Source organism: Schistocerca nitens, chromosome 4 (assembly GCF_023898315.1).
Source record: "Schistocerca nitens isolate TAMUIC-IGC-003100 chromosome 4, iqSchNite1.1, whole genome shotgun sequence".
Taxonomy (NCBI): Eukaryota; Metazoa; Arthropoda; class Insecta; order Orthoptera; family Acrididae; genus Schistocerca; species Schistocerca nitens.
In genome coordinates, this window is record NC_064617.1 from 958,250,238 (window position 1) to 958,394,416 (window position 144,179).

The window sequence follows — 144,179 nt, forward strand, 5'->3', positions numbered from 1 at the left end:
CGCGTTATCTGCGAACAGTCTTTAGGAGCTTCTGACGCTTTCTGCTTGATCATTTGTATATACTGTAAGCAGTGACGGTCCTCTAGGGTACTCCGCAAAATTAACAATTTTGTTTGCATTGCCATCATCCGCCAGAAGCACAGAAATATTCGTTGCCGGCCTTGGTGGCCGAGAGGTTCTAGGCGCTACAGTCCCAAACCGCGCTGCTGCTTCGGTCGCATGTTCGAATCCTGCCTCGGGCATGGGTGTGTGTGCTGTCCTTTGGTTGGTTAGGTTTAAGGGGCTCCGGAACGCCTTATACTTGCACTGTTAAAATATCGCTTATAAATTACATCTTTCCTCACAAAGTATTTGAGGTAGGAAGTTGAACTTTTTACAGATTATTTATTGAAATATGGGCTACAACTTAACACAGGGATTTTACAAAATTTTAGTTCAGTTATTAAAGACGATTTTTTTTCAATTGTAATGAAAATTCACAACATTTTTTTGTAATTTTTTATTTATATATTCAAAAATATACAGCTTTTTAGAAAAAGGCTGTGTTAAATTATGCAGAAGGTACTGTGTAACATTTACTGAAAGTTTGAAACAAATATGTTTGGAAGATCCTTAGAAAACATGTAATTAGTATGACAAAATAAAAGTTTTAGGAATCGAGCGACAAAGATTGGATTAACTTTTTAGTGCATTCCAGGTCCATAGGATGGATTATCTTCATCCTCTGCAAACTCCTCCTCCAGCTTCCTCTTGTTCCTCCTCCTGTTTACTCTTGCTTGTATTTCTAGACTCTTTACAACCCTGTCTGCAGCCCGATGGCGTTCCTTGTCTAAAGCAAGCATCGCTCGTTGTTGTGTTCGTAGATTTTGCTACCATTTTCTTCAGTTGCAGTTACTGCAGCACTGTTCCAAAAGGTGGTCATGTATGAACACTTATCACATTTCAGTTGTATTTCACTAGCAAGTCCTACGTGCTTTATTATGGAGAGTTCCAGACCAACTTCACTACAATGAATACATCTTACACAGTTTGAAAAAATTCCTTTGAGAACCGACATATCAAATATTTCATTCACATCCGATTCGCCCATAAAACATTCATAGTTTTCACTCATTGAACCAAGCTTCTTCTGTGAAGTATTTTCTTTCCCACTTTGACTGCTATGGGCAGGTGTACTTGAGAGGTTAGGTTCACTCACTTGGTAATCGTCTTTATTGTTTACAGTAATAACACATACCTTTGGCTTTCCAACATTTCTCCTTTTCTTAAAAGCCTTCAGAGGATTTCTAATAACTTTACTTTTACTCATTATTATACTTCAACAAAACAGAGACTCAAGAAACAGAATTAATTACGAATATTTTCGAGATAACGACAGAGTAAATAAACATGAAACAATCGACAATCACACCAGCGATATATATTGAACCATCACAGGTTAGCCACAACACATACTTTATCTCACATCACTAAAATGTACCTGATGAACACGGACGTTAATAATAACACCATTTGACAGCAGTTTAACAGCGCCACAGTGGGTCACGCCCATGTAGAAGACATTTCAAAAAAAATTTAAAAATAGTTGTAGTCTTCGATATTGAATAAATTATATATCTATTAAAAGGTAATAGTCTGCAGATTCAGAAAACGCAAAAAAGTAAAAATTGAACTTTTCATGATTTTGAGCGTTTCCGGAGCCCCTTAAGTAGTTCTAAGTCTAGGGTACTGATGACCTCAGACGTTAAGTTCCATAGTGCTTAGAGCCATTTGAACCATTTGAAATATTCGTTTTGTAATCAAAAAGCACCTTTTCTTGCTGCAATGTAATTTATTTCTTTCAGACGCGCTCGCCTTTTACCCACCTTCAGTGGAATCTAGAATGATGCAGTTTTGTTCTGATACGCCAGATTTGTAGGTTACAAAACACTGCACTCTTATTTTTTAAGTAAATAAGTGAATACTTGCAGTTATTCATATTATTGGCTGGAATCTGAGTTTCCTCCCATGTCTTCACATGCTGGAGGTCACGCTATTACTTTGTAACATGAAAACGAGCTTATGTTTCGTAAGTTAAGTTATAGTGTGACCTCAAGTGTGTGACCGGATCGCAGGAGACGTAGATGTCAGCCAAAATGTGAATAACTGTAAGTAATCACTTATTTACGCAAAAAAACAAGACATTAACTGTTTTATAATCTATAAATCTCGTATATCAAAACTAAACTGCATCATTTTATATTCAACTGAAGTAAAAGGCGAATCTCGTCTGGAAGAAATAAAATACATTTTAGCAACAAAACGAATCTTTACATCTTTCAATTTTGTTCCATTAGCAGCGACATGTTGCGTTCTATCTGCAAGGATGTCTTGAATCCAGTCGCAAATCTGGTCTGATACTCGATAAGCTCCTGTTTGAAATTTGTGGTAAGATCTTATGGGACCAAACTGCTGAGGTCATCGGTCCCTAGGCCTGCATACTAATTAATATAACTTAAAGTAACTTACGCTAATGACAACACACACACTGATGCCCGAGGGAGGACTCGAACCTCCGACGGGGGAGCCGCGCGAACCGTGGCAAGACGCCTCAGACTGCTCGTGTTTCATGTATATGTTTGCGAAATCCTTTTATAGAGGAGATTTATATTCTCCAAAAACGTCATAACTCTTGAGCCTAAAATATGTTCCACAATTCTGCAACAAATAGACTCCAACGATGTAGGCCTGTGATTAGATACATCTGTCCCACGACCCTTATTGCACACGAGAATGACCTGTGCTTTCTTCTAGTCGCTAGGTACCTTTCGTTGCTCCAGCGATTTACGTTAAACTGTTTTTAGGAGGGAAGCAAGTTCGTTCGCATATTTTTGTAGAATCTTATAGATATCTCATCTGATCCTGACGTCTTACGACTAGTAAGGGAATGTAGTTGCTTTTCTATCCGCGATTGGTTATCTCAGTATCTGACATTTCGACGTTTGTACGATGACTGAAATGAGGGACCATCTTGCGAAATTTGGCATTGAAACAATTTCGAAAGACCTAATTCAGTATTTCGGTCAGCTCTCTATTACCTTCCGTTTCGGTGCCAATGTGGTCATTGAGTGAATGAACAGAAGATTTCGAACCGCTTACTGATTTTAGGTAAAACCAAAACCTCATAGGGTTTTTTCGGAGATCGGTTGACAAAATTTTACTTTCAAAGTCACTGAGCGCTTCTCTTACTGTTCTCTTTAGGCTCATTTTCGTTTCGTTCAGCTATTGTTTGTCAGCTAGTTTTCACTCTCTTTGAATCTGTGATGAAGCTCTCTTTGTTTACGAAGCAGTTTTCTAACACGGCTATTAAACCACAGAGCATCTTTCACATCTTTTAAGACCTAGATCGGGACATACTTGTCTAAGGTGTATTAAATGACGGTTTTTAATTTGTGCTTCACATCTTCGTCCTCAGCGCTGAATATTTGATGCTGAGTGCTCTGATATTCTGCAACTTTTATTCTGTCACTCTTGTTAAGCAAAAATATATCCCTACCTTTCGTAACATTCCTTGTAATTCCTGTAGTCATAGTCACAACCTTATGATGACTGATACCTTCCCGTGCTTTAAATGAATCGATAAATTCGGGTCTATTTCTTGCTAGGATGTCTAAGACGTTACTTTGATGCTTAGATTCACCTATTATCTGCTCGAAATCCCTGTCTCTGGCACCGCTTTTGATGGCATGACTCTCGCAGTCTATACCAAACAAGCTCAAGTCAATCTCTATTACAAGAGCATGATCAGCAAACTTACTAACGATATCTTGCAAGTTCTGTCTGAAGCGCCCTACCGCCACAGCTCCTGATCCAGCCAGTCTTCAAAAGCATCGCGTTATCATTGTTGACCGACATATGACTACTGTAATAAAATCGTTTCTATTCGCTCAGCGCAGTCGCTGATTATATTTAAATGCTCTTTTGCTTCTTTGTCTCCGGTTCAGACTTCCGACGCCACTGCGCACTAACATGTTTGCAGCCGTAGAAAAACTTACAAAACGAAGAGTTATGCTTGAAGGGCATTATTCCTGCCAAGAATGTATGTTTGGTAATAATAGTGTTTACAAACGCCACTCTTTGTCAGTTTCGGCTATGGAGTCATTTTCCAGCGGACTTCACAAGGCCATGAGTACAAGTCGGAAGAACATACTGCTCATGTTTTTCACATACGTAAACAATCACAGTACCCACGGATGATCCCGACTGCGCGCGTACCCAAAATTTTTCCTGCTCTTGAAGTGGTCAACCTTCGGAATAGGTCACCTCTGTAAGGTGATCAATTTTTAGGACAAATGAACTGCGTGCAAACGAAAACACAAGTTAATTTGGCACTGCTGAACTTTCCTTCCCAGTTTTAGAGACTTCGAACTCTCTATGACTGCTAAGCTATACCAGTCAGAGGTATAACCTCTGGACAGGAGTCGACTGTGCTGCTGGAAGGTCTGCTCTGACCCGCTACTGGCTGGCCCCGAGTACCTTGCGAACTCGGAGGGTGGCCCCGCCACGGATTCGAAGTGTGGTCCCCTGTCGGAAGCTTCGTGCGGCCGCTCGTGTAGCACAGCACCGTCGTCCAAGAGAGCAGTGACACTGAAGGCACTGCTATTACTTAACTGCCCCCGATTTATACTCGGCAGTGTGCATATATTTTGCGAATGCACCTCTTCAAATCTCGTATTGACACACATTAGATTAGCGCCAGTACGCTGGTTTCGATGGCGGCTTGCAGCAAGAGTGACTCGCAGTCTCGATGAGCGCGCCGTTTCGGCAACTCTTGCGCCCCTGTTGTCCCGACATACTTTGCTACTTCGCGTGGCATAAAGCTTTGATCAACAAGCCCGCGCCTGACTTACGGGTACGGCTGCAATCCACTGTTGTGTCGATTCCCTAAGGTCTCGACACAATGAGTGGCTAGGTGCACGCGAAACTAACGCAGACGGGCGTAAATTCTGAAACAGGAGACTGGATGAAAACTATAAAGAAAAGAAGAGAGATTTTAATATACTTAACTTTAATGTAGTCTTGTTCTTGTTGAAATACATCTCTTGCATAGTAGTAAGCAATTAGCAATGATACACATGGCGCCTTGCTAGGTAGTAGCGATGGACTAGCTGAAGGCTATTTAATCTGTCTCTCGGCAAATGAGAGGAAGACGTGATACGTCTTGTCGCAAGCTATGTCGTCCGTACAACTGGGGCGAGGTCAAGTCCGTGTCTTGTGACCTGCCATGTGGTGGCGCTAGGATGCGATTACACAGTGGCGACACGCGGGTCCGACATGTACTACAGGACCGCGGCCGATTTAAGTTACCACCTAGCAAGTGTGGTGTCTAGCGGTGACACCACATCCACTGCCACAAATTCACACGAAATTACCTTACGCGGTGACACCGCTACTAAATGGTTAAAAATGCTTTTCAAAATATCATGCCCATAATGAGGCACCCGTCAAGGTATTTAAAAAGACGCGGAAATTGCTTTCGTTCCTTATAATAATAATAAGAAACGCCTTTTAAAAAATTTAAAGGTTTCATAGCTCCATTTCTGTATTTTAAAACCAATTCCTTTATATATTGCACCTGTGTCTTCCACGTTTATTGTTAGATCATTCATTTTAATGTCGGTAGTTGTGTGTGTGTGTGAATGTGCACTCAGAAAATTAAAGCCGAAAGCCTTGTGGAATGTCTCACAAGCACTGGTTGTTCTCTCAAAGCTTATAATGTTGGAAGCCCAAATTTCGTTTGGAAACTCACATTCTGCGTCTATGAATTTCGTTTTTTGTCAAAGAATAGAGCGAAACATGTAAAATTTTCACTTTCGGAACGTCAATTCAAACACCTTTCAGCCGTCTAATTTCAAAACTCTTTTTTTTTCATTTTTGCGCTACCAGCTTCGGCTATGTAATGCGCCATCTTCAGGCCCCCTGACAGCACATGCAGGAAGATTCCAGTCTCGGTTCCTTTCAAAATAGCGGCCAGCAGTCAGCAAATGATGTCTGAAGTGATCGTTGTATCATGTATAAATCTACAGATACCAGACTTTGACCGGAAACGAGGTTGGAATCTTCCAACACGTGCGGTCAGTGGGCCTGAAAAGGCGTATTACTAGTATGTCGCCGAAACTGGTAGCCCAATAAAATAACAGTTTGGAAATTAGGCAGCTGTAAGGTGTTTGATTTGACATTCTGTACTGACCAGCCGAGGTCCCACAACCACCTCTGAAAAGATGGACGTACACAGATGTTTTCACTTTCGTCTTTACTGCTCATTAAAACTTCAGCATAAACAAGCAGAACCTCATCAGGATGGGTAAAAACCAAACGAAAGACCCAGTGCAACCATTTACTACCGAACCAGGATATTACAGCCTTTGGCCTCCCATGGCCTTCATCGAAAACACGTGGTGACGTCACAGTAAATAAGTACGGTGGTGACGGAGGAAAAAACATCGCACCTGCCCTTGGCCTCCCGTGGCCGTTAGCGGAAATAGACGGTGACGTCACAGTGAACAACTGCAGTGGTGACTAAGGGGAACTCGACGCATCGCCAATGCTTCCAAGTTATCTGTGAAGTGGTTCAGCGTGTTCTCGTGAAATACCGTCTATAGTCGGGTGCGGTGTCAACCACAATCTTGAATACTCCTGAAAGTGGATGTCGAGAAAGTGGACATATTCGTGTGAATTTTGCCTGAAAGAAAAAAAAGCAGGATCAAACAATGGTAGCCTGTACAGAAAGCAGTCTTCCGAGTGGCAAAAATGGCAGGGAAACCAGAAAAACGGCAAAATAAGTTTCGGAAGGAATCGAGGAAAAATGAAAGTCCCTAGAAAACAAAGACCTTCTAAAATCTTGTGATAAAGTGTTATGACCAGAAGAAAGAAATCCCAGCGCAGAGAAATCTGCTTATATTTTCAAAAACTAAAATAAATGTTCAGGGCGCGAAGAGAAACACTTGCGGAAATTCTGAAAGAGATGGAAGTTCGATTTAAAAAATGTAAAAATAACACAACCATACTAATTCATAGTTCCGACATTGTCACAAAGCATATTACGGAGCAATCAACTCTAATGAAAAGGAGCAAAATACACCATGGAATTCACGGAAAAAACGTGGTTGCATACGCATTAAATCACAAAGAAATGCTGGAAGCATGAAGAAGTTCCGGGTGTAATGACTAATAGCAGTGGAGGCCAAAGAGCTATTGTTGTCCGAGCTGGAGGAGCAGTATTAATTTATGATTCGGAATCTAAATCCCACAGTTATCACGGTGATATATATAAGGATAATCATCAGAAACGGTTAGGAGGAAAACTGATTCCCAACATCCCAGCTGGCGATACAGCTGTTCTTGATAACGCTCTGTAACATACTGTTCAGAGAAATAAAGTCCCTCATTACCGCAACTCGTGAATGTGACACAACTGTACGGCTCATCCAGAACAAATTCAGTTTTGAACTGAATGGTTCAAATGGCTCTTAGCACTGTAGTACTTAACATCTGAGGTCGTCAGTCCCCTAGACTTAGAACTACTTAAACCTAACTAACCTAAGGACATCACAGACATCCATGCCCAAGGCAGGATTCGAACCTATGACCGTAGTGGTCGCGCAGTTCCAGACTGAAGTGCGTAGAACCGCTCGACCACAGCGGCCGGCTTTTGAACCGAGTTTCTACAAACTGCAAATTGTGTATTATAATAAACCAAAGCATTTTCTTACAAGCAGATGCTATTTTAAAGCGTAAGTTATATACTGCTCTGAGGCTCCCATCATATCACTGTAATTTCAATCCTAGAGAGCTAATCGGGAATACGTCGAAACAAACAATAGCAGAAAAACGTTTCTCCTACTAATTTAACTACCCAAAACAAATAACAAAAGACTATTTAAATAAAGTATCCAACATGATTGTGTAAAAGCTGTCGAAGGGACAGAAATGAATATTAGCGTGGAGATGGTTTAATGGAGAAACAACAGAGCGCGTAATAATCACTTTTGACCAGGAAAGAGAAGATGAATATGCAGCGCGTTAGACGACAGTGATACGAGAACTGACACGGCAGACGAAACTGGAACGGCTTCCAGTGAATCAGATACAGCATGTGAAGAACTTGGCGTTCATCCTTTTAATGATGGACCATCCACTTCAGAAATCTATTCACCAATTTTAATGCAGTTTTCGTTGCTTAACTGCAGTTGTTCTTTTCCGCCTTGCCTCCGACTCCGAGCTGGCTCAGATAAGCCGACGGAAGTGCCCTCAGTCCCAGGCGCAACAATATTGTGGTCGACTAATAACTATATCGATGTTATTTTAAAATGAGATTTTCACTCTGCAGCGGAATGTGCGCTGATATGAAACTTCCTGGCAGATTAAAACTGTGTGCCAGACCGAGACTCGAACTCGGGATCTTTGCCCTTCGCGGGCAAGTGCTTTACCAACTGAGCTGCCCAAGCACGACTCACGCCACCCCGTCCTCACAGCTTTACTTCCGCCAGTACCTCGTCTCCTACTTTCCAAACTTCACAGAAGCTCTCCTGCGAACCTTGCAGAACTAGCACTCCTGGAAGAAAGGATATTGCGGAGACGGCTCAGCCGCAGCGTGGGGGATGTTTCCAGAATGAGATGTTATTCTGTTTATAATCGGATGATACGCTAACGCCCGAATATTCCTCCACCAGACCTGCGTCAAACAAAATCTACATCCTACTATACAAGTAGTAGGAACTGGCATACACAGCACAGCAACTGAAGGAAGTGACTTATGACAGAAGTGCAAACATTACCAAGTAGCAAATAAAACACTCGCGCGCAGTCGATATGTTTACATCATACCTCATCGATCGCAGTCGAATTGTTTGCTGAGATACAGCTGAACCTGCTCTCGCACAGTTGAGCAGGCAGTAAACTTTTTGCGGGCAATCGGTACCCACCCGGTATCTAATCATGCGACTATCACAGAATCGGTAAACACCTTATAAATTTCATTCTTTGAACCACAGTACTGTAGATATTATCCATAATGCTGATCAGCACCTGGCTCAAAGATAACAAGAAACAGTGCATTAGGTACTCTCGTAATCGAGTATATACTTTTGATAAGAGTCTATTGTCTGTAACGGCAGAATACGCTTTCATACGCACTCACACACACGGCCGAGCGGTTCTAGGCGCTTCAGTCTGGAACCGCGCGACCGCTACGATCGCAGGTTCGAATCCTGCCTCGGGCATGGATGTGTGTGATGTCCTTAGGTTAGTTAGGTTTAAGTACTTCTAAGTTCTAGGAGACTGATGACCGCAGATGTTAAGTCCCATAGTGCTCAGAGCCATTTGCACCACACACACGGAATTGAACAACATTTTCCCAGAAACTAATTACAATTAATTATAATTTTACAGCTCTGGTCAAGGTTTTCCGGAGCTTTCCCTTGGTTTTAAGTGAAACTCCTGAACTGGAAATCCCCACACATTCATCCATTCCCGATTCTGAATTCTTCTGCCACGCCAACTGTTGTGTCCAGGTCCTACCGTCCAGACACAACGAGGTAGCTAGGTGCACGCTAAACTAACGCAGACGGGCTTGAAGTTCTGGAACATGAGACTTATTAATGAATAAGAAGAAAAGTACATATAGGTTTGTTACTTAACTTTAATGAATCCTTGGAATACATCTCTCTTGAATATTCGTTAGCTATAAGCACTGACACAAATGGCGCCTTGCTAAGTAGTAGCTATGGACTAAGCTGAAGGCTATTCAATCTGTCTCTCGGCAAATGAGAGGAAAGCTTCGTACGTCTGGTCGCAAGCTATGTAGTCCGTACAACTGGGGCGAGGTCTAGTCCGTTTCTTGTGACCTGCCATGTGGTGGCGCTAGGTTTGCGATTACCCAGTGGCGACACGCGGGTCCGACATGTACTACAGGACCGCGGCCGATTTAAGTTACCACCTAGCAAGTGTGGTGTCTGGCGGTGACACCACACCAACAACTCGCCTAGTAATTGTTTGAAACAACTCGCGACTCCGTAATGGGACAGATCTAAAATAGACAATTTGGACGCCTTAGAGAAAATCGTCCACAGGACACAGGTTCGGCAGCAGTGGTCCCGAGACACAGGAAATGTTAGTGGTCAGTCAGCAGCACATCCGCGTCATACACCTACATTACAGGGTGACTCACAAGTCCGTTAACACCTGAAAATTCAATGCTTCACGGGATAATGTGGGTACAGAGGTAAGAACTGACACATGTGCTTGAAATGGCACAGTGTTTTATTGAAGCCAAAAAAAGTGCACAAAATGACCAACAGATAGTGCTTTACATTATGTAAAAGAAATAATTCGCATAACAACTGATTTTTAGGAAAGACGGTGTTCTGTACAACAAATGCCCAGCATGTCGGCCTTCATTCAACAACAATACCTTGAGGGACATTGATATGAACAGCACTGTACAGCATATCAGTAGGTATGATCAGAAACTGCCGTCGGATGTTGTCTGTTACAATCTCTAATGAGGTCGGACGATCGCGGTAGACTAGCGACTTCAGGTAATCCCACAACCAGTAATCAATCAGGTTGTGGTCCAGGGACCTGGGAGGCCAAGACTGACGGAAATGGCTGCTCAGCAAGTGGTCCTCACCAAACGATGTGCGCAAGAGATCTTTCACGCGGAGCGCCATGCTGCAAAACAGTCGTACCTTCCAGCAGATGTTTATACGTCAGAATAGGGATGACGCGATTCTGTAACATACCGGTGTACCTCGCATCCGTCACGCTGAAAATCTGAAAAGAAGCGCTCCGCATTTTCGCGAAGAAAGAAGGTCCGATCACGATTGATATGGTAAACTCACACAACACCGTTCCTTTTTCGTCATGCAGTGCGGCTTCCACGACAGCTCTAGGATTTTCGGCAACTCAAATTCTGCAGTTGTTGGCCACTTATATGGGTCAGTTAAGTTTTCATGGTTTACTTATGTGAAGCAGAAAGACCGCAAAACTAATCGTTCACCTCAGATCGGATTTTATATGTACAAAGTTTTGCTTGTGGTTCAGTACTACAACATGAGGTTCTTAGAACCCTTCTGTTGATAACGGAGAGCCTTTACAGCCTATTAAACTGTGCTACGTCAATTTATAAACCATGTTTTCGCCTCTCAAAAATGGTTCAAATGGCTCTAAGCACTATGGGACTTAACATCTGAGGTCATCAGTCCCCTAGACTTAGCACTACTTAAACCTAACTTAAGGACATCAAACACATCCATGCCCGAGGCAGGATTCGAACCTGCGACCGTAGCAGCAGCGCGGTTCCAGTCTGAAGCGCCTAGAACCGCTCGGCCACAACGGCCGACTTTCGCCTCACACCGGATATTATATGCTTAGAGTAACTTTGAAACTTTGTGTCTTGGAAACGAAAATTGGAATTTGGGTGAGATCGGGATATTGGGAATATATCGTAAAAATTTGAGCCATTTACAGCGCATAGCCGTCTTGGCATCCGCGGCTCGGTTTTGCTACCCAAAAACCGTATTTTCCAGGTTTTCTCAGAAACCGCCCGTGAACTAAATGGTGCCTCCAGAAGTCCCTAATGGCGTTCCATAGGCCACATATGATGCAAAAAGAACCAACTCATTTACTCTATTTGCCTAAGTTAGAGGAAGTGTTTAGTATTCAAGCTGAACCCCTGTACTGTACGGTAGTTACAGCAAGGAGATCCGTCTCTTGGGTATACAAATGGTCCCTAGCACATTGGTTATCCAAACCACTTCAACCTATCCTTCCATCACAAATAGAACCCCAGGTATGATCCGTGGAAAAATCCAGTTTCTATGTGCAGTGTTTTGGAATATTAGTAGCCGAGGTCGCTAACGCACACCTGTGTCGTGGCAGAAGCCAGTTTCAATCCTGGAGGTTGAAATTTTCACTGCCAGTATTTGGCCGGCAAGGGGAGAAGAGGTGTGGCGTAGAGTTTCGTATCACCGTTCATTGCCCCAGTGTCCTGGGTTAAATGCCAGACCTCTCCACAGTGTCTAATGAGGAAAGCGCATGGGACGCAGTTGATGGCGATCCGTCCGTCGGATGCCGACATGAAGCACGACGGCCTCGTCGGTGCTTTCCGAGAGGAGCGGGCAGGTTGTGTGCCGGCACCGAATTTCACCCTCTCCCTCCTCTTCATTCATAACAACACAAACCCCACTCATCAGAGTCGTCCACACGGCACATATGCACACTTGAAGAGTCGGAGCAAAGGAACGGCGGACGACCTCCACCAGGACTTTGCCGCGAGTGGCTGTGCAGGATCCCAGCATCTGCTCCCTCTACTCTCAATCCCTAAGTATAGGACTACTCATCATCAGGTAGCGCATGCTGTCTTATGCGTACCGATTATTTCGATGCCCACAAACAAAATAACAAAAGCAAAACAAAATAGAGTGAGTGTGTTCAAAAATGGTTCAAATGGCTCTGAGCACTATGGAACTTAACTTCGGAGGTCATCAGTCCCCCTAGAACTTAGAACTACTTAAACCTAACTAACCTAAGGACATCACACACATCCATGCCCGAGGAAGGATTCGAACCTGCAACCGTAGCGGTCGTTCGGTTCCAGACTATAGTGCCTAGAACCGCTCGGCCACCCTGGCCGGCGGTATGAGTGTGTGTTTGAGTGGTAATATATTGTGGCGTTACAGAGGATACACTCTTATCGAAATGAAAGTGTAAACTCGAGTGCTCGACTGTTGGCCTAATGATCTGAATTTCGTTCTCTTTGAACAGCGTGCTGAACGGAATGACAGAGAACATGTTCAGTGCTCTGTTTTAGTTGGATTAAATCTTATAGAACGATTGCTCATTCTGCAATACTGTTAATCTCAAGATACCGTGGTTGTTTACGTATGGTTGCAACTGGGTGCTGTTTTGACTTACTGTACAGTCCATTGGAATGTGGCTTCACAGCCGACATTAGCTAATAGCGGCACGAATAAACGTTATTTTCAGCAAATATACAGTTTTGGCGGAAATAATGTCTTCCTCCAAGACTCGCACTCCGTGTTAGAAGTTTTTACCCATTTCCAGGGCGTATTTCGCTGCCTGACGTTTCTTCTGTTTGTCCAGGATACCAGACGAAAAAACGTTCATGGGCGCTATGGTGGGTTATAAGATTTACTTCTGGGCCAGGCCTTGTGGATATTGCAACACACACAGAATATTAGATCACTTTATTATAACTTGAGCAAGACGAAATACTTAACATAGTGACAATCCAAGTGGACAGGAATGGCATGTGTATTTGTTACCGGCACTGAACATTAACGCGTCTCTTGTCCCAAAGTACAACTGACAATAAACTTTCATACATAGCCCTGTGTAATACAACTCTCGCACTGTTGGCTCTGATGTGAGTCGATGTTGTCATCTTCGGTGATGACTGCAGACTGGCTTGAGTGCCACTGACACGAAACGGAAAAGACCGCGGCCTAACGCCCATAAAACAAAAATCAGCACTCAGAGGTGCTACTACGCTTACTCGAGCTACACCCAATGTTACTTTCGTTTCTGTGGATCATTTGCCGCCCAGTATAACATACCGGTTTCTATTACTCATTCACAGACGCAGTCGCGTATCTGTGAAGGTATGCTGTATGATCATATGATGGTTATTAGCCGACAATGGGGCTGTAATTACGGGTTGCAAGTATCATCAATATGTATATAGCAAATATTGTTTCACACGATTACTTTTTCCTGAATCAGTTTCTTTTCCTCCACGAATATAATGTTTGACGTAAGAATACGCTCTAAGACCGTTGGGCACTCGGACGTCAGTAATTTTGATCTCTAACTATATGCAGCTTTTCTTTTACCTTTTTTTGGAAACAGGAGTGATCTATGCTCTTAATTGCACGACCTGTGTCTTAATTGCACGACTCACTCCAATGACGCCAGCCATGCAATTCAAGAGTGGAAGTGGAAACGATCTGAGTGCCAAATCGGACTCAAAAAATGAAATGAGCGTACGGCATCGTTGGTCCGGAGGCCCCTATTCGGGGAAGTTCGGCCGCCAAGCGCAAGTCTTATTTCATTCGACTCCACATTGGGCGACTTGCGAGCTGGTGATGAGGATGAAATGATGATGACGACAACACAACACCCAGTCCCCGACAGAGAAAATCTCCAACCCGGCCGGGAATCGAACCCGGGCCAGCTTGCATGGAAGGCGACGCCAAATAGGACAATTTTTAGAATTATGAGAAAAAAGAACATTGTATGTCTCTTGGTACATTACTAATTTGTATCCAACAGATTAAGAATGTATCCAACAGATTAAGAACGTATTCTGAACCATGGACTCGTGATGCTCACGACATCACCATAAAAAATAAGACCAATTAAAAACCAGAAACTTCATTAAGAACGTCCCAATTGCCATGTCAGAAAACTGACTGGTTCTAGGTGCCAATAAGAAAGTTTTTACAACTAAAACTGTGTGTCACGCCGAGACTCGAACTCGGGACCCTTTTGCTGATAAGTGCTCTACCGGAAGCATTCCCCAGGCTGTGGTTTTGCCATGCTTCGCAGTATCCTTCCTTCCAGGAGCACTAGTCCAGCAATTTTCGCTGGAGAACAACTGTGAAGTTTGAAAAGTAGGAGACGAAGTACTGGTGGAGGTGAAGCTATGAGGAGGGGGCGCGTGTCGTGCTTGGGTAGCTCCCTCGGTAAAACACTTGTCAGCAAAGGGTAAAGTCCCGAGGTCGAGGCTCGGCCCGGCATGCAGTTTTAATCTGCCAGGAAATGTCATATCTGCACATACGCCACTGCACAGTGAAAGTTTCATTCAAGATTTTACAATTTGATGCTTGCGAAGAATAAAACAGCAACCAGCCGTCGTTAACAATGCTACTTGTTTACACAAAGAGCGCCGTTGCCGTTTTAGACCTGGCAGGTCCATCTTCAGACGGTTGTTCACTTTTTTATTATGTTTGTTGTCGTTTACATTACTTGTTGATTGCTTTTTCTGCAAGCACTGATATGCAACGTACACTCCGCTGCAGAGTGAATAATTCTTTCTGGAAACATCCCCCAGGCTGTGGCTAAGCCATGTCTGCGCAGTTTCCTTTCTTCCAGTAGTGCTAGTCCTGCAAGTATCGCAAGGCAACTTCTGTGAAGTTTGGAAGTTTGGAAAGTGGGAGATGTGGTACTGGCGGAAGCAGCTCTGTGAGGAGGTGGGGGGTGGGCGAGTCGTGCGTGGGTACCTCAGTTGGTAGAACACTTGCTCGCGAAAGTCAAAATGGTTCAAATGGCTCTAAGCACTATGGGACGTAACTGCTGAAGTCATCAGTCCCCTAGACTTAGAACTACTAAAACCTAACTAACCTAAGGACATCACACACATCCATGCCCGAGGCAGGATTCGAACCTGCGACCATAGAAGTAGCGCGGCTCCGGACTGAAGCGCCTAGAACCACTCGGCCACAGCAGCCGGCACGAAAATCAAAGGTCGCAAGTTCGATTCCTGGTTCTGCATACAGTTTGAATCTGTCGGGAAGTTTTACTTCCTCCATGGTTTGCGGTTTGGCTCCTGGATCAAATCTAGGGACACGCAGCAGTGATCCGAGAAAACAATAGTACTGAAAACGATTGTTTGTAAGCAGCATATACAGCGTTTTCCATTTCCGCTCTTAAATTGTATGCAGAGCTTACAGCTGCCACCCGTTTCGCAGTTTTCCACATTTCTATACTTGTGCGTGTACCACACGTCGAGCACCGTACGTATGGCTTATGGCATTACGGAGACGGAGCCACTTGTATGGAGAAACCTACGTCCTGAATGGGCCAGAAATAAATAAAAGAAGGAGTTATTTCATTTCGATTTAAGTTGTTCAACGATTTTCTTCGCATATTCACCTGGGCGGAAGATATGAGCCTGTACACTCAAAGGAAGATCGTACAAAGCGACCAGTTTGATGGCGACTGCGTCCGGGTGTGGGAAGGCATCAGGCTAGAAGGCTGTATGGAATTTTATGAGCTCACAAGTGATCGGAGAAATATTGTTAACGCACACAGCTACCGAGATTAGGCTGTACGATATTCCAGAGGTACAGCTGATCCAGACTCTCTACAGACAGATGATAATAACCGTCATCACTTAGCTGCTTTGGTTAATGGGACAGTCAGCAGCGATCATATTCGACAGTTACCTTTCTGTTAACGCGGAACAAAGTACCTGCTTTTTTTTTTTTTTTTTTAAAAAAAAAAAAAAACGTCCACCTTCTATATCAGAACTTAATTAACCCCAGAATGCTAAAGGGCGGAAAAGGTTTCATCGCTACTAGAACATCGTCAAGTTTGCTACTCCACAATTTATCCATAGGACATCGTAATTTATAGATTATATTTTAGTTAATTACCACTATTAGATCTCCATTGGAATGTTACATACCAAGTTCAGTAAAAAATACCTAATGCAATCGTAAATTTTATGAGGGCTTAGTAATCTAGGGTGAACTGCATGTTCCGATCAATTTGGAAACTCAAATGTCCTGTATTTAAGCTTCACCTAGCTCTGTAGTCTATCTCGTTCAAGAAATCAGATTTCATTTGATAATACTCTGCTTTTGGACGCTCGCGTACGTAGACCCTGCGTGTTCAAAGAGAAATGAATATTTATACAGTGATGAAGGAGAGTTGTCTGACGCAGAAAATGCCGTCGCATTCAGAAAATTTAAATGCAACAGATTAGACATAATAGGCGAAAGTTTCTTGAAGTATAGCAGCAAATTTATGCTCAAAGAATTACAGCAGTTCCATCCAACAAGTTCTTTCTTGGGGCAGTTTCTGTTATTTGGTAGCAACCCCAATTCCTAACTACTGGTTTTCTTTAGTGAATGCCTATTGTTTATCTGCTGGAACGCATCCAATTGGATTCTGGACTGAACCGAGAACGCAGCAGCACTGAAAACGCGTGTTTAAAAAAAATAGCACTTGGAACGTTTTTCATTTCTACTCTTAAATTGTCTGCAGAGTTTATAGCTGCCTATCGTTTCGCAGTTTTCCACCTGCTACCTAAATCGCTGACTGCAATGTGCGTCTTCCGTTTTACCTCTCACCTAATACGTGTAGTGTGCGGATTGAAGGATTCTGCGATGGTTGTCATGTGGAAGACTCGGAAAAACTTAACAATAGCTGCATTTTCGGATTCCCGTAAAATTTTTCTGGAAGTTTCCTGTGATTAGAAGGAAAATGCTGAAACTGGTAATCCTAAGGATCACAACTAGGAAATCTTTTGAGACGCCCCCACTTCGCTAGTATTTAGATGAAAAGAAACTAGAGCTCTACAACGACCCGTCCTTCTTTTGTTAGGGTCTATCAGTAGATCGGGTTTCACTAGGCATGGCCTGCACCTCAATAGGTATGCGTAGGGGAGGCTGGCAAAGCTTATAGGTGACAGTGTAGTGGGTGGTGGTGGGATCACTCATGGAAAATTTCCTGTAGTAGTTGGTGTTAGAGCTGCACCTTTTTAGACTGAAGACAGCTGATAGGTATACCTGCTTCAAGGAAGTCCCTCTAAGGGCTCACCTTCAGAGGACGTCATGTTTCCAAGTAGAGAAGGAATTAGCATATTTCATCATAATATAAGAGGTATTAGAGATAAAGTTAGTGAACTGCTAATAGATGTTGACTCTGAAATTATTGGTATATCGAAGCGCCACTTAAATAATTTGACAATTCAGAGGCTTCCTTTACCAGGATACAGTTTAGCTGGCTGTTTTTCAAGGAGTTCCTTGCGGGGTGGGGGAGTGGCTATATACCTAAAAAACAGTATTCCATATGAGTCCATAGACATATCATGACACTTCACTGAACAAATATTTGAATGTTGTGCTGGGGCAGTTGAATTCAGTGAAACTAAACTTCTAATTGTTGTTGTTTATAGGTCACCTAACTCTGACTTCAGAGCATTTCTGCTCAAGCTAGAGAGAAATGAGCTATATGTGGTGACTTTAATATAATTTTGTATATGATGGTCCAAAAAAATGATGTTGGTAAATCTCCTAAATTCATATGATATGATGGAGAATGTGTTTTTTTCCAACTAGGGTGCAGGGGAACAGTAGCACAGCCATAGACAATGTTTTTATTCATTCTTCATTACTAGATGGACCTTCTGTTAGCAAAAGGATGAATGGCCTTTCAGACCATGATGCAAAAATTTTAGTACTAAAAGGCTTTTGTACTCAAACAAATGTCATATATAAATACAAACTATTTGGAAAGTTAATCCAACAGCAATAAAGAGTTTTTTAAACCTTTTCAAGGAACAAGAGTGACAGGAAGTTTATAGTGCTCATAACATAGATGATAAATAAAATGCTTTCCTTAACACATTTCTCATGCTGTTGCTATCCTTTACAATGTTCTAAACGGGGTACTAGCAGTAATAGGCAGGGGAATTATATCACAATGTCAGAAGTAGTCACAATTAAGCTACAGTAGTCCATTACAAACAGTATTGTAAGGTGCTTAAAAATGTTATTCGGAAGGCAAAGAGTGTGTGGTATGCAAATAGAACAGCTAATGCACAGGATAAAATTAAATGTATGGTCAGCAGCACAAGGTTGACGATATAAAGTCTGTTTGTAGTAAAAATATTTATGTTACTGATAAATCAGATATTTGTACAGTATTTAACAATTATTTTCTGAGCATTTCTGGTGAATTAAGTAAAAATTTCGTTTCTACGGGAATCATATAACTATCTTGGCAAATGCCTTTCCCAGATTGATGTCTGAAATACTCATCTGTAATACAGACAAGGGGGAGACTGAGTAAATATGTAAATTACTGAAGACCAAGGACTATCATGGATATGACGGAGTGCCTAGCAGAATATTAAAGTACTGTGCTGCACACACACACACACACACATGGCTCTGAGCACTATGGGACTCAACTGCTGTGGTCATAAGTCCCCTAGAACTTAGAACTACTTAAACCTAACTAACCTAAGGACAGCACACAACACCCAGCCATCACGAGGCAGAGAAAATCCCTGACCCCGCCGGGAATCGAACCCGGGAACCCGGGCGTGGGAAGCGAGAACGCTACCGCACGACCACGAGATGCGGGCTGTGCTGCACATGTTAGCCCTGTATTTACCCATATTTTTAACTTTTACTTTATGAATGGTCAGTTTCCTGAACGATTAAAGTACTCAGTAGTAAAGCCGCTTTATAAAAGGGAGGAAGGTATAATGCAGACAATTTTAGATCTGTTTCTATGCCATCAGTGTTTGCTAAAGTTATTGAAAAGGCTGTGTATGTAAGAATAATTGATCATTTCACATCACACGATTTACATCAAATGTACAGTTCGCATTTAGAAGTTGTTTAACAACTGAAAATGCTATATTCTCTTTTCTCTGTGAGGTACTGGATGGGTCAAAAAAAAAAGTTTCGAAAACTAGGCATATTTTTTGACTTAAATAAGGCGTTTGATGGTATTGATCACGAAAGATTGCTCCATAATTTGGACCATTACGAAATACGGGGAGTAGCTCACAATTGATTCATCTCTTACTTTAGCAACAGATAGCAAAAGATCATTACTCACAATGTTGAGAATGGCTGTGATGTCGGGTCTGAGTGGGGTACAGTCACATAGGGGGTGGCCCAGGGATCAGTGTTAGGACCATTCCTGTTCCTTATTTATATAAATGATATGCTGTCTAGCATTACGGGTAACCCTAAAATATTTCTGTTTGCTGATGACACTAGCTTCGTAGTAAGAGGTGTTGTGCGCAACATTGGCTCAGTTTCAAATAGTGCAATTCATGGGCTAAGTTCATGGCTTGTAGAAAATAAACTGACGCTAAATCACAGTAAGACTCAGCTTTTACAGTTTCTAACATACAATTCAACAAAACCTAATGTTTTAAGTCCACAGAATGTTCATATCATTAGTGAAACTGAACAGTTCAAATTTCTAGGTGTTCAGATAGATAGTAAACTGTCATAGAAAGCCCACGTTCAGAATATTGTTCAAAGACTTAACGCTGACGTTTCTACTATTCGAATGGTATCTGAAGTGAGTGATAGTTTGACAGGAAAATTAGTCTACTTTGCTTATTTTCATTCGCTTATGTCGTTTTGTATTATATTTTGGGGTAACTCTTCCCATTCTAAAAGGATATTTTTGGCACAGAAACGGAGGGCTCGGTCGATAAGTGGTGTAAGTTCACGAACCTCTTGTCGACCCCTGTTCACAAGTCTGGGTGTTCTGACATTGGCCCTCGGAAAAAAGAACACATTGACACCGGTGTGTCAGACCCACCATACTTGCTCCGGACACTGCGAGAGGGCTGTACAAGCAATGATCACACGCACGGCACAGCGGACACACCAGGAACCGCGGTGTTGGCCGTCGAATGGCGCTAGCTGCGCAGCATTTGTGCACCGCCGCCGTCAGTGTCAGACAGTTTGCCGTGGCATACGGAGCTCCATCGCAGTCTTTAACACTGGTAGCATGCCGCGACAGCGTGGACGTGAACCGTATGTGCAGTTGACGGACTTTGAGCGAGGGCGTATAGTGGGCATGCGGGAGGCCGGGTGGACGTACCGCCGAATTGCTCAACACGTGGGGCGTGAGGTCTCCACAGTACATCGATGTTGTCGCCAGTGGTCGGCGGAAGGTGCACGTGCCCGTCGACCTGGGACCGGACCGCAGCGACGCACGGATGCACGCCAAGACCGTAGGATCCTACGCAGTGCCGTAGGGGACCGCACCGCCACTTCCCAGCAAATTAGGGACACTGTTGCTCCTGGGGTATCGGCGAGGACCATTCGCAACCGTCTCCATGAAGCTGGGCTACGGTCCCGCACACCGTTAGGCCGTCTTCCGCTCACGCCCCAACATCGTGCAGCCCGCCTCCAGTGGTGTCGCGACAGGCGTGAATGGAGGGACGAATGGAGACGTGTCGTCTTCAGCGATGAGAGTCGCTTCTGCCTTGGTGCCAATGATGGTCGTATGCGTGTTTGGCGCCGTGCAGGTGAGCGCCACAATCAGGACTGCATACGACCGAGGCACACAGGGCCAACACCCGGCATCATGGTGTGGGGAGCGATCTCCTACACTGGCCGTACACCACTGGTGATCGTCGAGGGGACACTGAATAGTGCACGGTACATCCAAACCGTCATCGAACCCATCGTTCTACCATTCCTAGACCGGCAAGGGAACTTGCTGTTCCAACAGGACAATGCACGTCCGCATGTATCCCGTGCCACCCAACGTGCTCTAGAAGGTTTAAGTCAACTACCCTGGCCAGCAAGATCTCCGGATCTGTCCCCCATTGAGCATGTTTGGGACTGGATGAAGCGTCGTCTCACGCGGTCTGCACGTCCAGCACGAACGCTGGTCCAACTGAGGCGCCAGGTGGAAATGGCATGGCAAGCCGTTCCACAGGACTACATCCAGCATCTCTACGGTCGTCTCCATGGGAGAATAGCAGCCTGCATTGTTGCGAAAGGTGGATATACACTGTACTAGTGCCGACATTGTGCATGATCTGTTCCCTGTGTCTATGTGCCTGTGGTTCTGTCAGTGTGATCATGTGATGTATCTGACCCCAGGAATTTGACAATAAAGTTTCCCCTTCCTGGGACAATGAATTCACGGTGTTCTTATTTCAATTTCCAGGAGTGTATATTCCTTACTGTTATTTCTTGTTAACAATATTAGCTAATTCCCAAGAATAAGCAGCTTTCACTCAGTTAATACTCGGCAAAAATCAAACCTGCATTTGGATCAGACTTCCTTAACTCTTGTGCAGAAAGGTGAGCAATGACGATGACGGTTTGGATGTACCGTGCACTATTCAGTGTCCCCTCGACGATCACCAGTGGTGTACGGCCAGTGTAGGAGATCGCTCCCCACACCATGATGCCGGGTGTTGGCCCTGTGTGCCTCGGTCGTATGCAGTCCTGATTGTGGCGCTCACCTGCACGGCGCCAAACACGCATAATACCATCATTGGCACCAAGGCAGAAGCGACTCTCATCGCTGAAGACGACACGTCTCCATTCGTCCCTCCATTCACGCCTGTCGTGACACCACTGGAGGCGGGCTGCACGATGTTGGGGCGTGAGCGGAAGACGGCCTAACGGTGTGCGGGACCGTGGCCCAGCTTCATGGAGACGGTTGCGAATGGTCCTCGCCGATACCCCAGGAGCAACAGTGTCCCTAATTTGCTGGGAAGTGGCGGTGCGGTCCCCTACGGCACTGCGTAGGGGCAGAACTCCATTCCAGTACGATTATGCCATAGGTGGTAAATCATTGGAAGCGGTAACGACCGTAAAATACTTAGGAGTTACTATCCGGAGCGATCTGAAGTGGAATGATCACATAAAACAAATAGTGGGAAAAGCAGGCGCCAGGTTGAGATTCATAGGAAGAATTCTAAGAAAATGTGACTCATCGACGAAAGAAGTAGCTTACAAAACGCTTGTTCGTCCGATTCTTGAGTATTGCTCATCAGTATGGGACCCTTACCAGGTTGGATTAATAGAAGAGATAGACATGATCCAGCGAAAAGCAGCGCGATTCGTCATGGGGATATTTAGTCAGCGCGAGAGCGTTACGGAGATGCTGAACAAGCTCCAGTGGCGGACACTTCAAGAAAGGCGTTACGCAATACGGAGAGGTTTATTATCGAAATTACGAGAGAGCACATTCCGGGAAGAGATGGGCAACATATTACTACCGCCCACATATATCTCGCGTAATGATCACAACGAAAAGATCCGAGAAATTAGAGCAAATACGGAGACTTACAAGCAGTCGTTCTTCCCACGCACAATTCGTGAATGGAACAGGGAAGGGGGGATCAGATAGTGGTACAATAAGTACCCTCCGCCACACACCGTAAGGTGGCTCGCGGAGTATAGATGTAGATGTAGATGTAGGATCCTACGGTCTTGGCGTGCATCCGTGCGTCGCTGCGGTCCGGTCCCAGGTCGACGGGCACGTGCACCTTCCGCCGACCACTGGCGACAACATCGATGTACTGTGGAGACCTCACGCCCCACGTGTTGAGCAATTCGGCGGTACGTCCACCCGGCCTCCCGCATGCCCACTATACGCCCTCGCTCAAAGTCCGTCAACTGCACATACGGTTCACGTCCATGCTGTCGCGGCATGCTACCAGTGTTAAAGACTGCGATGGCGCTCCGTATGCCACCGCAAACTGGCTGACACTGACGGCGGCGGTGCACAAATGCTGCGCAGCTAGCGCCATTCGACGGCCAACACCGCGGGTCCTGGTGTGTCCGCTGTGTCGTGCGTGTGATCATTGCTTGTACAGCCCTCTCGCAGTGTCCGGAGCAAGTATGGTGGGTCTGACACACCGGTGTCAATGTGTTCTTTTTTCCATTTCCAGGAGTGTATATCCATTTTCAATAAGCTACCACTCGACTTCAAAACTCTTAGCAGTAATCCACGTGTTTTCATACCGAAACTGAAGAGTTTCCTCATGGGTCACTCCTTCTGTCGAGAAGTTCCTTGAAAAATTAAGCTCATCCTTGTTGTATTGTTGATTGCGTTTACTTAAACTTATGGTTTGACTTTTTTCGGGTTCATAAACATTTTATTTTTATCTGTTATTTCCTTTATGTTGTAATTTCATGTACTGACACGTTCCATGATCTTGGAGATTTGCTCCTCAATTTGGTCCTACGGAATTTGACATGTAAATAAAAAAAAATGAAAAGCGCCTTCTTTTTGGGGTATTTCAGAACACAGACCTTGATTCTGAAGCACCATAATGAAAAGTTGTGATGAACGTATTTCAGTGGATCAATATCGGAGCTATTTGCTTGCCCAAGGAACGAAGATTAGGTTTTAACGTCCCGTCGACATCGAGATCATTAGAGACATAGCACAAGCTGGGAATGACTTAAGGCTGGGGAAGAAAACCGGCCGTGCAGTGCCCGCTCAAAGAAACCATCCCGGGATTTGCCTGGAGCGTGTTCGGGAACTCACGGGAAACCTACAGGGTCACAATAATTGAACTATATGAAAAAACGTAAATCACACACATCAAAATAAGTTTTGCAACACCTCGGTTCCGCGGGTTCCGGAACCTATCCACATTGCATGTTGTACCACCAAACAACGAGAACCTCAGAGGTGGTGGTCCAGACTACTCTACACACAGGTTCCTCTATTACCCAGTAGCACGTTCTCTTGTACTGATGCATACCTGTATTCGTCGTAGCATACTATCCAATAGTTCATCAAGGCACTGTTGGTCCAGATTGTCCCACTCCTCAACGGCGATTCGGCGTAGATCCCTCAGACCGGCTGGTGGGTCACGTCGTCCATAAACAGCCCTTTTCAATATATCCCAGGCATGTTCGATAGGGTTCATCTCTGGCGAACATGCTGGCCACTCTAGTCGAGCGATGTCGTTATCCTGAAGGAAATCATTCACAAGGAGTGCACGATGGGGCGCGAATTGTCGTCCATGAAGACGAATGCCTCGCCAATATGCTGCTGATATGGTTGCACTATCGGTCGGAGGATGGCATTGACGTATCATACAGCTGTTACGGCGCCTTCCTTGACCACCAGCGGCGGCTGGTCCCGACGGAGGTTCGAGTCCTCCCTCAGGCATGGGTGTGTTTGTGTTTGTCCTTAGGATAATGTAGGTTAAGTAGTGCGTAAGGGACTGATGACCTTAGCAGTTAAGTCCCATAAGATTTCACACACATTTGAACATTTTGAACCACCAGCGGCGAACGTCGGCTCCACATAATGCCACCCCAAAACAGCAGGGAACCTCCACCTTGCTGCACTTGCTGGACAGTGTGTCTAAGGCGTTCGGCCTGACCGTGTTGCCTCCAGACACGTCTCCGACGATTGTCTGAGTGAAGGCATTTACGACACTCATCGGTGAAGAGAACGTGATCCCGATCCTGAGTGGTCCATTCGGCATGTTGTTGGGCTCACCTGTACCGCGCTGCATGGTATCGTGGTTGCAAAGAAGGACCTCGCCATGGACGTCGGGTGTGGGGTTGAGCATCCTACTGTGTTCAGTTTGAGTCGTAACACGACATCCTGTGGCTGCACGAAAAGCATTTTCAACATGGTGGCGTTGCTGTAAGGGATCCTCCGAGCCACAATCCGTAGGCAGCGTTTTCCACTTCCTTGGGCGGCCTGAGCGAGGCATGTCATCGGCATTTCCTGTCTCTCTGTATCTCCTCAATGTCCGAACAACATTGCTTTGGTTCACACCGAGACGCCTGGACACTTCCATTGCTGAGAGCCCTTCCTGGCAGAATATAACAATGCGGACGCGATCGAACCTCGGTGTTGAACTACAGACGCCACTTAGTGGGCCATTTTAACCATTTTTTGAATGGCTGTTTTCAGATCAGAAATAGTTTTGACATTGTTGCTGGACACCTTGCCTTTAATAGAGCCTTGTGGTGAGTTTCATGTGTTCAAATCCGAGGAATAGGGCGGCCAATCGAAGCCCAAGCCAGTGGTTCTGGGTACCCAAGAGCCAGAATCGGTCCCCAAAGTGCTCCTTCAGGATATCAAACACTCTCCTGCTTCGATGGAGTAGATCTCCGTCTTGCGTGAACAACATCTTGTGGAAACCTGGGTCATTCTGGGTAATGGGAATGAAATCATCTTCCAAAACCTTCAAGTGCCGTTCGGTAGTCACAGTGCCATCAAGGAATATCGCACCGATTATTCCGTGACCGGATATTGCTCACCACACAGTCACTCGTTGAGGGTGAAGAGACTTCTCGATCGCGAAATGCGGATTCTCAGTCCCACAAATGCGCCAATTTTGCTTACTGACGAATCTATCCTAATTAAAATGGGCTTCGTTAGTGAACCAAACCATGCATGCTCGTACTAATTCCCATCATGCCCCGCTGCCAACTGTGCAGTTTGAACGTTCTAACTAAACCGCACAGAAGTTATGGCAATTTTGTTTCGTATAGTTCAATAATTGTCACCCTGTAAGTCAGGATGGTGGGAAGCGGATTTGAACCGTTATCCTCCCGAATGTGAGTCCGGTGTGCTAACCACGGCGCCACATTGGCTCTGCGAAACAGTTTGTAAGATAACGCCAGATTACATGTTACCTGAGTTGTGGGAACCTTCTTTGCATTTTAAAGGATGCACCCTATACAATTTAGTAGGATACTTCACTCATCGAACATAACTGCAAAAGTGTCATTCAGCAATTGTCCTATGTCTGCAGTTACAATCTTTTTCTATATAACTTAAGCAATGGTAGCGTGCGGAATTGTCTGCTGGACTTAAAAGGTGTAAAATTTCCATATTCCCATATCTGCGGAAGTTCCATGGTCGTTTCGGTGATATTCTAAAATAAGTGGAATTCCCTCCACCCTGTCTTCTCACATACGAGCGCAAAATATTCTGTCCAATTTTGCACGTGATGTTGTGGATAACTCTAAAATTCCTAACGCCTTCTCTCTACGACATCCTCTGAATATGTCTTTCTCTCTCTCTCCAAACAAGTTGATATACACAAATGCGTGCAATTTCACGAACTAACAGTGATGTACGAACCTCATGTCGTCAGGAACAGTAGGCTCAAGACGTTTCCCCTTTATAATTTTCGATCTTCAGCAGTTCCCTTTGCTTTCTTAATAGCTGAAGGACTTTAAAGCTTCTCAACCTTCTCTGCCGCAACGTGGGACTTTCTGTTTTAAGTTGTTAGGAGGAGGAGGTTAGTGATTAACGTCCCGTCGACATCGAGGTCATTAGAGACGGAGCACAAGCTCGGATTACGGAATGACGGAGAAGGAAGTCGGCCGTACTCTTTCACAGGAACCATGTTGGCATTTGCCTTAAGCCATTCAGGGAAATCACTGAAAACCTTATTCTGGATGGCCGGACGGAAATTTGAAACGTCGACCTCCCGAATGCTAGCCCAGTGTGCTAACCACTTCGCCACCTCGCTCGGTGTTTTACGTTGATAGGTAACTTCATCTTTTCTGCAACCTCGTCAGTTACATCCTTAATTTGGTTGGATAGAATCACCCGTTAAACATACCTAGTTCATGTACTAGAACCGTGCGGTAAGACACGGCACTCGGATGCGAGACGACGTCCCTTCAGACTTTTAGGTTTTCTGTGATTTCCCTCAATAAACGTGGGGCAGTTCAGTCGAAAAGACGGGGGATTATTTCTGTCCCCATCCTTCCATAATCCCAGTTTTATCCTCCGTCTTTATGGTCCCTTTGGCGGCGGGATGTTAAACTCTTATCTTCCTTCATTCTTCGAAGTGCGAGATAAAATTGCATTTTCGCGTTGAGCTCTCATATGAAAAGTGTCATTCGCCGGCTTATTAATTCTCCAGGTACAAGGCTTCCACTTCCCAAGGCCACCGTTTATCAGCTTCGTGGCTGTACTTCACCGGCCTGAAATCTGTAACCTTTGCTTATCTGGACCAGGTAAACACTTGAAATACGAGTCCGTAGCTACATTTAACCTCACGTCAAGCCAGTTGTGGTAAGCGTCAGAAGGCGCTTTGGGTAACATTTTCATTCCTTCGCCCCCCCCCCCTCCCCCCCCCCCCATCCCCCCACCATTCTTGCTCGTGCTCGATACTGGTGCGCGCGATGAAAGGCTGTTTATGTGAGTCCGTGTTACTTGAAACATCTTTGACTTCACCGTCGTGGACTTTAGTGATTATATGTTGGAGGAAGAAAATGGTGTTTACCATTTCTTGGTATGCATGTGCGAACATTACCAGGGCGCAAAACGCCACTTTCGCAGAGGTATACACCCAACGGATGACATATTTTGCTGAACTTTCGTGCGATTGAAAAGCATACATGGATAGAAAAAAATACTACTCTGCTACGAAGCAAGTCTGAGAGATCTAAGTAGAATGTTTTACAAGCCTCTTAAACACCATACGCGACCACTAGATGTGCAGCAGCGGCGTTAGTGGAACTGGCTAAGACTACAAATCCGCAAGCTCTTTTGTGACTTAATTTCTGGTAGACAATATTTTCTCTTATGACAAAAAAACAGATTTGTATAACATATAAGCTTAGAATGTCAACTCTGGAAATATCTTACTTTCTTTTCTTTCTACATTCTCTTCTAACTTCGTACGTTATCTGTTCTCCTCGTACGCCCTATCTGTACCGAAACGTCCAATTACGTAAGTTATCGTTTTGTAGAGTAGTAACAGCTACGATCAAATAGACACATTCTATAGTGCTTACTCATTTTCCTTATACGAATTATATATTTGTATTCTAACAGCTCATACTCTGGGAGTGTCGGTGTGTTTTTTTACACGACTAGAACTACCTGGCCTGGGCTTGCTCTGTTTAGCCGCCGTTACAGGCATCTCATTCAGATAACTACTAATTTCAGTAATTATACAGAACCTGCTTGTTGTTTTATTCTCTTATCACGAAGTCCGATGCAACAGTATCAACAACATCGGCGCACATAAAATATTTAAAATTCGCAGTCGCAGAATAATTATCCAAGCCAGATGCTCCTAAAACACCAAATTTCGTGTTTTTCATTTAACACTTGTTCTAGGCCGTCACTGTAACATTTACGTTAGGTACACTGGTGCCTGAAATCAGGATTGTAGTTGCAAAAAGTATTATTATGCCGCATGTCTCAAGTTATTCAGAAATATGTATATTTTATGACTCTGTGGCAGCCATCGACCACAAAGAGAACTTTGAAATCGATATCCTGGCACATCTTTTGTATACCTTTGCTTTTTCCGCCATGTTCTTAACATATGTGCACTATATTTGTCTACCGAATAAAGTGATTTAGATAATAAGTTGTTGGGATTCGTTCTACTCATTATCCGCCGTAGTATCTGAAGCCCACAACTTTATTATTATTATTATTATTTGTACGTAGCCATACAACACGAATGAGAACGCGAAATCGATAAATGTGCATGAAACAGGACGCTGTATGAAAATAATCAAGAAATAAGTAAATCATAAAATAAAAGAAGCTGGTAAAACAAAAAATATAAAAAACTTAAAATTACGATACCATTACCCACAACGAAGCAAGGCAAGTTACTGTTTATCTCATTGCACAATAAATTGTACTTTTGCTTTCAGTGCCGATAAGAAATCCATTTACTTGAGTCCTCTTCTTTTCTCAGAGAGATTTTATAATTTACAAAATTTGTATTTACTATATATTTATTTTACATTTTGTACGATAGCCGCAAGATGGTGCATGTTTATGGTTATGCTCACGCAGTTTGCATTAGTGATCTGCAGTTGTTTTCAGAGAAGTATTTATTGACAGTTAAGTTCTGCTGCGAACAAATAACATCTGTGACTTATTTACATATTCATATCAATATGATGAGCAGTAGCTTCGGTAAACTGTTCTTGTGTAATAATATGGTTAAGACGAGGAGTCAACATATTATCATGGATTCGCTAAATTCAGGAAATGGATCACTTCAAATTCCCAGGGCCGAATTCGTTGGTGTAAAGCAAGTGGGATTATGTCCCCTGCTGCGAGTAGAGCTATCGCTGGGTCCCTTGTTGCTACACCTCATCCTGTTATGCAGATATTACAAGAGTTAAAAACCGCAGTAGGTACTGTGTATAATGATTTTACCAGTATGAAGCAACAACAAAATAATTTGATTAGTCAGGTCGCACAAGTTAGTGAACAAGTCAGAAATCAAACTGAGTAATTAATAAAACTGAGTAATTAAGTTGCCAGTCACATAAATGGTGTTATGGATTGACCTAGAGAGCAAAACGTTCGAAATTTAAGGACAGTAAAAAGCTATTAAAAGTATCGCTGAATAGGTAAAAAAAATTGACTAAGATCTCTAATACTCCACTACTGGAACAAGACACATTAAAATCGGGACTTCAGCCGGTGGAATCTGCGACGGGGCGGTAAATAAGAAGTGCGGTTGAAGAGTCCACACGAATGTGCATATACAAATGTTGGTTAAAAAATGTTATTGCAAATTTTGGCTCTCACGTCTCAGGGGATTATTTCCACACTTGATGCCTTAGTACGCTGTTCCACACCCGCGCATTAGTTATAGTTTTTGAATTAATTATTCACTCAGACATGAGTACAGTTTATGATAGGGAACAAAAATTAGGCGATTATTATAGCAAAATCAGTTTTTCACGACTCAGTTCAATCACCATTTATTAGCGTTGTCCTTTTCTTTCACACAATAAAATTAGCACTGGTGAGACGGTTTACAGTTTTACTTTAATAATAATTTGGCTTCAAGGCCCCAATAGCAGTAATGTAGGCTGCTATAAAGAAAATTACTCAATCAATTCGAACACAACCACAAGTCCTACTGTCCTCTTTGTTCTAGCAGCTTTGGCGCGAAATCACAGATCGCCACATGTTCAATTACGCCGATGTGTATCTCGTAGATCGTACTCACACAAGTAATCGTAGCAGTTCCAGTCAACCAAATATATGCATGCACACTTGCACTATTATACAATACTCTTTGTCGAAATAAATCGGCGCGAAAAATTCTTACTCAAACGACCGCATGGGCCACCCAAAAGTGGGGCTTGTTCCACCACCCTCCAAAACGACTGACCAACGACTGACCCTGCCCAAGATGGCCGCTCAGCCACTCCCACTCCCACCCCCACCCCCCGTTTATGCAAGTACCAATCTTACCAGTTATGGTTACAAATTTTGATACATACATCCCTCGACAGAAATAAGGACACCTTCTGAACCGCGCTAAAAAGTACATCTTATTTACTGCGTTACATTAATTTTTAATTTCTAGGATTATCCTACTGCACGTAAATCAAGTTTTAGTTTTTGCAAAGTTTCACCATTAAGAGCAAATTTGTTTGTTGACATCTGTGCTGCAAAGTTTTAACATAGAACTGCATATAGCACCGTTTTTAGACGTAATCTATAGCGATCTACACATTGTGCTGCTTAAAATCTTCATATGCATAATAATTAATTAATTATGGGCGGTAAAGCTTAATAATAATTTGCAAACAATGAAGACTATTGCAAGTTAAGTGTATAATATAACTTAACTAGTCTAAAATACACTCCTGGAAATTGAAATAAGAACACCGTGAATTCATTGTCCCAGGAAGGGGAAACTTTATTGACACATTCCTGGGGTCAGATACATAACATGATCACACCGACAGAACCACAGGCACATAGACACAGGCAACAGAGCATGCACAATTTCGGCACTAGTACAGTGTATATCCACCTTTCGCAGCAATGCAGGCTGCTATTCTCCCATGGAGACGATCGTAGAGATGCTGGATGTAGTCCTGTGGAACGGCTTGCCATGCCATTTCCACCTGGCGCCTCAGTTGGACCAGCGTTCGTGCTGGACGTGCAGACCGCGTGAGACGACGCTTCATCCAGTCCCAAACATGCTCAATGGGGGACAGATCCGGAGATCTTGCTGGCCAGGGTAGTTGACTTAAACCTTCTAGAGCACGTTGGGTGGCACGGGATACATGCGGACGTGCATTGTCCTGTTGGAACAGCAAGTTCCCTTGCCGGTCTAGGAATGGTAGAACGATGGGTTCGATGACGGTTTGGATGTACCGTGCACTATTCAGTGTCCCCTCGACGATCACCAGTGGTGTACGGCCAGTGTAGGAGATCGCTCCCCACACCATGATGCCGGGTGTTGGCCCTGTGTGCCTCGGTCGTATGCAGTCCTGATTGTGGCGCTCACCTGCACGGCGCCAAACACGCATACGACCATCATTGGCACCAAGGCAGAAGCGACTCTCATCGCTGAAGACGACACGTCTCCATTCGTCCCTCCATTCACGCCTGTCGCGACACCACTGGAGGCGGGCTGCACGATGTTGGGGCGTGAGCGGAAGACGGCCTAACGGTGTGCGGGACCGTAGCCCAGCTTCATGGAGACGGTTGCGAATGGTCCTCGCCGATACCCCAGGAGCAACAGTGTCCCTAATTTGCTGGGAAGTGGCGGTGCGGTCCCCTACGGCACTGCGTAGGATCCTACGGTCTTGGCGTGCATCCGTGCGTCGCTGCGGTCCGGTCCCAGGTCGACGGGCACGTGCACCTTCCGCCGACCACTGGCGACAACATCGATGTACTGTGGAGACCTCACGCCCCACGTGTTGAGCAATTCGGCGGTACGTCCACCCGGCCTCCCGCATGCCCACTATACGCCCTCGCTCAAAGTCCGTCAACTGCACATACGGTTCACGTCCACGCTGTCGCGGCATGCTACCAGTGTTAAAGACTGCGATGGAGCTCCGTATGCCACGGCAAACTGGCTGACACTGACGGCGGCGGTGCACAAATGCTGCGCAGCTAGCGCCATTCGACGGCCAACACCGCGGTTCCTGGTGTGTCCGCTGTGCCGTGCGTGTGATCATTGCTTGTACAGCCCTCTCGCAGTGTCCGGAGCAAGTATGGTGGGTCTGACACACCGGTGTCAATGTGTTCTTTTTTCCATTTCCAGGAGTGTACGTGTGATGCCACCCAAAATATTATATAGTGCCGTTCTTTACGTCATGAATTTTCTATTCAATTTTATAAACAATTTTCCCTCAAACTTTGTTTATTGCTCTTTACGGGCTTAATTATTTATGAATCTTAACATATGACTACGGCACTCGATCCGCTACGACGAAAAGTTTTCAATGAGTGCTCGCTCATCCCTGTAAGTTGTTATTTACTATTTTTATTAATCTTTCAGTATTCGTGTTATTAACCGATTTTGAGGTTACTATACCTGCTGCGTCTCGTGATTTGAAATAAAGATCGATCTTTCAGAAGGTGCATATTGCTGACCACACCCCACTGCCGCATCGCTCTTCACCGTAAGTTACATAGTTTTCGCGTAATGCGCAAAAAGCCAAACAAAGCCCCAAGCTGCAGGCCACGTGACCGCCCAGCGGCCATCCCACCGAATCATTGCAAATCTCGCGCGGTTGCGCCACGCGCTTCCGCGAATCGCGCACCATGTAACACGCTCACTCTCCACAAAGCAATCCTTGCATACTAGAAATATTCATCTAGTAACATACCACAAGTAGAAGATATTTCTATCAAATATGACAGAAAGGTAGATGAGCTTTCAAGAGAGAAAGATGGTCAGGTCACAGAAGGATTAGAGTCGTAGTTAAAAGGAGCGATACAAGAAAGCATTACCGAAGCATATGAAGAGCGAAGCACTTCCGTCCAGGCAATAAAAAGCTGTTTTATACAAATACAAACACTGACACAAGAACTGACTCAATACAAGAACAGTGCACACGCTCCGTATAGTACTCAAACAAATAACATAGAATAAGAACGGAATGCGGTTAAGGAACAAGTAGTACTGCCCATGTAGTTAGGACGAGTGATGTCTACTAAAGCCCAGTATATCCTGAAAGCACGTATCTTAACGACGTATATGATAGATATCGATCACCACAAAACCCTACAACCGGTAATATGCGGGCAGAGCCCATTGCTCCTTCTGTTTTGCTAGAAAAGTGTCTTTTTAAGCATAGACAACGACAGGTGCTTACTCCTGGAATGAAAAGTGTATAGCCTGTCATTTTTATTAAATCTTTCAGAGGTGAGTTGCTTAAAACATGGTCTGTCCAATGAGAAAATACAATTTGTCATAGGATTTGAACAAGGGGAAAACTTCATTATTCTTTCTGTTTTGTTAGACGAAAGACTAGTAAAACACGAGCAGTTTCGGGTATTCACATCTACTACACATAATAATAATAATAATAATAATAATAATAATAATAATGACAAAAACAACAACAATTGCAGCACGGGTCATTTCTTGCAGCTGCATGTGAAGTTTTGTTGGTGCGGTACGGCACAAGACGGAACGTCAATCCGGTGATGCAACAAACTATGCTGCCGCTATACACACTCGATACGCAGAACGAGGTCCACTGTATATAAATAAAACGAGATGTGACGTAAACCTAGTCGGTTACTGTTCTATATCTAAGACAGTGCAATAAATATGACATAATCACAAGATATGACATATTGCACATACTATGACTACCAAAATTTAGTTCCAAATAGCAAGAATTCGCTATGAGGGTAGTTACTAGGTTATTCACCTAGTAAGAAAATAGAGGGACTATATTTCCACAAGGACATAAAGAAATACTTTCACTAGTACTTGCCAGTAATTAACTGAGGCGGAAGACCCGCCCAATGTTCAGGAACCATAACTCGTTACGTATTGTTATGATTATTCCGTATACAGCCATGACTACTTTCAGACCATAACTGAACTACAATGAAATAAAAGCAAATAGCTATTAATTTGATTTCATATAGTAAGTAACACACTTTTTCTATACCTTAAGTGCTGTAGTTCTCTTATCCGCTATACTCGTAAATATTATTATTATTGTTATTATTATTATTAAGTAACTAGGATACACTAGTAACAAGTTAATGTATATCAACAGGAATGCAATTGGTATACTGTGTGATGAAAGGCGTTATGACAACTCTAATAGTAAGTTAAGTATATTAAAGGTGATCGGACCCGGTTGGCACGGTCCTAATAGGTAGTTAAATGCAGTGTGGTCGGGATTGTGCAATACTGGAGGGGACGAATGAATCGGAATCGACCTTTCACCAGGTATGGAATTCCAGCGATGGATAAAATAACAGCTGTACAAGACGTTTTGTAAAGTGTGTAAATGGTAGGACAAGTACTGTCTCACGTAGAAGCAAGTAATTTGTACACGTAAACAAAAAGGTTAAAATTAGCATTCCCAGAGAAATTGATAGCTAAGTATTGTTATGGCAAACACGACTGAAAGTGGAAGCTTAATTGTGCTGAATACTGGAACAAGTATGCGCACTTTGTCCTGTGGCCTTAAGTGTAGAACATCAAGAACCATTCATTCATAGGTGTAATATGAAAGTATTCTTTTTCCATGGTATAATGGGAAGTGTTTTTTCCGCCATGTGGTTGCAAAGTTACTGAACTGTATCCAGTGGAAGTAATATAACTGATGAAGTTGTTGCTGTTGTTGTGGTCTTCAGTCCTGAGACTGGTTTGATGCAGCTCTCCATGCTACTCTATCCTGTGCAAGCTTCTTCATCTCCCAGTACCTACTGCAACCTACATCCTTCTGAATTTGCTTAGTGTATTCATCTCTTGGTCTCCCCCTACGATTTGTACCCTCCACGATGCCCTCCAATACTAAATTGGTGATCCCTCGATGCCTCAGAACATGTCCTACCAAACGATCCCTTCTTCTGGTCAAGTTGTGCCACAAACTCCTCTTCTCCCCAATCCTATTCAGTACCTCCTCATTAGTTATGTGATCTACCCATCTAATCTTCAGCATTCTTCTGTAGCACCACATTTCGAAAGCTTCTATTCTCTTCTTGTCCAAACTATTTACCGTCCATGTTTCACTTCCATACATGGCTACACTCCATACAAATACTTTCAGAAATGACTTCCTGACACTTAAATCTATACTCGATGTTAACAAATTTCTCTTCTTCAGAAACGCTTTCCTTGCCATTGCCAGTCTACATTTTATATCCTCTCTACTTCGACCATCATCGGTTATTTTGCTCCCCAAATAGCAAAACTCCTTTACTGCTTTAAGTGACTCATTTCCTAATCTAATACCGTCAACATCACCCGACTTAATTCGACTACATTCCATTATCCTCGTTTTGCTTTTGTGGATGTTCATCTTATATCCTCCCTGATGAAGTACAACTGGTAAATCACCTGGGGATTATTTTTGGTATAGAGGTGACCGCCTCATGTCATGTGATGTAAGCTATACAGATGTTTGTAATAACCTACGACTAACGTTATGTGTATTGGCAAAGATGGCACGTGCTCTGTGTTTCTACCTCACTCTTAGGATTTAACAACTTCTTGAGTGTTGTTCAGCAGCATTGCACTCTTTTCGATGACGACAGTCAGTTACAGTCTGTCGACGGTCTTGTAAGCCCAAAACCGTTCGCGAAATAAATTAATACTATAGAACATCCACAGCACTGCGCTTTTCATTTCTAAGTATGAAGTCGTTCTATCAAAAAGCGTCAGACTGTTCATATTCGCTCAGGACGCTTGTTCGCTTCTGTACACTGCAAAGATACGTCTGCTGCAGTTTTGAAAACAAGCCCTTACGCTCTTACCACGACCTGCAAAGGTTACTGAAGAATCGTCATATAATGGTGGAACATCAGAAAAAAATGTGTACAGTAGACCGCAGTATAGGGATCATATCAAAACTACTCCCTTGCTGAAATGAACTGGCTCTTTTTCACAACTCACCACCTATGATTCACTTGCTAAACAAATGAAAATGTGGCACTCTGGCTTTTATTCGAATATCACAACGAAACTCTGAGAATCTTTCGGTCCTCTCTCTTCTCTGGTAGCGAACCTTTTCATGGACGACCTTGAGGAGACGGCACTTGCTTCGACAGAAGTTAAAACAAAAGTCTTGTGGCGATATGCAGATGATATTTTGTAGTGTGGCACCACTGTGAGGAGTAACTGTCACGCTTTCTGCAACACATGAATTCGATCAACGATAACATCAAATTTACGGTGGAAGCGGAGAAGGGCGGTAGTCTGTCGTTTGTGGATGTTTTGGTTAGTCGGAAAGCGGATGGATCATTAGGGCATTCCGTTTACGGTAGGCTCACATGTAAGGAGCTTTATTTGCAGGCATCTGGCTGCCACCACCCATGACACTGAATATCCTTCTCGTTGGATCTGCACAGCTTTAAGGAGGAAGAAACGTGTCCATCCACAAGATCAAGAGGAGAAAGAGCGATTCAGTTCCAGGGTATTCCTCAAATATGCCGGCTATATTTCGTTGAAAGTAGACAGAATATTTAAGAAACATAATGTAAAAATAATCTTCTTCCCACCTACAAAGACTTGTGCTCTTCTCGGTTCGGAAAAGAATGACATGGGATTGTCGAGGGCTGGAATCTACAGAATACCTTGCCAGCGTGGAAAAGTCTATGTTGGTCAGACAACGCACACAGCACATGAAAGACGCACTGAACATGATCGCCACCTCCACAGGACATTCCATAGATTATTCTGCCACAGATACCTTGGCCTTGGCGAGATGCTTCTGGAATTCATTTATTAAGGATTCGCAGATATCTTGGCCTTGGCGAGATGCTTCTGGAATTCATTTATTAAGGATTCGGTGGAAATAAGTTTGGCAGAAGATCACGACAGCGGCTTTCAACTGGACAAGGCGTGGGGCCCGGTGATTTCTTTAATATCTTCAGAAAGGAAACATTTTATGACTTGTGGCACGTCCAGCGACAGTTAATTTTATGAATTTGACCTCTCAATTTTAGCTCCGTGAGCCTGCTTTCCGACAGAGAGCGATCATGCAGTATCACCATTACGCAAGCGCCTGCGCACCATAGATGGTGTAATTTTCGAAGGGGGCGCAAAAGTCGACAGAGGTTGCTCATATAGTGGTTGTCTTTGCGCATGTATCTCTGCACCAATTTTTGGTATAAAGCTAGAGATTTGAGCTAGCAGTCTCTAGGCAATCATCTTGGGCCGCACCACCCCCTCCTTCCGCCTCCTCAATTTCTACCCCACCATCTGTGGCCGCCCCATTGCCCTCACTCCCACCCTCAAGTACCTTGGCATCACTCTTGACTGCTGCCTTTCTTGGACCCCCCATCTCCACACAGCCGAGGCACGTAACTGTCTCCATCTCCTCAAACTTCTCTCTGGTCAAACATAGGGATTAGACCAATTCCACTATCCCTCATCCACTCCATCCTGTGTTATGCCCACCACGCTTTGATCTCCGCCCCCCACCTACTACAAATCCCTCCAAATCCTTGAGCTCCATACACTCCGCCTTGCTTATTGCATCTGTCTCCATCCCCCATATGGATCCTCTATGATTTGATCCCCTTCCCCCATCTCCTCCTGTTCCTTGAATGAATACGAATCCTATACGTCTCCCACAAACTGGATCCTCCCCATCCTATGGTTTCCCCCATCCTCTCCCACTCCAGCCCACTGTGGAGCCTGTACTTCAGTGTCCTGCCTGGTCTTCATCTTCACACGCTCCATACCCTCGCCCAAGGTGGCTTCTGCCAACTCCCCCTCCCGGATATTGTCTCGCGCCTTCCATATACCCCTCCTACCAGATCTAGTCCCCGCTTCTTCTTCTCCCTCCTCAGGGCTCCCTCTCCCTCCTTCCCTTCTTTCTCCTTTTCCCTTGCCACCCACCTACTTTCTCCTTTCCACCCCCCCCCAGGCTTACGGCTCCTTTCCTTCTCCCCTCCACAACCCCCTCCTCCCCCCTCCTGGTTTCCCCTTAACATCTCTTCCCCCCTACCTTTCAAATAGTGGTAGCCCCCCCCCCCTTCGGTGCAGTGATTTTTAACGTTCTTGTTGTGGTGTCAGTGTTTCTCCAGTGCCGTGTGCAGTTCTATGTTACATCACCACCAACAGTGTCGACAGTGTCACTCATTTGTGTTCCCACTGTCGTGCTTCTTTGTTTTCGTTTCAGTCTACAGTTCTCATTCTCCGCATGTGTGTGTGGTCTTCATCTATGTTTTTTAATCTACCTTTTGTACTCATCTGTTTTTGTCATAGTTTATTCACCCATTTTTACCATTCTCTTTTATGTATTATTTTCTCGTGTCTCTATGATTCTTGTAACTCTCTTGGCTGAAGAGTGGCTTAATTTGCCGCTGCCAGCCCGCCCCATTATGGGGAGTGAAATAACAATAAAGGAAAAAAAACTGGCAGGCTGCAAGGCCTCACACTCACCTGAAGATGGCTGAATGGTTATCGACGGAAATATCGTGGCAATAAGTCGACGTCATCTGGCTGCAATCCCAAAACTTCATGGAATAATTTTTATCAGGTTGGGAAATCATAAAAATAAAACTCATTCATGTTACCATTTTATAGTTTTTGAAAACAACTAAAATGTAAATGAAATTAATTTTCTACTTCCTGAATCTACCGACACCATCGTTTAAGTAGCAATACCTGTCTCTAAGAATAAAGTTTCATTGTGTGTTTATGTGCTTAGTAGGCACAGCCTTTTGTTTTGAAAGCAGTGCAGTGTAAAGTACCATCACTTGTATAGACGCTTCCATCGAGCCCATTATCGTACGGGCTGTCGGTCTTTTGGTTTGGTTAAAACACTTCAGTGTTGGTTAGACAGTCAGTGAGACAGCTCACTTTTACGAGCTCCAAACAGGAGCGACTCACTTTCAGTTAACTGAGAGGGTACTAGTTTAATTTTTAGATTTATTATGTGCTTGAGTGTTTATTAGGCACAGTCTAGCGTTTTAATAATTGTGTAGTGTATAGTTTTGCCGTATTTGGTATGGATAGGAACTGTGATTGGTCGCAGGCTGAGATGTGACCCTTCGCTTATAGCTCCAGGCAGCGCTGTCTTCGGTCACACAGCTTATGGCTTTTGCCAGTGGGCGTCACTGCGTGGAGCAGAACGCGGGGAACCGACAGACATCCAGCACGTCCCACATATCCCCCGATCGCTCCACTAATGTTGATGCCTCAGTTAGACCCCACACTGAGTTTTCGCAAGTGGTCCAGAGGGAGACCGTCCCTTGCTGTAGCAGGCACCAAAAGACTTTCCAAGGCGCCTATCGGAAGACCTCCCTGGTTTGTCTGGCGAACAGTTTTATGGCGCTATCTATGGGTGATGCAGATCGTGAGGCAGATGCAGTCGCTTGTCCTATACTAGAGGAAGCCTCTCCGCCTGCGACATCTCAGCAGTTCGTAACCTCCCCCTTACTAATCGCCTATCCTGCTTGCCATATAAAATATGACCGTGGGTTGCGTGTATGCCTAATAGATTTTTACTAATTGGATAAGGCTATCTTTCCCGTAGAGGTGATACCGATAAGTAGGAGGAAAGAGTACAACAGACTCTTCTGATGGAAAAGTCTACTAAAATTAAAAGTAATTAAACTGAACAGGGCTATAATTTGGAAAAATGAAAGTTATTTTGTGCATTCACCCACCAACAACACTGGACAGAAAAGGGGTACCACTGACCATGAATCCAAAAGTTACACTAATGAATGAAAAGGAACTAATTAACGGTTGCCAGCCCACTAGGGCAATTTACATCCAAAGTCCTGTACAGGATGATGGGAAAGAAAAACAGGTATTGTTAAACACTGACATGGCAACTGAAGGTTGTCACTTTTTTTTACACTAATTTTAAGTGAGTATGTAATGATAAAGAAAACTGAGAAATCACTCTTACGTTATGTTTGTCATTAAATTTTGAAAAAAACAACAACCGAGTAATGATTTTAAAATGTGCCACTAAACTGCATGTTAGTACTGAACTTCGTTATGAGAACAATGACTTTCACTGACCTCAACGTAACATCATCAAAGAAATTTAGAAAAAAAGCAAGCACTGTTTACTTTTCAGTTACTTATTTTCCAAATTAGATTTCATGTTTTTGTCCGAACAACTGAGCCTTTTTTACTGACTCGAACAGAAATAAATAATAGAATATGTACCAAACCAAACAGCCATGTGCTCCAAGCTATATGTAAAATAAATAAAACTTCCGCACTCTTAATTTGTGCATTTCTTTAGATTTGGATTTTTCCAGTGATTGATTCACAAACTTGAAAAATGAAATTGCTTTGCTTTACTCAGATACTGAAACCTATGTTGTACAACAGTTAATTGAAAGTAGACTGAGGCAAAACTTCTTAAAAGTGAAATTATTCATTAATAAACTGACTTTAACTATTCAATTTGTTTCTTATGGCACTCGGTTTGCGTATAAGGAAAAAAAAGGAACAAGGATCCTGCTTGGTAACAATATCTGAGGACAATGAGGACACAATCGCCCTGAATTTAACTGATTATTATTTAAATAAATCTTATGAATCAAATCACATTCAGTTGTGCTGCTGGGTTAGCCGTTAATACTTTCTACCAATGAACAGTCTTACTTCAGTGCTGTGCATACGACGAAACTCGGAGCCGACGACGAAAATGTGTTGCTGGAACTGCTGCTGTTGTTGAAGACGTTAGCATAATGTGGGGCCACGGCTAATTACAGGAACGGGCAATCGTAATTAATACAGCCTCTTCCGCCCATCCACTGTCCGTACTCCTGCTACTAGACATCTGGCAGGCGCGCGTACATGATGCCGCCGAAAATTGTACTCTCTACAGCGAGAGCGTTAACACCACACTTCCGTACACTACAAGCGCTGGAACCCGTCCCCATCTCTCTCCGCGCGCCCCGCGCAACAACCCCCTACCCAAAGATTTTACAATGCACAAGCACTGCTATTATCGTTGCTAATCGATGCAAATAACAATTCCTTTGGCTTTTCCCCAGAGCTTATAAGTTTCACAGTAAGACACAGATAAATACAATGAAATGTCAACAGACTTCTACCTAAATTTACGCATACAGTGAAGCAATGTCCGTAGTTATTAAAAGAAAGCATTTAAGTTACAAATATTTACATACAGTTCAGCAAAAAAATTTATATGTCGGTAACAGGTGCCATGCATCCTGCATTTTCGGTGTTACGAGTTACAGAGGATGACGGGATTATTGGTAGTTGGGAGATAAAATGTGCAATGGAGCTTCTTGGGGACATGGCTGCCAAAGACACGAAGAAATCCACTGTGCGCTCTGCATACATACTGGAAGAATTCTTCCCATATTTGGAACAGATCCTTTTGGAAGACGTGAAGAGTACAGGGTGCAGCCAAATGCAGGTGGTGGCTCATGTTGGTACTAAGGATATGTACCGCTTAGGTCAGTTAGAGATTCTCTCCGGTTTCGGGTGGCTAGTGGAACTGGTGAAGACTGCCAGTCTTGCTTGCGAGGTGAAGGCAGATCTCACCATCTGTAGCATCGTCGACAGGACCACTTGCAGACCTTTCGTACAGGCTCAGATGGTTCTGCAACAGTTTAGGCTGCAGAGTCCTCAACTTGCGCCATGGGATGGTGGGGTATCGAATTCCGATTGAAAGGTCAGGGGTCCACTAAACACAGGAAGTGGCTAGACGGCTAGTGGGGGCTGTGTGGAGTGGACTGGGAGTCTTTTGGGTTAGGGGGTCTCGGGAGAGAACAAAAAGGGTTTCAGTATCAAAGGGTGCCTGTTAAGCACAGGAGAAGGGTTGACAAAGAAACCATATGTATTATAGTTGTGTTGGGAAACAAGCAGATCTACAGGCGTTAATAGCATAAATCATTGTAGGTACCTAACGCTGCCTAAATTGGAGATACGTTCAGTCGAAAGTTTTACTAAGTACCTGATGACGTTTATACTTGACCTCTTAGCAACAAATGATCAAATAGGGAGCATCTTGACGGATAGAGGGATTAGTGACCACAAGGCTCTCGACACGAGACTTAAAACCGTAACATCCAAACCCACCATTGATAAAAGCAAAGCACGTCGATTAAAAAAGCAGACAAAAGCTCGTTGATGACTTCTAAGAGACAGTCTCTACGCCTTCCGATCTGACTGCCTAAGGGAAGACCAAATGTGGTTTGAATTGAAAGAAAAAGTATCGACAGCGATTGAGAGGTATATATCAAACAAATTAATAAGCGATGGACTGATCCCCCATAATACACAAAAAGAGCTAAAACATTGTTGCAGAAACAACGAAAAAAAAACATGTCAAATTTAAAAGAACCAGAATTCCCAAGATTGGCGATGATTTAGAGAAGTTCGAAATTTAGTGCGAACTCCAATGCACGATGTGGTCATTATCACAACGAAACTTTGTCTGCTAATGTGGTAGAAAATCCAAAGATATTCTGGTTGTATGTGAAGCACACCAGTGGAAAACACAGTCAATACCTTCAGTACAGGATAGCGAAGGTAATGCCACCGATGACAGTGCCACCAAAATGGAGCTAGTAAATAGAATTTACAAAATTGCTTCACCGAAGAAGACTATGTAAGTATTCTAGAATTCAAATCAAGAACTGCAGCCATCTTCAGCAACTTAAAAGTAAATGTCCTCAGTCTAGCAAAGCAACTAAAAAAAGGCAAGTCCTCAGGTCCAGATTGTATACCAATTAGGTTGCTTTCACAGTATGTCGATATGGTAGCTCCGAGCTTAACCATCGTATACAGCCTCTCGTTCGACGAAAGATCCGCAGTTAAAGACTCGAAAGTTACACAGGTCCTATCAATACTCAAGAAAGGAAGTAGGAGTAATCCGATGAATTACAGATCCTTATTACTGACGTCGATTTTCAGTAGGATTTTAGAAAATATACTGTGTTCAAACGTTCAGAATTACTTCGAGAAAAACGATCTGCTGACACACTGTCACCACGGATTGAGAAAATATCGTTCTTGTGAAACACAATTAGCTCTTTATTCTCATCAAGTAATGAGTGCTATCGAAAGGGGATCTCAAACTGATCCCACATTTCCAGATTTCCTAAAGGCTTTTGATACCGTTCCTCACAAGCGGCTTATAATCAAGTTGCCTGCCTATAGAATATCGCCCCAGCTGTGCGACTGGGTTCGTGATTTCCCGTCGGAAAGACTACAGTTCACAGCAACTGACGGAAAGTCATTATGTAAAACAGAAGTGGCATCTGGTGTTCCCCGAGGAAATGTAACAGGCCCTCTGTTGTTCCCAGTTTATATAAACGATTTGGGAGACAATTTGAGCATGCATCTTAGACTGTTTGCAGATGTTACTGTCATGTACTGTCTAGTAAAATCTTCAGAAGACGAAAAACAATTGCGAAATGATTTAGACAAGATATCTGTAGGGTGCAAAAAGTGGCAACTCAGCTTAAATAACGAAAAGTGTGAGGTCATCCACATGAGTGCCAAAAGGAATTTGTTAAATTTTGGTTACGTGATAAATTATACAGATTTAAAGGCTGTTAGTTCGACTAAATATCTAGTAATTACACCAACGAACGACTCGAATCGGAAAGATCACATAGATAACGACGCGGGGAAGGAAAACCAAACCGTGTTTTATTTAGCAGAACACTTGTAAGATGGAACAAGTCTGCTAAAGAGACTGGCTGCACTACGCTTGTCAAGGGCAACGCATTCTGTGTTTTCGTCAAAAATGAGAGTATCTCGGATACGATACGCAAGTCGGGGCGGTAGTCATTAAAACAAGGGCTACGTCGTTGCAGCGAGATCTTCTCACGAAATTTCAATATCGAACTTTCAGCTTCGAATGCGAAAATATTCTGTTCATGCCCACCTACATAGGGAGAAATGATCATTGTAATAGAATAAGAGAAATAGGGCTCACACAGGGCTGCGCTGGATTAGCCGAGCGGTCTCAGGCGCTGCAGTCATGGACTGTGCGGCTGGTCCCGGCGGAGGTTCGAGTCCTTCCTCGGGCATGGGCGTGTGTGTTTGTCCTTAGGATAATTTAGGTTGAGTAGTGTGTACGCTTAGGGACTTATGACCTTAGCTGTTAAGTCCCATAAGATTTCACACACATTTGAACATTTTCTGTACACACAGAAGTGTTCGTTTTTCCCGCGCACTGCTGGAGAGTGGTCGATAGAGAATGTTGTTGTTGTTGTGGTCTTCAGTTCTGAGACTGGTTTGATGCAGCTCTCCATGCTACTCTATCCTGTGCAAGCTTCTTCATCTCCCAGTACCTACTGCAGCCTATATCCTTCTGAATCTGCTTGGTGTATTCGTCTCTTGGTCTCCCTCTATGATTTTTATCCTCCACGCTGCCCTCCAATGCTAAATTTGTGATCCCTTGATGCCTCAGAATATGTCCTACCAACCGGTCCCTTCTTGTTGTCAAGCTGTGCCACAAACTCCTCTTCTCCCCATTCTTTTTAATACCTCCTCATTAGTTATGTGATCTACCCATCTAATCTTCAGCATTCTTCTGTAGCACCACATTTCGAAAGCTTCTATTCTCTTCTTGTCCAAACTATTTATCGTCCATGTTTCACTTCCATACATGGCTACACTCCATACAAATACTTTCAGAAACGACTTCCTGAAACTTAAATCTATACTCGATGTTAACAAATTTCTCTTCTTCAGAAACGTTTTCCTTACCATTGCCAGTCTACATTTTATATCCTCTCTACTTCGACCATCATCAGTTATTTTGCTCCCCAAATAGCAAAACTCCTTTACTACTTTAAGTGTCTCATTTTCTAATCTAATTCCCTCAGCATCACCCGACTTAATCCGACTACATTCCATTATCCTCATTTTGCTTTTGTTGGTGTTCATCTTATATCTTCCTTTCAAGACACTGTCCATTCCGTTCAACTGCTGTTCCAAGTCCTTTGCTGTCTCTGACAGAATTACAATCTCATCGGCGAACCTCAAAGTTTATATTTCTTCTCCATGGATTTTAATATCTACTCCGAATTTTTCTGTTGTTCCCTTTACTGCTCGATCAGTATAAAGATTGAATAACATCGTGGAGAGGCTACAACCCTGTCTCAGTCCCTTCCCAACCGCTGCTTCCCTTTCATGCCTCTCGACTCTTATAACTGCTATCTGGTTTCTATACAAATTGTAAATAGCCTTTCGCTCCCTATATTTTACCCCTGCCACCTTCAGAATTTGAAAGAGAGTATTCCAGTCAACATTGTCAAAAGCTTTCTCTAACTCTACAAATGCTAGAAACGTAGGTTTGCCTTTCCTTAATCTTTCTTCTAAGATAAGTCGTAGGCTCAGTATTGCCTCACGTGTTCCAACATTTCTACGGAATCCAAACTGATCTTCCCCGAGGTCGGCTTCTACCAGTTTTCCCATTTTCGATAGAGAAATAGTGTGAAATTAGCTCGATGAACCCTCTGCCAGACATTTGAGTGTGATTTGCAAAGTTTTCGTGTAGATGTAGAACGAATTAATCTATATTATGATCTATAAGCAAAATTAGACCAATTTTACTCGAAGTGGGCCATTTTCTTTTCTCGGTGCATATCAATGGCCCTCTTGAAAAGATACGCTCGCGGGGTACCAACCTAGCTGGCATACGTCATCTTTCCATTACCAACTGGTGAAGCGTTGTGTACAGCAATTATCTCCATTCCCACAAATGTAAAGAATCACTGTTTCTTGATTATCAGTTTTCTGATTGGTTTTACCCTCTAAGCTCCGTCTACTGCCATCAAAGTTATATCTAAGTCTTAAGACATGCCCTGTCATCATGACACTTCTTCTTTCCACTGTTTTCCATGCGCTCCGTTCTTCACGGATTCGGCGGAAAATCCTCGGAGAATTCCTTCTCAGCCCTCCCGATTTTCAACATACTCCTGTAGTACCACATCTCAAACGATTCGACTCTCGTCTGCTCCGTTTTTCCCACAGTCCATGGTTCACTACCATACAATGTTCTTCTCCAAACGTACATTCTCAGAAAAAAAGGACTCTATGCAGGCCAATCCATTACAGAGATGTTATTGTCGTGTAGCCACTACGCCACAGACCGTGCATTATGAAGAGGTGCTCGATCGTGTTGAAAGATGCAATCGTCATCTCCGAATAGCTCTTCAACAGTGAGAAGCAGGAAGGTGCTTAAAACATCAATGTAGGCCTGTACTGTGATAGTGTCACGCGAGACAACAAGGGGTGCAAGCTCCCTCCATCAAAAACACGACCACATCATAACACCACCGTCCCCGAATTTTACTGTTGGCACTACACACATTGGCAGATGACATTCACCGGGCATTCGCCACACCCGCGCCCTGCCAACGGATCGCCACATTGTGTACTGTGATTCGTCACTCCACACAACGTTTTTCAACTGTTTAATCGTCCAGTGTCTACGCTCCTTACACCAAGCGAGGCGTCGTGTGGCTTCTGAGCAGCCACTCGACCATGAAATCCAAGTTTTCTCACCTCCCGCCTAACTGTCATAGTACTTTCAGGGGATCCTGATGCAGTTTCGAATACCTGTGTGATGGTCTGGATAGACGTCCGCCTATTACACATTACGACCCTCTTCAACTGTTGGCGGTCTCTGTCAACCAACAGACGAGGTCGGCCTGTACGCTTTTGTTGTGCTGTACGTGACCCTTCAAATTTCCACTTTACTATCACATCGGAAACAGTGGACCTAGGGATGTTTAGGAGTGTGCAAATCTCGCGTACAGACGTATGACGCAAGTAACATCCAATCTCCTGACCACGTTCGAAGTCCGTGAGTTCCGCGGAGCGCCCCATTCTGCTCTCTCACGATGCCTAATGACTACTGAGGTAACTAATATGGAGTACCTGGCAGTAGGTGGTTAGCACAAAGCACCTAATATGAAAAACGTATGTTTTATGTGAGTGTCCGGATACTTTTGATCACTTAGATATCTGACTCGGTGGTTGTGACTCCAGAACGTAGTGGCATGTTCGTTAGATGCCTGCTCTATTGATCATAACTGCTGCCTCTCGCTATGATATGTAATGAATAAGTTTGATTATTATTATTATTATTATTATTATGGTAAATCTTCTCATTGCAAAATATTTCAACACTCTGATCATACACATAAGGTTATTTTTACATCCACAGAATGAGCTATACTTGACTACACTCAGTGTCTCTCTCTCTCCCCCACTTAAAGGTTTTTTTTTTTTTTCATGTATGGAGTGACTTATACTCGACTACGTTCAATGTCTCTCTCTCTCTCTCTCTCTCTCTCTCCCTTTGTTAAACACACACATACACACACACACACACACACAGTAATACTACCCAACATTCAGAAATTGCTGTGTGCAGTAGAAAAAACTTCTCAAGGAGATGCGACTTCAGTTTGCATTTGAAGTTAGTTTTAGTATCCATTAAATTATTTACATCACTAGGTACGTGGCCAAAAATTTCTGTAGCTGAACACGTCCCTTCTTTTTGTGCCACACCAAGGCTATGATGGACAATGTGAATCATTTCTCGTTCTTGTATCGTATTTATAAATGTTACAGTTTTTCAAATAATACTGATTGTTAACTACAAATTTCGTAAGGGAGTAAATTTACTACAAGATCTACAGTACTAGAGCGGAGACAACACATCCTTGATGCAAGCCTCTGTGCTAAGAATACTCCTTTTCTCAATGAAAATTTATTCCATAACATTATGCTACAAGATACTAATGACTGAAAATACGAAGAATAAATTAGTTTTTCTACATTTTTGTCTCCAAAATCTGATATTATCAGTAACGCAAAAGTTTTGGAACTAAGACGTTTAAGAAGATCCCATAACATGTGGCCTCCATTTCAAACCATTATCAGAATAAACACCTACGAGTTTAGAATATTCTGTTTGATTTACCGACTTGTCCTAAAACAATATTGTTGATGGTGTGGTCAGGCCTTGTGCAATATTGAAATGCAAGTATTTTGTTTTATCTAAATTTATTGACAGTCCATATGCAGAGAACCAGTTATTAATTTTCAAGAAAATATTATTTACGTCTCCAAGTGTTGTGTAGGCTTGATTTTTATCAAAGAGAACTATTTCTGCTTTTCTGGATGTACGAGAGCGTGCTGAAAAGTAACGCCTCCGAATACTTCACGTGAAATCCCATAAGGCTTTGTACATAAAACAAACGTTATTAACATTCTACATCTTTTTTCTTCACGTCTAGACATTTGTTTCTCATCGCAGTCACCTTGGCGATAAACGCATCTCTCCTTCCGAGAAATCAGTTTGTTGATAACATGACTGTTGTCAAATTTGATGGAGCCACAACCTGACCTCTGCTTGCACTGCTTCATCACTATCAAAGGGACGTCTTCGAATAGGTTCTTTAAGGTTTGGAAACAACTGAAAATGGAATTAGACCAAGTCAGGACTGTATGGAGGATGATCGATGACGACAATGAACCCAAGGCGCCGAACTGGTGAAGATGTAGCAGCACTATTCGAATTCGTGCTTTCAGTTTTCGGAGGGTTTTCTAACGCTCCTACATAGCCGCGTTGCACACCGCCATATAATACACTACAATTCGAAGTCCTCTAACAGCAGAGGGTTGCAACTAGCGACCGCAAAGTGGGAAAGATGACTGAGTACTTCAACTGATACCGAGAGCAGGATAAAAAATTCGGCGGCATTACTTTTCAGCACGCCCTCGTATGATGGAGGATCATTTATATGTTGGGTGATTCAGGAGGAATATGACATAATTTGTGAGGTGATTCTATATATGACAGTAAACCAAAAACTTTCTGTGAACATGTGACCGATTTCCGATCATTATGGAACTGGAGCGAGTTGAAGATTACACATGTCCATTAATGAATATGAAGATAGGTGTGAGCAGTAATTACCAAAACGCTGTGTAGGGGCTGTGGTGGACAGAATAATGGTGGGATATGACTCATCCATCCTACAAGAGGTGTGGCGGTTCTAGAACACATGATAGCACGGTGACGTCACACAGAGGCATCGGCTGCAAGTGTAGCGAGTGTGCAATCGTGTGTTGGATCAGTGAGCAGTCGTGAGGCCATGTGCGTCTCGTGCTTGAGTGGTGTTTAATTTAACAAGTCCATTGTGACTGTGAATACCAACAGGCAGAATATGCAGACATGTTTGTGTATGGGTACTGTAATGACACTGGCCATGTGGTTGTGACAGAATACCAGAGACGTTTCCCTGATCGACAAACCCCCTGTGCTGGGACATATCCCAGGGTTTTTCAAACATTACATGGATCTGGAACCTTATCCAGTGTACAAATAACAACAAAACGTGCTCCCAGCTGAGGAAAGTGAAGCCATTATTGCAATGGTACAATGGAGTCCTACCACCACTACACGGCGCTTAGCCATCATCTCGATATTCCACAAACGCGTGTGTGGCGTACATTAAATTCCAAGGGCTTGTATCCATTCCATGTGCAGCCCGTGCAACATCTACATCCAGGTGACTCAGTAAGCAGACGACAATTTGGTGAATGGTTGGCTGTACACAGAGACGTCTTGCAGTACACTTTATATACAGATGAGGCTACATTTAAATGAACGCTTTCAATTCTCATACATGGTCGATGGAGGACCCACAAGAAACTATAGAAACAAGATCACAAGTTAGATTCTCAGTGAAAGTCTAGTGTGCTATGAATGATGACATGTACATCTACATGATTACTCTGCAATTCACATTTAAGTGCTTGGCAGAGGGTTCATCGAACCACAATCATACTATCTCTCTACCATTCCACTCCCGAACAGCGCGCGGGAAAAACGAACACCTAAAAATTTCTGTTCGAGCTCTGATTTCTCTTATTTTATTTTGATGATCATTCCTACCTATGTAGGTTGGGCTCAACAAAATATTTTCGCATTCGGAAGAGAAAGTTGACGACTGAAATTTCGTAAATAGATCTCGCCGCGACGAAAAACGTCTTTGCTTTAATGACTTCCATCCCAACTCGCGTATCATATCTGCCACACTCTCTCCCCTATTACGTGATAATACAAAACGAGCTGCCCTTTCTTGCACCCTTTCCATGTCCTCCGTCAATCCCACTTGGTAAGGATCCCACACCGCGCAGCAATATTCTAACAGCGGACGAACGAGTGTAGTGTAGGCTGTCTAGTGGACTTGTTGCACCTTCTAAGTGTCCTGCCAATGAAACGCAACCTTTGGCTCGCCTTCCCCACAACATTATCTATGTGGTCTTTCCAATTGAAGTTGTTCGTAATTTTAACACTCAGGTACTTAGTTGAATAGACAGCCTTGAGAATTGTACTATTTATCGAGTAATCGGATTTCCTTTGGAACGCATGTGGATCACCTCACAGTTTTCGTTACTTAGCGTCAACTGCCACCTGCCACACCATACAGCAATCTTTTCTAAATCGCTTTGAAACTGATACTGGTCTTCGGATGACCTTACTAGACGGTAAATTACAGCATCATCTGCGAACAACCTAAGAGAACTGCTCAGATTGTCACCCAGGTCATTTATATAAATCACGAACGCAGAGATCCCAGGACGCTTCCCTGGGGAACACCTGATATCACTTCAGTTTTACTCGATGATTTGCCGTCTATTACTACGAACTGCGACCTTCCTGACAGGAAATCACGAATCCTGATGATAGGGCCCTTGTAATTGCCAAATCGCATGACAGCCACAGCATATGCACATTTTCTGACGGGAGAGCTACCTGCACTCTTGGAAGACATGATATTAGAGCAACAATGACAAATGTACCTGCAACATGATGGATCACCGATTCACTGTACCAGACAAGAACGCCAGTGTCTGAATAACACACGTCCTCAACGATGGATTGGCCTTGATGGAACCGGCCGGTGTGGCCGAGCGGTTCTAGGTGCTTCAGTGTGGAACCGCGCGACCACTATGGTGGCAGGTTCGTATCCATGCATGTATGTGATGTCCTTAGGCTAGTTAGGTTTAAGTAGTTCTAAGTTCTAGGGGACTGACGACCTCAGATGGTAAGTCCGATAGTGTTCAGAGCCATTTGAACCATTTTTAGCCATGATGGGCTCATTAGCCAGGCTGCCAGATCACCCTACCTATTAAACTCTCGTTTATGGGGCAGGTGAAAGGGGGATGTGTACACTAAGAAGGTGGACACACATAAAGAGCATGTCGCTCCCATCACCAACGCTGTTGCCCGCATTAAAGGCCACCGAAATGATGTTTTATGTGCAACACAACACCCACTGCAACGTGTTGACAAGTGCATTAAGATAAATAGCCGTCTTATTGAACACCTCTTGCAGGATCTGTCTGTCATCTGTCCCACCGTTATTCTCTCCACAACAGCACTTACACAGCAGTTTAGTAAGTAATATTCACATTACATCTACATCTACATTTATACTCGGCAAGCCAGCCAACGGTGTGTGGCGGAGGGCACTTTACGTGCCACTGTCATTACCTCCTTTTCCTGTTCCAGTCGCGTATGGTTCGCGGGAAGAACGACTGCCGGAAAGCCTCCGTGCGTGCTCAAATCTCTCTAATTTCACATTCGTGATCTCCTCGGGAGGTTTAAATAGGGGGAAGCAATATATTCGATACCTCATCTAGAAACGCACCCTCTCGAAACCTGGACAGCAAGCTACACTGCGATGCAGAGCGCCTCTCTTGCAGAGTCTGCCACTTGAGTTTGCTAAACATCTCCGTAACTCTATCACACTTACCAAATAACCCTGTGACGAAACGCGCCGCTCTTCTTCGGATCTTCCGTATCCCCTCTGTCAACCCGACCTAGTACGGATGCCACATTGATGAGCAATACTCAAGTATAGGTCGAACGAGTGTTTTGTAAGCCACCTCCTTTGTTGATGGACTAAATTTTCTAAGGACTCTCCCAATGAATCTCAACCTGGCACCCGCCTTAGCAACAACTGATTTTATATGATCATTCCACTTCAAATCGTTCCGTACGCATACTCCCAGATATTTTACAGAAGTAACTGCTACCAGTGTTTGTTCCGCTATCATATAATCATACAATAAAGGATCTTTGTTTCTATGTATTCGCAATACATTACATTTGTCTATGTTAAGGGTCAGTTGCCACTCCGTGCACCAAGTGCCTATCCGCTGCAGATCTTCCTGCATTTCGCTGCAACTTTCTAATGCTGCAACTTCTCTGTATACTACAGCATCATCCGCGAAAAGCCGCCTGGAACTTCCGACACTATCTACTAGATCATTTATATACATTGTCATCACATTCATTCATGGATGTCTGTGGTCTTCAACCTGCTCCGGTTCCATAATGATCGAAAATCGGACACATCTTCATGGGACTTTTTCGGTTTATTTTCATCTATAGAATTACCTCACAAGTTATGTGACATTCGTCCTAAATCACCCAGTATAAAAAGAACAACAAGGTGTGGTACATCTTTAGTGATGATTTCTCATTTAGTAAAGGCTGTCTGCTTGTCCCCCATGCTAATTCTCTTTTGCAATACTCTGCATGTGGTCACGAGTTGCAGCTTTTGATAAACGTGGGTGTGGATCGACCACCTCTGCGACGAGCCTCAAGGCAGATAAAGCTTTCATCTCAGCAAGCGCCGGCCGTGGTGGCCGAGTGGTTCTAGGCGCTACAGTCTGGAACCGCGCGACCGCAACTGTCGCAGGTGTCCTTAGGTTAGTTAGGTTTAAGTAGTTCTAAGTTCTAGGGGACTGATGACCTCAGATGTTAAGTCCTATAGTGCTCAGAGCCATTTGAACCATTGTTAGCCATGATGGACTCATTCGCTGGGCTGCCAGATCACCCTACCTAACCCCATTAAACTCCCGTTTATGGGGCAGGTCAAAGGGGAATATGTACACTGTGAAGATGGGCACACACAAAGAGCATGTTGCTCCCATCATCGACGCTGTTGCCCACATTAAAGCCCACGGAAAAGATGTTTGATGTGCAGCACATCACACTGTGCAGTGTGTTGACAACTGCATTGAGGTGTATGGCCATCTTATTGAACACCTCTTGCAGGATGGATCTGTCATCTGTCCCACCATTATTCTGTCCACCACAGCACTTACACAGCATTTCAAAAAAATGGTTCAAATGGCTCGGAGCACTATGGGACTTAACTTCTGAGGTCACCAGTCCCCTGGAACTTAGAACTAGTTAAACCTAACTAACGTAAGGACATCACACACATCCATGTCCGAGGCAGGATTGGAACCTGCGACCGTAGCGGTCGCGCGGTTCCAGACTGTAGCGCCTAGAACCGCTCGGTCACCGCGGCCGGCACAGCATTTCAACAAGTAATATTCAGAATGAGATTTTCACTCTGCAGCGGAGTGTGGGCTGATATGAAACTTCCTGGCAGATTAAAACTGTGTGCCGTACCGAGACTCATTCTTCCATGTGAGCTGCCCAAGCACGACTCACGCCCCGTAGAGCACTTGGTAGAGCACTTGCCCGGGAAAGGCATAGGTCCCGAGTTCGAGTCTCGGTACGACACACAGTTTTAATCTGCCAGGAAGATTGAAGTAATATTTACACTTGTCATCAGATTCATTTATGTATGTCTGTGGTCTTTTACCTGCTACAGTTCCATAATGATGGAAAATCAGACAGATGTTCATGGGACTTTTTCGGTTTATTTTCATCTGTATAATAACCTCACAACTTATGTAACGTTCCTCCTGAACCACCCTGTATAAAAAGAACAACAGGATGTGGTACATCTTTAGTGATGATTCCCCATTTAGAAAAGGTTGTTTGCTTGTTCTCCCACGCTAATTTTCTTAACGCAGCACTCTGCATGTGGTCACGAGTTGCAACTTTTGATAAACGTGGGTGTGGATCGACCACCTCTGCGAGGAGCCTCAAGGCAGAGAAAGCTTTCATCCCAGCAAGCGCCGGGTGGGGTGGCCGAGCGGTTCTAGGCGCTACAGACTGGAACCGCGCGACCGCGACGGTCGGAGGTTCGAATCCTGCCTCGGGCATGGATGTGTGTGATGTTCTTAAGTTATTTAAGTTTAAGTTGTTCTAAGTTGTAGGGGACTGATGACCTCCGATGTTAAGTCCCATAGTCTTCAGAGCCATCTGAACCATTTTTAGCCATAATGGACTCATCAGCTGGGCTGCCGGATCACCCTACCTAACCCTATTAAACTCCCGTTTATGGGGCAGATGAAAGGGAGATGTGTACACTATGAAAGTGGGCACACATAAAGAGCGTGTCGCTCCCATCACCGACGCTGTTGCCCGCATTAAAGCCCACCAAAATGATGTTTCATGTGCTACAGAACACACGCTGAAACGTGTTCACAGGTGCATTGACATGGATGGCCGTCTTATTGAACACCTCTTGCAGGATGTATCTGTCATCTGTCCCACCGTTATTCTCTCCACAACAGCACTTACACATCATTTCAATAAGTAATATTCACACTTGTCATCACATTCATTCATGGATATCTGTGGTCTGCTCCGGTTCCATAATGATCGAAAATCGGACACATCTTCATGGGACTTGTTCGGTTTATTTTCATCTGTAGAATCATCTCACGAGTTATGTGACATTCCTCCTGAACCACCCAGTATAAAAAGAACAACAGGATGTGGTACATCTTTAGTGATGATTCCTCATTTAATATAGGCTGTTTGGTTGTGCCCCCACGCTAATTTTCTTAATGCAACACTCTGCATGTGGTCACGAGATGCAACTTTTCATAAGCGTGGGTGTGGATCGACTAACTCTGCGAGGACCCTCAGTGCGGGTAAAGCTTTCTTCTCATCAACCTTCTTGCTTTTTTTGTGCTATCTGCTTCTAAAAGCTACCCTCACCTGCGGTTCTCATTGGCAGGAGACCTGGCGATGACGACGGCGGGCATCGTACTGACGTGGACGTCTCCGGCGCTGCCGAAACTGCCGCAGCTGACGGCCTCGGAGGCGGCGTGGGTGGGCTCCCTGGCGTCGCTGGGCGCCGCCGTCGGGCCCTGGCTGGGCGGCTGGCTCTCCGACCGCGTGGGCCGTCGCAACACGGTGCTGCTGGCCGAGCTGCCCATCGCCGCCAGCTGGCTGGCTCTCCTCTTCTGCGAGTTCCAGCCCACGTGGCTGTGCGTCGTGCGCTTCGTGTCCGGCCTCGGCGTCGGACTCATCTTCGCCGCCATGCCGGCGTACGCTGCTGAAGTCTCACAGGTCACTTTAAAAACCCACCAGTTTCAAAAGTAAGGGCTCAAAATACTGACCCAAACTATTTACAGGTAGAAGCCTGTAACACGCCCGGGAGTTCAAATGGGGGTGGAGGTCCCTTTAAACTGACTTCCGCACTGTACCCCTCTTCTACTCGCCGTGCGTACCCATCCTGGTTTAGCGCAACAGCTGATATCCTGCCTTTACAGTGTTTCACTTCCTCATCCAGTTGTTCGCAATGCTCATCGTAAACCTCAACATTTTTAGTAAGTTCTCCCTTCACTTCCTTGACTTCCGATTCTTCCTTTTCAAAACGTTTAGCATTGCCTGCAACGTTCTCCTCAGACGAACAGTAAGCTCATCCATTCTTTGATGACTTGGCTCAACCAGCTTCCTCAGAGCCTCATTAGTCTCGTCGATCTTTTTACTAAGTCGTTCGTTCATCTGCTCCACCATTGCCTAATAGCCTCCTTCTGACGCATAATATCTTCCCTTAATTGTTTGATATCTTGCTCTACTTGTTTATTATTTTGCTCTAAAGTTTGCTTAATATCCTCCTTCTGCCGCTTAATGTCTTCCTCTACTTGTTTGTTACTATTCGATAATGTTTTGAGCACGTCAACGATAGACAGGTCAGGCCTAAGTATACAATCATCTCGTTTGAGCGTCTCCATGATTGGTGACGACACTGCATTAGGACTTCCCATCTCTGTTAATAAACTACTGTCACCTATACCGGAATCCTTCGACATTTCACCACTACTTGCTTCTGTTTCCGTCTCCACCTGATTACTTTCACCTAAAGAGACTGCTCTCACATCCCTGTCTACTGCAGTTGCACCAAGCTCATTACTTGCCATATTGAACCACTGTAAAGTCACCCAAGCAAAAAATAAACAAATCACAGTAATACTCGTAGCATAGAATGGATGGCAATATCCACAACCAAACTACAACGCCGTACACATTCAACGCTGTAATTCGTGCTCAGAAGCGCACATAACATACAAGATCACGTAAAAGAAAAGAAGAAAGAAAAGTAAATATAAGCTATGTATTGTTCTGCAATTGTATTAACTGTTGTTAAAAATTTAGATTACTATTTAAGCAAGGGCCGACAGTGACATTTACTTTACTGTACGATCGGCAAGGTAAATATTGTCTCGTGACATTAATTTAATGACTGTCACTGTTTGTAATTAAGTAATTATAGAATGCAATCTGCACTGCCAGTTAATTACTCTCATTGCTTCAGTTGCGCGAGGTAACGTTGTGATGCGTGACTTACTTTGCGTTGTCTTCTGGCTAAGTAGTCATAGCTGTCGCGTAGCGCCGACTCAGTTGACGCCGTCCGGCTGTCAGCACTGCACCCTCTCTGCAAAGCGTGGTAATATTTGCTGCGTCGCTCCTAGGCGCCGTTCACGTCGTACACGGTGATGGCTGCCAAAAGGTTTTCACTTTTGCCCATAGGTGCCACTAGCGTGTCATAAGTTCTTTGACGTACACATCCCACAGCCAGCGTGACGTCACTCAACAATCCAAATTAACTGTTATAGAGAAACAGTTCACACTCCAAATTAATTATACGGCACTTCTTATCCGAAAATTGTAAGTCCTGAATACACGTCGCCTTGTAATACGCCCGGGAGTACGAATGGGTCGGGTCCTTTTAAACTGTTTGTCGTTTCGGACCGTGCGCCTTGTCCGCACCACATACCTGGTAATCCCGCGACAGTCGTATAGTCCTGCTCCACACTGCTGTTGGCTTGCCTGAAATTATTTATCGAAATATGCAAGCGAATAAGGGGAACCACTCAACGTTAAAACACAACACTGTTCGACGTCTGGTATGAACAACTACATTCTGAGACGATTAAAGGAAAATCGTAGATGTTTATCCTAATTAACAATCTTGATGATTAACAGTCCAAAATTAGTTCGGACGAGCGTACGCGTAACCGACACGACGCGGGTGATTGTTGGTGATGCGGAAGCCGATTGATCGCACGAAAGTTCTTTCGCTCGTCACTCATACACAAATACTTGGTCCCAGTCCTCCTTCACACTAGTAATGTTATTTTCACACTGTTCGTAAAGTTAGTTTTTCAGTTCTCAGTTCTCACTTGTACGAGCGTGCGCGTAACAGTCGCGGCGCGGCTGATTGTTGATGATGCGGAAACGCGATGACCGAATGCATGTTCTCACGCTCGCTACAAATAACTGGCACTTGATTGCACTCTTTTATCGTAACTTATTTCTACGGATTCACATCAGTTCATTCTGGGAGACCGAACACGGCGCGGATGATCGATGCTGTGCGACACGCAACGAGAGGACACATAAATATGTTATCGATGGCACTGCTCATTTTTTCATTACTTCTTGACACACTTTCCTCTGAATCACTTCCATATTTCATCACTTTACTGTATCAGCACACACCTCTACCTGAATACTAAAAAAGCCTCTCACATGCAGAGCCACACACTACACAACATAACACTACCGTGTCCCACGCTCGACTCACTACAGACGCGGCTGCCCGCAAACTTACTCCACAACTAAACCAGCGATATGACAATACGCTTACAAGCCGTTCTCGGGGAAGATCAGTTTGTGTTCCAGAGAAATGTAACAGGTAAGGTGTATCTTAGAAGATACGCTACCTTCAATAAGTTTGGACAATGGAAAGGAAATAATTCTAAAACTGCTTTTTATTGTTGACCAAATTTTTATTAAGCTCAAGCAATACATAGAAAAATACAAACAAACACCGTCCAAAAAGGCCCTGAACGCCCAGTGGTACCAGGTGGTCGCTGTGTCATCCTTACCCCTTACGCATGACTGGATGAGGATACAGAGAGCCATGTGGTCAGCACATTGCTCTCCCAGCAGTTGTCAGTTTTCGTGACCACTGTCATTGCTTCTTTATCAGTCAAGTAGCTCCTAAATTGGCCTCAGAAGGGCTGAGTGTAAAACCGGATGGTGACCCATCCAAGTGCTAACCTAGCCCGAAAGCGCTTCAGTGATCTGATGGGAACCGGTGTCACCGCTGCGGCGAGGCGTTGACTACACAGATGAATGAAACTATTAAATTTTCTATTCCTCGAAACAGCCACCTGACCAGCAACATGAATTTATTAGAAAGTATTTACTGAAGGCATTTTTCTGGATTAAAGCCTTATGTAGTTGTTGTTGTGGTCATCAGTCCTGAGACTGGTTTGATGCAGCTCTCCATGCTACTCTATCCTGTGCAAGTTTCTTCATGTTCCAGTACATACTGCAGCCTACATCCTTCTGAATCTGCTTAGTGTATTCATCTCTTGGTCTCCCTCTACGAATTTAACCCACCACGCTGCCCTACAGTACTAAATTGGTGATCCCTTGATGCCTCAGAACATGTCCTACCAACCGATCCCTTCTTCTAGTCAAGCTGGGCCACAAACTCCTCTTCTCCCCAATTCTATTCAACACCTCCTCATTAGTTATGTGACCTACCACTCTAATCTTCAGCATTCTTCTGTAGCACCACATTTCGAAAGCTTCTATTCTCTTCTTGTCTAAATTTTTTATCGTCCATGTTTCACTTCCATACATGGCTACACTCCATACAAATACTTTCAGATCGACTTCCTGACACTTAGCCGACCGTGGTGGCCGTGCGGTTCTAGGCGCTTCACTCCGGAACCCCACAACTGCTACGATCGCAGGTTCGAATCCTGCCTCTGGCATGGATGTGTGTGATGTCCTTAGGTTAGTTAGGTTTAAGTAGTTCCAAGTTCTAGGGGACTGATGACCTCAGGTGTTAAGTCCCATAGTGCTCAGAGCTATTTTGAACCTGACACTTAAATCAATACTCCATGTTAACAAATTTCTCTTCTTCAGAAACGTTTTCCTTGCCATTGCCAGTCTACATTTTATATCCTCTCTACTTCGACCATCATCAGTTATTTTGCTCCCAAAATAGCAAAACTCCTTCACTACTTTAAGTGTCTCATTTCCTAATCTAATTCCCTCAGCATCACCCGACTTAATTCGACTACATTCCATTATCCTCGTTCTGCTTTTCTTGATGTTCATCTTACACCATCCTTTCAAGACACTGTCCATTCCGTCCAACTGCTCTTCCAAGTCCTTTGCTGCCTCTGACAGAATTACAATGTCATCGGCATTCCTTAAAGTTTTTATTTCTTCTCCATGGATTTTAATGCCTACTCCGAGCTTTTCTTTTGTTTCCTTTACTGCTTGTTCAATACACATATTGAATAGCATTGGGGAGAGGTCACAACCCTGTCTCACTCCCTTCCCAACCACTGCTTCCCTTTCATGTTCCTCGACTCTCATAACTGCCATCTGGTTTCTGTACAAATTGTAAATAGCCTTTCGCTCCCGGCCACCTTTAGATTTTAAAAGAGAGTATTCCAGTCAACATTGTCAAAAGCTTTCTCTAAGTCTACAAACGCTAGAAACGTAGATTTACCTTTCCTTAATCTTTCTTCTAAGATAAGTCGTAGGGTCTCACGTGTTCCAACATTTCTACGGAATCCAAACTGATCTTCCCCGAGGTTGGCTTCTATCAGTTTTTCCATTCGTCTGTAGAGAATTCGCGTTGTATTTTGCAGCTGTGACTTATTAAACTGATAGTTTGGTAATTTTCACATCTGTCAACACCTGCTTTCTTTGGGATTGGAATTATCATATATTCTTCTTGAAATCTGAGGGAATTTCGCCTGTCTCATACATCTTGCTCACCAGATGGTAGAGTTTTGTCAGGACTGGCTCTCCCAAGGCCGTCACTAGTTCTAATGGAATGTTGTCTATTCCCGGGTCCTTGTTTCGACTCAGGTCTTTCAGTGCTCTGTCAAACTCTTCACGCAGTATCATATCTCCCATTTCATCTTCATCTACATCCTCTTCCATTTCCTTTTGTCCTCAAGTACATCGCCCTTGTATAGACCCTCTATATACTCCTTCCACCTTTCTGGTTTCCCCTCTTTGCTTAGAACTGGGTTTCCATCTGAGCTCTTGATATTCATGCAAGTGGTTCTCTTTTCTCCAAAGGTCTCTTTAATTTTTCTGTAGGCAGTATCTATCTTACCCCTCGTGAGATAAGCCTCTACATCCTTACATTTGTCCTCCAGCCATCCCTGTTTTGCCATTTGGAACTTCCTGTAGATCTTATTTTTGAGACGTTTGTATTCCTTTTTGCCTGCTTTATTTACTACAATTTTGTATTTTCTCCTTTCATCAATTAAATTCAGTATCTCTTCTGTTACCCAAGGATTTCTTCTAGCCCTCGTCTTTTTACCTACTTCATCCTCTGCTGCCTTCACTATTTCATACCTCAAAGTTACCCATTCTTCTTGTACTGTATTTCTTTCCCCCATTCCTGTCAATTGTTCCCTTATGCTCTCCCTGAAACTCTGTACAACCTCTGGTTTAGTCAGTTTATCCAGGTCTCATCTCCTTAAATTCTCACCTTTTTGCAGTTTCTTCAGTTTTAATCTACAGTTCATAACCAATAGATTGTGGTCAGAGTCCACATCTGGCCCTGGAAATATCTTACGATTTAAAACCTGGTTCCTAAATCTCTGTCTTACCATTATATAATCTATCTGAAACCTTCTAGTATCTCCAGGTTTCTTCCATGTATACAACGTTCTTTCATGATTCTTAAACCAAGTGATAGCTATGGTTAAGTTACGCTCTGTGCAAAATTCTACCAGGCGGTTTTCCTCTTTCATTTCTTAGCCCTAATCCATATTCACCTACACGTTTCCTTCTCTTCCTTTTCCTGCTGTTGAATTCCAGTCACCCATGACTATTAAATTTTCTTCTTCCTTCACTACCTGAATAATTTCTTTTATGTCATCATACATTTCATCAATTTCTTCATCATCTGCAGAGCTAGTTGGCACATAAACTTGTACTACTATAGTAGGCGTGGGCTTCGTGTCTATCTTGGCCACAATAATGCGTTCACTATGCTGTTTGTAGTAGCTTACCCACACTCCTATTTATTATTCATTATTGAACCTACTCCTGCATTACCCCTATTTGATTTTGTATTTATAACCCTGTATTCACCTGACCAGAAGTCTTGTTCCTCCTGCCACCGAACTTCACTAATTCCCACTATATGTAACTTTATCTATCCATTTCCCTTTTTAAATTTTCTAATCTACCTGCCCGATTAAGGGATCTGACATTCCACGCTCCGATCCGTAGAATGCCAGTTTTCTTTCTCCTGATAACGTCGTCTTGGGTGGTCCCTGCCCGGAGATCCGAATGGGGGACTATTTTACCTCTGGAATATTTGACCCAAGAGGATGCCATCATCATTTAATCATACAGTAAAGCTGCATGCCCTCGAGAAAAATTACGGCTGTAGTTTCCCCTTGCTTTCAGCCGTTCACAGTACCACAACAGCAAGGCCGTTTTGGTTAGCGTTACAAGGCCAGATCAGTCAATCATCCAGACTGTTGCCCCTGCAACTACTGAAAAGGCTGCTGCCCTCTTGAGGAACCACACGTTTGTCTGGCCTCTCAACAGATACCCCTCCGTTGTGGTTGTACCTACGGTACGGCTATCTGTATCGCTGAGGCACGCAAGCCTCCCCACCAACGGCAAGGTCCATGGTTCACAGCTTTATACTGAACTGAAATGTGGATGGTAAACAGTTCAGTCAATAAAGAGTAGAAGCTTTTGAAATTAGTTGCTGCAGAAGAGTGATGAAGATTAGATGGGTAGATCGCGTAACTAATGATCAAATACTAAATCGGACTGGAGAGGAAAGATATTTGCGGCACAAATAGACTTCAAGAAGGGCTCAGTTGATAGAACACATCGTAAAGCATCGAGGAACAGTAAGTTTAGTATTGGCTGAAAATGCAGAGGTAAAAATCGCAGAGAAAAACTAATGAAAAAATACAGTTAGCTGGTTTCAATGGCTATAGGCTGCACTAGTTATTCGGAGATGAAAACGTTTGCACAGGATAGGTTAGCACGCACAGCTGCAGCAAACCAATTTTCGGACTGAAGACTATAACAACAGCATGATCTACTACGCCAAAGTCACCTAATTTGTGCGAACATTCAAACTCGGGGCTTCTGCATATTATTGCCATTTTCAGATGTGATATTAATCCACAAATCATGACCAAACTGTTTGTGGATTACTTATCACATCTGAAGCTGGCAGTAATATGCTGAAACCAGTAATATGAATGTTTGTACTAATTAGTTGGTTGGTTTTTTGGGGAAGGAGACCAGGCATCGTGGTCATCGGTCTCATCGGATTAGGGAAGGATGTGGAAGGAAGTCGTCCGTGCCCTTTCAGAGGAACCATCCCGGCATTTGCCTGGAGTGATTTAGGGAAATCACGGAAAACCTGAATCAGGATGGCCGGACGCGGGATTGAACCGTCGTCCTCCCGATTGTACTAATTAGATGATCTTAACATAATAAATTATTATATGAACCCTGAAAGATAAGTTCTGTCTCATTTGGATGGAGTCGAGTGAGGTACAACTTTTCGCGTTGACCATGAACTATAGAAGTTCTATATGTGCACCCAAATATGTTCGAGTAAGCTGCACTGGTCGATCCACGGCTCTTCCTCATCGATATCTACATCCATACTCCGCAAATCACTTTGAAGTGCACGATGGAAGATACTTCCCAATGTAACAATCGTTAGCTGTTCTTCCCATTCTAGTTACATGTTGAGCACAGAAGGATGTTTGTTAAACGCCTCTGTGCTCGCTATAATTAGCCTGATCTTGTCCTCGCGGTTCCTATTGAAGTGATACGTAGGAAATTGAGGTATATTTTTAGATTCGTTAGGTAAAGTTGATTCTTGAAACATTTTAATTAGGCTTTCAGGTCATAGTTTACACCGATCTTGAAACAGTTGCCAACTCAGTTCCTTCACCATCTCCGTGACGGCCTCCCCTGTATCAAACAAACAGGTGTTGTCTTTTTTTTTTTGTATAGAATTAGTATCTCTTTAGTCTTATTTGGCACAGGTCCCACTGTCTCGAGCTATATTCTGGGGTTCACTAAAGAAGTGTTTTCAGAAAACGTGATCGACAGATTGGTGAGTCTTGCCCATCAGTGTGAGACCCTTACAGAATAGGATTAACAGAGAAGACAGAGAAGATCCAGCGGAGAACGGCGTGTTTCGTCGGGAGATGGTGTAGCAAGCGTGAGATCGTTACGGGGATACTCCAAGAGACGTGTTGCGTATCATGGAAAAGGTTAATGTTGAAATTCCGAGTGTGTGCGTTCGATGAACATTTGGACCACGTATTACTTCTGTGACGTATGCCGGGCGGCCCCCGCGTAGTTCGACCAGCATATATCTGTCTGCCTTACTTACGACGCGTCCGCGGCTCGTGACCTTGTGGTAGCGTTCTCGTTTCTCATTTCCCGCTCAAGCTGTCTCGGGTTCGATTCCCGGCGGCGTCAGGGATTTTTTTTTCTGCCTCGAGATGACTGGGTGTTGTGTGTCATTCATCATCATTTCATCATTACTGACTCGCAAGTCGCCGAAGTGGCGTCAACTAAAAAGAACTTGTAATACGGCGGCCTCCCGCAAACAATGCCACACGATCATTTCATTTCACCCACGATGTCGTCAGTAAATAGACGAGGCAAGGCAATGTATACAGTCTAGCCGCCAGCAAATGCTCTGCGTCCAGGGAAGGCAACTTCGCAACTACTTATCGTGTGAGCCACAGCGCGCAGCGCTGCTATCGGTGGGCACTATGTTGCATGCGCGAAGTGACAGGCTCACGTGGTACCGCGCCGTATCCTTCCGCAGGCAGCTACATAGGTCCACGCTCCGACAGCCGTCATTTATGATCACATTAAGCAGAAATCATCAAAATCCTATGAAACATCCAATGCATCACTACATCAACTCATCAACTCTCCGGGAAGGGATGACAATCCTCACCAGAGAGCACCAGTCAGTACCATCCACCGCCAATTCAGGCGCTAGTCATAAGTAACTCGTAAACAGACAAGCAGTTCTAGGCGCTTCAGTCTGGAACCGCGCGACCGCTACGGTCGCAGGTTCGAATCCTGTCTCGGGCATGGATGTGTGTGATGTCCTTAGGTTAGTTAGGTTTAAGTAGTTGTAGGGGACTCATGACCTCAGAAGTTCAGTCCCATAGTGCTCAGCGCCATTTGAACCATTTTGATCAAGGAATGGCGCCATTCCTCATCACCAAAACCAAAGAAGTTTCGAACAGAACCATCAGCAGGGAAGGTTATGATGACACTCTTTTGGGACGAAAAAGGCGTCATTTTGGAGCATTACATGCCTAGAGGGACCACTGTCAAGAGTGCATCATACCAACATCTCCTAAAAAATCATCTGCGACCTGCAATCAAATCAAAGCGACGTGGGTACAGACCCAGCCGTTTCGTGTCGGGAGGCCAAACACGCCCTGGACTCGAACGGATGAACAATCACTTCAAGTCTTCGCAACGGACCCTACTTACCGTGACCGCTGTCGCTCCCGCCGCCCTCCGAGTTGTCGTGCCTTCTTCTCACTGAGCCAGATCCTCCGCTACGCTTTCGACAGCCGCTCAGGGCACTGCTTCGCCGTGGCTGCCTACGCGCTCCTCGACTCGTAGGACCGCGCCGAACTCCCTTCCGTGCTCCTCGAGATACTGTCAACGATATACAGATATTGTCACGTAGAAGAAGGTGTAATTAGACGAATGACGAACACTAACTTCACTTAACGAAGGTTCATTCAGCACTTGCACATACAAGAGCGCGAAGTGAACTGCCTCCGGCCAGAGCAAATACGGTGTATATAAAGTTAGAGAACATTCCAGTACAATGATTCTTGACATTTATGGATACTTCCTTAATGTACTCGAACCGAATATACAAATTAAAATTTTGCAGTTTAAGTGAGTTTCTAACTCACTACCCTCCATACAACAGTCTAGTATCATAACCACTACAGCACTGTGACTGTGCTGTTCAACTTCTTCTGCGACATTGCTCCCTCCTTAAGAGAACAGCGTCTCGGTGGTACGTCCTATTCCGGGAACGAGTCATCGGGCCTGCATACTCTGACTCCCGATGACTGATGTTCGCCCTGGCGGTGATCATCTTACAAGGGAACCTCCCCATCGCACCCCCCTCAGATTTACTTATAAATTGACACAGTGGATAGGCCTTGAGAAACTGAACACAGATCAATCGAGAAAACAGGAAGAAGTTGTATGGAACTATGAAAAAATAAGCAAAATACACAAACTGAGTAGTCCATGAGCAACATAGGCAACATCAAGGACAATCTGAGCTAAGAAGCGCCGTGGTCCTGTGGTTAGAGTGAGCAGCTGCGGAACGAGAGGTCCATGGTTCAAGTCTCCCCTTGAGTCAAAATTTTACTTACTTTATTTTCGCAAAGTTATGATCTGTCCGTTCATTCATTGACGTCTCTGTTCACTGTAATAAGTTTAGTGTCTGTGTTTTGTTACCGCACCGCAAAACCGCGCGATTAGTAGACAAAAGGACGTGCCTCTCCAATAGGAACCGAAAACATTTGATCGCAAGGTCATAGGTCAACCGATTCCTCCACAGGAAAACACGTCTGATATATTCTATACGACACTGGTGACGGTATGTGCGTCACATGACAGGAATATGTTGTCGACCCACATAACTTGCACACTTGGCGAATGGGTAAAAAGATTCTTGTACCTTGCCCGATTTAGGTTTTCTTGTGGATGTGATAATCACTCCCAAAAAAGTGATGAAAACATAAAAGTTTGTCACATAAACTGCAACAAATGAAAGCAACAGTTTCACAGTCGCACAGTTTTCCCTGTGCTCTGTCAAAACATATGTTTTTTACGTTTTCAAATGTTTCCGTGTGTAGACCGTCAAATATTGCCTATGTCCAAGCAAATCTGTACATGTCCTGGAATTTTGGAGAGCGAAGTTGATTATGTGTGAGTGCCTGAACTTTGATAATTGTCTGAAAATAAAAAATTAAAATTTTCGCTCGAGAGAAGTCTTGAACCAAGGATTTCTCGTTCCGCAGCTGCTCACGCTAACCACGGGACCACGGCGCTCGTAAGCTCACATTCTCCTTGATGTTGCCTACCTTGCGCATGGACTACTCAGTTTGTATATTTTGATTTTTTTTTCATAGTTCCACACAACTTCTTCCTGTTTTCTCGATTGATCTGTGTTCAGTTTTTCAAGGCCTGTCCCTGTGCCAACTTATAACTAAATCTGAGGGGGGTGCGATGGGGAGGTTCCCTTGTTAGAACTACCTTTGCCCCTATGCTCTTCGTCAACTTTCCGCTTGTTGCCTGTCTCTGGAGCTTCGAATTTACCCTTGCTTGCAGGATCCTTAAAGGGCTTCTTCGAAGGACGTGGACCGTATCTCTGATCTTTCGTCGTGTTGTGTCGGGGTCGAAATCTCCAACTTCATAAATAACATCAGACAACCCTTTTACAACCTTATATTGTCCAAAGTAGCGTTAAGGAGCTTCTCAGAGAGACCGACCTTCTGAACAGCAGCGAAGTCCAGACGAGGTCACCAGGCTGGTAGAAAAAGGGCGGTGGCTGGCGTCATACCTTCGGCGATCGTTTCCTTGAGCCTGCAGCGTGCGGAGTCGAGCTAACTGCCGAGCTTCCTCAGCTCTGGTTAACACCTGACCGATGTAGTCCTCAGCAAAGGATAGAACAACGTCCTTCCGTGTATGTGCCATGAAAAAAATCAGAAAAAGTGGAGCTCTAGCAGAAATTTGTCGATAGTCGTTCTTCCCACGCGTCATTCGTGAATGGAACAGAGGAGGAGGGAGGGGGGGGGGCGATAATAGCAGTGATACCAGATGTACCCTCCGCCACATACAGTACAATTGTTTACGGAGTGTAGATGTAGATAGAATTCACTGATGCTCGTCTGATTGTTCCCACTCTGGTATACATGAAATTTGTGATTCAAGCCAAATTCTGATTTTGTCTTGCTAAGCTGCGAGGGTTCGCGGTCGCACCTGACGTATGACTTTGCATTCTCAGGCGGAAGTGAGGGGAGGCCTGTGCTCGCTGATCCAGGCGTCCAACACGCTGGGCTTCATGATCGACTACTGCGTGGGCCCGTTCGTGTCGTACACGACGCTGGCGCTCATCGGGCTGTCGTCGCCGCTGGTGGCCGTGGCGTGCTTCGCCTGGATGCCCGAGTCGCCCTACTACCTGCTGGCTGTGGGGAAGGACGCCGCCGCCGAGAAGGCGCTGAGCTGGCTGCGGGACCCGGACCGCGACATCATGTCGGAACTGCGCGAGATGAAGGTCCGTCTGCCGTCTCTTAAATCTGCCGTCACCTCTTCCTCTCTTCTCCCGTCCCACACTGAATCGTTCGTAATATATCGATCAAAAATTTCCGTCTGAGGCTGTTGCTGCAGCTTATACTCAACGTAGCGCGATTCCAATGTGGTTGTATAAGCACCGAAATGCAAGCAAGCGATTAGTACATACATACGAGTACATTAATCCTTGTTCCATAGATCATGAATACGACATTTCGCAATGATGTGGAACGTGCCACTTTAACATAAGTTTTCTTTACACAAAATCTACATCTACATCTACATCCATACTCCGCAAGACACCTGACGCTGTGTGGCGGAGGGTACCTTCAGTACCTCTATCGGCTCTCCCTTCTATTCCAGTCTCGTATTGTTCGTGGAAAGAAGGATTGTCGGTATGCTTCTGTGTGGGATCTAATCTCTCTGATTTTATCTTCATGGTCTCTTCGCGAGATATACGTAGGAGGGAGCAATATACTGCTTGACTCCTCGGTGAAGGTATGTTCTCGAAACTTCAACAAAAGCCCGTACCGAGCTACTGAGCGTCTCTCCTGCAGAGTCTTCCACTGGAGTTTATCTATCATCTTCGTAACGCTTTCGAGATTACTAAATGATCGTGTAACGAAGCGCGCTCCTCTCCGCTGGATTTTCTCCATCCGTTCTATGAACCCTATCTGGTACGGATCCCACACTGCTGAGCAGTATTCAAGCAGTGGGCGAACAAGCGTACTGTAACCTACTTCCTTTGTTTTCCGATTGCATTTCCTTAGGATTCTTCCAATGAATCTGTCTGGCATCTGCTTTACCGACGATCAACTTTATATGATCATTCCATTTTAAATCACTCCTAATGCGTACTCCCAGATAATTTATGGAATTAACTGCTTCCAGTTGCTGACCTGCTACATTGTAGCTAAATGACAAGGGATCTTTCTTTCTATGTATTCGCAGCACATTACATTTGTCTACATTGAGATTCAATTGCCAGTCCCTGCACCATGCGTCAATTCGCTGCAGATCCTCCTGCATTTCAGTACAATTTTCCATTGTTACAACCTCTCAATATACTACAGCATCATCCGAAAAAAGCCTCAATGAACTTCTGATGTCATCCACAAGGTCATTTATGTATATTGTGAATAGCAACGGCCCTACGACACTCCCCTGCCGCACACCTGAAATCACTCTTACTTCAGAGGACTTCTCTCCATTGCGAATGACACGCTGCGTTGTGTTATCTAGGAACTCTTCAATCCAATCACACAATTTGTCTGATAGTCCATATGCTCTTACTTTGTTCATTAAACGACTGTGGGGAACTGTATCGAACGCCTTGCGGAAGTCAAGAAACACGACATCTACCTGGGAACCTGTGTCTATGGCCCTCTGAGTCTCGTGGACGAATAATTAATTAATTTTTTACAGTTACTACTTCATATCTAAGAATTTATCTATTGAGTAGAAGGAGTTGTCATTCAGAAATTCTTTTAATTTACTTTTAAATGTTGGTTGGCTATCTGTCGGACTTCTAATACTATTAGGCAAATGACCAAAGATTTTTGTGGCAGCATAATTCAACCCTTTCAGTGCCAAAGTGAGATTTAATCCAGAATAGTGAATATCATCCTTTCTTCTAGTGTTGTAGCTATGCACTTCGCTAGTATTTTTGAATTGGGATGGGTTATTAATGACAAATTTCATACGTGAATATATGTATTGCGAAGGTACTGCGAATATCCCGAGTTCCTTAAATAAATGTCTGCAAGGTGATCTTGGGTGGGCTCCAGCTATTATTCTGATTACACGCTTTTGTGCAATGAATACTTTATCTCTTAATGACGAATTGCCCCAAAATATGATGCCATATGAAAGCAGTGAATGAAAATAGGCACAGTAGGCTAATTTACTGATATGTTTATCACCAAAATTTGCAATCACCCTAATAGCATAAGTAGTGGAACCTAACCATTTCAGCAGATCAATTTCTCATCAATGCACACACCCAGAAATTTTGAGTATTCTACCTTAGCAACATACTTCTGTTCATAGTCTATATTTATCAATGGTGTTATGCCATTTACTGTACAGAATTGTATAAACTGTGTTTTCTCAAAATTTAGTGATAGTCCATTTGCAGAGAACCACTTAATAATTTTCTGAAAGACATTATATGCAATTTCCTCACCTGATTCTTGCTTCTTGGGTGTGATTACTATACTTGTATCATCATCAAAAAGAACTAACTTCGCATCTTCATGAATATAGAGTGACAAATCGTTAATATATGCCGGCCGAAGTGGCCGTGCGGTTAAATGCGCTGCAGTCTGGAACCGCAAGACCGCTACGGTCGCTTGTTCGAATCCTGCCTCGGGCATGGATGTTTGTGATGTCCTTAGGTTAGTTAGGTTTAACTAGTTCTAAGTTCTAGGGGACTAATGACCTCAGCAGTTGAGTCCCATAGTGCTCAGAGCCATTTGAACCATTTCGTTAATATATATTAAGATCAATAAAGGATCCAAGACTGAACCCTGTGGGACACCATTCTTGATACCTCCCCAGTTAGAGGACTCTGCTGGTTTTTGTACACTATCTATACTGTTAATTTCAACATTCTGCAATCTTCCAGTTAAATATGAATTAAACCATTTGTGCACTGTCCCACTCATACCATAATACGTAAGCTTATCTAGAAGAATTTCATGATTCACACAATCAAAAGCCTTTGAGAGATCACAAATGGCTGATGTTCAGTTATTAATTGCATTTAATATTTGATCAGTGAAAGCATATATAGCATTTCCTGTTGAAAAGTCTTTCAGAAAACCAAATTGACATTTTGTTAGTACTTCATTTTTACAAATATGTGATGCCACTCTTGAATTCATTACTTTTTCAAGAATTTTGGATACAGCTGTCACAACTGAGATTGGGGGGTAGTTGTTAGCATCAGATCTATCCCCTTTTTTATGCAATGCTTTAACAATAGCATATTTCAGTCTATCTGGAAAAATTTCCTGTTTCAGTGAGCTACTGCATATGTGGCTGAGAATCCTACTTATCTGTTGGGAACACGCTTTTAGTACTCTGTTGGAAATGCCATCAATTCCATGTGAGCTTTTACTTTTGAGTGAATTTATTATTTTCCTAATTTCAGTAGGAGAGGTAGGTTGAATTTCAATTTTATCAAATTGTGTAGATACTGCTTCTTCCATATACTGCCTTGCATTTTCCAATGAATAGCTGGAACCTATTTTCTCTACAACACTCAAAAAATGATTATTAAAAATGTTTTCTACTTCTCTCTTTTTGTTAACAAACTTTTCATTGTGTTTGTTAGAAATACAGTCTTCCAGTGCTCTTGGTTGCCCTGTTTTCCTTTTTACCATATTCCAAATTGTTTTAACTTTATTATCAGATGTGCTAAACTCAGACATAATGCACATACTTCTGGACTTTTTAATAACTTTTCTTAATACAGTGCAAAGTTTTTATAATTTTTCATTATTTCGGGATCATTACTCCTCCTAGCTATACATTTACCTTTTCTGTTTACAAGAAATTTTTATCCCTTTAGTAAGCTATGGCTTTTAACATGATTTCTTACAATGATATTTCTCTGTTTTCTTAGGGAAACTGTTTTCAAATAAACTCACTAACGTATCATGAAATAGGTTAAATTTTAAATTAGCATCATGTTTCCTATACACCTCATCCCAGTCTAACCGATGCAAGCTTTTCCTAAAATTCTGAAGTGTTAAATCGTTAACGGAACGCACTATTTTGGAGGACTGTTTTGCATTACTGTATGGAGCTATATCACATAATGTAACTAGCTGTGCGTCGTGATCAGACAGACTATTCTTAACAGGAAAAGCTTTTATTTGATTGAATTTATCTTGGTCTGTGAAAACGTTATCTATCAGTGTGCTGCTTTCCTGTACCACCCGAGTAGGAAAATCAATAACTGGTGTCAAATTGAAAGAACTGTATGGAGTTCGTGTATTGAGCCATTTGAACCATAGTGCTCAGAGCCAGTTCGTGTATTTCCGACGAGCGTGCGGTAAATTCGGAAAGTGAACTAAGGCGTCGTTATTACCAAATGCGCCCAAACAGTACCAGTCTACAGTTATTCTTTTCTTGGCTGTCGAAGGACGAACAATAGTAGACATCCGTCGGTGAATGAAAATATGTATGCGGCAGCATGTCTGTCGAAACCAGTCATTGTGGGATGATGCGCCAAGTTCCGTGCTGCTTCGTGATAACGCACGTCTCCATATCGTAACGCAGAAATTACATCACCTGAAGTGGGAGACGCTCGAACACTCGCCCTATAGTCCTGATCTCTTCCCACAAAATTATCGCACCTTTGGGTCCCTTAAAAAAAAAAAAAGGCCTTGAAGGGACGACGCATCCTTTGGGACGAGGATATGCAGCTGGTAGTTGCGGACATCTTTATGCAACAGGGCCAGCATTTTATCACCCTGGTGTGTCGGTCTGGTGATTATCTCAGTGGTCACAGCTATTGGCATACCGATTCTGGACTGTACGGCCTTCGAAAGCAAACTGTTTTACTGCCCCTCATACTATCACTGGAAAAAATATAAGGTACCCATTTGAAACAGAACATTGTGTAACATATGATTTTCTGCCTGTTTGCTAGTTTCTGTGCTATCGTGTGCTCCAGGGAAGGAAGTTAACCAGGCTGGAGGTGATGGGCCACTCATTCCCTAATCCCCCTAACCGTCTTGTGGAGGAGACCTAAACTGCTGACTCAAGAGCTGGTCATTGTCGTAGACTGATTGGTGTCTCTAAGCACCTGCTGTGAAGTAAACGTTTCAAAAGCCCTCGCGGCAGGCACTGTTTTGCAGTTAAGTGACTGACGTCAGCGGGAAATAAACAGTGAAATTGCCTGCATGTAGCTGCTGAACCTGGCTGCCCCGAAAGCCTTGGATGTTAAATAATTTGGTGGAGCAGTTTGGAGCTCGAAAACCAGAGGAGTCTGCTGGCAGCATTCGTGGCCTTGTGCCCCCCTGAGACAGAGGCCGCTGGTTTGGTTGTGTATTGTCGAAATCAAGAGAAGGTGATCCTTCATGACTAACCGACTTTTTTCTTGCGTTAGGAAATATCGAGAAAGTTCGGAAGTGCGACTGCAGTGCGCGGCTGAGGATTTCACGTTGAACCATTCCGAGTTTCGGGCCGCGTGTTGCCGTTTAGCGAGTCTGGAGAGGCACAATAGGCAGAGACCTGCAGTTAACTACTGGAGTCAAGCACCTGGCTGGATGCGGGTGTTTAGTAGACATGGCGGACTTCTATAGGTTATCACTCACGCCAATAAGTTACAAGGTTTTCGGAAATTTTCTTTCTAATTTTTACCTAATAACTATACTGTGCAACGCGTAACTCAATTTCCCATCCAGACGTGGATGAGTCGAACATCTGAATCTAAACCGTCGTAGAACGGAAACGATACGTTTCCGGTCATGGATTCCTATTCAATATATTATGTATTCACTCCTCTCTAGAAGTCCTAAAAGTTTGTAAGGGGAATTTCCGAACAACCTATATATTCGTTGCCGTGGAAACCTGAGTGATGTGTTTTTGGCTCACTGTTTCACTACTGACTTTTAACTGTATTCCTGTTTTGTTGTTGTGGAGATTAACGACGGGAGAGATGTAGGAACTGTTGGTAGTGTACATATTCCGGTCCAGTTGTCAGAACTTCGAATCTTCCTGGGTTGCGACATTGCTTATTGACTTCGGACTCGTACTGATGCAATGTCAGCTAACGTTTTGATTCACACTAGGCAGCCTTCATCTCCCGTGTCCCACGGCTCTGACCGAGCGAGGTGGCGCAGTGGTTAGCATACTGGATTCGCATTCGGGAGGAGTACGGTTCAAACCCGCCTCCTGCTATCCTGATTTAGGTTTTCCATGATTCATCTAAATCGCTTCCGGCGATTGCCGGGATGGTTCCTATGAAAGGGCACCGCCGAGTTCCTGCCCCATCCTTCCCTACACCGATGGGACCGATTACCTTGCTTTTTGGTCCCCTCCCCCAGGCCAACCAACCAACGATCCACGGCTCTGCGATCTAGGCCATCTCAACTCCTTCCTTCTTGTGCTGGTTGACAGCTACCGTTATGGCACCACGCAGAGGTGCCGCGACGAGGTGTTGCTATCATGCACAACAACGTCTCCTGTCTGCGTCGATTATCTCGTAGAGGCAGTTTCAGTCTTTCTGTGGAATATTTGAGAACTAAGGTCAGATGAGGAATATACAGTCAGCCCCATAAAGATTGAAGCACGTGCCCGAAGTGAGTTAAAAACTAGGATATCACAAAGCGAAGACAGACATCGGAACGACTGCTGGGATCTGACTGGGGGGTGAGGTGGCTCCAGAAGGCAAAGCTGGAATACAGTGTGTAAAGCAGCACACAAATCACTCCTCCTCAGACGTATCTCGGTCCTCCTCTCACTCATCGATCTCTTCTATCTTCGCTCACCGACAGTCTGGTCCCGTGCCTGCCTCTGCTCGACAGGTTTCTTTATTTTTTGCCACTCCATCCTTCAGAGAGCCGATTGCCCGTCGTATAGTCTTTGTCATTAGTGAGTCCAGTTTGCAATCTCACCCAATGAATGATCGAAACTACGTAACCACATAGAGCAGAGTTCATGCAGGATTCCAAAAATTCCCATCAAGTGAGTCGAAAAGTCTCTGGATTGTGGATTGCGTGTGACATGCAAACGCTCTCACTGTTCTCATGCGGGCTGTTCAGCGTCGGCTCTTGGTTCCATTGTTACTCGCTCCATTCCGATAGTCCGATGGCAAATGGCAGAGCCAACAGTGGAAACGTCCCACATCTCCCTCGCTAAAGAAATGCAAAACTGTTCACACAAGTTTCGGTAAGGCTATGAGGACGTTCTTCTTTGACTTCAAGGGCCTCTGCTCGTCGAGGTCCTCGAGTGTCGAACCACAATCAGTAAGCAGCGTGTAACGTCTACGCTCGGGCGTACGTTAACTCTTTAAAGCCTATACTGTGGTAAGTTGACGGGCTTCACCTTATAAGAAAGGATTTTATTAAATATGTTGACCGCGTGTACCTGAATGGAGGCAAAATCAGACTTACACTCACTCAGTAACAACAATGATACGTCAAGCAAGTCTGCAGTGCAACTACGCGTTAGGACGGACAAGAAACAACACCGTAGATGCTAATAAACTGTTAATAATACGGTCGCCAGCCTAATTAGGCATTAAGTGAGTTTTTTCCTTGTACAAGTGGATGTACGTACAAGCATAACAACACGTAGTAATACTGCATTATATGGAAAATTTTGGAACCAGAAAAATCTATTGAACAAATATTTTCCCTTTCTGTACTAATTTGGACAAGCTATAAATACACAACATTACACTATAATGATTACTACAAACTGCGTTTTGTCTATTGATCCGACTGAAATCGGGCATAGGTTACCCTAGGAATAGCACTTTTGAAACACACATACAATGTCAATTTTAAGAAGTGTAAAACACTGGTAAATTTAGGTTTTATATTGACTTTAACTTTGCTGGTCAAATCAGTTCAGTACACTTCAGAATTTAAAAGAATAGAAAAGAAAAGGGGGTTGGGGGGGGGGGGGGGGGGACCCTGAAACTGTTATGATCACTGTGTTGAAACTATTAACTATTGAAAGCATTAAGCATTCAAGGTTTCCAATATATGATTCACTACTCTTTTTGTCTTATTTCTTGCTTATTTAACTACCATTATTTTTGTCTCAAATTAATTAAGCTTCATTACTAAACCAATTCCAAAATTATCTTCCAACTTTGTCAAACCTTTGTTCTTTGCTTATATTTTCGTTAACAACAAAGTACTTTAAACATCATTCTAACATAGATAGGTCTGCAGGTAATTCTTATTAACATAAACTTTAAATCTTCATTTCGGGATACTCGGATTGCACAACATGTGGAAAGGACCCTGTCTCGGTTAGTGATGAGGATAATTAAATGATAGGACAATTCTGGTAAAACTTAAGTTGTTATTGAACAGTCAGGAACAAAATTAACACTGGTCCACACAAATACAATTCTAAAGATTCAACCTGTTCGTGTCGATACGGCGGTTGGCGGGCGGCGAGATGGCGAGGCGCACAGCACACATACAATCACAGCTATGGCTTTCGATGTATCGGCACTTTGCTTCTTCTTAGCGTCGCAATACTTTTCAATTTAGTGCCTATAGAATATAGCCATGCTGTATAGTCGTCGGAAACGGCACATCCGAGGCTCAATGAAATCACGTTTTCCAGGAGAGCCTCCTCGATCCAGAGCGTGTTTCTCAGACCGATGCCCAACTCCGACTACCACTACTGCTGAGCCGGTTATGCCGTGCCGCGCCCGTGTGCAATTTCCCGCGCTCGCCTGCCATCCACCTTTTACCGCTCCCCTACAGACAGGGTATTCACCAAAGGTTTTACATTCCACATATCCTAATACATTGCCTACGTATGGACCAGGAGCACAATTACAACTTCGACATCTTACAATAGTTTCAACATTTCTTACAGTTCCATTTTGTTATAGCATTGCTTGAAATTTGACATAAATATTAATATTCACTTCGAAAGTTGTTTATAGTTTCCTCAACATAATGACATGAAAAGAAAAGGAAATGAAATCAAAATATTGCTTACACTATTTTATCGAAAATCAGAAGAAAAAATTATTATATGTACAGTTGTTGTTACAAGCGCTATGAAGACACTTTGCAGAAATTATGATGCACCATGAGGTGCAAACGCCCAGGAATGCTGTCGGACGGATTCATCCTGTTGCACGACAGAGCACGTCCTCACACTGCCAATCGGACAAAGGCTACGCTCCAGTGATTTGGTTGGGAAACACTGCAACATCCTACGTACAGCCTGGATCATGCATCAAGTGATTTTCAAATCTTTGGCGACCTGAAGAAAGACGTGTGAGGACGTCGGTTTCAAAAATGTTTAAAATGGCTCTGAGCACTATGGGACTTAACTGCTGTGGTCATCAGTCCCCTAGACTTAGAACTACTTAAACCTAACTAACCTAAGGACATCACACACATCCATGCCCGAGGCAGGATTTGAACCTGCGACCGTGGCAGTAGCGCGGTTCCAGTCTGTAGGGACGTCGGTTTCAGTCGGACGAGGAAGTGCAAGAGTGGGTGCGGTTGTGGACCTGTCAGCGGCCGGCCGCGTTCTAATGAACAGAAACTGATCGTCACTTTGCCTAGTGGGATAAATCTCTTAACGCGTGTGCTGTTTACTTTGGGATGAAACCATTCCATTGCTCCGTTGTGGCGGATGTTCGGATTTTATTTGATCGCTCTTATATTTCCGTCGTTGGTAAAGGGCTGGGCAAAATGACGTAAAATATCATGGTACTGTAGACTGGCCCGCGGTGTGTTATTCTGACCAAGAACTCAACACTGAACATAACTGTAAACCTCAATGTCTCAAATTACTGCAATGTGTTGGAGTTGTTGCTTCCTTATTACACAAATCAATGTCTTTCATTCTTAAAATAAAAAAAAAGCAATTAAAATACCGCAAGTGTAAATGCCAAAACGAAGCGCCATTTTCAGTTTAACATGAAAATTGTACTTCACTTTTCGCATCCCGTAAAATTATTGCCATGTCATATTTTGTATGTGACTAATGACAAAAGTCATTGTACAGTTCGAGATGATATATCTTTTAGGTTAGTTTCTCTTACTTTAGTTTGCCTCATTTTTATGGATAGTGAATATCCTTTCCGGCGTTCACTGTTAAGATACGTTCTCTGAACTCCCAATGGAATATCCGTAACCCCTTCGGACCAACCAATAAAAACAGTAACGAGTGTCACACGTTTCATTACAAACCATTCTTTAACTTCTTCGATTATTCTGACTCGGTAAAGACCAGAAAAATCTGTCATACATTGCTGTCTCTTTCAATCACCTATCCGGTTCACTTTAAACCTCTTTCAATAACCACAGGATGGTACTTCATTCCTATAAATGTGTAATTATGTGTTGTGGATGCTACACTCAGAGGATTTTTGTCTGTTTCTGAGGATTAGCTTGAATTCCTTTAGCTAATTCCGCAAGTCATTGTACAGTAAGAGATAGTGGGTACACTGTAACAATAATTATCAGCTAATTCATCGCGCTAGTAGTATGAGTTCGTATATTTCACTGCATGTGTCTTACTGTTGTGGACTGGCAAGACAGCCAATCCACAGTGACGGGTAGCCGAAAGGCACGCGTTTAAGCTCACGCAGGCTGGCGTGAGGTCTGGAACAGTTAAAGGATTTGAGTCTAGCAAATAAAGTACGTAGCTGTTGGAATACTTAACTTTAATCCATAATTGGTGAACATCGGTCTGACTGTACATGCATCCCAAGATAAATAACAAATGATAATGGCGCCTTGCTAGGTCGTAGCAAATGACGTAGCTGAAGGCTATGCTAACTATCGTCTCGGCAAATGAGAGCGTAATTTGTCAGTGAACCATCGCTAGCAAAGTCGGCTGTACAACTGGGGCGAGTGCTAGGAAGTCTCTCTAGACCTGCCGTGTGGCGGCGCTCGGTCTGCAATCACTGACAGTGGCGACACGCGGGTCCGACGTATACTAGCGGACCGCGGCCGATTTAAAGGCTACCACCTAGGAAGTGTGGTGTCTGGCGGTGACACCACACTTACCTAATCTCTTTTTGCTGCGATCCTTACGCATTACACACGATGCAGCCTTATTACGGTATGATGCTGCTCCTTCGCGATTTCGTCTACTACACATGAGGGCGTCATAGGGTCATTTTCTTCAACAAGTGAATATAACAGAAGGTTCCTCATAATCATATTCACGGTAACATCTGGTGCCTGTAGCACTGCACCTTAACTCTTTCGCGATCGTTTATGATTGAGCTATGTTCATTATCACTGAGTGGTATGGAGCATTGTCCAATATAATTATTATAGCGACAGAAAACTGTTTTGAAATGTTCCCAAACCACTCACCAAATAGTGTGTGGTGCTTGTCTTCATGACACTCACCTCTCCCTTTGGATCGAAAAACTAAAAGTGCACCAAAGACAAAACTGTTGGAAGAGCCTGCATGGACCACAATTAATCTAGCTCCTCCTACGTCGCTACATCTACAACTACATCTACATGGTTACTCTGCAATTCACACTTCAGTGCCTGGCAAAGGGTTCATGAATCATTTTCATACTACTTCTCTACTATTCCACTCTCGAATGGCGCGTGAGAAAAAGGAACAACTAAATCTTTCCGTTCGAGCTCTGATGTCTTTTATTTTATTATGATGATAATTTCTCCCTACGTAGGTGGGCGTCAACAAAACATTTACGCATTCGGAAGAGAAAGTTGGTGATTGAAATTGCGTAAGTAGATCTCGCTGCAAAGAAAACCGCCTTTGTTTCAGTGACTGCCACCCCAACTCGCGTATCATATCAGTGACACTCTCACCCCTATTGAGCGATAACACGAAACGAGCTGCCCTTCTTTGTACTATTTCGATGTCCTCCGTCAATCCTACCTGGTAAGGTAGGTAGAGGATGAACAAGTGTAACGTATGCTGTCTCTTTTGTGGGTTTGTCATATCTTCTAAGCGTTCTGCCAACAAAGGTTCAAATGGTTCAAATGGCTCTGAGCACTATGCGACTTAACTTCTGAGGTCATCAGTCGCCTAGAACTTAGTACTAATTAAACCTAACTAACCTAAGGACATCACACACATCCATGCCCGAGGCAGGATTCGAACCTGCGACCGTAGCGGTCGCTCGGTTCCAGACTGTAGCGCCTAGAACCGCACGGCCACTCCGGCCGGCTGCCAACAAAGCCCAGTCTTTATTTTGCCTTCCCCACAATATTATCTGTGTGGTCTTTCCAATTTAAGTTGCTCGTAATTGTAATTCCTAGGTATTTAGTCGAACTGACAGCCCTTAGATTTGTGCGATCTATCATATACCCAAAAATTATCGGATTTCTTTTAGTACCCGTGTGGATGACCTCGCACTTTTCTTTGTTTAGTGCCAATTGCCACTTTTCGCACCATACAGAAATTCTCTCTAGATCATTTTGTAATTGGAATTGATCGTCTGATGATTTTACTAGACGGTAAATTACAGCAAACAATCTAAGGGGGCTGCTCAGATTATCACATAGATCATTTATATAAATCAGGAACAGCAGAGGGCCTATGACACTACCTTGCAGAACGCCAGATATCACTTCTGTTCTACTCGATGGTTTACCGTCTATCAGTACGAACTGTGACCTCTCTGACAGGAAATCAAATTGCAGTCACATAACTGAGACGATATTCCATAAGCACTCAATTTCAATATGAGCCGCTTGTGTGGTACAGTGTCAAAAGCCTTCTGGAAATCTAGGAATATGGAATCGATCTGATATCCCTTGTCGACAGAACTCATTACTTCATGGGAATAAAGAGCTAGCTGTGTTGCACAAGAACGATATTTTCTGAATTCGTGTTGGTTATGTATCAATAAGTCATTTTCTTCAAGGTGATTCATAATGTTCGAGTACAGTATATGCTCCAAACACTATTGCAAATTGAGGTCAGTGATATGGGTCTGTAATTCAATGGGTTACTCCTATTTCCGTTCTTGAATATTGGTGTGACCTGTGCTACTTTCCAGTCTTTAGGAACAGACCTTTCGTCAAGTGAACGGTTGTATATGATTGCTAAGAAAGGCGCTATTGTGTGTGCATACTCTGAAAGAAACTTGTTTGGCGTACTATCTGGACCGGAAGACTTGCGTCGCTTAAGTGATTTGAGTTGTTTCGCAGCACCTAAGATATTTACTTTTATGTCACTCATGCTAACAGCTGTTCTGGTTTTGAGTTCTGGAATATTTACTTCGTCTTCTTTCGTGAAGGAATTGCGGAAAACTGTATTTAGTGACTCCGCTTTAGTGGCACCATCATTGGTAACATTTTCATCGCTATCGCGCAGGGACGGTATTGACTGTTTTTTGCTACTGGTATACTTTACATACGACCAGAATCTCTTTAGGTTTTCTACCATATTTTGAGACAATATTTCATTGTGGAAACTATTAAAAGCATCTCGCATTGACGTCCGCACTAAATTGCGGGCTTCTGTGAAACTTAGCCAAATGGTTCAAATGGCTCTGAGCACTATGGGACTTAACAGCTATGGTCATCAGTCCCCTAGAACTTAGAACTACTTAAACCTAACTAACCTAAGGACATCACACAACACCCAGCCATCACGAGGCAGAGAAAATCCCTGACCCCGCCGGGAATCGAACCCGGGAACGCGGGCGTGGGATGCGAGAACGCTACCGCACGACCACGAGATGCGGGCGAAACTTAGCCAGTCTTGGGGATTTTGAGTTCTTCTGAATTTGGCATGCTTTTTTCGTTGCGTCTGCAACAGTGTTCTGACGTGTTTTGTGTACCATGGTAGATCAGTCCCGTCTCTTATTATCTTATGCGGTATGAATCTATCTATTGCTGTCGATACTGTATCTTTAAATTTGAGCCATATCTGTTCTACACTTACATAATTAGCTTGGAAGGAATGGAGACTCTCTTTTAAGAAGGCCGATACTGTTTGGAGTACAATACGTCCAAAATTTAATGACAGCTTCCCCGGCATTAAGCTACTCTTCGTCGAGGCATTTGGAATGGCTGTCTTTGTCCAAAATTTTTTGCAAGAAAATGCTTCGAGCCGTAAGAGGATTTCGCGTCCGTCTACCGTAGTGTAATGGAAGCTGAAATTCTCAGCACAATTTTAATGATGTTTTCCCTCCCCTGAAAACATCACTTTCTTTTAAAGACACTAGTAACTTTACTGCGGTGGGATACTCTTTACTGCTGCAGTAAGCATAAACATGCCTGCAAATTGCGTCAGTCAGGACAGAATCCGAGTCTGTGACGGGATGAGGCTGCGTTTTCTTCTTTTCAGGAGTCGCTAAAAACATATTATTTTTTATTATGTGGTTCATGCGGCTCAGGATCGTTAACGCTCACGTCTTCATGTTTCAACTATTGCAGTAACACTCAGTTACCTGTTACTCTTCTTGCGGTACTTACAAGAGTTTTTGATGTTCATACCACAACTGTACTAGCAGGAACTCATGGCTGTCCACGAATACTTACGTATTCTTTCTCCATCTCATAAAACTCGTCAGTACTCCGCAGTAACTCCAGTGCCTGGCTGTTTAGCGGCACATATCGACGCAAAGGAGACTATCACCAGGAAACGAAGTCTTTTCGGTGGCATTTCCCAACTATAGGAACTTTCTAAATCACAATAAAATAAAGCACAGTACAACAGAAGCACGTTGTAGAAACATACGCAACGCTCGTTGTTTGTATCCACACAATACGAAGCGAGCAACGTGGGAGATTCGATATCACGACACGTCACGACCGGCAGTAATTACAGCGCTGTGATTGGTTCGCGCCCATCGCCTAGTGCCTCGCGTCTCTCGTTCTTCACTTGTTAAACTGTTACGCTGCCAACTTGAAACGCATAAGTCAAGCGCAAATTTTCAGCGGCTTGTCTCCTCAACGACAGTGCAGCGAACGGTGCTGCATTTGGGCCTCAGCTGCAGGAGCTTGGTTCATGCACCCACCCTCACTGCTGTTCACAGCAGGACTGGAATCTGCACGTCAGTAGCCCAACTGGACGTCCACTGAGAGGCGACAGGTGGCCTTTTGGGACTAATCACATTTTATTCTTCGTCGGACATACGGCAACTATCCTGCAACAATAATCCGAAAGGTGGAGGATGGAGGAGAGAGCGTTGTGGTCTGAATGTTTTTTTGACATTCCTTGGGTGATCTCGCCATTATGGAAGGCACAATGGATCCCCAGGCGTATACATCCATCGTCGGGGACCGTGCCGACCACTGCTTGCAGTGTGTTTCTCTTCGGCATGAGCCGGCCGTTGTGGCTGAGCGGTTCTAGGTGCTAGAGTCCGGAACCGCGCAACTGCTACGGTCGCAGGTTCGAAAGCTGCCTCCAGCATGAATGCGTGTGATGTTCTTAGGTTAGTTACGTTCAGATAGTTCTAAGTTCTAGGGGACTGATGACCTCAGATTGTAATATTTCTGGCTTAGTCAGCCATCATATTAGGCTGCAACAAGCTGTTCCCAGAGCAGTGGAGATGCAAGAAGTATATAGATGACGAAATGTGGTGTGAGATACCTGTGACAGATGTTAGATTCGGTACCATTCCCGTGAGAAAGACCGCCTGCATAATGCTACTGCTCTGTGATTGGCTGCTGTGTTAGGAGCAAGGGCGCCAGAACGTTAAAGTATAGTTATTATTATTAGTTAAACTACTCATTGGAGTGACTTCACATTTTAATATAAATATCTCTCAACAGCGGACTATCAGTTAGTCATTTTAGAATTATTGAAAACAATTTAAATCAAAAACATAAGACTGACGAAACTGCAGACGAAGCGCTTCGGAAGCGTTCGGGTCACGCCTTTTCTGGTATGGCGCGCGAAATGTTTCGGGCTGTTCGTCACTCTGGATTAGGCAGTCGAGAAGAACAGACATGTTATCTATCGTAGGATGTGTTTCCAGTTTTTAAGTTCCTGTTCGTCACTCTGGATTAGGCAGCCGACAAGAAAAGACACGTTATCTATCGCAGAATGTGTTTCCAATTTTTAATTAAGTTCCTGTTCGTCACTCTGGATTAGGCGGTCGAGAAGAACAGACATGTTGTCTGTGGCAGGATGTGTTTGCCAGTAGTCAGTATTAAAACATTCACTCCGGTAGTCATGAGGCACAGACACGTGCCACAAATAGAGTAAAGATACATTTTCGTAAACATTGTGTTTGATCATGTACTTTGCTGCATCAGAAGGTGTGTTAAGATCATGTAGTCTTCTCGTGTGGTTATATTAAAATACGCGAGTAGCATCCTAAAGAAGTGATACATTATTTCAGAACAGAACCTCGCTAAAAGTCAATTTCAGCCTCAAGATGCAGAACCTACGACCTGCGTGCTGTTTTCTGCGCTGGGGACATCAACTTGAAGACAGCACGTTAGTGAACCATAACAGAACCCTCGTATTCCACACAGTGCAGTGGAAACAACTAGGCGCCTCACGTGTACTGCATGCACAGAACAAATGTGCTCAGTGACACGTCGTCTGCAGTAATGCAGAGGAGGTAAAGGAGGATGATCGTTATTAACACCGACAATCAATTCAGTTTTGCTTTCTTGCCGTAAGATGTTAAGTCCCATAGTGCCCAGAGCCATTTGAACCATCCTCGGCATGATGGCATCTACCAGCAGGATTGTGCAACTTGTCACACAACTCACAGTGTACTTACATGCTTCGAAGAACGCCAGGACGAGTTTAGGTACTCTCCTGGCTACCAAACTCCTGTTTTTAAATCCAATCAAGAATCTGTGGGATCACCTCGATCGGGTTGTGGACGTCATGTGCCACCAACAGAGAAACCTTGGCGCAGCTGGCCACGACACTAGAGTCCGAAAGGCTCCACATCACCGTCTACATCTACGTATATACTCCGCTAGCCACCAAGCGGTGTGTGGTGGAGGGCACTATTCGCGCCAAAGTCACATTTCCCCCCTCTGTTCCACTCACGGTTCGCGCGACGGAAAAACGACTGTCTGAAGGCCTCAGTACGAGCTCTAATTTCCCTTATCTTTCAATGGTGATTATTGCGTGATATGAAAGTTGGTGGTAATAATATATGCTGTACATCCTCGGCGAAGATCGGATTTTGGAACTTAGTGAGTAGCTCCTTCCGTTTAGCGCGCCGTCTATCTGCAAGTGTGTCCCATTCCAAACTCTCCATGAGATTTGTAACGCTCTCGCGATGGCGAAATGTAACAGTCACGATTTTTGCCGCTCTTCTTTGGACCTTCTCAATCTCTTGAATCAGACCCAACTGGTAAGGGTCCCGTACAGACTAACAGTACTCTACGATTGGACGAACTAACGTATTGTAGGCAATTTCCTTTGCTGAAGGACTGCATCGCTTCAGGATTCTACTGATAAGCCACAATCTAGAGTTCGCCTTGCCCGTTACTTGTGTAATCTGACCATTCCATTTGAGATCATTTCTAATAGTCACAGCCAGATACTTGACGGATGTTACCGCTTCCAAAGACTGGGCATTTATTTTGTACTCGTACATTAATGGGGATTTTCTCTTTGTTATATGCAGTAGGTTACATTTACTAATATTGAGAGATAACTGCCAGTCATAACACCACGCATTTGTTTTCTGCAGATCCTCGTTAATTTGTTTACAACTTTCGTGTGATACTACTTTCCTGTAGACTACAGCATCATCGGCAAACAGTCTAATGCCGCTGTCAATACCATCAACCAGATCGTTTATGTAAATCATAAAAAGTAGCGGACCTATTACGCTGCCCTGGGGCACACCTGATGTTACGCTTGTTTCTGTTGAAGTCACCCCGTTCAGGACGACATACTGCTCTCTGTCTGTTAGAAAACTTTCTATCCAACCGCTTATGTCATCGGATAGACCGTAAGCGAGCACTTTTTGGAGCAAGCGACAGTGCGGAACTGAGTCGAACGCCTTTCGAAAGTCGAGAAATATGGCATCAACCTGGCAGCCGGAACCTAGAGCCTGATGGTATCCTTCACAACTTCACTGACTTTCTTTCTGCACATCTCGCAGCAGCCTGCGCTTCCAAAGTTAGTTATTCAAACCTTTGACCGGTTGTCACATTAATGCGACTGGACAGTGTACGAGTGCGAAGATCACGTAGCTGTTTCCCAGAAATTATCTCGACATATCACCTGCCTGTAAACACCAGTTCTGCTCGATTATATAGATGTTCCTGCAATCGTTGAGTAACAAACGCCAATACTTCTTTCAGAATTTGATAATATCTGTCCATTTAGATTTAAATTTTGTGTTCTGATAAGAAATCTTCGATTCAAACAGCTATCTCAAGTGATATTCCGCAAGCGCGTGACACCTAGATTAAGTGAGACTTTGCAGCGTTATCAAAGTCTTCCATAAAAGCCGAACCGCAAATCATGACGAACTCCCTTAAACTGAGCATAAAAGTCGTTCAGAATTCGACAGTATGTGATTTAGCTGTACAGTCGTGTAAGCTACCTCCAGACAGCAAGATGTGTTGAGGTCCCAGTACGCACACACAGCCGCAAACTCACCGAAAGATTTTTAAATTCAGTGAGAAGTGGCAAAGTGATTTACTTACTGATTGACTATTTCATTTTACTTACAAATCGCCAATAAGGAGGTGTCTACATCAATTTTAAAGCAGAAACAGTATTCTAGAAGGATTGGAGAATTAATAATGTGAAACAAATGATCTAGTGCTTTTCATTTTTTGATGTTGTAAGCGTTTCAGCCTGTTTTATATGCTACAGTTTCCCTCGTTGTTGTGGTCTTAACAATTTCGCGCCTTTATGTATTCACAAACTCAGCACGCAAATTTACACTTCGTCGTAACTTTATATTTCTGTTTGATTTTATCAACAATTTTGAGCAGTGCTGATATTCACTATGTTATCGAGAGTCTAAAGATACTTCTTCGTCCTTTTTTCATAGTTGTTAGGCATTTAACTGGCAGCGTTTGGAATCACCTTATGCCACTATAACAAGTGACGTGTAATCTTACGGGGACGTACTACTGATTTATAACGCGATGAAGGCGAAATTTGAGTCACTCCTCTTTGAACGTAATGAAAAGCTGTTGCAGGATTTTTGAGCGAACTAATCTAAAATCGCTTCTGCCGCTCTTAACTGTTCCCGTAGACGCACTGCGACAGTTTACACCTGAGCCCTGCGAAGACCAATCCTGCAAACCAACCTTTTTTTTAGTGCACTATGGTATGGCCGTTGGATAGTAGGTTTATCTTGCTATTCAGCAGAGGTACTAATATGAAGCTCAGAGTTAAGAAATATTTTCTGAAAGTACTTATCTGACACGAAAATGTACTATTTAGAAAAGAACACAATGATTTGAAATGCGGTGCTACAGAAGAATAATGAACTTTGGATGGGTAGATCGAAGAACCACTTGAGACAAGTGTATTTTGGCACAATTTGACTGACAGAAGGGATCATTTTGCAGAGAACACCCTGAGGCATCAATGAATCGTCCATTTGGTTATGGTGAGGAATGGATGATGGGGGATAAAAATTGTAGATACAGCTTCCTGCAGTAATGCAGAGGTGAAGAAACTTGCACAGGGTTGACAAGAGTAGAAAGTAATGGTACTCAGGCTTCGGGGAGGACCGAGCGAGGTGGGGCAGAGGTTAAGATACTGCACTCGCATTCGGGAGTACGACGGTTCAAACCCGCGTCCAGCCATACTGATGTAGTTTTTCCCTGATTTCATTAAATGGCCTCAGGCAAATCCCGGGATGGTTCCTTTGAAAGGGCACGGCCGATTTTCTTTCCCCATCCTTCACTCAACCGAGCGAGGTGGCGCCCTGGTTAGCACACTGGACTCGCATTCGGGAGGACGACGGTTCAATCCTGCTTCCGGCCATCCTGATTTAGGTTTTCCGTGATTTCCCGAAATAGCTCCAGGTAAATGTCGGGATGATTCCTCTCAAAGGGCTCGGCCGACTTCCTTCCCTAATCCGATGAGATTGATGACCTCTCTGTCCGGTTTTCTTCCCCAAAACAAACCCAACTCAGCCTTCCCTCATCCGATGGGACAAATGACATCGCCGTCTCGTCTTCTCCCCCAAATCAACCAACCAACCAATCTCCAGGGAGGAGACTACAACAACAATTGCCCGCATCTCGTGGTCGTGCGGTAGCGTTCTCGCTTCCCACGCCCGGGTTCCCGGGTTCGATTCCCGGCGGGGTCAGGGATTTTCTCTGCCTCGTGATGGCTGGGTGTTGTGTGTTGTCTTTAGGTTAGTTAGGTTTAAGTAGTTCTAAGTTCTAGGGGACTGATGACCATATATGTTAAGTCCCATAGTGCTCAGAGCCATTTGAACAACAACAACATTTTTGTTATTTGTAGGAGTAGCAATATCACTCCCAATTAACGCGGCACTAACAAGGGGAGGTCACGACGTTGGAATCACGGATTTACTTCAGACTTTGTACACCTTTAGTAGGCCATTAAAACAACATAAGGTGCACTACTCTAGCAATTCAGAGAAAAACGCAAGAGAAATTTTACGCGTCTTTTGTGTACGAGGGTAATCCCAAAAGTTAGGTCTCCTATTTTTTTTATAAGTACATAGACCTGTTATTTCTACAATGGTTTACATCAGTTAACAGCTTGAACATTTAGCTATATTTCGACGTAACCACCATTTCTGTCGATGCATTTTTGTAGACGCTGTGGCAGTTTTTGTATGCCCATGTCATATCAACTCGCCGCCATGCTGTTCAGAAAGTTATGAACCTCTTCTTTCACCTCGTCGTCGGAGCTGAAAAGCTGGGACCACAATTAACGCTTACAGGTACTGTGCAGGTACTGTGAGACTCTGAAAAAACTCAAACGGGCAATCCAGAACTGGAGAAGAGGAATGTTGAGCAAGGACGTACACATTCTCCATGACAACGCTCGCCCACACATCGCTCGGCAAACCGTTGCTCTCCTGCAACAGTTTCAGTGGAACATAAACACCCAACCACCCTATAGCCCTGACTTGGCGCCCAGTGACAATCGCCTGTTCCCTAGGTTAAAAGAACATTTGGTCGGAAAGCGATTCAGCTCCGACGACGAGATGAAAGAACAGGCTCATAACTTTCTGAACAGCATGGCGGCGAGCTGGTATGACATGGACATACAAAAACTGCCACAGCGTCTAGAAAAATCGTAGACAGAAATGGTGATTATGTCGAAAAATAGCTGAATGTTCAAGCCGTAAACTGATGTAAACCATTGTAGAAATAAACAGGTCTATGTACTTATAAAAAAATAGGAGACCTTGCTTTTGGGATTAACCTCGTAAATTATATTTCTGTGCAAAGGTACCGGTCGCTAGAATTCATTGTGGTCATGTGGTTAGCGTTCCTGCAAGACAAGATGACGAGGCGACGGTTCGAATTCCGCCAACACTTACTTTTTAATGTATATTTTTTCATCACTGGTCTCATTATTTAATTTATATGACGTTTGAGAGGTAATATAAGGAAAGAAAATCACATGTATTTTGATGAAGTTGTAGTGAATTTCATATGTTATTTGATTACTTACTGTATGCGAGTATGTAATTAAATTTTCAAGGACGGGGGGTAGGCTTTGAAAGCCCATGTCAAAACTCAATAAATAATGATGCGAATCACGTTACTTGCAGTCAGTGATATACTAAGTCAAAGAGTGCCAGACCAAAATGGTAATGTAGAATTATTTGTCGAATGTGCTTTCTACATCTCAAGTTGTTGTTGCTGTTGTTGTTGTGGTCTTCAGTCCTGAGACTTGTTTGTTGCAGCTCTTCATGCTACTCTATCCTGTGCAAGCTTCGTCATCTTCCAGTACCTACTGCAACCTAGATCCTTTTGAATCTGTTTAGTGTATTCATCTCTTGGTCTCCCTCTACGATTTTTACCCTCCACGCTGCCCTCCAATACTAAACTGGTGATCCCTTGATGCCTCAGAATATGCCCCACCAACCGATCCCTTCTCCTAGTCAAATTGGGCCACAAATTTCTCTCCAATTCTGTTCAATACCTCCTCATTAGCTTAGCTAGATTAAGAAAAGACAAACCTACGTTTATAGCATTTGTAGACTTAGAGAAAGCTTTTGACAATGTTGACAGGAATACTCTCTTTCAAATTCTGAAGGTGGCAGCGGTAAACTACAGGGAGCGAAAGGCTATATACAATTTGTACAGAAACCAGATGGCAGTTATAAGAGTCGAGGGACATGAAAGGGAAGCAGTGGTTGGGAAGGGAGTGAGACAGGGTTGTAGCCTCTCCCCGATGTTGTTCAATGTGTATATTGAGCAAGTAGTAAATGAAACAAAAGAAAAATTCGGAGTAGCTATTAAAATCTATGGAGAAGAAATAAAAACTTTGAGGTTCGCCGATAAAATTGTAATTCTGTCAGAGACAGCAAAGGACTTGGAAGAGCAGTTGAACGGAATGGACAGTGTCTTGAAAGGAGGATATAAGATGAACATCAACAAAAGTAAAACGAGGCTTAATGGAATGTAGTCAAAATAAGTCGGGTGATGCTGAGGGAACTGGATTAGGAAATGAAACACTTAAAGTAGTAAAGGAGTTTTGCTATTTTGGGAGCACAATAACTGATGATGGTCGAAGTAGAGAGGATATAAAGTGTAGACTGGCAATGGCAAGGAAATCGTTTCTGAAGAAGAGAAATTTGTTAACATCGAGTATAGATTTAAGTGTCAGGTAGTCATTTCTGAAAGTATCTGTGTGGAGTGTAGCCATGTATGGAAGTGAAACGTGGACGATAAATAGTTTGGACAAGAAGAGAATAGAAGCTTTCGAAATGTGGTGCTACAGAAGAACGCTGAAGATTAGATGGGTAGATCACATAACTAATGAGGAGGTACTGAATAGGATTAGGGAGAAGAGGAGTTTGTGGCACAACTTGACTAGAAGAAAGGATCGGTTGGTAGGACATGTTCTGAGGCATCAAGGGATCACAAATTTAGTACTGGAGGGCAGCGTGGAGGGTAAAAATCGTAGAGGGAAACCAAGAGATGAATACACTAAGCAGACTCAGAGGGATGTAGGCTGCAGTACGTACTGGGAGATGAAGAAGCTTGCACAGGATAGAGTAGCGTGGAGAGCTGCATCAAACCAGTCCCAGGACTGAAGACCACAACAACAACAACCTCCTCATTAGTTATGTGATCTACACACCTAATCTTCAGCATTCTTCAATAGCACCACATTTCGAAAGCTTCTATTCTCGTCTTGTCCAAACTATTTATCGTCCATGTTTCACTTCCATACATGGCTACACTACATACAAATACTTTCAAAAACGACTTCCTGACACTTAAATCTATACTCGATGTTAACAAATATCTATCCTTCAGAAACGATTTCTTCCCATTGCCAGTCTACATTTTATATCCTCTGTACTTCGACCATCATTAGTTATTTTGCTCCCCAAATAGCAAAACTCCTTTACTACTTTAAGTGTCTCATTTCATAATCTAATTCCCTCAGCATCACCCGACTTAATTCGATTACATTCCATTATCCTCGTTTTGCTTTTGTTGATGTTCATCTTATATCCTCCTTTCAAGACACTGTCCATTCCGTTCAACTGCTCTTCCAAGTCCTTTGCTGTCTCTGACAGAATTACAATGTCATCAGCGAACCTTAAATATTTTATTTCTTCTCCATGGATTTTAATTCCTACTCCGAATTTTTCTTTTGTTTCTCTTACTGCTCACGTTACAGGATGTTATTTGTCATGCAATAATGGAAACCACAAGTTGAAACTTCATGCAAATACACGTGGTTTTTTTTTTCATTATATTACTTCTCAAATGTCATATAAATTAAATAATGAGACCAGGAATGAAAAAAATATGGGTTAAAATTGGAGCTGTCGCCTCGTCCAGGACCTGCTAGCCGTGCACGAACGCTAACCACGTGACCACAAGGAATTCTTACGGTGGGCACCTTTGCAAACACACGTGATTCACATAACAGACTCGTAAAGCGTCTCTTGCGATTTTCTCTGAATTGCTAGAGTTGTGCACCTTACTACCTTCACATTATCTTGTTTCAATGGTCTACTAAAGGTGTTTGAAATAACTCCGTGAGCCCAATACCACGGTCTCCCGTTACAACTACTGCATTTACAGTGGAATAATTAGAATCTATCCTCACATTCCCATACGGTGCAACGTCTGATCTTTGTCACATCTAAATACCCTACAAATCTGTATACTGCACGATTTGACCAGCGGATTAAATGTAGACCGCAAAGAGGTCCCTTTCAAACTCCGTCAGGAACTGATGTCGCGGTCTCACACGAGTACACGGCATCTACGTATCCTTCACAGAGATCACTCAACATCTGATACAGTTCACGTTCATTATACAGGGTCGTCCACTGATAGTGACCGGGCCAAATATCTCACGAAATAAGCGTCAAACGAAACAACTACAAAGAACAAAACATGTCTAGCTTGAAGGGGGCAACCAGATGGTGCTATGGTTGGCCCGCTAGATGGCGCTGCCATAGGTCAAACGGATATCAACTGTGTTTTTTTTTTAATACGAACCCCCATTTTTTATTACATATTCGTGTAGTACGTAAATAAATATGAATGTTTTAGTTGGACCACTTTTTTCGCTTTGTGATAGATGGCGCTGTAAGAGTCACAAACATATGGCTCATAATTTTAGACGAACAGTTAGTAACAGGTAGGTTTTTTAAATTAAAATACAGAATGTTAGTCCGTTTGAACATTTTATTTGGGTTGTTCCAATGTGATACATGTACCTTTGTGAACGTATCATTTCTCAGAACGCATGCTGTTACAGCGTTATTACCTGTAAATACCACATTAATGCAATAAATGCTCAAAATGATGTCTGTCAACCTCAATGCATTTGGCAATGCCTGTAACGACATTCCTCTCAGCAGCGAGTAGTTCGCCTTCCGTAATGTTCCCACATGCAATGACAGTTTGCTGACGCATGTTGTCAGGCGTTGTCGGTGGATCACGATAGCAAATATCCTTCACCTTTCCCCACAGAAATAAATCCGGGGACGTCAGATCCGGTGAACGTGCGGGCCATGGTATGGACCTTCGACGACCAATCCACCTGTCATGAAATATGCTATTCAATACCGCTTCAACCGCACGCGAACTATGTGCCGGACATCAATCATGTTGGAAGTACATCGCCATTCTGTCATGCCGTGAAACATCTTGTAGTAACATCAGTAGAACATTACGTAGGAAATCAGCATACATTGCACCATTTAGATTGCCATCGATAAAATGGGGGCCAATTATCCATCCTCCCATAATGCTGCACCATACAATAACCCGCCAAGGTAGCTGATGTTCCACTTGTCGCAGCCATCGTGGATTTTCCGTTGCCCGATAGTGCATATTATGCCGGTTTACCTTACCGCTGTTGGTGAATGACGCTTCGTCGCTAAATAGAACACGTGCAAAAAATCTGTCATCGTCCCGTAATTTCACTTTTGCCCAGAGGCAGAACTGTACACGACGTTCAAAGTCGTCGCCATGCAGTTCCTGGTGCATAGAAAGATGGTACGGGTAATGTAACATTCTCAACACCGTCGATATTGAGATTTCCGATACTCGCGCAATTTGTCTGCTACTGATGTGCGGATTAGCCGCGGCAGCAGCTAAAACACCTACTTGGGCATCATCATTTGTTGCAGGTCGTGGTTGACGTTTCACATGTGGCTGAACACTTCCTGTTTCCTTAAATAACGTAACTATCCGGCGAACGGTCCGGACACTTGGATGATGTCATACAGGATACCGAGCAGCATACATAGCACACGCCTGTTGGGTATTTTGATCACAATAGCCATACATCAACACGATATCGACCTTTTCCGCAATTGGTAAACGGTCCATTTTAACACGGGTAATGTATCACTGGCTGAATGTTACGTGATACCACGTACTTATGTGTTTGTGGCTATTACAGCGCCATCTATCACAAAGCGAAAAAAGTGTTCCAACTAAAACATTCATATTTCTTTACATACTACACGAATATGTAATAGAAAATGGGGGTTCCTATTTAAAAAACGCAGTTGATATTCGTTTGACCTATGGCAGCGCCATCTAGCGCCATTTGGTTACCCCCTTCAAGGTAGACAAGTTTCGTTCTATGTAGTTTTTTCGTTTGACGCCTATTTCGTGAGATATTTGGCCAGGTCACTATCAATGGACCACCCTGTATACCCTACCAGGCCTGGTAGCAATACTAAACACCAACAACTCCAACGCACTATGCTGGCCTTTCTACCTGTAATAGAGAACTGCAGCTCAAATCATTTACATATTCGCCAGTGGTGTGTACGTGTACAAAGTTCCAATGACGTCCGAGCACGTCTTCCGGGTGCTGCACATTTTTTGTCAGGAAGCGTGTATTTATAGATTAACGAACATCCTTACCTCAAAAGACGGAATACTGCTGTTCGCAGAAAGCAGTGGAGGACTCCAAGGTGAACGAGGCGTCGGTGTTGGACCTGTTCCGGTCCCGCAGGTGCCGCCGGGCGCTGGCCATCTCTCTGGGCGTGGTCTGCGCCGAGCAGCTGGCCGGCATCAACGCGGTGCTCTTCTACACGCAGAGCATCTTCATCGCGGCGGGCGGCGCCGTCAGCGACAGGGTGGCTCCAATCATCATCAACGGCATCATGCTCGTGGAGGCGTGCATCGTGCCCTTCCTGGTGGATCGCGTCGGCCGCAGATTCCTGCTGATCTTCTCTTCCAGCGGCATGTCTTTCGCTCTGGTGAGTCCACGAACGAAAAGCTGGGTGGCCTGTGTACCGCTCGGAAAACGTGGAGAGAAACAAGCAGTAAGATGAAAGTCTGGATCATATCGCGACACCTGCGCATATACTGTAACTGGTGGCACGCCGTCTGCTAAAAACAAGGGTTTTGATTCTCGTCTGTTTCTGGCACTACACAGTGTTAACTTTTCAGAAAAGTCCAAACTGTATACTCCGCCTCCGCCTGCGCCTCCGCTGGGTTGGGGGTCGGGACAAAAGGCATCACTTTTGTGACCAGAGGGTCTGTGGCGAGTCGTTCTCCGATTACATGCCTCCACTGCAAGTTGTTTTGGATCACTCGAAATAACTTCTCGATAGCCGCACTTTATTTGATTGGTTGGTTCGAGAGAGCGGACCAAACTTCGAGATCATCTTCTAATCGGTTTAGGGAAGGATGGGGAAGGGAATCGGCCCTGCCCTTTCAAAGGAACCATCCCAGCATTTATCTGAAGCGATTTAGGGAAATCATGGAAAACCTTAATCAGGATGGCCGGGAGCGGGTTTTTAGCCGTCGTCCTCCCGAATGCGAGTCCAATGTGCTAACCACTGTGCCACCTCACCCGGTACGCTTTATTTCTGTATTTTTTCGAGGGCTATTCGGAAAGTAAAGAACGACAGGTCGCGAAATGGAAACCATGGTGAAAATCAAAACTGTTTTATTTGCAACGGTTAGCTACACCTTCCAGCTACTTCTCTACACAGTCGCTGCTGAGACCTAGACATCTGTCATATCGTTGTACCAACTTTTCAATTCCCTTGTTGTAGAAGACAGCCGCCAGTGCTTTTCGACAATTTTCTACTCTGGACTGCAGCTCGTTGTCTGTGTCAAAATATTGTCTTCATAGTGGTTCCTTGAGCAGAGATGAACCTCAGGGGTAGCCAATTCAGGCTGTATTGTGGGTGATCAAACACTTCCCATCGAAGACGCTGCAGGAGCATCTTCATTGCCCCTGCACAGTGCGGCCGAGAATTGTAGTGTAGAACGAACTGCATGACACCTATGTTATGTGGATTGCATAGCTTCAGGCGAAATCATTCGCCAGGCTCCTCATACTTGGCGGGAGACGCTAATTTCTAGTCATCTTTACGTTCTCACTGTGAGCTCAGAACTGAAATACGATCGACGGGCATACTAGACACAGTGCCCAACGCATCTGTGCAAAGCTTCATCAGATTTTCACTGTATTTTCCATTTCGTGACCGATCGTTCCTTACTTTCCTAATAATCCTTGTATTTTTTCATACGTAGATTCAACGCCGAAGGCCCATTATCAGCGTTCAACACTAGCTATCATCGTATCCCCAGATCAAATTCCTGTCTGATTACTGACCAGACATTTAAACTTTCCATCGTTGACTGGTCTACGGAAAACGCAGTCATGTGACTTAGTCAGGAAAAAGGAAACTGCCTCAGACTGCAGTTCCGATTGCAATGCTTGTAGTCTCATTATCAGATGCAGGCTACCTGTTCGCAACAGAGACATACAGTAAAACAGTGCCGTACGTAATACACTTACATTATTTGCGAAATATTCCGTCGCTAAATGGAGGAACATAGACATACTAAAATCATAAATACATAGTATTGATTTTCCACAATAATATTTATTTACTAGTTCGTTTTGAACCGCCTTGCATCGTTCTAGGCATCGTCAGGTAACTTAACACTAAACAGATGGTCCACACAATATCAGCAAGAGCTCATAGGTGTATAAAGATTGTTTCTCAAAGACCTCTGGTATCGTAGGACTCTATATCGACAGAAAAACACAAGCATAATATAATTTCCGAAGATCCTCTGAACAAGTAAACCTTGTGGTAGTTCATACTCAAACATTGGAATTATATTAGCTAGGTGCTACTTTAGTAAGGGTGAATAATGAAACAGTGTTTGACCATTAAGGACTAGGACAGGATTTTTTGACTAGTGCTTATTATTAGCCAAAATATCGAGTAATGTTAGTTGTCTGCCTTTATTTCCTTTGTGGAGAACATCACATTTAATATCACAAGTACATTACAACTCGTGTGTGTGTTAAAACATTTATGGACATCTTCCGATCGTGAATTCTGTTTCTAAAGTACGTCAAGAGCCTTCACTTCCTATTTTTGTGAATCTTATGGGTAAACATATTTACTAACGTCATCAAGGTATTCTGAAAGATGCAAATTATATATTGCCAGTTACTACATATATTTGTAATTTTGTACATTTAATATTAGTCTAGGGATCGACATGTCAGTCTCACAACAGAAAGAGATCGTTGAATTTATTGGCAGACACGTAATTAATCTGTTAATATTATGTATTGCAACAGCTTGTGAGCTGGTATGGGAAGGTCGGGTAGCATCGGACATGTAAGGTTTTGCGAAATCATATTTTCTGTAGGTTGTACATTGTTCACACTAAACAATACTATAATATGTTACTTAAAACAGGACAAAAATCGATGTCATAAGGATATTCACTCTAAGAATAAGATTTATTGGCAGAACACTAAGAAAATGCAACAAGTCTACTAAAGAAACTACCTACACAACGCTTCTGTAGTATTGCTGTGCGGAATCCGCATCAGGTAGGATCGACTTAAAAGACGAGGAGCTCTTATTGAGCCAAAATGGGAGAGAGAGTGCGATGGACATGATAAGTGAATTAACTGGGTTGGCAGTCGTTAAAATAAAGGCGTTTTTACTTTGCGGTGAGATCTTTTCACGAAATTTCAATCACCAACTTTCACGCTAGACGGCCGAACCTCAGATGGGATCTCCCGGCCAGTAACGCCATACGATCATTTCATTTCCCCTGGTCGCGAAAACATTTTGTTGACTCCCACTTATATAGAGAGAAATGATCATCGTAATAAAATAATAGAGGTCAGAATTCGCTCGAAAAAATTTAAGTGTTCGTTTTGGCTCAAATGGGACTCAACTGCTGTGGTCATCAGTCCCCTAGAACTACTTAAACCTAACTAACCTAAGGACATCAAACACATCCATGCCCGAGGCAGGATTCGAACCTGCGACCGTAGCAGTCGCACGGTTCCGGACTGCGCGCCTAGAACCGCGAGACCACCGCGGCCGGCGTGTTCGTTTTCTCACGCGCTGTTACAGGTTGGAAGGGTAGTGAATAGTAGAAGGTGGTTCAACGAACTCTCTGTCTGGCAACTAAGTGTGAGATGCAGTGCAGTCACGTAGATGTAGATGTAGATATGCTTCAACTCCCTAGTGAAAGGGTTTCTTTTGTTTTCGAGTTGATGTACCACACTTTTAACCTGTAAGGTTATGTGTCCCAGTCACAAATGATGTGCTGGACAATCGTACTTAAAAGTAGCGAGAGGCAAGAATCAGATGCTATTATAACGCAACTGTTTAAAATGTGTGGACGTTGTCGATGTTGCAGCTGTGCCTGGGCGTCTACTTCTACCTCCGTGAGACCGGGAAGTACGTAGGCAACATCGGATGGGTTCCCGTTGTCTCCCTGATTCTCTACATCGTCGTCTATACGCCAGGTAAGCTTCTTACACTTCATTTAAGACTAGCTTCATATATTATGAATTTCATTCTGTGACAGAAGGGCTTGCATCACTTATAGGGGTCAAGACACAGATAAACTAATCAAGAAGTTCAGTTCAGTTTAAATAGCAAATTTATGCTATTTGTTACTTCATGGAGTTATCTGTTGGGGCAGTGCAAAGATAACAGTGGAAAGTAGATAACCACACTTGCAGCAGAAGCATCTTCCAGCATCCAGAATTCTGATACTCGGTCCCCAGTACTTTTATACGTTAATGTAATTTGGTCCTGATAATACCAATCGCAGCTGAGTGGCCTGTTATGGGGCTGTGACCACTGAAGGCTACAGCGGGATGAAGCCTCTCCGTCGTTTCTAGGTCCCCGGTTTAATACATACATACATACATACATACAATCACAGCTGAAATGTTCGCTAATGTAAGATACAAAAATAATTTTGGTTCAGACTTTGCCACGTTATCAGGCTCAGAGCTGAGTTATGTACTCTGATGTAAATATCTTCAACTACTTCCGATCTAACAAAAACGAAAAAATTAGGAATCCTTGCCAGTTTTAAAGAAAATTTAAAATGTACTCATTCTACAAATTGTCCGATTATTCAGACTCAGTAACTGAAACTGCTATTAGCTGTATTGCAATTCCCAGTGTGCATTAAAAAATCTGTGCGACAAGTAGTAGTATATTGTGGCCCGCATCTCGTGGTCGTGCGGGAGCGTTCTCGCTTCCCACGCCCGGGTTCCCGGGTTCGATTCCCGGCGGGGTCAGGGATTTTCTCTGCCTCGTGATGGCTGGGTGTTGTGTGCTGTCCTTAGGTTAGTTAGGTTTAAGTAGTTCTAAGTTCTAGGGGACTGATGACCTTAGCTGTTAAGTCCCATAGTGCTCAGAGCCATTAGAACCAACCATTTTTTTTTTTTCAAAATAGCAACTTCACTACACTACTAGTTACATTTCACCGGTGTAAATACAAACAGTATTACTCAATATAGGTAAGGTTAATGTTAATAATATGTACAGAATAACGTTCTAGTAGTGTCTACGCTTCTGTTAATGTGTACCTTTACGCGTTCCACATCGTTGATGTTTCTGATGGGAACTGCCAAACACGATCAATGAATGAAGAAATTAATGTAGGGTGCTATTGGAAGAAAGAAGTATTGTATTTTGAAATTCACAGCAAAATTTGAAAATATACAAAAACCTCATTTTGTGAAGCTATGGCGATAGTTGGATAGATAAACAGAGAATTGACAGTAACATACAAGCAACAGAGATGAGATTCTTGAGGTGAATGAAGCGCTACATAAGAAGAGACTTAATAAAAAAAATGAAAATGTTCGTAATGCGTTGAATGTACATGCTGTTAGCGAGGAAATAATTGAATATAGAAATGTTGGAAACAACAACTGAATAAAAGGATAGATAAAAGACTACCCCAGAAAATTCTAAACTTTAACCCTACTGGGAGGAGAAGCATATGTCGAAAAGATGGACATAAACTTTGTGAAGATCGAATAGGCAGATGCCTAATTCTTGTATTTAATCCGACAACGACAACTTTCACATACTTAAAGCACACCTTCACGTGGATTATTATTTTACAATGTCAAATTCATGCACTATTCGCAATTACATAATACCAATACTGGATGAATTTGACTTTGTAAAACAATAATCTACGTGAAGGTGTGCTTTAAGTATGTGAAAGACTTATTTGGTGAAAGAAGGGAAAACTAAGAAAAGCCAAAACACATTTATGGCTTTCATGTGCGTAGAAACTACCTTTAAACAGTTGTTTGTAATGTGAAAAGAGTAGGTGCAAAATATGTTAACAAGAAGTTCAGAATACGTGCAGATATGGTAGTAAGGCAGATAGACAACCCATATGGGAACTGCCAAAACTCTACACTGAAGAACCTATCTGTTGTCGGGGTCGTTACATTTTCAGTATGTGCTACACATCAACACAGGCGCTTCCAATTAGAGGCTCGTATTTGTTGTTTGGCCTCATGAACGTAACGATAAATGGTTAATAGTAGTCTATGAGCCAATATTGTCATTCAGTATCCAACCCTCTTCGAAGTGAACCTTTACTATTTCACTTCACCAAAATACAAAACCATCTTCTCGGCCATCCAAGTATAAATTTGCTGTGGATTACCTAAATTGAGTACAGATAATTCTGAGATTGAAGTTAAGATCTTCTGGGTTGTTAGGTTCCGTCATATTTCTTCAAAAATCGATGATTCGACCCCTCTGCTGGAATCTCCTTCAGGATCTTGTGGTGTCCACTGCAGATTGAGCTCAATCTACAATGGACACTACATGGAAAACATCGGCGACGAAGGCTGGAATTTGCACACCGCTAACTCAAGTAGACTCCCACTGAATGGCTACAGACGGTCTTTTCAGATGAATCTCCACTGGAGAGATGGCTGTTGGTGTGTGTGGCACGAAACGTCAGAAAGCAAACACTCTGCAACCGTTATGACCTGGGGAATGTTTTCGTGGCATTCGCTGGGTGATCTTGTCATTCTGGAAGACGCAGTGGATCAACACAAGTTCGTATCTATCCTTGGGGACCACGCCCACCTCCAAGTGCAGCATCTACCAGCACCATGATGGAACGTGTCACACAGTCGCAGTGGACGTGCGTGTTTTGAAGAGCGCCAGAATGAGTCTACCGTACTCTTCTGGTCGCAGACTCACCGCATTTAAAGTTAGGCGAGAATCTGTGGGACCACCTCGATTTGTCTGTTCGCGCCATGGATCCTCAACCGAAAATCCTAACGTAGCTGACCACGGCCCTAGAGACGGCATGACTCTACATAGGTGTCGGTGCCTTCCAGAATCTCATTGACTCTCTACCTGCACACCTCGTAACGGCCCGCTTTGCAAAAGACTGTTATTCAGCTTTCTGGCAGGTGGTCACGTTAATGTGACAGGACGGTATAGTTCCAATTCCAAAGGAAGGAGGTGCTGAAAGGTGTGAATATTATCGAACTATCGGTTTAGTGAGTAGTGGTTAAAAAATGAATAGTGGTTACAAAACACAGAAACGAATTATTTACAGACGAATGGAAAAACTGGTAGAAGCCGACCTCGGGGAAGATCGTTTTGGGTTCTGGAGAAATGCGGGAACACGCGAGACAATACTGACCCTACGACTTATCTTAGAAGAGATTAAAGAAAGGCAAACCTACCTTTACAACATTTCTAGATTCGGAAAAAGCTTTTGACAATGTTGACTGGAATACACACTCTAAATTTCTGCACGTAGCAGGGGTAAAATACAGAGGGTGAAAGGTTAGTTGCAACTTGTACACAAATCAGACGGCAGTTATAAGAGTCGAAGTGCTCGTAAGAGTAGCAAAGGCAGAAAATGGAGTGAAGCAGGTTCGTAGCATATCCCAATGTTATTCAGTCTGTACATTGAGCAAGCTGTGAAAGAAACCAAGCTGGCCGAAGTGGCCGAGCGGTTCTAGACGCTACAGTCTGGAACCGCGCGACCGCTACGGTCGCAGGTTCGAATCCTGCCTCGGGCATGGATGTGTGTGATCTCCTTAGGTTAGTTAGGTTTAAGTAGTTCTAAGTTCTAGGGGACTGATGACCTCAGAAGTTAAGTCCCATAGTGCTCAGAGCCATTTGAACCAAAGAAACCAATGAGAAATTTCGAGACTGAATTAAATTTCAGGGAGAAGAAATAAAAGGTTTGAGATTAGCCGATGACATTGTAATTATTTTACCCGAGATAGAAGAGGACTTTGCAGTTGCACGGAATGGACAGTGTCTTGAACGGAGGATTTAAGACGAACGTCAACAAAAGCAAAGCAAGGTAATGGAATGTTGTCGAGTTAAATCAGGTGACCCTGGGGGAATTAGAATACGAAATGAAACACTAGAAGTTATAGATCAGTTTTGTTATTTGGGCAGTAAAATAACTTATGACGGCCAAGGGAGAGAGGATATAAAATACAGAATAGCCATGACTAGAAACACTTTCCTGACGAAGAGAAATTTGTTAACCTCGAATATAAATTTAAGTGTTAGGATGTCTTTCCTGAAGGCATTTGTCTGGTGTGTTGTTTTGTACGGAAGTGAAGCGTGGACAACAAGCAGTGTGGAGAAGAAGAGAATAGAAGAGTTTGAAATGTACTGCCACAGAACAGTGCTGAGGGTTATATGGGTAGATCACGTGTCTAATAAGGAGGTACTAAGTAGAGTTCGGGGGGAAAAGATAATTGTGGTACAATGTAACTAAAATCTAAAAATAGAAATCGGTTGATGGCACACATTCCAAGACATTAAGGATCCTTCAAAATTTGTAGAGGGATACAAAGAAACGGGTGCTGCAAGCGGGTTCATATGGTTGCCGTAGATGTAGAGGCTTGCACGATATACAGGGTGAAAAGTATTTAAACCGACAAACTCTGGGAGGCTGTAAGGGACATCGAAACAAATATTTTTCCCTAGTGTCTTTTTTTCCTATGGGGAGTATTTAAACCGGTAGAGGAAGATGTCTCTGGCGGCAAATTAATTAAACCAACAAACACTTTTCCATTTTCTTATGACCAAGAGACAACACATTAACACAGCCCAATTTCAATTACAGTAGATTTTCAAACCTGCCTCCATTGACACGTAAACAAAGGTTACACCGTCGGATCATGTTCTGTCTGACACGGGTAAAAACCCCAGGAGTATCCTGAATTGTTCCTGCTGCTGCTACTGTCCGGGCAACCAGATCCTCTTCTGATGCAACAGGAGTTGCGTAAACAAGGTTGCGCATCTCTCCCCACACAAAACAGTCAAGAGGGGACATAGCTGGGGATCGAGTAGACCATGGTACAGGAGCACCTCTGCCAATCCACGTTTCTGGGAACCGTCGGTCCAGGAATCGACGCACACGATGACTGAAATGTGCCGGCGCCCCGTCATGTTGGAACCACATGCGTTGTCTTGTAGGGAGCGGCACGTCTTCCAGCAATTCTGGCAATGCTCTGGCGAGAAAATTATAATAGTGCCTGTCATTTAATGGTCTAGGTAGCAGATACGGCCCAATTAAACAGTCCCTAACAACACTGACCCACACATTAACGAAGAACCGCACTTGATGAGCGCTAGTAACTGTGGCATATGGGTTATCCTCACTCCAACCATGCGAATTGTGCATCCTGAAGACTCCATCACGCCCGAACACTGCTTCATCGGTAAACAACAAAGAGGATGGAAATGTAGGCTGCATTTCACACTGTTCCAGGTACCACTGCGAAAACTGTGCTCTGGGTGGATAGTCAACTGGTTCCAGGTTGTGGACACGCTGTTAGTGAAATGGACGTAACAACTGCTCTCGAAGGACAGTTCTTACGTTCGTCTGATTCGTCCCCATGTTACGTGCAATTGCATAAGTGCTGTTGAAGGATTCCGCTCCACATGCTGCAAGAAAACTTCCTCAAATTGCAGCGTTCTTACCGTGCGGCGGCGTCCCTGTCCAGGTAATGTGCTAAATGACCCGGTCTCACGCAGACTTTGGTACACAGCAGCAAAGGTTGTATGATGCGGGATACGGTGTTAGGATATTTTTGTTGATAAGCCCGCTGTGCAGCTCGTCTGTTGTGGTGCGCTGCGTAGTACGCACCAACCGTATCACTGAACTCACTGCAGGTGTATCGCTCAATTAGTAAACAGAGACAATGAACTACTACACTGGTGGACAGCAGTTGCCTACAGCTGAAAAGCGTAATACTCCCTCTAACAACTGAAGATCGTAATAGGCCTTCAACAACTGAAGAGCGTAATACGGCCTCCACCGGTTTAAATACTCCTCATAGGAAAAAAAGACACTAGGGCAGGGCTTCACAACATACGTGCTCGCGGAGCAAGCTGTGAGCAGCAAGGCGCGAGCACGGAGCAGCGCGAGCACGCTACCCCCACTATCGGACCAGAGCGGAGAGTGTGGAGAGTCACGTGGGGTACACAACAGCTGCCGCCAGTCGATGTAAATCCGCGGCCACCTGCAGGGATATCACTCACGAATTATTACTGTGAAAAATGAAACAAATAAAGGAGAATGTACACGTGCCTCATACTTTTATTAGCTTTGTGTATGTCTCTACCATCTGTAGACACTGAAACTAAAGAATTCCACGACAATCATATATTTTCAACACTTTCTTCAACACTACTTAAAATATCACCTCCGGTTGTAGTGTTCTTCATGGCTACTACATCGAGGAGCTCCTCCCTCACCTGAAGATCTCTATTAACACCTCTAATAAATATGGCAAGCTGCGCTGTTCCAGTGATATCAACACTTTCGTCTAGAGCTAGAGAATACGCCATAAAATCTTTACAGATATTTGCAAACTGGCTCTGGACGTCGTCTGCCATGTCCTGTATGCGACGCATAATGGTCATGTCAGATAATGGCACAATCCGAAACTGTTCAGCTTGAGATAGACACAAATGTTCCGCTGCAACTACAAAACCATCTTTTATTAAATCGCCATCAGTGAAGGGGCGCAGGGATTTTGCTAAAAATGAAGCAATTTTGTAACTCATTCTGAGAGCTGCTTCAGTTGATTTTTCTTCGTCGTCCAGATCTTCTTCGGATAGCTTCCTTTTAAGTTTAATAACTTCCTGTGCACGATCTGGTCAATCACATTTTCCACGTCCGTAGTCTTTCGCGTGGTACGACATATAATGTCGCTGCAAATTAAATTTCGTAAAAGAATTCAGCGTTTTGTGACATACTAATCATTTTGCAACACCATCTTTTTCAGTAAACAGATACAATTCCTCCCAATGGGGGTTGAACTGCGAAAGCATGGTTGGGGTTACACAACGGCGACTTCACATGATTCTTAACCAGCGAAGTGACTGTTACGAGCCGATCGTAGTACTTTAAACGTTACACAGTCGGCGCGAATTCAATAGGCACGCTGCGGCCCTATTCAAACGTGCGCGCGCATTTCCCCTCCCTCCCCACTCCGCGACCTTGCAGCTGCTCGCGAGCAGGTGCCTGAGCAGACGCGAGTACTCGTGCTCAAAACCGGCCAGTTGTTAAGCCCTGCACTAGGGAGAAATATTTGTTTTTATGTCCCCTAGAACCTCCCAGAGTTTGTCGGTTTAATACTACTGTAGAGTAGCGTGAAGATCCTCATCAAAGCAATCTTCGGACTGAAGACCACAGTAACAATAACAGGGTACTTTCCTATCAACTTCGTGACAACCACAACATGAATCAAGTTGTGCAGTTTTTGCTAGAGCCACATTATTTCCCGTAACGCTTGGCAAATTTATATATACCGATTAGTAGAATTGCAGACGATCATTGCTGGGCATGTTTGAGAATTTTGTAATGAATAAATAGTGTGTACACCCAGAACAAGTATCTCCTCTTCCAGACACCCCCCCTCACCCCTTCCATGCCGCTATAATCTCAGATTACAAAACACTGTGGATGTGGAATTTAGCCCAGGGCATCAGCACACAGGAGGCTTAGGACCATACGTAGGCAAGTTCCTTCCCAACTTTGGTCATACAACAGAAATAGAAATCTCCGCGGGAACCAGGGTTGCTACTTTCATCTCTCGTGTGGAATACTGTCGCACCATACCACGTTTTCAGCAGGAGCCGCGGAAGTCTTATGCCTCTTTAATTTTTCTCTGACTATGCTGTGTGTCTGTTGCAGGTTACGGCTGTCTTCCTTACACGGTGACTGGCGAAGTATTCCCGCCGAATGCAAAGTCCGTGGCGATGCCAATGGCCGCTTTCGTGACGTGGTTCACGTCCTTCCTGGTCACCAGATTCTTCGGGGACATCGTCGCCGTCGTTGGGAACTACGGCCCGTTTTTCGTCTTCTCCGGGTGTGCACTCCTAGCTTCGTTCTACGTGTACTTCGTGGTGCCCGAAACGAATGGGAAGACTTTAGAAGAAATACAGGATATGCTCGGCGAGGAATAATCGTGACATACGAAGTGTGGTAACTATTACCGCTATGAGAGCCAGATACCTGCACTGAGAAATGGAGAGGAAGACGTGTGTTTTGCATTTTCCCAAATGTTTGGATGCAGAATAAGAAGGTGGCAACACTTCTTAACATGATTCGTCTAAGAATGGTCATTACGCACAGTGCATGCATTAATGCGTGCAAAATAGAGATGCGGCGTTCGCTATTAAGAAATTAACTGCTGCGGATCATGTGGCTTATGTCTTTGAAGGTAGAAGGATCACGCTTTCGTGTGATCTACAACACAAAAATACTCAGGGAGCGGTATATGTGTTACCAAGTATGCTCTGTACTTCGTGAAAACTGACGGTGTCCTTTTAAATAGTGTGAAGAATTAGAAAATAGGAGTAGAGGCTAGTCATCTAACGATGCATAATTCAGTACATGAGTGCGACAGAGAGAAGAATCTCGTCTGGGGATGCTGAGCCACCATCTCTGGTGTTGACAGAGAGTCCGGATGTCCGCCTAGACAAGATGTATCCAGGCTCCGTCAGAACGAGTATGGTGGCTATTGCGAGAACTAGCAAACTGCTGGTAGCACAAACACGCACCACACTTTCGTAGGAGGCATACTATACGGTGGAATAAACATACGGTCCACCAAATGGCACTTGTAGAAGGCTACTTCTAGCAAGGGACTCAACTTTAATCCATTTTCACAGAAACGACGCTGGCCAGTGGAAGACTTCAATACAGAAAATCTGCTGTTTAGAAGTTCGTCACATAACTGTGCAGGCTGCAGTATGAAATATAGAATTCGTAACTCTGTGACTAAATGTGGTGCAATGTCGCAGCCATAGATTCAATCGTGGAAAGCAAACTTTTTCATCCTTTGAGATATCACACTGTTTTCTCTCTCTTCTAGCGCAGAAAATGGTATTACCCTTTTTCGACTGACGTACTTGGGATTAAGAATAGTTGTACACTCTACACTATAGCATGGCTTTGTTCTTCCGATTGTACAGAAGCTCCATCGTGTAACACTGTATGCAGTGTCAGCAAGTCATAATGGATTTTCTTTTTCCGTAAACAAATGGTTGTGATTCCGTTGTGCATCAAGATTCTCGAGGAGGTCCACATGGGAAATGGGGACAGTTGACCGCCACGTATACTGCTGCCACGATTACTGTGTTGGGAATCGCCCACGGAATCCATGCGGTAGGGTGTTAGGGCGCCGCATTTCAGCAGCTCGGTAAGGGCTGAATGAGGAAGCTGCAGAAAAAAGATTGAAGACGTTACTTCGATGCTGTAATGTAAAGGACCGTATCCATTTCTGACTGCAGATAAGAACAGCAGTCTCAACAAGGAATTGTCACAATTTCCCGCTAATAGAGTAACAACTCAGAAAACTCAAAATACATGATTTCTAAAGCTGCAGTATTACTATTCGCAGCTGTCAACATAAAATCTGCAGTTGAGTGGAGTAGCAGATAGTGGATGCCAAATGGGGCTATGTGCGAGGGCAATATTAAGCATGTAGCCCGATTTACATCTCGACATAGAAGAATTCATGAAACATCACATTCTTGGATCTTTTCTTGTGTTTACAGTGACAGCTCAAGACCGTAAGTCTTTCTTTGACGAAGACTCCAAAGGAAAAACAATGCAGAATAGTGTGATCCAGTGATCCGGGCCGCCAGCTAAAGTTGCCGTATCCAGAAATCGCACTTCCTGGAACATCTCTTCGAAACTGGCACAGTGAACAGTTGCCCAATTTTGTTGGAACCATATGTTAGGCAACATCCACAGCAAACAATGGCGGAAGGAGTGTCGAGAATGTGTCGATAAGATTCAACAGTCAGAGCACCGGTACTCTCTTTTTGACTTTCGAAAGAAAAAAAAAGAAAGAAAAGAACGTGGAACACACTATGGGCAATTATTGTACATCAAAGTCACTTGTTGGCCAAGAAAATATATTCATGAAAGTGGTTTCTGGCTGGTTCTTTTATACGGTCAGCCTCGTCTATTACCATTAGCTTCTTGTGAAAATTTGAGTTTTCGAACAGCATGTGGAATTAATTTGCAACCTCTAGTTGATACAGTTAGTATTAAACTCTGAACAAGCTGAATTATGTGTGTATGTCAGCCTTTACGCCTTCGTTCACGCATGATGTGTTGATGACAAGCTCTTGACAATGGCGGCGAGTCAGTTTCTGAGTACTGTTTATTAGTAACGGACTGACAGTTTAGAAATTCTGTGGACAGCGAGCTGTGTTTGGACGCCCGAGTTGGAGACGTTGGTTAACATTGTGCTCATGATATAATTTCTCTACATGTCCTTTCATGATCTGTTTTGAAGGAACAATGCGAATAATGAATCTTCATTTGAATTTTCTGCGAGCTTCCATAAGGCAGCAACCGTGAATGAAAAATATTTTCAGAAATGCTAAAAGTCCTTGTTGTGACAATCTATTGGTACCTCAATCTTGTAGGACACGTCTTATATTTTCAACGGAGAGAAATGTAAGAAATGTAAAATATTTCAGATAACTGTAGTTATGTACATTTGCAGCGCTTCTTACTTTAGAAACACCTGCGAAAAAATACGTTGTTATTTCACATAGTCAAATTGGAGATAAATGTTCTGTATTTATTGAATAAACATTTTGATTCAATAAACGCAGATCGATTCCATACAATTTGTCTATGTCAGACAACAACATCAATGTGCCACATCAGGAGAATGAAGACTATAAAAAACTTTTGTAAGATCTGAACATGGCTAATTTAGCAGAAACTAGTTATCAATGAAAAATTATACTTGTAATACTTAATAATAAAGGATTTTTTCTTAATCAGCAACTTTCAATTAACTAAATGCATGAACACTTCAATTCAATACAATGTAGGTTTACGTTTTTCATTACATTTACTGAAACCACTGAGACCTTTTGCCACTCAAACCTAATTTGTAAGTTAGTTTCATGTTTCGTGAATCATTTGCGCAGTAAATCATTATGACGTGCAACGAGTCATTTTATATCCACATCATAAACTATTTTGTAAATATGGCTGCACGTTGATCATTTACAAGTTTTTTTCTTTATTTCTTTTTTTTTAAGAAGAAAAGGCATACAGATGTATGATAGTAATTCCCATCCATCACCTTTTCACATTACAATAACAGAAATTCTTCTGTGGAATAGAAGGAGTCGTCAAAGAGAAACTTTTTCAGTTTGGTTTCAAATTTTACTTTGCTGTCTGACAAACACTTGATATCGTTTGGTAACTGATCAAACATTTTGGTTGCTGCTTTGTGAACGTCTTTTTGCGCTAGAGACAACATTAATGTGGTGTAAAGAATGCCATTTCTTCATCCAGGAACGTAATTGTGTTCATCATTGTTCCACCTGAACTGCAATGGGTTATTTACAATAAACTTCATAAGAGGATAAATATCCTATGAAACAATAGTCAGTTAAACAAATCTCTACAACACGATTGTGGGTGAGCACCACACATTATTCCTGTGACACGTTTCTGAGCAGTAAAGGTTTTATCTCATATATAAAGCTGAGTTCCCCCAGAACGTAATTCCATGTGACATTATTGAATGAAAATACGCCAAATATGTCAGCTTATTGATTTTTCTCTCCTCAAGATTCGCAAGATTCTTAAGTGAAAATGTTACTGAACTAAGTTCCTTTAGGAGTTCAAAATTTTTGTTTTTCCCGGTTTAAATTCTTGTCAATATGGACACACGACAGTTTTAAGATTTCTACCTTACTTTTTATTTGCTCACCATGTGTTACACTAATCATTGGTGTAGTATATCTAGATGAGCAGATATGAATATGTTGTGTCTTCTTGAAACAGAAGATGAGGCCATTCACAGACAATCAGACAATGATAGTTTTAAGAACATTATTTACCGTTTTCTGTTGCTTTATGTACCCTTGAGTGGATTACAGTACTAGTGTGATCCGAAAAAAGAACTAATTCTGCTTTTTGTATGTTAGAAGGAACATCATTTATATATATGAGGAACTATAGCAGACCTAATCTTGAGCATTAGAGAAACCTCATATGGCTATTCTCCCCGTTCATAATAATGTCCTCTAACTACACTGGTTAAGTTACTAAGTGCAGCTTTCTGCATTCTTTCAGTTAGACATGATGTTATCAGTTTCTTGCCTATACCGTCAAGTCCATAAAACCTCAGTTGATCCAGAAGAATATTGTGATTCGTACAGTCAGATGTCTCATACAGATCGTTGAAAACACCAGCAGGGGCTATTTTGATATTTAATGCCTTTTATATTTGGTGAGCGAACATGCAAAAGGCTTTCTAAGTTGAGCAACACTTCTGAAATCCAAACTGTGATTTCCTGACGATATTATTGTTACTCATGTGAGATACAATTCTGGAATTCATCACCTCAAAAATTTTGGAAAATGATGGCAGTAGTGAAACAGATCGATAGTTGTTGACATCTCTCATATCATCGTGCTTATAGACGGTTTTAACAATGGCATATTTCAATCTCTCTGGAAAACTTCCATGTGTTACTGATGCATTACGTATTTCATTTAAGACTGGGCTTATTGTATGGGAAGATGACCGAATTTTATGAGCGTCTCTGTTTCAACATCCTGCTGTGATTTTTCTCCTCAGCTGTTCGACGCGATATTTTCTACTATATTTAATAAGTGATTATTAAATATATTTGCTATCTGTGTTCGAAAAAAATCTTATAACTACTTCCGCAGTTTTATACTGATACTAAGGTAACCTCGTAAGAGATTTACATTACAAGAATTGTAAACATAATACTTTTCAAGCTCTCCCTCTTACACAAAAACCATTCGCAGTCAAAAAAACCGTATACTGGACGAGCTTCAACTGTTTCTTGATTCAGAATTATTAAACATTATTTTGAGTGTCTTACTTGAAACGGTTTTCGATCTGAAGTCGAAAACGTCATACTCACGCTAGCTGAGCTTCATCAAATATAGATCTTCATTCATTATACTGTGAGCCCACTTTTATGAGACGCTTGGGATTTCGAAAGTCTCACTGCGCTTAATGGCTGTCGTCCTATTATAGTAGAGTTAATTACAGTATATTTGCCATTAATAAAGAAGCATCAGAAAAATGGCAAATACCCAGTATTACCAGGACAACGCTTAATTTCATTAATTCAGGAGTGTATATTCTTAAATTCTGATAGAGAGTTTTCATCCTCTTTCTTGTCCGCAGCTCGTGGTCGTGCGGTAGCGTTCTCGCTTCCCGCGCTCGGGTTCCAGGGTTCGATTCCGGGCGGGGTCAGGGATTTTCTCTGCCTCGTGATGACTGTGTATTGTGTGTTGTCCTTAGGTTAGTTAGATTTAAGTAGTTCTACGTTCTAGGGGACTGATGACCATAGATGTTAAGTCCCATACTGCTCAGAGCCATTTGAACCATTTTAACCTCTTTCTTCAGTTCAGGTCGTACCTGAACTCCAAGCGATTTGTTTCTTATTTTTCTTCTTTGGACAACGTGGTACTCAGCTTCAACCATTGCAACTAAAGGTCGAATCCATCATTTAAGATGATAAGTGCCTACCAATAACACTCGGCTGATCTGTTAGGTAGATGGCATAAAACCGTTTTAAGAAACACTTAACAAAAGTCGTGGCGTTCTAGACTTGCACCGAATTACGATTCTCACAGTATATTTTGTATATAAAAGGTGACCTCCTGCGGATCCCTTGCAGACCAGTGTCAGAATCAGAGGATTTCAGAAGAGATATAACAATACAGAAGGACCAACAGGATAACATTGTTGGTGTCAAAATAAACGTTCAGTAAAATATATTTTTTGTAGACAAGAAACACATTCGGCATCTAAAGATATACAACAATAGCCTAAGACGTTAAGGATTTGACTTAGGATGCAAGTTACAGTAAAAATGGACGCCTGTACTAGTTGTGGTACTGCATTTGTTGTTCATAAGTTGATTATAGACAATCCATTAACCAGTCATTGTTAAAAACGTACATCTGAGTGCATTAACAGCATTTAATAAAATTTGTGATGTGCATCGGCTGCAAGGACATGAATAGTATTTGAAAGGAATTTACATATGAAGACATTATCCACAGCTGGTAACATTCTGAAGGACGCTATGTACATTAATTCTATCTGTGCTTAAGTTACCCAAGACACTCGTACACACGTGAGCTGTATCATTCTTACCTGCATGCTAGATTGCACTGCATTGTCCATTAGGTGGAGGCGATATTCTGCATTAGCTATACTGCACTGTGAGTCTCTCATGTGCTGAGCTGCTGACGAATTATGTGACAGTCACTTCGGCAGCGGCATCAGCTGCCTTTTACCACTGTTCAGACTTGCTTCAGACTTGAACTCAGTGTCCATCTGGGCAGACCAACCTACCTTATCTAGCATACTCAGAGGTGACAAATGTCTCTCATTTGACGCATATGTGACTAACTTTCAGAGCAATATTTGCAACCCCACAAGTGATTTTACTCAAGGCCAATGTGTATGAAGTGTAGTGTCCCGGAGATATAAAGTTTTACAGCCTTTATTACGCAAAAAAGTCCTGTCTACATGTCTGACCTGTCTCCTCGGACTCAAATGTCTGTTACAGCGTTTTGTACTATCTATGAACTTGCTGTCATGTAAACGTTGAAATTTTTATCACCACCCTATGTACAGGGTTATTACAAATGATTGAAGCGATTTCACAGCTCTACAATAACTTTATTATTTGAGATATTTTCACAATGCTTTGCACACACATACAAAAACTCAAAAAGTTTTTTTAGGCATTCACAAATGTTCGATATGTGCCCCTTTAGTGATTCGGCAGACATCAAGCCGATAATCAAGTTCCTCCCACACTCGGCGCAGCATGTCCCCATCAATGAGTTCGAAAGGATCGTTGATGCGAGCTCGCAGTTCTGGCACGTTTCTTGGTAGAGGAGGTTTAAACACTGAATCTTTCACATAACTCCACAGAAAGAAATCGCATGGGGTTAAGTCGGGAGAGTGTGGAGGCCATGACATGAATTGCTGATCATGATCTCCACCACGACCGATCCATCGGTTTTCCAATCTCCTGTTTAAGAAATGCCGAACATCATGGTGGAAGTGCGGTGGAGCACCATCCTGTTTGAAAGATGAAGTTGGCGCTGTCGGTCTCCAGTTGTGGCATGAGCCAATTTTCCAGCATGTCCAGATACACGTGTCCTGTAACGTTTTTTTCGCAGAAGAAAAAGGGGCCGTAAGCTTTAAACCGTGAGATTGCACAAAACACGTTAACTTTTGGTGAATTGCGAATTTGCTGCACGAATGCGTGAGGATTCTCTACCGCCCAGATTCGACCATTGTGTCTGTTCACTTCACCATTAAGGAAAAATGTTGTTTCATCACTGAAAACATGTTTCGCACTGAACGCATCCTCTTCCATGAGCTGTTGCAACCGCGCCGAAAATTCAAAGCGTTTGACTTTGTCATCGGGTGGCAGGGCTTGTAGCAATTGTAAACGGTAAGGCTTCTGCTTTAGCCTTTTCCGTAAGATTTTCCAAACCGTCGGCTGTGGTACGTTTAGCTGCCTGCTTGCTTTATTCGTCGACTTCCGCGGGCTACGCGTGTAACTTACCCGCACGCGTTCAACCGTTTCTTCGCTCACTGCAGGCCGACCCGTTGATTTCCCCTTACAGAGGCATCCAGAAGCTTTAAACTGCGCATACCATCGCCGAATGGAGTTAGCAGCTGTTGGATCTTTGTTGAACTTCGTCCTGAAGTGTCGTTGCACTGTTATGACTGACTGATGTGAGTGCATTTCAAGCACGACATACGCTTTCTCGGCTCCTGTCGCCATTTTGTCTCACTGCGCTCTCGAGCGCTCTGGTGGCAGAAACCTGAAGTGCGGCTTCAGCCGAACAAAACTTTATGAGTTTTTCTATCTGTAGTGTGTCGTGACCATATGTCAATGAATGGAGCTACAGTGAATTTATGAAATCGCTTCAATCATTTGTAATAGCCCTGTACTTGCCTGACTTCCCTGATCTTCCTTCAGTACAAACTCTTTACAAACTCACAGTCGAGGCAGGGACACCAAGGCGAAATGGGTATATGAAAAATCTAAAAAGAAATGATTGTCGGAAGAACTGGCTCGACATATAGAAAAGTCAAAATAACCTTCGGTGAAATTAAAAGCAAGGGCGGTAACATTAAGAGTGCAATGGGAATTCCATTGTTCAATGCAGAGGAGAGAGCAGACAGGTGTAAAGAGAACTGTGAAGTCTCTATGACGGGAAGGACTTATCTGATGACGTGATACAACAAGAAAAAACAGGAGTCGATAGGGAAGAGATAGGGGATCCAGTATTAGAATCGGAATTTGAAATAGCTTTGGAAGACCTAAAATCAAATAAGGCACAGGGAATCGATAACATTATTAACAACCAAACCCAATTCAAAAGTAATAGCAGTGAGCATAACTACAATACTAGGAGAAAGGATGATCTTCACTATTCAAGATTAAATCTACCTTTGGCACAGAAAGGGGTGAATTATACTGGCACTAAAGTCTTTGGTCACTTACCAAATAGTATCAAAAGTCTGACAGATAAGCAACATGTATTTAAGAAGAAATTAAAAGAATTTCTGAATGACAACTCCTTCTACTCCATAGAGGAATTTTTAGATATAAATTAAGAAAAAAAAAGAAAAAAATATTTAAAAAAAAAAAAAAAATAAAGTTGTTATATTAACTTAAGTATGTTGTTAAATTAACCTAATTATGTCATGTATCGGAAAATTCGACTAGTTCCACATCATTACGAAATATCGTATTCATGATCCATGGAACTAGTATTAATCTAATCTAATCTAATCTAATCATCAGAATTTTGTAAAATCTTTGGAGGAAGGGGCAATAAAACGACTACTCACGCTTGTGTGTAAAATGTATGACACTGGCAACATACCATCAGACTTCTGGAAAAACATCATCCACACAGTTCCAAACATTGCAAGAGCCGACAAGTGCGAGAATTATCGCACAGTCACTTTAACAGCTAATGCATCCAAGTTACTGACAAGAATAATACACAGAGGAATGGATAAGAAAATTCAGGATGTCTTAGATGACGATCAGTTTGGCTTTAGGAAAGGTAAAGGCACCAGAGAGGAAGTCCTAATGTTGCAATTGGCAATGGAAGTAAGACTGAAAATAAATCGAGACATCTTCCACTGGGGGCCGAACTGCACTATAACCCTGGACCCAGTGTGGGACGGCAGTGGTGTGGGTGGACTGCTGAGGTCTGTTGTGGGATTGTGAACCACTGAGGGCTACGGCGGGACGAACCTTCTCCGTCGCTTCTAGGTCCCCGATTGAAATACACAATACAAATCGAAGAACGACTAAAGTTGTGGGAACTAGCAGAAGTAAGAACAGTGGGACATTCTGCAAGCGCCTATGAATATCTACGATGCTCTCAATGACAGCAAAGCACTACTCATTCGGTTTATGCTTAGTATACAATGCTTTTTCGTTTATATATACCTGGAACAAATTTGTTTCACCACTTGCAAAATAATTATAAACTTGTCAATGGGTGCACTTCGTTAATATACAGGGTGTCCCAAAAAGAATGTCCCGATTTAACATAGAATTATTTATTAGGAAGAAGGGCTTAACACCAACAAACTGCATACTAAATTACTCAGAGAAGACAGAAGTTTATAAAAATCCATCATATATGTTCAATATGTCCTCCATTGGCTGCGCACGGACGACATCTAGCCGATTGCCGAATTCATCCCAAACTGAGCGTAAGGTGTCTTCTGTCACTGAAGCTACAGCTGCTGATATTCTGGTTTTTAGTTCATCAATGTCACGAGCTAAGGGAGGAACGTAAACAAATTGTTTAACATATCCCCATAGAAAGAAATTACATGGTGTAAAGCCAGGGGACCTAGGAGGCCAAGAGTGTATAGCCTGGTCTCGCGGTCCTGTACGCCCTATCCAACGTTGAGGCACGTTGGTAAGCGCTCGTAGTGACATCTATCGGGTTTTTTCTGGAACTATAGACCATGCCGATTACATCCAGTGTTGTTTCAGTTACCTAGTGACATTTGTCTCAATATTATTACAAGTTAAAATCGGGTCATTCTTTTTGGGACACCCTGTATTTCCATTAACGATAGCAGCCATCGTCTCTAGTTTATTATTGGTATTTAGGGAAAGTGATGAAGGCTCCATAATTTTATTGGATGTGTCATATTTCATATTTGTAGGTTAAATATTTTTCAAACAGTTGTTTTCAGCAGTCGATATATCACGCCACTGATCCCCTCCCCCATGCGGATCCTGTACGATCTCATCCCCTTCCCCCACCTCCTCCTTTTCCTTGAAAGGATACGGATCCTGTACACCTCCCGCAAACTCGATCCTCCTCACCCACTCGTCTCCCCGATCCTCTCCCACCCCCGCCCGCTGCCGTGCCTCTATTCGCACGTCACACCTGGTCTCAATCTCTCCATCCTCCTTACCCTCTCCCAAGGTGGCTTCCGCCAGCTCCCTCTCCCTGATGATGCCCTCCTCCCCTCCATCTACCCCTCCTACCAACTTTGATCCTCCCGCCCTCCTCCTGTGCTTACTCCTCTGGGCACCCTCCCTCCCTTCTCTCCCTTTTCCCTCCCTCCTCCTTTTCTCCCTCCTCCTCCCCCGGGCCTCCCCTCCCCTGTCCCTCTCCTCCTGCCCCTGTCACCTCAGCCATTGGCATCCTTGTTCTCCCCTCTACCCCACCTCACCCCTGTTCCCTCTTGGCAGGTCCCCGGACTCACACACGCTAAGTGGACATTCGCGCGCCGGAGATCACCGCCATCAGTGTATCGTGTACTGTCATGTTTAGTGTTCAGTGTTCACCGTCACACTCCATCGTTCACCAGTGCCATTGTCTTCTTCAGTGTTTGTGTGTCGTGTCAACAGTTCGTAGTGTGGATTGTCATCGAGTGTGAACGGCTTCTTGTGTTTTTATGTTCATGTGTCTACTGTTTTTTCCCGCCGTTTTTCCCAGTGCTGTATCTTCTCTGTTTATCTCATTGTACTCTCTTCGGCTGCAGAGCGGCGTATTGTGCTGCTGCCAGCCTACCTGTTCCACAGGTTTTAAAATCTCAATAAAGAAAAAAAAAAAACACGCCACAGAGGTTTTGAGTACAAGCAGTGTGGTCCTTCGTTGCCAGTGGCTTTGTCCTTGCAATAGCATTCTAGAGACGCTAGCGGGGGAATATTATGTTGGCCGTGGTACTGAGTGGTGTGAAATAGCTTGCAGAGCACGGAGATATAGATACAGAGAAGAATGAATTTTGAAATTTGATTTGATAAAGATTAATTTGAGAAGTGAAGATTAACAGGCACAGGTGTTGCTGCATTGCTTCCTTGCGCGTAATTATTATGTGTTTTAATAGTATTTTTCTTTATTGGTCTGGGTTACTTAATTTCATTGTTCAGGCGTGAATAAGTACGTGGCTTGCTCGCAGAGGTTATAGATTTTACCACTCCTTTATCAGTTTCAGTAATTAATCACTTGGCAGAGTAAAATTTGTTACAAAAAATAAATATCGTAAAGATGTTTGTAATAGGCAGACAACAAGTTTTAGTGGATCGCGCGAGGGAAAAACGGCCATCTGAACGCCTCAGTACGAGCTCTTATTCCCCTTATCTTTGAATGGCGATCATTGCGCGATTGGAAAGTTAATGGTAATAATATATGCTCTACATCCTAGGCGAAGATCGGATTTCGGAATTTAGTTAGCAGCCCCTTCCGTTTAGCGCGTCGTCTATCTGCAAGTGTGTCCCACTTCAAACTTTCTATGAGATCTGTAACGCTCTCGCGATGGCTAAATGTACGTCACGAATCTTGCCGCTCTTCTTTGGACCTTCTCAATCTCTTGAATCAGACCCAACTGGTAAGGGTCCCATTCAGACGAACAATAAGACTGGACGAACTAACGTATTGTAAGCAATTTCCTTTGTTCAAGGACTGCATCGCTTCAGGATTCCACCAATAAACCGCAGTCTAGAGTTCGCTTTACCGATTACTTGTGTAATCTGATCGTTCCATTTGAGATCATTATGAATAGTTGTAAGTAGGCTGTATAGGTTTTTTAATGGTAACGCCACGTAGCGCTCTGAATGAAAATCACTGGCTGTGCTGCGTGCAGTCTGTGGCTGGTTTGCATTGTTGTTGGCTATTGTAGTGTTGGGCAGTTGGCTGTTAGCACGTAGCGTTGCGCAGTTGGAGGTGAGCCGCCAGCAGTGGCGGATATGGGGAATGAGATAGCGGAGTTTTGGGAGCGGACGATCTGGACGTGCGTCCATCAGAGACGGTAAATTTGTAATATTGGATATCATGGACTGATATATATATTATGACTTTTGAACACTATTAAGGTAAATACATTGTTTATTCTCTATCAAAATCTTTCATTTGCTAACTGTGCCTATCAGTAGTTAGTGCCTTCAGTAGTTAGAATCTTTTATTTACCTGGCAGTAGTGGCGCTCGCTGTATTGCAGTAGTTCGAGTAACGAAGATTTTTGTGACGTAAGTGATTTGTGAAACGTATAGGTTAATTTAGTCAGGGCCATTCTCTTGTAGGGATTATTGAAAGTCAGATTGCGTTGCGCTAAAAAATATTGTGTGTCAGTTTAAGCACAGTCATGTATAATTTTTCTAAGGGGACGTTTCATAGTCACACCCAGATACTTGCCCGCATCTCGTGGTCGTGCGGTAGCGTTCTCGCTTCACACGCCCGGGTTCCCGGGTTCGATTCTCGGCGGGGTCAGGGATTTTCTCTGCCTCGTGATGGCTGGGTGTTGTGTGTTGTCCTTAGATTAGTTAGGTTTAAGTAGTTCTAAGTTCTAGGGGACATGACCATAGATGTTAAGTCCCATAGTGCTCAGAGCCGTTTTTTTTGAACCAGATACTTGATGTATGTTACCGCTTCCAAAGACTGGACATTTAATTTGTACTCGTACATTAATGGGGATTTTCGCTTTGTTATACGCAGTAGGTTACACTTACTAATATTGAGAGATAACTGACAGTCATTACACCAGGCACTTATTTACTTTCCTGTAGAGGACAGCATCATCGGCAAACAGTATAATGCCGCTGTCAGCACCATCAACCAGATCGTTTATGTAAATCATAAAAAGCAGCGGACCTATTACGCTATACTGGGCCACACCTGATGTTACGCTTGTTTCTATTGAAGTCTCCCCATTCAGGACGACATACTGCTCTCTGTCTGTTAGAAAACTTTCTATCCAACCGCATATGTCATACGATAGACCCTAAGCGCGTACTTTTTGAAGCAAGCGACTGTGCGGAACTGAGTCGAACGCCTTTCGAAAGTCGAGGAATATGGCATCAACCTGGGAGCCGGTATCTAGAGCGTGTTGTATATCATGAACAAAGAGGGCCAAGTGTGTCTCGCATGACCGCTGTTTCCTGAAACCGTGCTGGTTTCTGCAAATGAGCTTCTCAGAGTCTAGAAAGGTCATTATGTCTGAACACAAAATATGTTCCTTGATTCTACAATAAATCGATGTCAGTGAAATTTGTCCGCTAATTATGTGCATCCGATTTTCTACCCCTTTTATAGATTGCTATGATCTGGACTTTCTTCCAGTCCCGTGGAACTTTCCGCTGTTCCGATGATCTGTGGTAGATGATGGATAAGACTGGTGCTATATTTGTAGCATAGTCCACATCTTACTGGGATACCGTCTAGGCTAGATGCCTTTCTGGTGTCTAAGGATCTTAACTGTTTTACAATCCCAGATACACTAAACACTATGTCAGCCATCCTTACGTTTGTTCGATAATTGCAAGGGGGAATGGTTCTGCAGTCCTCTACAGTAAACTAACTTTTGAAAGCTAGGTTTATAATTTCGGCCTTCTGTTTATCATCATCCGTTACATTACCCGTACTGTCAGCAAGAAAAGGTATTGAATTATTTGTAGCGTTCATAGATTTTACGTACGACCAAAATTTTTTGGGGTTAGTTTTAGAATCTGCAGATAGAATATTGTTTTCAAATTCGTAAAAAGAATCTCTCATTGACGTTTTGAAAGCTGCTTTCATTTTGCATAGTTTCTGTTTGTCAGCGGGGCAGTGACTACGTTTAAAACGACTGTGCAAAATTCTCTGCTTTCTCAGTAACTCCTAATATATTTGTTGAACCAAGGTGCATCCTTCCCCTCCCCTATATTTTTGCTAGGCACATATTTCTCTAGCACGTGGTGGACAATACCTTTAATTTTATTTGCTTTCCCAAACAAGAAAACTCTATGCTGTTCCTTTGGTTTTTTTGCAATTTCCACTGACATAGAAGCCACAACGACATTATGGTCGCTAGTACCTTCTTCTAGACTAACTTCCTCAAAAAGATCAGGTCTGTTTGTCGCCAAGATATCTAATATGTTAACATCTCTAATTAGTTTTCTAACCAACTGCTCAAGGTTGTATGTTGAGAGCGCTCCTAGAATAACTTCACACAAGTCTTTGCTTCTGCCCCTGTGATAAACGTGTAATTTTCCCAGTCAATGGACACCTGATTAAAGTCTCCGCCTGTAACTAATGGATAATTTGGATATTTATTTCCTATATACTCAAGACTTTCCCTGAAACGGTCTGCGACGTTTGTTGCGGATGCTGGTCGTCTATGTAAACAACCTAATACAATGGTCAGTTTTCCTTCCGTCATTTAGTGTATGCAAATTCCATCACCATCTCCACACGCCACGTTGGACAGAGCTGAACACAGCAGCTTAAAAGAAGAAACACGATCTACTTAGACTAAGTGCATGTTCTCGCATTGCACTGCGCAAGGTTTTCTTCCATTTTAGCTTGGTTACTGCTGCGCTGCATTTTTATGTTCATCTCTTCAAGCAGTAACGAGTTTCCGTTGCCAGAGGTCAGCCACATGAAATCTGTTAGGGCCGCCCGGCTGGCCGTGCGGTCTAACGCTCTGCTTCCCGGGTGGGAAGGCGTGCCGGTCTCCGGCACGAATCCACCCGGCGAATTAGTGTCGAGGTCCGGTGTGCCGGCCAGTCTATGGATGGATTTTAGGCGGTTTTCCATCTGCCTCGGCGAATGCGGGCTGGTTCCCCTTATTCCACCTCAGCTACACTCTCGGCGATTGCTGCGCAAACACCATTTCTGCGTTCGCGAACACCATAATTACTCTACCACACAAACAGTTGGGGTTACACACTCCTCCGGTATGAGTCGTCACCGGGTGGGGGGGGGGGAGGGGGAGGGGAGCACGGTTCGGTGACGGGCGGCGGTGGGGTGGGTGGACTGCTGTGGCTTGTTGTGGGGTTGTGTACCACTGGGGGCTACGGCAGGAGGAAGCGTCTCCATCGTTAGTCGTTTCTAGGTCCCCGTTTTAATACAATACAATAGCTCGTTTCCAGTCAACTTTCGTTTTCAAAATTCATTACCAGTTCTATTTAGGTAAAGTTCATTTCAGATGTCATCTCATATTCAGTCTTATTCTCACAGTGCAGTGTTATAGTTGCATGTGTATCATTTAGTGTTTGGAAGTTTGTTTAGTCAGTTGTGTACGTGGAGTCACATGGAATTTTTAGAGAATTTGATTATCTTTTCTTTCAAAATTCTTTCAGTAAATCTATGTAGTATTTATTATGTTAGCTTTGCGTGGTGGCAGTACAAGTCAAATATTGTGACATCATGCAAGGTAGCACTGTGACAATAGGGCTGCTTATTTAGTTTTCAGTTTTAGATTTGTAATTTAATTGGTTGAAGTTAACCAACATACAGTTATACAATTTCAATTTTGGCGACTCATTTACCAGGTAGCGTTTCCGTAACTACACGATTTACCATTGCACATGATTACTACACAGAGGCACGAGTTATACGAGTTATAAGGAATAGCAATTCAGTTTACATCAGTTTCAGTTCAAAAGATTAAACATTGAAAAGTTCAGCGTACACCAGACAAGAAGCTCTCAGATGACCGCATAGTAAATAATGTAGCACAGGCAGATCTACAGATCACACAGTATACGAGTAACTCTGTTAGGTTTTATATTTACAACACCATGAAATGGTTCACACTTTCTAAAGGAAGTAATCGACTACTTACTTTTGATATACCTTGAAGACAGTCATAAAGTGTCAGAAATCGACTGTTTTATAACGTAAAATTACAACTTTGAAAAAACTTCTGTGTTTTCGTGGAACTTGAGGGTGTATACTATAGCAAGTTGTATACTAATGTCACCATAGCCAGTCAAAAGCCTGGTTTTGAAAGTGGAGAAGTAACGCACCGTAATTTGTTTTTGAAGACTCTTTGTGTGGCTACGCGTCAGTAGTACCCAGCATAGGCGTTCTCTGGGATGACACCTTCGACAGCTGAAGAAATTGAGAAACTCAAAGACGTACAACGAAGAGAAGTATTTTTTTTTTTAATTGTGAACTTCAACTTTACCCAAACAGGGCAGCTGCGGTGGAGAAGGCGTGCTACGATGCTGTGTAGGAGTAGAACACCAGGATAGCAGTCACGAAGGCCGACACTTCTCCATATTAGGAGTGGCCTGTTTGTGTCCTGTGAAGTTCACTACCGCAGATGTAACCCAACAGCAGATTCAGAGCCTTTGCCGACGTTACAGCATTGAAGACGATACAGACTGAAAAAGATGTGAAGATAGTAGAGAAGAATGTTAGTGAATTTACAGTGATTGCTGACCTCAAGACTAACAAGGGAACCTCCCCATCGCACCCCCCTCAGATTTAGTTATAAGTTGGCACAGTGGATAGGCCTTGAAAAACTGAACACAGATCAACTGAGAAAACAGGAAGAAGTTGTGTGGAACTGTGAAAAAATAAGCAAAATATACAAACTGAGTAGTTCATGGCAACATAGGCAACATTAAGGACACTGGGACCGCAGGAGCGTCGTGGTCTCATGGTAACGTGAGCAGCTGCGGAACGAAAGGTCCTTGGTTCTAATCTGCCATCGAGTGAAAACTTCAATTTTTTATTTTCAGTTCATGTGACAAACTCTTATGTTTTCATCACGTTTTTGGGAGTGATTATCACATCCACAAGAAAACCTAAATCGGGCAAGGTAGAAGAATCTTTTTACCCATTCGCCAAGTGTACAAGTTAGGTGGGTCGACAACATATTCCTGTCATATGACGCACATGCCGTCACCAGTGTCGTATAGAATATATCAGATGTGTTTTCCTGTGGAGGAATCGGTTGACCTATGACCTTGCGATCAAATGTTTTCGGTTCCGATTGGAGAGGCACGTCCTTTCGTCTACTAATCGCACGGTTTTGCGATGCGGTCGCAAAACACAGACACTAAACTTATTACAGTGAACCGAGACGTCAATGAACGAACGGACAGATAATAACTATGCAAAAATAAAGAAAGTAAAATTTTCACTCGGGGGAAGACTTGAACCCAGGACCTTTTCTTCTGCGGCTGCTCACTCTACCACGGGACCACGGCGCTCCTGAGCACACGTTTTCCTTGATGTTGCCTATGTGGCCCATGAACTACTCAGTTTGTGTATTTTGCTTATTTTTTCACAGTTCCACACAACTTCTTCCTGTTTTCTCAGTTGATCTGTGTTCAGTTTATCAAGGCCTATCCACTGTGCCAAGTTATAACTAAATCTGAGGGGGGTGCGATGGGGAGGTTCCCTTGTAAGTTACTGGCTGGAACGTCAGATGTCAAGGCATGGATACTGTACACGGCTTACGGCATCTGGAGAAGAACAGGTAAGCTACAGGCTAACAAGGGAGTGAAATACTGGTCGTGGACACTGTAAATACTATGAAGTCTTGCAAAGACAAAAAAATGGAAAGAAGTATATAATAAGTAATGCCAAATTATGAAAATCAGAAAGTCAACATTACATGCAACGGAGTCGATCCCCTTGAGGAAGAGTGTCTATATCAGTTGGACTATGGAAAAAAAGCTTAAGTCTAGACATAAGGATCGTGATACGGAGTGTATGGGAGCGTAGAATCAATTTCAAACACGGTACTGATGAGAAGATTGACATGTGGGGGCACATCGTGACGTAGGGCGATAACGTTTTAACCAACAAGAAACGTATTAGTGCACGCGTAACAGAGAACAAGCGGACGGAAGAAATCAGGTAGGTATGTAAGGAAGGCGAAGAAACATACGCAGCAGGTAGGGTAGGTCTAGTTGGACTAAGAGCAGGATAAAAAATAAGGTAGAGAAGACCAGGTGGAACGACAGATTGCAGAGGTATTCGGAGATAAGAAGACATGCTGAACATGTCACTTGGGATCCTTACAGCCGGCCGGAGTGACCGTGAGGTTCTAGGCGCTACAGTCTGGAGCCGCGAGACCGCTACGGTCGCGGGTTCGAATCCTGCCTCGGGCATGGATGTGTGTTGTGTCCTTATATTAGTTAGTTCTAGGGGACTGGTGACCTCAGAAGTTGAGTCCCATAGTGCTCAGAGTCATTTGAACAATTTTTTATCCTTACACAATCGGAACGAACCAAATACATACAAAGCAGCACACTTAGCATTAAAAATGGTTCAAATGGCTCTGAGCACTATGGGACTCAACATCTTAGGTCATAAGTCCCCTAGAACCTAGAACTACTTAAACCTAACTAACCTAAGAACATCACACACACCCATGCCCGAGGCAGGATTCGAACCTGCGACCGTAGCAGTCCCGCAGTTCCGGACTGCAGCGCCAGAACCGCTAGACCACCGCGGCCGGCCACTTAGCATTACGATCTGTTTAAAAATATAATCAACATAAGTTCAGAAATCAAATCGGTGAAAGATGCGTTTTCCCTTTAACATTCGTACAAATAGTTAACTTTAATATGATCTTATTTCCCACTACTGGCGAACAAATAAGCTTTATGTACATTGTAATGGGGGGTTTTTTCGTGGCAAAATCAAATGTTAAAATAGAACCAAGACACCAAGAGAAAAAAAGCCATAATTCGAGCACATGTTTTTATTGTCTAAGCTAGATACAGCGATGAAACGCCTGATAGAGATGATGAAAATTAAAAGAGAATTGGAGGTGCAAATTAACTGAAAGATTGGATCGAACGAAAAGGCACATGAAAGTACAAGATGAAGATTAGGAAACAGAGTGATAAGAATTCGGGGTAATTTAAATATCTATGCATTCACAGTTTTGAATTTTTTATCAAATAAAGGCTGTCAATAGAAAACTAGCGGGTGAAAATTATTATTTAATGTGGTAAACAAGTTGGGTTGATTTAGGGAAAGAGATCAAACAGCGAGGTCATCGGTCACATCCGATTAGGGAAGGATGCGGTAGGAAGTCGGCCGTGCCCTGGCAGAGGAACCATCCCAGCATTTGCCTCAAGCGATTTAGGGAAATCACGGAAAACCTAAATGAGCATGGCCGGACGTGGGATTGAACCGTCGTCCTCCCGAATGCGAGTCCAGTTTGCTAACCACTGCGCCACGTCGCTCGGTAGTAAATAAGCAGTACTGAAGAAAATATATTAACAGCTTAAAAAGTTCTTGGTTTGACCGGAATGTCAAGGAACATTACGGCCTCGAGTCGTAAAAAATGCCATAGATGGGCAGTGGCAAAGATTTCTCAATACTCAACTCATTTCTCGTCGACTGATTATTTTCGCATGTAACGCACTTCATTTTACTTCTTCTGTGTATGAAAATCAACGGTTCGGTTGTCTAGCTATGGTAACCGGAGGGTTGTGTACTATTTCCTCATAACTATGTCGATTTTTCCATCCTAAATCTCCGGTATTTCACAAGTTAGCAACCAAATTAGAATTTGTGGGTATTCGTAGCAGATTTCCTCGGTATTAGTAGTGGTGTGTAATCCTTTCTATTTCTCACTCTCTTTTCTTTTATCTGGCATCAGTCTCCTGACTGGCGAGAATTTCTTCAGCTCAGAGTAATTTTCAGTTCCTGAATGTATTGTTACATTTATTGTAAACTCTATTTTTTTCCTTTACAGTTTCTGTCTTAAATGACTTCCCCTAATCCGTAGGCCGTTATTCACTGTTGTCAACTAACGTATCATCCGGATTCCTTCTTCTGATTAACTGCGTCTGCATAATCACTTCGCAGACAGTTCTCACTACTTCTCAGCACCTTTCTGTAACGACACTCTCAAAGTCTTTGATTCTCTTTTTTCCCGGCTTTCCCACAGTTCATGTTTGAACCACGCTGTTCTATAGACGTATGAGGTGTGGCAATAAAGAAATCGAATTGGTTGTTGCTTGCATTTCCGGCTTCGTCAATGACAAAGGGAAAAAGGGGGGAATAACCATGACTCATTGATACACATACAAAATTCCACACTGCTCTGTTAGTCAGCCTGGCTGTGAGCTTTCTTAGAAACGGGGCGTGTGTCTGAGCTCCGTAGGATTTGTGCTACGCCCTACAATGGAACAACGCATCAACATCAAATTCCTCACAAAACTTGGAAAATACACCTCCGAAACTTACGATTTGTTGAAACAAATTTATGGTGATAAGTGTCTATCTCGTACGCAAGTTTTTGAGTGGGTTTAGAGGTTCCAGGACGATAGGGAAGACGTCGAAGACGATCCACTCCGAAAACTGAAGAGGATGTGGAGAAGGTCAGTCTAATGTTTGAAAAGACTGTGGCCTGAGCTTTCGAGCAATTTCAGAACTTGCCTGCACCAATAAAGAAAGCATTAGGTAGATTTTACACGATGATCCTGACATGACAAAGGTTTGTGGTGAATTGGTGCCAAGAATCCTCACAACAAAAGCAATATCGAGTGGACTGGTATGTTGACTCTGTTGAAAACATTGAAAATGACCCTGATTACCCCAGCAAAGCAATTATGTGTGATGAAACATGTATATTCCAATACGATACAGAGACTAAGCGACAATCCGTGCACTCGAAGGGTCCTCAGTCCCCTAGGAAGAACAAAACGAGCATGAGTAAATTAAACTTCAAACCAAGGATGATTGTTTCCTTCGATATCCTAGGAGTATCTACATCGATTGGGTGCCTGAAGGTCAGACTGTCAACCAAGATTATTATGCAACTTTCTGAAGTCTCTCCGTGAACGTATGCGACGAAGGAGACCCGATCTGTAGAAAAATCGCTCATGCATTCTTCATCAGAACGCGCCGCCCCGTAACGCAATGTCTGTGAAGAGGTCTTCGGCGAAAAATAACTTTCCAGTGATGGAACATCCACTGTGCTCGCCTGACCTGGCACCATGCGACTTCTTTCTCTTCCCAAAAACGAAGTCTGTACTCAAAGGAACCAGGTTCGAATCCGTGGACGCAGCGAAGGAAAAAGCGACGAGCCTCCTCAATAGCATAACAGAAAAAGACTCGCAGCACTGCTTTCAACAGTGGGAAATTCGCATGGAGCGGTGCAGGGATCAGGAGAGGGGACTGTATTGCAGGTGACGACATTTCAGGTGTCTAAGTAAATAAAGAGTAGGAGTCCTATTCTTTACAAGAACACATCGAACATGTCACGAATTTCTCTCTCAATTATAGGCTTATGTTTGAGACTAGTACACTTTATTTCACGAGATATGCCCTCTTTGCCAATACTAGTCACCTTATATCCTCCTTGCTTCCGTCTGCCATTCATATTTTGCATCCAAGGTAACAGAACTCCTTCATCTGCTATATAGTGACGAATTTCTTAATGTTTAGTTTATCGTTAGTCTTATTTCTGCTGCTAATCAATACTCTCGTCTATTTTTTTTATCTCTCAGTCCATATTCTGTGCTCAGAAGTCTTTTAACTCTTCTTCACTCTGAACAAGGCAGTAATATCATCAGCGGATCCTGTCATAAATGTTCTTCTATTCAGAATAGCCGGCCAGTGTGGCCATGCGGTTCCACGCGCTACAGTCTGGAACCGCGCGGCCGCTATGGTCGCAGGTTCGAATCCTGCCTCGGGCATGGATGTGTGTAATGTCCTTAGGTTAGTTAGGTTTAAGTAGTTCTAAGTTCTAGGGGACTGCTGACCTAAGATGTTGAGTCCCATAGTGCTCAGAGCCATTTGAACCATTTTTTTCTATTCAGAATATAAATCCCACTAGTCGTATTTTACTTTATTTTCGTTGTTGTCTTTCGGTATACAGGTTGAAGAGTAGTGGAGATAATTTGTATCTGTACCTTTAGGCAATTTAAATTTGAGCACACTCTCTTCGTCTTACATTCTTATGTACTTGAATGTACTGTAGAGTTCCTCCATTTCCTTATAGCGTTATACCAGTTCTCCTGAGGATCTCAAATACTCTGCACAATTTTACATCGTAGAACACTTCTCTAAATAAATCCTAACAACATACCTTGATTCTTGTTTAATTTAATTTAATTTATTTTTGTTTTATTTTATTGCTTCGATTTTCAGGCGTAATGCCAGAACTTTTCTTCTAGCATCTTTACCTTTTTTGAAATTCATTACCTCGTTTCAGATTCACATTCTGCCTTACATGCTTTACGACAAAGGAAGAAACATCGTAGGTGCAATACAGTCGTCACAGAACTCTTCATATTGTCTTGAGAAGTGTAATTTAAGAAATATGAATCTTATTGGTGTTTTGAACATTGTGTATTCTAGAGCCAACTCAAGACAGCACAGTGCCCGTTTTGTTCGAGAAGAAAAATTACTTTCATAAAAATGTAATAACTGCCCCAAATCAGGATAAATAGGTCTAACAGGTAGATGATATTCCTGAAAATTTTACAAAGGTTCGTGAGAGGGAGCGGCAAAAAAAGGCACGCACTGCGTAACGTGTTACATTTCTTGTTATTCTCGTGTAGTATATGATGTCACCATTAATGAACAGTTGTGTTTGTATTTTAAATTTCCATAGCCCTGCAATTCCGAGCGATTTACGTTTGCTCGCGAAGGACGGTGATACGGTGATAATAATTTCTCTACTCTCTAACGATGCTGATGCAGTGTAAGTTCTTAAGCATCTGTGAGCAGTATCGATATTTCCTCTAAGGCCCGACGTGGAGCAGCGTCTGCAGGGGATTTGCCAGTTGTTTACGTAACGAACCCCTGGCCAAACAGGACACTCGCAACTCCGACCCCCTTGCTGCTGAGTGGTCGGTAAGTGTTGTTAAGCAATAATTAAATCAATGTAGTTCATAGAACAAATTAAAAACTGCGGGTTTATTTATACTCGCAATACGTTTAATTCTGAGTATATTTTTTATATAATGATGAATTTGCTACGGAAAAGAACTGTGACTTATTACTGATCACGGTACTGAATTAAATGCGAAGAAGGGTTACATATTCGTTAAATAAGCTGTCACAGTTCTGGTCATTACGTGAACTTTCGTTCAGACAAGCGATCTTAGTCTGGGTTTAAGTGGTGTAGCACAAAGATATGATATGAATGGAGGTAGTAACAATGTTTCTCAGTCCACACCTGTCAGCCTGTAACATGTACCGGTTGAGAGAATGTCGTACTGTTTTTATTTAATTCTTCAGTCCCGGTTTTTTTTTTTTTTTCATTTTAGTCTTTTCTGTGTTATGCTGTTCTACATTTCTTTGATAAATTTTGTTCAATGACGCGTGGCTGAATTTATCTGTATGTTTACAAAAACATATTCACTAACTCTACCAAGCAACAGATAGAATGTTTTTAGATGTCGTGTAGATTCTTCTCAGGTATGGTGTCCCAAATTTTATAGTTTGCAAGTGGTGTGTGAAAAGTCGGTTACAGGATCGTTGCAATTAAACGAGCTAATACAAGCAACACAGTTCTGTGAAATTTTCGCGCTTTATGAACATAACAAAAAAGCGTTTGTCATCAAAGTTGCTGCTGTGATTCCTGAAAAAACTTGCGATATTATGAAACTGGACTAACGCTGACCTAAGCGAAAGTAGTATTGTCTCGCCATAAATGGAAAAAGTTTGTGGATTGCTTCGCAAAATTCTTGATAGTGTGTATTACGGTCGTAATTCTGTTGTGCAATTAGAAAATTTTCTCACCTCATCTAACTTCCTTAAGATTCGAAATCACTCGGGAGTCTACATAATAGGTGGCTTGCTCTTGTTGCTGTGAGCATAATGTTACTTACGCAATTAAGTGGCGACATTAAGAAGTCAAATATCACTAAAACATCAAGGAAACTACCGGTAACGAATCATATTCCATTACACAGAAATGTTCCAATCATTGTAGCCAATGAAATGGCAAGGAAGATACATAATACTAGGTCCTACCTTTTTTATAGGTAGGCAATGCATTTTACTCTATCCGATGTGCAAGAATCTAAACGTTAATTAAATCCCGCCGAAAAGTGGTAGAGCTACACAACATAGTTTGGTTTATTTTTTAGAACCAGGGGGTGTAACTTCCCACTATCTCCTATATACATCACAGTAATGGTCTATCGTGGCTTTCAAGGAAGATTCAGATTTCATGGTAGATCCTACCCTCTTCCTCCGTAGCTTTTCAGCAAAACAGGAATGATACTGTGCTATTAGGTTTGCCCCCCCTTGCAATTTTTATAAAAAATCTCCGTCAGTAGATTAAGACGGCCTGCTTGAACTGTCTTCAGGTTTCACGCATTTCCTTATGTTCCACTATTGCCGGAATAACTTACAGGAACTTCTAACTTGCTAGCATGTAATCCTACACGGCGCTCAGTGGCTCCAAGTGTGTAGTTAAGCCTGTCAATTTTTTAGAATTACGTGTTTAAGCTGTTTGATGTGTAACCCTGAAGCATGCTTCTAGAGGTCTACGTGTTTCCGTGAACCTGAAGTTGCGACACGAAATCACTTAGGAATCTTGCAACCACAAAGTAAAAAGAGAACACTTAATATTACCGAAGACTGGCTCGCTTGAAATGAACAGAACAATGTTTCAAGCGACTCATTCACCACTGGTATAAGAAGTGATCTCCATTTGCTGTGTTTCATTTCTGTTGACTTGACGAAAGTTCACAAACATTTAGTTGGTGGGAAGAGCGTATCGCCAGCAATTGTAGACTGTAAATTCCTTCCCCTTCGCACCATACCCGTACTTCAATACTCGCTTAGTTTCACAACATTTCGCTCAGTGTTTAGGTGTTCTACTGCAAGTAGTATTTGGGATCGTTAGGCCTTTAATCTGCTTTGAACAGAATCGGGTATATACATATCTGAACGTGAATAATGTTTAGATACGTCGTGCTAAACATTTAGTATCGGTATTAAAATGTATTTCCTCTTTCTCTCGCCACGTGACGTAAGGGGAAGAGTGGATTATATGTGACGAGAATCCTACCGAAAACACGAAAAGAAAAGCCATGATTTGTCTGCGAATGTGCCTGCTTATCAGTTCTATATCGGTTTCACAGCTCTGACTTTCAGCAAATGTTGGGGAAAGGGGAAGTGGAAATAAAACTCAGAATCGATGAGTCACTTTGGAATTTACGTAATTTCATAAAAATGTTCATCATGTAGATAAGAATGCCATGCACCTTTTCGCAAGTGAATTTGTCAAAAACATTAAACTGCTAAGACAATAGATTTACGTGAGTGTTAGGCAAGAAGTAACTGAGCATATTGGCTACGAAGTTTCTCGCGACGCCGTCTTCGCATAAAAATTTCTCGGTTCACTTGCCGCGTCAAATTCGGACAAAATTCCAGGCTTTCGTTGATACCCACCACCTTCGCCAGAGACTAAAACTGACGTAATCGAGCCAATGTGGTCTAAGAGGGAACCTTGTTAGCTCACGACAGTCAGTTTTAGTCCCTGACCAAGATGACGGATTTCGTCGAAAGCTTAGAATTTTACTCGAATTAGACGCGACAAGTAAACCGAGAAATCTTTATGCAACTGAGGAAATCGGCTGCATATATAAATTCTGGTAAACTATTAACTTCAACTCTTTGGCAGTTTGACTAAAGTCACAGGTATCTTTTGTTCTTTTCGTATCTTACACTTTACGTCCAGAATAGCAAACAACATACCTGTCATTTCTTTCGTCGGTGCAACTATTTTATAAAGAAATTACATGTTACTTTAATGTCACAAACCTGCTGTAGGCCCAAATATTAACTGTGCAGTAATAAGAGCATCCTTACTTTCTGCTATAATTATGTGCACGTGCAATCTGTTACTTTAGATTATCCACGAAAGCTCACTAGCTTTTGTTCTTTAATAGTAAAGGTGAAACATTTGGCTGCCTGTGATTAATGAACGATAGAATAAAATTGTTTAAAAAATAAGGGGGCACCCGGGTTTGAACCGGGGACCTCTCGATCTGCAGTCGAATGCTCTACCACTGAGCTATACCCCCGACACTTTCACTTTATCTTGTAAGAGCATTTGACGGTCATAAACCCTGATTATCTGGTGTAACAAGTTAATTTTGTTCCTACAGAAATCACTTTTAATGCTGCCTGTTTTTACATCCGTATGTAAACACGCATAATTTGTCCGAAAGTCCGTGCTACAGCAAGTTTGTGTATGTTCTTTAGATAAGCCGAAATTATCCTCGAAGATAGAATTTAAAGTGTCTGATTTTAATTTGCTTGTCTTTTATTCACGCTTCCTTCGGTCCAGTATCTTATCACCGCTCTAAGAGGAGAAAAAAAATTGACTGAACAACGGCTCTTTCAGAGTTAGTGTTCGAGCATTGAACGCCTTAAAGGCTACTTCAGATATTTAAAGGGAACTCAATAAAACGGAGAATTTTTTTCTGTAATGCATTTTGTGATGGAACTCAAGGCTTTAAAGAAGTTTATCCGGTGAAACATTCGTGAAACCGAATATCTTGCGTTTAGGAATTAGCTGCAAACCTCCTGAAGTTAGCGTCCACTGTGACTCTGGTATAGAGACCAGGGAGATGGCAATATAGCTACTATATTTCTATACTACTCCTGACCGTAGATCAGGACCACATGGGTGCAAAAAGGCGATCTAGGTTTTCTGTGGTTAATGGAAAACATTGAGAATTATTCCAAGAAGAGTCCCAAATATCTCTTCCTTGAGTGCAGTTAACTACAGAACAATGTACTTTTTCTCCTTCGTAGCGGAAATGAAATCATTAAGTAGAGCATTTTTTGTTGTGCAAGGGAATAGTCTTCAGCGATTTCTGATTTTTCTTGATTGTTCTCGGGATAATCAATTACTAAATCTACCTGCAATGTTAATGTTTCTTTGTTCTGACATTACATACTGATAATTTAAAACTAGAAGACTCCTATATAGGAACTGTGTTCTGAGTTCCTCCCAGATGTCTTGAGCAGCTTCGTGAGATCACTTAAACTGAATGGTTGCTTAAGCATGTCGCACAGGGATTTAAACTTCCCACTTGCGCTAAACTGATTTAACTGAAGTATTGCTACTTATATGCCCTACAGGTCGACGAGATGCTTGTGGTAATCATCCTTCCTTCTGCCTTCAAAATCTAATCAGCCTAAGTACCGCGTAAGGGATAAATAAACTTAATAAAAACCGGGTCTGTACTCACTTCCTTCCGCGCCGGAGCAGCACAGAAAATGGCTGTTTATTCCACAGGTGTTGGTGTCTCCTTTAATATTAAATTGCTTGAACACATGATTTACCCAGTCTGTGGCACACAGCGAATTGTCAGTTCCAACCATGTCATTTATTCTTAACAGGTTGTTAATGTCAAGGTAGATGGACTTAGAAAGGTAGCAACACAAAAATATGTATTACATAATAGGAATGAGCTCGTTGAATGACAAGTATTTTTAAGAATTATTGTAGGAGTTAAGTTTCTTATGCTGATTTGGATGTGAGTTACTCAAAGTGCGTACGTAATATCGAAAGCTTAGAACCCCACGTAATGTGCCTAAAATTGCTGATCCCAGAAACTGGATGAACCGTTCGCATCCAAAACTTCGCGTCTTACCATGAGGTACATTTGAACAATCATCTAGACTAGATCTGACAGGCCTTCACTTACTCGAAGAAACAAAATATCCATATAACCGAAAGCACACACATTTCAGTGTCGTGGCTTGTAGCTATATTTCATCCCGCTTAAAATAAGGACGCCCATGGTGCACCCCTTGACTACAGCTTTGTCTTGGCCTGTCAAAAGGTCTGAAAGACTTCGTCCCTCCTGAGGCCCTTCACCGCCAATTTCTCTCCGTCCTTGGCATCCCAGGGTTCAGAAGTTGTCTACACTGATGGCTCGATGGTTACTGATCGTGCAGGCTTCTCTTATAAACATGCGGGTCATACTGAACTGGTCACGTGCTGGATGGCTGTAGTGTTTCACTGCAGAGTTGGTAGCCATCTCTTGGGCTCTTGAGTATATCCGTTCCTGCGCTGGTGGGTCCTTTCTCATCTGCAGCGACTCCTTGAGCAGCTTGCAAACACTCGAACAGTGCTGCCCTTTGCCATTGCTATCCTGGATTTCCTGCATGCCCTCAAACAATGTGGGCGCTCAGAGATCTTTGTCTGGACCCTGGGCCATGTTGGGATCATGGAGAATGAACTCACTGATTGACCAAACTGGCTACCAGAAAACAGCGTCTTGAGATCGGTATTCTGGAAACAGACCTCCGATCGTTATTATGCTGTCAAGTTTAGAAATGATATACAGAATAGCTTACTCTAACTTCACCAAATAAACTACAGATATTGAAGCAGACTAAGAATCTCTGGATGTCCCCCATGCAGGCCTCTCACAAAGACTTTACCTTCCATTGCAGGCCCCACATCGGCCATACTTGGCTGACTCATGGTCATCTTCTGTCACGAGGACCCACCCTACTGTAGGATGTATGTCCATTCATCGCACTCTGCTTTCGGGGGCCTCTGACTGCTCCCTAGATAGGGCACCTTGCTTGCTTTTCTTCCTCTGTCTCCCTTTCTTCTTATTTCTCCGTCTGTTGGACTTTAGTAGACATTGGGGGTTTTCTTCCCCAGGTTTTGTGTGGTAGGCCATCTCTGATGTGCAGTAATGTAGACCTTGGACGAAAAAGGGACTGGGGACCTGCTAGCTTGGTCCCTTTAATCGTCCAACTAACCAATCCTATGCATAGGTCAATACTGCGACTTAATAACTTCTACTTATCACCTCTTTGCTTTCTGTGGGAAGTCTTTGTTCAAAACCAGGCTCCTAACACTTAACACGAATGCTTCTTCCGTGTTTGCTGATGTTCCTCATTTCTTCCATTTTCCTCTGTCACACTTCTCAAGTACTTGACACTTTCTACCTTCTTTGGTTTTTCACCCTGTGGAGAAAACGGTTCTCAGGGGTGTAATTAGTGGGATTACAGACCGTGTATTTGTACGAGGTTGGTTGGTTGGTTGGTTTGGGGAAGGAGACCAGACAGCGAGGTCATCGGTCTCATCGGATTAGGGAAGTATGGGGAAGGAAGTCGGCCGTGCCCTTTGAAAGGAACCATCCCGGCATTTGCCTGGAGCGATTTAGGGAAATCACGGAAAACCTAAATCAGGATGGCCGGACGCGGGATTGAACCGTCGTCCTCCCGAATGCGAGTCCAGTGTCTAACCTCTGCGCCACCTCGCTCGGTTTTGTACGAGGTGTTAGAAATAACCTAAGTGAGTTGATGTCTGATTATTTCGCTCCAGAACAACTTCCAAATTGTGTGGATGTGGAGAATGTGATTCAACCTAGTCACTAAATTATGTAAGTCACACACAATTCTATTACTAATCCGTATACACTGTAATATAACACTATACATCTGTTCACTTTTCCTGTACTCATTAACAACAAAGTTACTACTCGTGAATGTGTGGTAACATGACTAAGTACGATGTAAACATAACCTGCATGGCTTAACAGCTGTCAAATTCAATTTGCCCTCGCCACGAAGCTTAGACCGATAGCGAATAAGGAGCTTTAATTTTATTGGCCGGTGCCCAGTAACTAATAGTCGACGCCGCGATTTACGAGCGCGACCGTACCACACATTAAGGTATGACAACTGTCTTCGAAGATAACACTACATCCGCGTTTGTGACCGTTCCCTCCAAAAGGCACACACACCTGCAACAGCAGCAACATTAATTTAAGAGAGAAATAGTTGAAGTAAAAGAAAAATATTTAAAACAATGGTGGGTCAGCAAAGTTATATTGAAAGTTAATAGTTCACTTCAAGCAGTTTTATTTACGAAGCAAAAGTTAAGGAATAGAAATAAAACAGCTTTATCATGAATGTAAACTGCTGAATTGTTAGTCTTCAACTGGGGAGAGTGCACAGCGATGCAGCTTATCTATTTGATATTGGAGAAGCGTGACAGCGTGTTGAGCTGACGGCGGCGGCTCGTGATGTTGCAAACGAAGTTATTACAGCAACTCTACTTGTCTTTCCACGGCGAAGTATACTGGTAAAGTCTTGTCTCGATTAGACAGCAAAGAAATCCCCAGTGGCGTTTAACAACCCACTACCTGAATAGACGTGATTGTTGGTGACAATCCGCAGGCTTAGCATGTTCCCGTTTATTGCTCCGTATTAGAGATGGGCAAACTGACACTTAACTGTTTCGAAACAAATGAAACAGTACAATGTAATGTTTCGATACGCTGTTTCGAAACAGTGAAACAGTTTGTGTTTTGTAATCTAATAAACCTTCACATTTTATCATCTGCAATGTCTGCTGTATAAGTATGTCCATATAAACAAAAATGAGGTGCGAGAGCGCTAATCATTTCACAGAAAGTATGAAACTATCACTTCGGCTTCTTGATAGTTTCGTATTTCCTGTAGCAAATGCGCTGCTTTCGTGATGTGTGACTTTCATACTTTTCAATTGGCTGAGGACAGTCATAGCTGAAGACAGAAGAACCACCACGAACGGAACTGGAGGTAGGAGCCAACTGCAGAAACAACGGATATGCTACTGGGATTCCCACATTCCGTTAGTATGGGTAATATACCCATCCTGCTAATTTCCATGCACACAAAGGGAATCATTGTGGATAATACGCACAGTGACTATAGACTCACAAATAACGCCAAATAATTCGAATAAATAACAAAATATAACAGAAAAAAATTTTCTTTCAAGGTGTTTCGCACCGTTACTATAAAGTCACCATGTTTCCCAGCCCTTCCCGTTCACCTCTACACTATCACTGATATGTTAAACAGATTGCTTGCAATTATACCTAGATCAAGTTTATGTATATGTCTAATAATTGTCACTCTACGCCTTTTTTTATTCAAAATGTTGTAGGTTTACTTGCGTTTCTTAATACGATTACTGTACATGAAAAGAGAAGCGTATGTTATAAAAAAGTGTAATTTAATCGAATGATTTTCACATATTTACTATTTTGAATGTGAATAGTATGCGTTGTTTTATTGTTCGGTTAGTGTTTATAAAGCAGATGCTACGCCATTTCGTAATAGGACAGTCAGCTAGAAACGAAGCTTTATTTTCGGATATCTTAAGCTTCATTCTGTTGCTTGTCAAAAATATTTCGCCACTCTTGAAAGTGTTTCATTAAGTGTTATGTTGTGTTTCAGTATCTGTGCCGAGCCCGAATCTCGTACGACACAGAGCGGAATGAAACATCACTGTTTCGATACAATTAGTCCGTTCCAAGCGCAGGTGGACTGAAACAGCCTTATTTTGAAACAACGATACAGTTTGTGTCTGGCTCGAGATCGAATCTGATGCGGTTATCCGAGACAGGGGCGGAATCAAACACCACTGTTTCGAAACAGTGAACCACAGCCGTTCCGAAACACTGAAACAGTTCCACGTATCGATACACTGTATCGAAACATAGAAACAGTGGCCAAGTCTACTCCTTATACACACCTAGTTCTCGTTTCAGTACTTTGTACACTGTTCGTGATTATTTTCGACCACGATATAACTGTTAGTCACATTTACATATGATTATGACAATCGCAAATTATCAGTAAAACAGTTCTTACACCTTATCCAGTTGTAATTACCTTTACCGCGACAGTTACTGCGTCACACACTCTGCTGTTCATTAAGAAGACATATTTCACACTTATATGGAGCCTGGGCTTTCGCAGTGCGGTTACATGTAAAAGCAATTTCATTCATGCGGTAGTAATAAATACTACTACTCGCGAAAGCATTTTCAGTAACGATTGTGACACAGTCCATTCTGAGTCATCAGTCTTCTGACTCGTCTGATGCGACCTGCCGCGAAGTCATCTTCTGTGGCAACCTCTTCGTCTCACAGTAGTACTTGCAGCCTATGTCCTGAGTTATTTACTGAATGTATTCCAAACACTCTCCCTCTACAGCTTTTTCTGTCTGCAGATCCCTTTAGTACAACAAGTTATTCCCTGATGTCCTAACAAATTTCCTATCACCCTGTTCCACCTCCTTAGCCTTCTCCATTTAGTAATACTCAAACCGTATGATCTTTCTGTTCATAATGATCCCTTGAATTTTCATTACACACTGCGACGTTAATCCAAATCATCAATCGTAAAGTTCTCGGCAATTTTTTGCATCTCAAATCAAGAACGCGTGTCTCGCCATATTAGCGCACGCGCGCACAAAATATTAAATTTTGTCTACTTTAATTTTTTCTGTGTAGAAAAGTCACAGAACGTTAACTTCCTAATTATATTACCAGATAAACTGACATAACTATAAACAATGTCTTCTCTGCTCGAGCTACCTGTATTATATAGACATTTATTACTAAAAATTAAACGCATTTTTACGAGTTTTTACGTATTATTTACTTGAAATCCGCCGTCACAAAACTTGTGAAAATTGCACAAAATATTGTGTGGATAATGTGTTAGTAGTTATTGCAATCAAAATGGTCAGTATTTGTGTGTGTGTGTGTAATGAGTTAAAAATGTTTGAACCTTCAGCGTATTTCGTATCACTGAATTTCCAGTGTAAAATATGAATGTGAGTAATACTGTTTCCAGCTCTCTTCTGTTTATAATAAACGGGTGAGAACTTGCGCAAGACTCATTCTGCATAGTTTTGTGCTGGTTTGATTTTTTTGCTGGAGACAATGTCAGTGAGGAAATAGAGCAGTAAAAGTGTGAGGGATGTGGATTAGGAAAAAGCACACAAGATGGCGTTTAAGAAGTGAAAACCATTTCAGAATTATCGAAAATCTGATAGGTATATCTTGGTCCTCAAATGACTGTGTTACCATCATGTGTAGGAATTGCCATACTCGTTAGAACAAGAAATTTAGTGATAAACCACCTGAACGATCAGTCATCAGAATGTGAAACTAAAGAAGACAGCGCAGATGTTCATATTCCTGGCTGTGAATTGTTGGTGCATTGAATGTTAACATTCTTATTGTAACCCCTAATGTATCCACTCTTAAAAACTGGGGTCAAGGTAAGAAATACAAGAAGAATATAAAGAAAAGTGGTGGAACTTGAAACAAGTTTTGCACAAGCAACAATAATGTATTTGCAGTATTGCTAAACCTGAAGATAGTGACACGTGCACCCAATATGGCAAGTGGTCTCAAAACATGAACACTATCTCGGCAGCCACCTGTATCGAAAAGGTACAGTTACTGAACGCTGATACCAGATTGCTATTCCAAGCAACAGACACTGAAATACACACTCGCGTCCGCACATTATTTAATTTCGAAAGCTCTAAAATAATAAATGAAAGTATTTGGGCACGTTACAATTCCTGCCGTGGGCATCCACTGTAAGATGATAGGCTTAATGTTGCCCCCGCATATCACTTGAGTAATGACAAAGATTGCAGTAGGCAAAGTCTTAATCAGGTTGATGTTACCTCTGGTAGTGAAAATGGTGATAATATGAAGAAGATATGAGTACATCAGTAAGAAAAGCATTTCTCCTAGTGAAAAAAGGAGATCCCAAATTTGAAAACTTTCACAAAATTCCACTCATTACAAACCAAAATGGGTAAAATGACAGCCAGTGAAAGACGTATGCATATGTATTTACTACATTGGCTAGAAAGTTGTCGTTCACCATAAGTAGTGTGACGGGGCAGACGTGGACATGGACCTGGTGCTTTTGTGTGTATGTCAAGAGCCGCAAGATAAGTGTTGGTTTCAAGAGTGTGCAGTATGTGCTGGTACTGAAGCGATGACCGTCGAGGCGTTAGACCTGTAGGATACTGACAATGACGCAACCTGTGCATTGCGGGACGGAGGAAAGTTGGTGAATAAGACTCTGGAACTATGGAAGTTTCTTACAGAGGTTAGGTGTTGGCAGGATTCAGAGACAGGCCATATCAGAAGTAAAATTAGTCATATCCCATAGTACTGCCTCTTAGCTCTTTTCGACTTTGCTGAGAACTGGTCTGTTGTTTGCAGAATGAGATTCAAAGTTACCATTGGCACACACCGTAAGTGTCAGTATTCACATGTGTTGCTCATTTCCTTGGAAAATCATACAGTTTTGCTATTGTCAGTGATCATCTCATTCATGACAGAGCACATGTATGCTATGCTGTCAGCATAATTGAAGACATAGCATACAGAGGTGATACATTTTCTAAACATGTGTGAGTGTTGCCGCAACACCTCATTTTTAAAGTCGCTTTCAGCTTTGAGTTTGGAAAGCACTGTGAGGAAGTTACGACAAAAAATTCTCTGTAAAAATCTTGCAACAAGATTTTCTCCAGCTTGAAGCTGTCGATGGTATAAGAGATGACATATCAAAACACACACCATATCAAAATTACTACAAAACACTAATCTTTCTTCTAAATGAAAGTACATTAGGGGAATTCAGTTTAAAAAAGTGGTTTGCTATGGAGCTGGTGGTACAATGTCAAGCCACTGCTGGGCTGCATCTTGGAGTGACATATACATTGCAGGAACATTTCTCCACGAAATGCAGCTTGTTACTGTATGTGAAATGCAGAGACGTCAGTATGTTAGAAAACTGATGGTTCAAATGGCTCTAAACACTGTGGGATTTAACATCTGAGATCAGTCCCCTAGACTTAGTACTAACCTAAGGACATCACACACATCCATGCCCGAGGCAGGATTGGAACCTGCGGCCTTAGCAGCAGCGCTAGAAAACTTTATAGTAAGAAACTACATTTCTTTTGTGTGTAACAATCAGTGATGAGACAAATAGTCTTCACATGAGTTGCAAGATGTAACTGCCTCCTTTGACACCTTACGATTCGGCAAATTATTTGAAATGGCCATCGACATATCAGTTTGTAGTTCCCATTTCCCAAGTATTGCTCTGGTTGGATCATTCTTGTACATGCGCCAGTTCAGTTCAACCAGGAGCAAATGATAAAAAAATACGCTCTTTTCAACAGCGCAGTGTTGACTGTTACAGTGTAGGTAATTTTAATTCGGGAATTGTCATAAAGAAGTAAAATCATAACATAAGACAATAAAAAGTTGTGAATAATGTCAGAAAGAGAAAAATGTATACTAGTGGCCATTAAAATTGCTACACCACGAAGATGTGCTACAGACGCGAAATTTAACCAACAGGAAGAAGAAGATGATGCCGTGACATGTAAATGATTAGCTTCTCAGAGCATTCACACAAGGTTGGCGCCGGTGTCAACACCTACAACGTGCTGACATGAGGAAAGTTTCCAACCGATTTCTCATACACACAGCAGTTAACCGGCGTTGCCTGGTGAAACGTTGTTTTTATGCCTCGTGAAAGGAGGAGAAATGCGTACCATCACGTTTCCGACTTTGATAAAGGTCGGATTGTAGCCTATCGCGATTGCTGTTTATCGTATCGCGACATTGCTGCTCGCGTTGGTCGAGATCCAATGACTGTTAGCAGAATATGGAATTGGTGGGTTCAGGAGGGTAATACGGAACGCCGTGCTGGATTGCAACGGCCTCGTATCACTATCAGTCGAGATGACAGGCATCTTATCCGCATGGCTGTAACGGATCGTGCAGCCACGTCTCGATCCCTGAGTCAACAGATGGGGACGTTTGCAACACAACCACCATCTGCACGAACAATTAGACGACGTTTGCAGCAGCATGGACTATCAGTTCGGAGGCCGTGGCTGCGGTTACCGTTGACGCTGCATCACAGACAGGAGCGCCTGCGATGGTGTACTCGACGACCAACCTGGGTGCACGAATGGCAAAACGTCATTTTTTCGGATGAATCCAGGCTCTGTTTACAGCATCATGATGGTCGCATCCGTGTTTGGCGAGATCGCGGTGAACGCACATTCGAAGCGTGTATTCGTCATCGCCATACTGGCGTATTACCCGGCGTGATGGTACGTGGTGCCATTGGTTACACGTCCCGGTCAGCTCTTGTTCGCATTGTCGGCACTTTGAACAGTGGACGCTACATTTCAGATGTGTTACGACCCGTGGCTCTACTCTTCATTTGATCCCTGCAGAACCCTACATTTCAGCGGGATAATGCACGACCGCATGTTGCAGGTCCTGTACGGGCCTTTCTGGACACAGAAAATGTTCAACTGTTGTCCTGTCCAGATCTCTCACCAACTGAAAACGTCTGGTCACAATACGCCAGTACTGTGGTATCGTGTTGAAGCTGCATGGGCAGCTCTACCTGTACGCGCCATCCAAGCTCTGCTTGACTAAATGCCCAGGCGTATCAAGGCCGTTATTACGGCCAGAGATGGTTGTTCTAGGTACTGATTTCTGAGGATCTGTGCACCCAAATGGTTCTAGTATAATATATTTGTCCAATGAATACCCGTTTATCATCCATATTTCTTCTTGGTGTAGCAGTTTTAATGGCCAGTAGCGTATTTTTTGCAAGAATGGTGCGTAAGAAGAGTATTTCCGTATGCTTCCAGCGAGGTCTGCCTGCTTCCTGAGATGAGCACCAGACGCCAGTAACCGATTATCAGCCTTGGCGGCGCTGGCCCACCAACAGCAGAAACTGCAGCAGCCGAATCTTCCGCAGCAGCCTCGGCATGAGAGCCCCAGCGTGGCACAGTGGAATCTTGAGGCAGTTCGCCGCAGTCGCAGCCGGTAAACGATGTTCTTAACCCACTATAAAACAATCTTACTAAGTATCCATTTTAAATGCATCGTTAAGTCTCCAACTAAAGGGAACAATAATGCTGTGCCGATAAGCATTGACCCTGCAGGGTGCCTCGAAATTAACTCGGAGGGCTGTTGAGATCAAACGAACTTTCCTTAGCAGTATCTCATATCTAACCACGTCATGGATGCTTTTGTTTACATCTTCTGCATTTTCTTGCAAAAATGAGTGTTCTGGCTATCTTTACCATCACCAACGTTTTAGTCGATTTTAAGATGGTTCGTTCTGCAACAATCACATTTTCATGCACGTCACTTCCTACCTTCGTTACTGATAAATTACCAGTATTTTCCATTAAACCATTGTCCGTATTTGAAACTGCGTCCAAAACACTCACAAACTCATCTTGAGTATTTTCCCTTTAAAAATGAGTGTCTATAAAAACTATCGCCAGTCCTGAAGGTACCAATTTTCAGAAGTTATTTTAACTGAAATTGAAATATTTAATAAATTTTCCTGGAAGGAATGCAGCTTGAATTCAAGGATGAGAATGAACTACAAAGACATTTGTCAATCACTTTTGCAATCAAATTTTTTCAAATAGAAACTAAGTTACTCGTTTTGTCTTATTACTATATTAGCCCAAAAGCAAGCCGAAATGTATTACCCAGATTTCACCCTCGAAAACTTAAATTGCAGCTTACATCCGCTACCGCTTTTCATACCCTTGCTGTAAAAAAAAAAAAAAAAAAAATCCACTCCTTCCTAACTCCATTTATTGTCCAAATTAGTCTCTTATGAAGATTTGAGAGAAGCGAAAATTATAATAAACTTTCTAGTTTACTTAGCTTGTCACGTAGATTTGGCTACAGTTATTCTTGTCTACGGGTCTGATTCCTGAAGCTGAAAATGTCACATTTTAGGTCCTCACAGTTGGATTGATCTAAATAAACTTGAAGAGTGTTTTTGCAGAATTTTGTTTTTATGTAAATCTATTTTCTCACATTTCAGTATGCCATACAGTCTTTCGATTTTTCAAATTAAAAAATCCTGAATCACATTGTTCGTAC

At 43.0% G+C, this 144,179-nt stretch overlaps 1 protein-coding gene and 1 non-coding gene across 2 annotated transcripts; one reads left to right on the forward strand and one right to left on the reverse strand.

Moving 5' to 3' along the window:
* The first annotated feature begins 55,385 nt into the window (after nt 1-55,385).
* LOC126252721 (facilitated trehalose transporter Tret1-like) lies at nt 55,386-108,895 on the forward strand. The gene is made up of 5 exons (XM_049953624.1): nt 55,386-55,709; nt 67,762-68,031; nt 94,258-94,566; nt 98,006-98,114; nt 105,830-108,895. The coding sequence occupies exons 1-5, from the start codon at nt 55,386-55,388 to the stop codon at nt 106,099-106,101; spliced, it is 1,284 nt and encodes a 427-aa protein (XP_049809581.1). The 3' UTR covers nt 106,102-108,895.
* Nucleotides 108,896-132,398: 23,503 nt separating this feature from the next.
* Trnac-gca (transfer RNA cysteine (anticodon GCA)) lies at nt 132,399-132,470 on the reverse strand. Its single transcript has one exon. It is a non-coding gene; the product is annotated as a tRNA-Cys (tRNA).
* Between the last annotated feature and the right edge of the window lie 11,709 nt (nt 132,471-144,179).

Coding starts and splice junctions, on each gene's coding strand:
- LOC126252721 (XM_049953624.1), top strand. CDS start 55,386: ATGACGACGGCGGGCATCGTACTGACGTGGACGTCTCCGGCGCTGCCG. Junction 55,710..67,761: donor ACGCTGCTGAAGTCTCACAG/GTCACTTTAAAA, acceptor TTGCATTCTCAG/GCGGAAGTGAGGGGAGGCCT. Junction 68,032..94,257: donor CGGAACTGCGCGAGATGAAG/GTCCGTCTGCCG, acceptor TGCTGTTCGCAG/AAAGCAGTGGAGGACTCCAA.